Source organism: Aythya fuligula, chromosome 23 (genome assembly GCF_009819795.1).
Source record: "Aythya fuligula isolate bAytFul2 chromosome 23, bAytFul2.pri, whole genome shotgun sequence".
NCBI lineage: Eukaryota > Metazoa > Chordata > Aves > Anseriformes > Anatidae > Aythya > Aythya fuligula.
In genome coordinates this window covers 164,427-308,605 of record NC_045581.1, presented here as the reverse complement: position 1 = coordinate 308,605, position 144,179 = coordinate 164,427, and the positions used below count along the sequence as shown (strand labels likewise).

At 44.7% G+C, this 144,179-nt stretch overlaps 2 protein-coding genes across 3 annotated transcripts; both read left to right on the top strand.

Moving 5' to 3' along the window:
• Nucleotides 1-81,977: 81,977 nt before the first annotated feature.
• HTR1D (5-hydroxytryptamine receptor 1D) lies at nucleotides 81,978-83,114 on the top strand. The gene has a single exon (XM_032202367.1). It carries the CDS (start codon nucleotides 81,978-81,980, stop codon nucleotides 83,112-83,114), a length of 1,137 nt encoding a protein of 378 aa, XP_032058258.1.
• A 13,628-nt stretch (nucleotides 83,115-96,742) lies between these two features.
• LUZP1 (leucine zipper protein 1) lies at nucleotides 96,743-141,367 on the top strand. 2 transcript variants are annotated; one of them, XM_032202096.1, is made up of 4 exons: nucleotides 96,743-96,832; nucleotides 127,202-130,450; nucleotides 134,509-134,673; nucleotides 136,374-141,367. In XM_032202096.1, exons 2-4 carry the CDS (start codon nucleotides 127,307-127,309, stop codon nucleotides 136,410-136,412), a joined length of 3,348 nt encoding a protein of 1,115 aa, XP_032057987.1. In that variant the 5' UTR covers nucleotides 96,743-96,832; nucleotides 127,202-127,306; the 3' UTR covers nucleotides 136,413-141,367. The 2 variants fall into 2 exon arrangements, with proteins under 2 accessions (XP_032057987.1, XP_032057988.1); XM_032202097.1 differs by lacking the exon at nucleotides 96,743-96,832 and adding an exon at nucleotides 111,126-111,277.
• The last annotated feature ends 2,812 nt before the right edge of the window (nucleotides 141,368-144,179 follow it).

Genomic DNA, 144,179 nt, shown 5'->3' with positions numbered 1-144,179 from the left:
TCAGTTTGACCTCAGTACCAGGGAAGCTCATGGAGCAGATTCTCTTGAGAGTCATCAAGAAGCACTTGGAGGGCAAGCAGGCGATCAGGCCCAGTCAGCATGGGTTTATGAAAGGCAGGTCCTGCTTGACGAACCTGATCTCCTTCTATGACAAAGTGACACGCTGGGTGGATGAGGGAAAGGCTGTGGATGTGGTCTACCTTGACTTCAGCAAGGCTTTTGACACCATTTCCCACAGCATTCTCCTCAAGAAACTGGCTGTTCTTGGCTTGGACTGGCGCACGCTTCGTTGGGTTAGAAACTGGCTGGATAGCTGGGCCCAAAGAGTCGTGGTAAATGGAGTCAAGTCCAGTTGGAGGCCAGTCACTAGTGGCGTCCCCCAGGGCTCGGTGCTGGGGCCGGTCCTCTTTAATATCTTCATCGATGATCTGGACGAGGGCATTGAGTGCACCCTCAGTAAGTTTGCAGATGTCACCAAGTTAGGTGCGTGTGTCGATCTGCTTGAGGGTAGGAAGGCTCTGCAGGAAGATCTGGATAGGCTGCACCGATGGACTGAGGTCAACTGCACGAAGTTCAGCAAGGCCAAGTGCCGGGTCCTGCACCTGGGGTGCAATAACCCCAAGCAGAGCTACAGGCTGGGAGAAGAATGGTTGGAGAGCTGCCAGGCAGAGAAGGACCTGGGAGTGATGGTTGATAGTCAGCTGAATATGAGCCAGCAGTGTGCTCAGGTGGCCAAGAAGGCCAACAGCATCCTGGCTTACATAAGAAAGAGTGTGACCAGCAGGGCTAGGGAGGTGATCGTCCCCCTGTACTCAGTTCTGGTGAGGCCGCACCTCGAGTACTGTGTTCAGTTTTGGGCCCCTCGCTACAAGAAGGACATCGAGGTGCTTGAGCGGGTGCAGAGAAGGGCGACGAAGCTGGTGAGGGGCCTGGAGAACAAGTCCTACGAGCAGCGGCTGAGGGAGCTGGGCTTGTTCAGCCTGGAGAAAAGGAGGCTCAGGGGCGACCTTATTGCTCTCTATAGGTACCTCAAAGGAGGCTGTAGCGAGGTGGGGGTTGGCCTGTTCTCCCACGTGCCTGGTGACAGGACGAGGGGGAATGGGCTTAAGTTGCGCCAGGAGAGTTTTAGGTTGGATGTTAGGAAGAACTTCTTTACTGAAAGGGTTGTTAGACATTGGAACTGGCTGCCCAGGGAAGTGGTGGAGTCACCATCCCTGGAAGCCTTTAAAAGACGTTTAGATGTAGAGCTTAGGGATATGGTTTAGTGGGGACTATTAGTGTTAGGTCAGAGGTTGGACTCGATGATCTTGAGGTCTCTTCCAACCTAGAAATTCTGCGATTCTGTGATTCTGTGATTATAACTTGCAATATGCTATGATTCTGTGATTCTAAACCATGTCATTGATCCAGGAACATTTCAGAAGTGGTGCAGTCCACCCTGGGGAAGACAGAGCTGCCATTTAGAGATATCTAAATAAGCTGAAGGAATTGGTCAACAGGGATCTTAAAAAATTCAACACAGTAAAATGACACATGATGTACAAGGTGGAACTGGTTTATTCAGCCTGGAGAAGAAGTGTCAGCGAGTACCAAACTTCTGTCTTCAGCTACCTGAAAGGAGGATCATAATGGAGACTCAACTCCACAGATGCACAGCAAAAAGACCAGAAGCAGCTCACAAATGTTGCAATAACAGAAATTGTGATTGCACGTAGGAAAAGTATTGTTCATGAAGAGGACATAAGCCACTGGTGGAGGTGGCCAGGGCTGGTATAGTCTTCAGAGAGTTCCAAAATTTGACTGGACAAGACCAGTTAGGTCTGCTCTATCTTTGAAGTGTAATAAATGACTGAGTCCCAAATAGGATTACAATCAAAGTTTACCATTTATTAAACTACAGGTTTTAATTCTTTTCGACCCTCCATTGGTATGGGGTATTGTTTGATTCTAATTGGATGATGTGGATCCATTATTTGAACATTTATGAGGTCCATTTCTATCTTTCCAATTTCCCCCTCCTTATATCACACTGAAGAGTTAATGACTTCTTCATCCTTTTGTGTTAAAGTGTATAATTTAATCTGCAATTTGTCCCCTTGGCTTTTAATGCTCAAGTTTAATCTCAAAATCAAATCCCTTTCTAGTAAATTGTACTTCACTTCAGAGAGCAAAAGTAAATCATTAAAACAATTTTTCTTCTCTGTTTCTGCTTCTACATCTTTCAAGACAGGTACCTTAAAAGGCTCTCCTTTTTCCCCTATTACTGACATACAACTCTTCCCTTCTTCTATTCCTTTTGGAAGTTTTTGAATAGTGGATTTTTCAGCTCCTGTGTCCACTAAAAAATAACTTCCTCTTTATGGGGACCAATTAATAGTTTTATCAAGGGCTCCGTTGATGTTTATGTCCCCAGAAGATATAGCCCCTGACACCCCTATTCTTTGAATATTTTCTCACCTTCTTCCCCCTTACCACAGTTCCTCTGAATATGTCCCTTGTTGCAATAGTAACAGACGGGAATTGTGAATCTCTCTCGACAAGGCTGCCCCCTAGGGGTTTTCTCTATTCTTTTTTCCCTCCTCTCTCCAGACGAGATCGTTTTCTGACTTGTTCTTACTGCTGCTACAAAGATCTTGGCTTTTTTTTTTTTTTTTTTTTTTTTTTTTTTTTTTTTTTTTCTCATCTCTCCTAACATATATTTTCTGTGCTTCCCTAAGTAATTCTTCTAATCCTCTCTTTTGCCAGTCTTCCAGCTTTTCTAATTTTCTTCCTACGTCCCCCCAGGAGTTAGCTACAAATTGTGTTGTAAGGAGTGCAGTTCTGGCCACTGTATTCGGGTCAATTCCAGAATACATTTGTAAGCTTTTCCTTAATCTCTCCAATCATTCCGTTGGAGATTTATCTTTCCCTTGTTGTTCATTAAGTGCTTTATTAATGTTTTGCCCTCGGGGAACTGCTCCCCTTATTCCCTGTATGATTAATGTTCTCAAATCCCTCATATTCTGTCTTCCTTGGGGTTGTTGATGATCCCAGTGGGGATCCACGTTTGGCCATTTTTGGTCTCCCGGGGATCCTGCTTGATTCTGTCTTTCCCAAATCCTCATTCCAGCTTGCCTAATCATTCCCCTTTCCCCAGCAGTAAATAAGATTCTTAAAAAGGACTGTATTTCTTCCCAGGTGTAAGTATTGGGGCCTAGGAATTGGTCCAGTTTTTCAGCTACTCCGAGGGGGTCATCTAAAGGGTCCCCATTTCTTTCTTGAAATTCCTTACATCTGTGGTATTTAATGGGATTGCCACAAACCCGATGCCTCCCTGATTGCCTCCAAGGGGTACTCGGGTGTGTTGGCTCTGTCTGAGATGGAGTCACCTTTCCCTGCAGCAGCCCACACATATAGAGAAGCTCTCTCAGATATGGCAGTCGTACTTCTCGTACATGCAGCTGGAGTCTAATTCTGGTGCTGTTGGTGATGGAGGCAGGGGCAACAGTGGTACTGGTGTAGATACCACGGCCACTGGAGGGGGAGCCGCCGGGGGTGGATTGTTAGGATATGGAGGTGGTAGGTTATCCTATGGCTCCCATTTATCATCTTTTTCTTTTTCCTGTTCTTCTTCTTCTAATTTCTTGTCTGCTTTTAGTGTAAATATTGAGGCTGGAAAAGGACGTGAAGTCCCAATCCGTAATCCTGCATACTCACGTTCTTCCTGCCTAAAAGGTTTCTTTGAATTAACATGTATACTTAAGGCCTGGCAAATCCAGTCGTCAAAGGATCCAGAAACAGGCCAAAAGACATGTAGTCTTAAAGGCTCCTTTGGTCATTCTATCTGGACCATTTTTAATTTACTTTTTCTTTTTCTGCGGCCCCTATCCTTCCAATTTCTAATCATTATTCCTAATGGACTTTCTGGTAGTATGTCTGGTAATTTGCTCCCTTTCTTCTGGTCCCTGGTCTTCAATTTTGCTTGACCCACCTAGGGATTTTACTATGGCAATTCCCACAGCCCTTTTTTACCTTAGTAAGAGTGTCTTGCAGTGGGTTTAGGACCTATCACCCACCCATGAATCCTATAGGAATTGCTTTGGTCCTTCACTGGCCAAGTCCCTTGCAGGAGATTGGAACCGCAGTTATAAGACCTCCACACTTTCTTCGGAACTAAGTTCCATCTCAGCCACACTCTTACACACACAGGCAACCAAATCCCACCCAACCGAATAGTATATGCCTTAAACACTTACGACTCCGTGGTCTTCATTCGGATCTTCGTACGCAGAATTACAGGCAAGATACAGTGGTGCAGCTGGCAAGGGAGCTCATAAAAAAATCAAAATCTTTGCTTACTTTTATTCAGGTTCAAGATGGCATTAGTCCCAAACAGGAGCCACCAAATGGTGGGGTGCCTCTCCTAAATTTAATCAGAATTCAGGAACCAAAGCCATCCCGGATGAGTCCCCAATTGTAATAAATGACTGAGTCCCAAATAGGATTACAAAGTTTACAATTTATTAAATGAATAGAGGTAAGCAAACAATGCTGGGTGTGCCGGGAGTTTTTGCTCCACCAAGACACACACAGGTTACATCAGGCGGCTGTTTTTTATGCTCCTAGGCTAATACATATTCGTTACTACTTCTAGAAAAGGCAGAGTTATTATAATTAGTTCCCGGAATCGGAATCCTCCCACTGGCGCATGCGTTATCAGTCTCCAGTGGTCCCTCTGGGGGTCTCTTGTGCTGAAGGCTCGTAGTCTTCCTCCCAGGCTTTTTCCTTGTCCTTCTCTTTTGTCCATCTTGGCCGGATGTCAGAGACTTGCGCAGCGTCCCATGCAAGCTTTGTCTTTTAGTCATCCTTCAGCTTTCCCTTTCTCCTTAATCTCTTGGCTGTATATCAGAGACTTGCATAGTGTCCCATGCAATAGTCACAATAGCTAGCAGTTATTCTGAAACCCCCCCCAAATATCAGAGACTCAAGGTTTACCCTTCAAGCCCTCTATTGACAAGAATTACTGAAACATTCCTCACAGAAGATAGTTCTGTTCAGATCAGAAGACTGGGTGAAGTGACCTCTAGAGATCCACACCAGCTTAAGTCTTTCTGAGATTCTGTTATAAGATTCAAATGCCATAAGCATCAGAGGTCCTGTTGTATGTCTAGTACTTTATTAAATCCAACATTTTTGTATATACATGTATGCCATCAGGCATTCCATCCTGTTTTGCCATGATGGCAGGTGTTAACTGAAAGAGTAAAAATGAGGTATAGGAAGGAGCTTAGGGTAATTCTGTTCGGGCAGGATCAGATGTCCTGAATAAGAGCAATATGATTTTTCATGCACACTTCTTTTCTTAACACTTTGTGGGGCAGGGGTGAAGTTCTGTGAGATCCTTAACTGCATCGCTCAAAGACAAGGATCCAATGATCATTAACCCAGCCATATGAGCCTTCTTGACAGACTTTCATACGAATGGATCTTGTGGAGAGGTACTTAGTGCAAGCCTGAAAAAGACTATTCAAGACATATCCAGGTGGTGACTTAGTACCCAAACTGTGAAGACAATCTGTAGGGGCTTTCTGAGGAAAGGAGGATTTTTCCTCAGTTCTGACTGTGAATAGTGCAGTCCCTTTGACTTAAAAGAAAAGAGGATTAGGTGGGACGTTTAATAGTCTCTGGAGGCAACACATCCTCTATGCTGCAGAAGCAGTACGGGCTGAAAAAAGAAGCAGTGGAAGAAGAGAGTGCAATAAAGTGTTAACAGATGGGCACAATGTATGTGCTAATGGGAACAGAAGAATGAGCAATCCAGCTTGTGTGACTGTGCTGCTGTACTGGGTCTGGCTGGAATGTTAACTTTCCCGGCAGCAGCCCATTCAGTGCCGTACTCTGTACTTGTAGCTGGAACGGCAGTGTTATCACACCAGTGTTGTGTCTACTGCTGAGCAGCAGTAGCACAGCATTGGGCCTTTCTCTAACCCTCCTAGGGGGTGGGCAAAAAGTGAGGAGAGAAACATCACTAGGGCAGCTGACCTAAACCAATCAAAGGGATATTCCATACCATGTGGTGTCACACTCAGCAATAAAAGGTGGAAACAGGAAGAAGAGGGGAGGGGTGGGCTCTCGTTGAGAAGACGTCAGTCCTCCTCTCGAACACCGGCTGCGTGCGTTGAGGCCTTGCTTCAAGGACGTGGTCAATCATCACTCATTTGTGGGAAGTAGAGAGTAATTTCTTTCCTCTGCACTTCCATATAGCTTTCATTTATTTTGTTTGTTTGTTTTCCTCCCTTTTTCCCCTTTTCCCTTTTACTTCCCCTTAGTTAAATTGTTTAGTTCATGGTAGTCTTTATTTAATTATTATAATTATTTTCCTTTAATTAAATTATCTTTATCTCAACCCGTGAGTTGTTCTTTGCTTTACTTCTCCCCCTCCTCATCTAAAGGAGGGGGAGTGAGAGAGCGGTTGTGGGGTTTAGCTGCCCAGCACGGTAAAACCACCACAGCTGCATACCTTAGTTCCATTCTTTTCCTGCAATACAACATGTACCATTTTCCATTCCAATTCTATTCCTACACAGACCTGTGTGACTCAAGACCTATTTGGTACCTTTGTCAAGGTAGAGATTTGCATGTATTTCAGACAGTTCCCATTTAGGAGTAACACATTTCTCATATGCACCTGAATAGTCCCCTGAAAAGCAGGCCCTCGAAGTCCAGAATTCCCTGAGAACCCTCTTGGCTCTCAGGGCCACTAGCTGGCCCTCTGCATAGTGATCTCAGATTCCTCCTTTTCCACATCTTCCTATTCCCACTTTGTGTGGGTCCTACCTAGAACAGCCCCTTCCCAGTCTCTCCATCACCAGGCACTGAAAGGAAATGCTTCAGAGAACAATATCAAAGGAGATGGTTACCCACATTCACCCCTGAAGAGCTACACTAGGCAGGTACGTCCAGTCTGCTACCTCCCCTTCTACCTTCACTGACACAGTATGGGTGAGCTCCTTGCCTACCTTGCAGTTCCTCTACAGCCCTTCATCATTTCCAGCTTCAGTATTAATTTTCAGCTGTAGCAAGTATTTTAGTGATAGTATTTACCATAAAAATCAAATAGCAGTTATGTTGGGTTTAGACAAAGGCTAATTTCTCTGAGATGCAGATGTCAACAGATGGGCTGCACATGGCACCTGGTATAGGAAGGACCTAAGAGAGATGCCTCCATACTGTTTTTTTCTCTTAAAGTTACTCACCTGTGATGTGGTGTCCCTGCATGCCACCCCTCAAGCTATTGCCTTGGAGCAGCAGGCAGACTGCAGGGGTACTCTGGCCACATACACTGAGGCTTAAACTTCCCCCAAGCTGATATGGGGAGCCTCACCTCCTCCCCCTCCCTAGTCTCCCAATGCTCTATAACACCACTCAGTGGACTCTCAGACCCCCCACCTCTGACCCAGACCCCTGATCTCCATAAGTGTCTCCAAGAGCATCAACCTTTATCATCAGTGATCCTGTGGAGGTGTCTTTGTGTCTCCTTGGGCTGTGGGTTAGGCTGTACCTGGGTTTTACTCCTATGGGATGTTAATGAGATGGAAAAACCCAACGCAAAGGACACAAGGTCATTGAGGAGAAGAAGCATTCTAACATGGGACGTAGGGTCCAAGCCTCAGCCCTGCACCAAGGTGTGGGTGAGATCTTGAGTCTTCTGATGTATTTAGAGAACGTTCGCAGCTAGGTATTTTTCATGGGAGAGTGGTCTCCTAGTTATGTTAACCAAAGGCATGGAGCAGAAAGAACAAGCCACCGTGTGTGGCGTATCCAGAGCTACCTAGTCCTTATTTCTGATAACTCTGTGGTAGTGCTTAGCAAGATGTCTCCTGGCACTACTGCTGTAGTATGCTCCGGATTTGGATCCAAATGCCTCTCTTTTTTCTTGCCAAGGGAGAACAAGAGATTAGCCCTCTTCACAGCACATCATGAGACTCACCCACCTGTGGAAAGCATTTTGGACTCCTTGGACTCGCATCGCTCTTTTTAGTATTTAATGAATGAGCTTTACAGTCAGTAAGACTTGTTGTTCTTTTTGGTTGTTGTTGTTTTTTAATTTATTTGAAATATTTTTCATCAATGCAGCTCTAAAAGCTAACCAGGTTCACTGGAACTCTCAAAGCAAGAGGAGAAAAAGGTTCCTAGAAGTCTAAAGGAGATCAATGTTCCTTGAGATGTCTCTGCTGCCAGAAAAAAAAAAAAAAAAAAAAGGTGAATGTTTTGGGAATGGTGCTTGGTGTTTCAAATGACTTAAAAACACACACATGGATCACTGTGCTCATATTAGAGCTTGGCATATTATGCCTTATTTTGTTTATATTTTTTTTTGGTAAAGATGGAAGCATGTGGAGGTGGGTTGGTGAGGGGCAAAAAGTCATTAAAGAGGTTCATCTAAAAGGACAATAAATATGTTGAACAGTAAAAAGAACTCTGGACAATGCAAAAAACATTCCTCTTCAAGTGCAGGGTCCTTCACCTAGGGAGTAGTAACCCCATAACCAATACAAGTTGGGAGCTGACCTGCTGGAAAGCAGCTCTGTGGAAAAGGACCTGAGAATCCTGGTGGACAGCAAGTTAACCATGAGCCAGTGATGTGTCCTTGTGGCCAAGAGGTCCAACGGTATCCTGGGGTGTGTTAGGGAGAGTATTGCCAGCAGGCCAAGGGAGGTGATCCTATGCCTCTTCTCTGCCCTGGTGAGGCCTCATCTTGAGTGTTGTGTCCAGTTCTGGTGGGCTCTCCAGCACAAAGAAGGACAAGAAGTTACTAGAGTGAGTCTGGTGGAGCGCTACAAAGGTGATGAGGGGACTGGAGCACCTATCGTACGAGGACAGATAGAGAGCTGGGCCTGTTTGGCCTGAAAAAGAGAAGACTGAGAGGGGATCTTATCAATGTGTTTAAATAGCTGAAGGGAGGGTTTACAAGAAGATGGACCAGACTCTTTTCAGTGGTGTCCAGTGATAGGATGAGAAGCAGTGGGCACAAACTGAAACAGAGGAAGTGGCTGAATATGAGGGAAAACTTCTTTACTCTGAGGTGACAAAGTGCTGGAACAGGTTGTCCATAGAGGTCATGGGGTCTCGTTCTCTGGAGGTATTCAAAACCTGCCTTGCCTTAGTCCTGTGCAGTGTGCTCTAGGTGACCCTGTCTGAGCATGAAGGTTGGGCTAGATGATCTCCAGAGGTCCCTTCCAACCTCAACCATTCTGTGGTTCTGTGATTCTGTGAGTTTGTGATATATGTTTCATAAAATTACTGTTACCAAGTGTAATCAAAACAATCCCAGAAAGGGTGTGTCTGTTAAATCAACCTAAAAAGTGTATAAGAAAACTGACCTCAAAAGTGTCTAATTAAGACAGAACAATTTCAGAAGAGATGGTGCCCAGAAGTTGGCTCAGGACTGGTTCCAAATAAATGATGAACAAAATCTCCCTTTAAAGATGATCTGCTTCATGGATTTCAGAATCAGCCAGGCATCCCCAGCAAAATTTGAATTTGTTTAGCAAATACTGTAAGAAAGAAAAGTTCATGCAGTACGGGAAGTTCGCAGAGAGACAGGCTCCATTTTGGATAGAAAATGAATCTGTTTTATATCTCAGAGTCATAAGAGGATATAGGATACCACCTCTTACAGCAGCCAATTGAGGCTGTTAATTTCTGTTTCAGCTGAGACAAACAATAGATGATGATGTTCTATTCTCTCTGACAAAATTTTACTTTCCAGACTATTTTCTCCTTTGCAGACAATAAGCTGTTACAGTTCTTTCACTTTACCCTTATTGATGTTATCTTCAGGTTTTTAGGTACACATCTACACCTAGGAAGACCTATGCCTTTCAAGGATGCTCTTGACTCATAAGCCTGGTTCCCAGGCTGCAGTTCCCAGGCTGGCATGCATTAGCTTCTGTCAGTGCTTTAGCAGACATTTTTGAAGACATTTTCTGACAGTTTTTCCCACTCCGTCTATTATAAAGGTTAATACCTTTATAATTGCTCCCATGATCCTCTCAGAAAAGGCAAGGAGACTTCTCATCTTCTAGTAAAAGTGATTTCCATAGTGTACAGTATTCCTCTGAAACAGTAGTTTTCCCTCTATCTTCTGCTAACAAAATTTTTCCTGACATCCTGGAGCTTGCTGACAATCTGTTTTTATAATCAGGATGCTTTTATAATTTTGCAGGGCATGATTCTCTGAGAGTATTTCAGTGAGTACCTTTCTGGGAAGGAGATCTGGTGATAAGAAAACTTGTTGCTTTCTTGCAGAAGAAAAGTAGGCTGTCTTTGTGATACCAGTGTATTCGAGCTGGACATTTCTGTAACCCTTCTTCAGAAATCAGATGTTTGAAAGCACCAAAGTTCTATCCCTATGGATGATATCAGTATTCTGCAGGAGATACAGGTTGCTAGATAGCTTATAAGATATGAAACACTCTATACCGGGCATGCAAATCCTCAGGCACTCAGTAAAGCAGATAGGATTTTCCTTCCTGTCCCTCCTTAGCAGAATTGGATGACAGTGTCCCGTATAGGAGGGTATGTTCTAAAAAATGGCTGCTTTGGTCCCACCCTGGTGAGCCTGTCAGAATACACTCTCCTTCTACTTGGCAAAATCTGGTTTTAATAGCTTGTGTGAGACTGTCAGCAAAGCTGTGCCAGCTTCCACTGTACTCTATTCCACTGTCTTCTGCCTCATGCTTGAGCTGGGCAGTTAGCAAAGGCTTAAATCTCCTGTGCAAGGCTTTACCCACTTTCATTTCAGAGCGTTTATTCTCTCTAAATCTGACCTACGAGGCTCCCAGAGCACAGGACATGGTTTGTAAAGACACAAAGAACGGGAGGAAATCTGTGCCATGGTGCTGGAGACTACAGTCCTTATTTTCAAATTCAAAATATAACAAATCATGCCCCGGAGATCAGATGTGAGAATCATCTGTGGATCCTGTAAAGATCGCGACGTGAAGGTTGGATTAGAAGATCTTAGAAGTCTTTTCCAACCTAAATGATTCTATGATTCTATGAAAAATATGCTGCATTCCCATCATAGCAGGTGCTGGGCAAAGTCATGTATTACTAGCAGGAGTTGTGTAAATGGTTTTGTGCTAGTTTAGGACATATAAATGTAAGCAGTAATTTATCACTGTTAGCACTAAAAATCCATCATGAGTCTCATGAAATTTTTCTCAAGAAAAAATGTTGTAGCCTTGTTTCCAGCCCCATCTCTTCTCCTCTCTCCTTTTGTTCCTGACTGAACTCCAGGGATGGAGCTTGGACATAGTTCATTACTTGCTATGTCTGTGGCTGTTGGAGGACTCAGTTACAAGTTCCCAGCTCTGCCCACTGTGTTCAGACCCTGCGAGACTTCACCCTGTGAAGGTGAGTGGATGATATCTTCTGGGGTTACCCTGAGCTCCGGGGAAAATGGCCCTCAGAAAGCAACTGGTCCTTGCTGTTCCATGATGCTCTGTCCTCTCCAAAGCCTGCAACAAAGCTAGCTTAGCGAAACTGAAAGAATATCCAAATTTAGACACCACTTCAGTAGCCATTAGTGCTCTGGAGATTGTCTTTGTGTTCTTGCTTCCCTTGTACCACCATAAAAAAAAAAAAAAAAAGTCTTTGTAAGCAAAAAGACTCTATTCAACATCTTTGTTTTAATCTTTGCTATAAATAACGCTTCATTTGATTCTGGCTCACCAGGCAGCCAAGAAGTTGAAGAGAAATTTTTGATTGTTTTTGATCCGTGGGTGGCTAAAGTTGCCCATCCTTCTGCAGCTGGGAGAAGGGGTAAACACTGGGTGTTGGGTGCTCAGGTAGGGCAAATCATTTTTCTTTCTGCAGTTAAAATGATTTGCATCAGCCCAGAGAAGTGGGAAAAAAAAGAAAGAAAGAAAGAAAGAAAGAAAGAAAGAAAGAAAGAAAGAAAGAAAGAAAGAAAGAAAGAAAGAAAGAAAGGAAGGAAGGAAGGAAGGAAGGAAGGAAGGAAGGAAGGAAGGAAGGAAGGAAGGAAGGAAGGAAGGAAGGAAGGAAGGAAGGAAGGAAGGAAGGAAGGAAGGAAGGAAGGAAGGAAGGAAGGAAGGAAGGAAGGAAGGAAGGAAGGAAGGAAGGAAGAAGAAAGTAATGCTTAGAGATGCCTGAACTGTAGTAAAACAAATCAAGGATTCAGCAGGGCTACTGCCTATCAATTTTCTCAAATATTTTACAAACAACTTAAATGTTTGAAGATGTTGCCCACTTTTAGTCATTCAAATATACAGATTTTGTCCATCTATCCAGATGCTTCTGTCAAGTGTTGATAGAACTAGGAGTAATATGTAGCATGCCACAGAGGAGATAGGACTTAAATAAATTTCCAAAGCTATGACTGGTGTGTTGGGATGCATCTTTTGACAACACTTATTAAATCTGTTCTGTTGTTTCTCTAATCAAAAGAAGTGGTGTTGAAAGAGATCTCAGTGATCAACTATTCAGTATCAGAGCTCACAGATGAACAGTGTCACATTGTCCTATTTGTCAAACCATTGATCCAGCAGTGCTTTTTATTGTTGGTAAGGCTGTTCTGGACATTCGCTGATCTCATTACAGGGCACATTTGATTTCCAGGGTGAATCTATCCATGAGCTACAAATACGTTTGTTTTGAGTCATCTTTGTCTTTAGGTTAGCTAGCTCAGCCTTTCTTTGCTTACCCATCTAATGTACCCCAAAGAAGAGCTATGATTCAGCTGCTGCTCTCTCCCTTTTCGGGCCCTGGGGTACCACATTCTCAGGATTGTGATGGCTCTTTTGAAACACAGGAAGAGCTAAGCAGTGCTATCTTTGCTAATTGCTGCATTACACTTTTCTGCCCACAGGTACTGCCGCTGTCTCTGCACAGGACCTTTATGGTTTCATCGTGTCTTTGATCTTGCTCGTGGTCTGACCTTCATCTTTCTGTCTCAAAATGTTCTCTTTCATTTCCTGTTAGAAGAGACTAAGTCCGTTCCTGTATGTGGAAGAATCAGATATAAGTTTATTATATCTGATTATATCTGATTTATTATATCTGATTATATCAGATATAAGTTTATTGAATCCAGTTTGCTCACAGATTGCCAGAAAGACAAATTTTAAGGAGAAAAGTGCCCAGTATTTCAGCCAAAAGACTTGCCTCCATAAAAAAAGTAAGAGCCTGAGTTGAAGATGCTGTCAGATGAATTAAAAGCCCCCAGTATCTGCTACTACTGCACTCTCTGTGATGCTGCCTGTTCATTTTGTACAATATAAATACATGTTCTGCTGCCAGACTGGAAGAAGATAATGCATTATGACTAGCTGATAGATAGTTTGTCTTTAGAACAGCTTGAAGTGACTTGCCAAGATGCCCTGTTACAAACACCTTTCTAGCATTTCCCAGCATTCAGCCAATACTTTGCTGTTCTACTCATACAACACAGCATGACAAAGAAAATCGATCATGCATTTCTCAGAAAACCCACCTTTCAAGACTGAGTTCTAAAAGCTAACTCTAATCAATGCCTCTGTAATTCATGGATTTCAAGACTAGATTTTTTTTTGATAATTTATTTTGACTTGGCAGCAAAATCAGAAAATGTCCTGCTGTCCCAGCTCATCTCTCACCTGAACAGACATGTTGAAGGAAAAACCAAGCATCCAAGCATGGTTGAGGAGTCATAGCTACTGTCAAGTGGTTCACTAGCCTTCAGTGCAAGAGAGTCTTTGGAGAGGAAACTTCTAACCCTGCTGTCCAGATCACCTTTTGTTTGTTTGTTTCCCTGTAAACTGGAATCATATTTAGCCTTCTCTCCTTTTTTTTTTTTTTTTTTTTTTTTCCCCAGACATGGTCCATAACTTGTGAGACAGGGTGGGCAGTATGGTGGTTTTACCATGCTAGGCAGCTGAACACCACAACTGCTCGCTCACTCCCCCTCCTTAAAAGAGGAGGGGAAGAAGTAAAGGAAAGGACGACTCACAGATTGAGATAATGATAATTTAATTAAAGGGAAAAAATAATTATTAAGGAAAGATTATTATTAACTAAACAATTTAACTAAAGGGAAAAAAGGGAACAGGGAAAAGGGAAGGGGAAAGGGAAAAAACAAACAAAAAGACCCCCAAACAAGTAAAGGCTGTGTGGAAGTGCAGAGGAAAGAAATTACTCTCTACTTCCCACAAATGAGTGATGTTTGACCACGTCCTTGAAGCAGGGCCTCAATGCAGATAGCTGATGTTCGGGAGGACAGACGTTTTCACAAAGAGAGCCCATCCCTCCCCTCTTCTTCCTTTTTCCACCTTTTATTGCTGAGTGTGACATCATATGGTATGGAATATCCCTTTGGTTGGTTTAGGTCAGCTGAAACGCCCCTAGTCTTTGAATTGCAGGAAGGTAAATAATTGTTTCCTTTTTGTCTTCTCTGCAATTGTAGTCCTCTATTGCCTGATTATCTTTTGTCCTGACTTTCAAAGACCTTTTATCCATTTGAAATAAGAGTACCAGAACTCCACCCAGCAAAGATACGTACACACAAGAGACAATGACACGCATGTAATTGCATGTTTTGTTCTCTATTCTTCTACCAGCAATTCCAACATTTGAATTTGAGCTACAGCTGAGCACTAAGATACCTTATTACAGAAAACCACTATCCCCTTACCCCCTGCTACATGTTAATAGATTTCACTCCATTGTGGATCTTCAGAATTGTCTGCATCCATTGCCAATTAAATTCAACTGCTGTTTTCATCAGCTGTCTCTCTGTGTTGTGATGTGCTCCGGCAGTGTTTCTCAGCACACCTCCATGAGATTACTGTCAGTGATTCTGCATCACCAACAAGTTCCTTCACCTTGTTTGTGAGCCCATCCTTTCTCCTGACATAAATTTTGTAGTACCTATGACACAATGTTGCTGAGGAAGAAACCTAAGAAGTTGTAAAAAAAAAATAACTAATTTTTTTTTTTTGTATGTTCAGGAAAATTAATGGAAACAACCCTATCAAGCCAAGAACAAGGTAGTAAGAATGATTGTGGTGGTTTTACTGTGCTGGGCAGCTAAACCCCACAACCGCTCTCTCACTCCCCCTCCTTTAGATAAGGAGGGGGAGAAGTAAAGCAAAGAACAACTCACGGGTTGAGATAAGGATAATTTAATTAAAGGGAAATAATTATAATAATTAAATAAAGACTACCATGAACTAAACAATTTAACTAAGGGGAAAATAAAAGGGAAAGGGGAAAAGGGAGGAAAACAAACAAACAAACAAAATAAATGAAAGCTATATGGAAGTGCAGAGGAAAGAAATTACTCTCTACTTCCCACAAATGAGCGATGATTGACCACGTCCTTGAAGCAAGGCCTCAACGCACGCAGCCGGTGTTCGAGAGGAGGACTGACGTCTTCTCAACGAGAGCCCACCCCTCCCCTCTTCTTCCTGTTTCCACCTTTTATTGCTGAGTGTGACACCACATGGTATGGAATATCCCTTTGATTGGTTTAGGTCAGCTGCCCTAGTGATGTTTCTCTCCTCACTTTTTTGCCCACCCCCTAGGAGGGTTAGAGAAAGGCCCAACGCTGTGCCACTGCTGCTCAGCAGTAGACACAACACTGGTGTGATAACACTGCTGTTCCAGCTACAAGTACAGAGTACGGCACTGAATGGGCTGCTGCCGGGAAAGTTAACATTCCAGCCAGACCCAGTACAACTTCCACCCCTTATTCCATAACATTTGTGTCACACTCAGATCCCCATACTTTAGCATACAAGCATTCTCATCATTATCCCTTGTCCTTTAACAGGACAAGGATTTAACAGGACAGGATTAATAGGCAGATGTATCTTTTCATTCCATAGGTCTTTCTTGGAAAATGTTCATAAGAACTGTTGATGATTAGGTCTTCATCTGCCAAAGTGGCCACTCAAGGCAGGCGGAGTTGGATGTCTGGACACCAGCACCAGCTTAGTTCAAGTCCTTGTTGCACTGCCCGGCTCCTTGCAAAGTTGACCTGTCGTTGATCCTACAGCATCTTCCTACAACATATAACTTAGATTATAGATTAGTTTTCTCTCAATGTCAAATCTCCTTGAGGCACACACTTGATATCCCCATTCTTTTGCATGACCCACCAGGTATACCCTGGTCCTTGGGCGAAGACAATCCCACGAGTGGGTTTGCCTTTTCCCGAGGCAGGAGCAACCCACACTGCCTTCCCCATCCACCTTCCTATATGCACTACGGGAACCTTAGCTCCTTTCACAGTGTGTAGAGGTTTTGTTTCGGCAGGACCAGCACGGCTGTCAGACCCCCTATTGTTAACTAGCCAAGTGGCTTCTGGTAGATTTGTGTCCCATTGTTTCCACGTCCCAGCACCTAATGCTCGTAACATAGTCTTTAACAGTCCATTGTACCTCTCAACCTTCCCAGAGGCTTGTGGGTGGTAAGGGATGTGGTACACCCACTCAATACCATGCCTCTTTGCCCAGGAGGTAACAAGATTGTTTCGGAAATGACTCCCATTGTCAGACTCAATTCTCTCTGGTGTACCATGACGCCACAATACTTGTCTTTCCAGGCCCAAGATAGTGTTTCGGGCTGTGGCATGGTTTACAGGGTATGTTTCCAGCCACCCAGTAGTTGCTTCTACCATGGTGAGTATGTACCGTTTGCCTTGGCGAGTTTTTGGGAGTGGTCCGATATAGTCAATTTGCCAGGCCTCACCATATTGAAACCCTAACCATCTCCCCCTGTTCCAGGGAGATTTTACCTTCATGGCTTTCTTGATTGCAGCACAGGTCTCACACTCATGGGTAACCTGTGTGATGGCCTCAATGGTCAAGTCCACCCCTCGATCACGAGCCCATCTGTAAGTGGCATCTCTCCCCAGATGTCCTGATGTTTCATGGGCCCATCGAGCTACAAACAGCTCACCCTTACGTTCCCAGTCTAAGTCCACCTGAGCCACTTCAATTTTCGAAGCTCGATCCACTTCTTTGTTGTTCTGATGTTCTTCAGTAGTGCGACTCTTGGGCATGTGGGCATCTACATGACGTACTTTAACATCCAGGTTTTCTACCCGGGCAGCAATATCTTGCCACAGGGTAGCAGCCCAGATAGGCTTACCTCTGCGCTGCCAGTTGCTCTGTTTCCATTGCTGCAGCCACCCCCACAGAGCATTTGCCACCATCCATGAGTCAGTATAAAGATACAATACTGGCCAATTTTCTCTTTCGGCAATATCTAGGGCTAGTTGTATGGCTTTTACTTCTGCATACTGACTCGACTCACCTTCCCCTTCCATGGCTTCCGCAACTCGTCGTATGGGATTCCACACAGCAGCTTTCCATTTCCGATGGCTCCCTATCACACGGCAGGATCCGTCAGTAAACAACGCATACTGCTTTCTGTCTTCTGGCAACTCATTGTATGGTGGTGCCTCTTCAGCACGGGTTACCTCTTCTGTTGGCACTCCGAAATCTCTGCCTTCCGGCCAGTCCATAATCTCTTCCAGGATTCCTGGGTGATTGGATTTTCCCATTCGAGCCCGCTGTGTAATTAACGCTATCCACTTACTCCATGTAGCATCAGTTGCATGGTGTGTAGTGGGAATTTTCTCTTTGAACATCCAATGTAACACAGGTAGCCGCGGTGCCAAGAGGAGCTGTGCCTCTGTACCCACAACTTCTGAAGCAGTTCGAACACCCTCATATGCTGTGAGTATTTCCTTTTCAGTTGGGGTGTAATTGGCTTCTGATCCTCGATAGCCCCGGCTCCAGAAGCCCAGAGGTCGACCTCGAGTTTCTTCTGGGGTTTTCTGCCAAAGGCTCCAGGTGAGCCCATGCTCCCCAGCTGCAGTGTACAGTATATTTTGCACAGCTGGTCCAGTACGGACAGGCCCAAGGGCTACTGCACGAGCTATTTCTTGTTTGATTTGTTCAAATGCCTGTTGTTGCTCAGGGCCCCACTCAAAATAGTTTCTCTTTCGAGTCACTCGATATAGAGGACTCACAAGCTGACTATAGCCTGGCACATGCATTCTCCAGAATCCCACGAGGCCTAGGAAAGCTTGCGTTTCCTTTTTGCTAGTTGGCGGAGACATTGCTGTTATTTTATTGATCACATCCATTGGAATATGGCGACGTCCATCCTGCCATTTTACCCCCAAGAACTGGATTTCCTGTGTAGGCCCCTTGACCTTGCTCTTTTTAATGGCAAAACCAGCTTTCAGGAGAATTTGGATTATTTTCTTCCCTTTCTCAAAAACTTCTTCTGCTGTGTTGCCCCACACGAGGATGTCGTCAATGTACTGAAGATGCTCAGGAGCTCCCCCTTGCTCCAGTGCAGACTGGATCAGTCCATGGCAAATGGTAGGGCTGTGTTTCCACCCCTGGGGCAGCCGATTCCAGGTGTATTGGATGCCCCTCCAAGTGAAAGCAAACTGTGGCCTGCATGCTGCTGCTAAAGGGATGGAGAAAAATGCATTAGCAATATCAATTGTGGCATACCACTTGGCTGCCTTTGACTCTAGTTCGTACTGAAGTTCTAGCATGTCTGGCACTGCAGCACTCAGTGGTGGCGTGACTTCATTCAGGCCTCGATAGTCCACTGTTAGCCTCCACTCGCCATTAGACTTTCGTACTGGCCATATAGGACTATTAAAGGGTGAGCGAGTCTTGCTGATTACTCCCTGACTCTCCAGTCGGTGAACCAACTCATGGATGGGAATCAGGGAGTCTCGGTTGGTGCGATATTGCCGTCGGTGCACCGTTGTGGTAGCAATTGGTACCTGTTGTTCTTCAACCTTCAGCAATCCTACAACAGAAGGGTCTTCTGAAAGGCCAGGCAGGGTAGACAGCTGCCTAATCTTCTCTGTGCTCAAAGCAGCTATGCCAAAAGCCCACCGGTATCCTTTTGGATCCTTGAAGTACCCTCTCTTGAGATAGTCTATGCCAAGGATACATGGAGCCTCTGGGCCAGTCACAATGGGATGCTTTTGCCACTCATTCCCAGTTAGACTCACTTCAGCTTCCAGTACAGATAGTTGTTGGGATCCCCCTGTCACTCCAGAGATACAGGTGAGTTCTGTCCCTTGGTAGCCTGATGGCATTATGGTACATTGTGCGCCAGTGTCCACTAAAGCTTTGTATTCCTGTGGTTCTGATGTTCCAGGCCATCGGATCCACACAGTCCAATAAATCCGGTTATCCCTCTCCTCTACCTGGCCAGAGGCAGGGCCCCTCTAGTCCTGGCTGGAGCGTCTGCCACTTAATTCTTGCAAATGCACAAATTCTGGCAAATGAGAGGTAGAGGTCCCTTCATCGTGGTCAAGAATAACATCAGCTCTTCTACTGCCTCTGGGGTACTGCCCAATAGAAACTGGAGCAGCATTTCTCTTAGGAGCCCCTCTTCTTGCTGCTGTATTTCCTTTCAGTTCACGTACCCGAGCAGCTAGGGTTGAAGTAGGTACACCATCCCATTTCCTCATATCTTCCCCATGGTCACGCAGATAAAACCACAAGGTGCCACGTGGTGTACGTCTTGGGTACTCTCTCTCTTGAGCAGGCGAATGCTGATTCTTAGTGGCTGAAGTATCACTCTGTCTAGATGAGGGGGAATATACTTTCTCCACAAGCTTGTCAAGTCCTTTAGACAATTTCTCCACAGCTGAGACACAGGACTGTAGCGGAGCAGAGAGATTGTCTTCATATTTTTGAAGTTGGCAGGAGACATCATACATTGTTGGTCCCATCCCCTCATCCCAGTGAATTGCTGCCAGGGTACTGGCATGTGCTGCTGGTGCACTCCGCACAAATTTACGCCACATGGATGTTGTGCACTGGACTTCATCGGGATCTTGAGGTGTCTGGACATTGTCCAAATCACTATAAATCATCTCCCGCACAGCTAATTCCCGCAGATGTTGGAGACCTTTATCCACAGTGGTCCACTTGCCTATGTGATATACAATATCTTCCTTATGGGGATATCTTTCTTTGATAGCTGCCAGGAGTCGTCTCCAGAGGCTGAGGGCCTGTGCTCCTCTCCCGATTACTTTGTCGATTACCCTTTCTCTAGAGAGGGATCCCAGCTGCTTGGCTTCATTGCCTTCTAATTGTAGGCTACTGGCCCCAGCATCCCAGCATCGGAGCAGCCAAGTGAGGATGTGTTCACCTGGGCGTCGACCATAATCCTTTCGTATTTCTCGCATCTCACTCAGGGATAAGGATCGAGTGATTTCTGATTCCTTTATGATTTCCGTCTCGTCTTCCTGCTGTTTTTGTGATGGCTCTGCTTTAGAGGTACCTGCCAATTCCCCTTCTCCCTCCTTCTTAGGAGAGCCTTCTTCCCTTACTAAACGAGCTGACCTCCGTTTCCATTGTTTTGACTTGACTATGGGGGCGACTGATACCATAGTTGGTTGGTCCTCTGGGTCAGCCACAGCATGTGTTACTTGGTCATCAGATTCAGAGACTTCCTCCCTCTCTTCAAGTTGCTGGATGATGTTAAACAGTGTTTGATAGGAATAAACCAGGACCCAGCACAATGCTGCAAGCTGTTGTTCTCCGGCATTATCAGGATCAGGACATACAACTCTCAAACATTCTACCAAGTTTTTAGGATTTAGCACTTGCTCAGGGGTGAAGTTCAAAACTATTGGAGGAGACACTCGTGACAGGTATCTGCTAACATCATCCCACACACCGTGCCACTCACCACGAGACTGTTTCGGGACAGATTCCCAAATAAGTTTTTTAAACAATCGACTAATCTTAGAGAGAAAATGAAACCTGTTATTCAGAATTAGAAATAGCAATACATGGGTTACAGATGGATCTTCAAAATACTCCCAAACTGTTGTAATTAGCCCACTGTGAAAGAAGGGAAAGGTACCATTCCTGATATTATTAATAAACTGGTGTCCAGATGAGAAAAGGAAGGCAGTGTAGTTCTGAATATTCTCTGAAAGATAGTTTCCATGGGACCCAAATGATAACAGCGCAGAGCCTGAATTCCAGAGTAAAACCAAGGTCAGTGCTTGGCAGCACAACGAATTAAAAAAAGTGAACACAGATTGTAGCACTTGGTCGGATCGGATATATAGGAGAAAGGAGAATATGACACGAATTGCATGACATATGAACAAAGCCATTATTATTAACAGGGCAAGGAACATGGTTACTAGCAAGCAAGTGTGTTAGTTGTATGCGTTTAATCAATTCTATTGTTATCTCAACCCTTCGAGCCCCACGTTGGGCGCCAAAAAGGACTGTGGTGGTTTTACTGTGCTGGGCAGCTAAACCCCACAACCGCTCTCTCACTCCCCCTCCTTTAGATAAGGAGGGGGAGAAGTAAAGCAAAGAACAACTCACGGGTTGAGATAAGGATAATTTAATTAAAGGGAAATAATTATAATAATTAAATAAAGACTACCATGAACTAAACAATTTAACTAAGGGGAAAATAAAAGGGAAAGGGGAAAAGGGAGGAAAACAAACAAACAAAATAAACGAAAGCTATATGGAAGTGCAGAGGAAAGAAATTACTCTCTACTTCCCACAAATGAGCGATGATTGACCACGTCCTTGAAGCAAGGCCTCAACGCACGCAGCCGGTGTTCGAGAGGAGGACTGACGTCTTCTCAACGAGAGCCCACCCCTCCCCTCTTCTTCCTGTTTCCACCTTTTATTGCTGAGTGTGACACCACATGGTATGGAATATCCCTTTGATTGGTTTAGGTCAGCTGCCCTAGTGATGTTTCTCTCCTCACTTTTTTGCCCACCCCCTAGGAGGGTTAGAGAAAGGCCCAACGCTGTGCCACTGCTGCTCAGCAGTAGACACAACACTGGTGTGATAACACTGCTGTTCCAGCTACAAGTACAGAGTACGGCACTGTATGGGCTGCTGCCGGGAAAGTTAACATTCCAGCCAGACCCAGTACAATGATGTAAGAGACAAGTCAGGATTACAGGCCACAGAACTAGCCAACTGACTGGAAACTGAATGGGTCTTGGATATCTTGTGCTCCCACTAGAAATCTGAGTGAGGTGTTTGTGCCTTTGCATTAACATAGAGGGTAAATTAAGCAGTGCAGTTTGTGCCAAGTGTCTTTACTTCAGCAGGCTCCCTGTACTGACCATAAAATGGTCAGCCACCATGAAATCATGGTGGTATGCATCCTGATTGTCAAATGCTCACCCCACGCGCTGGGTGGATGAGGGAAAGGCTGTGGATGTGGTCTACCTTGACTTCAGCAAGGCTTTTGACACCGTCTCCCACAGCATTCTCCTCAAGAAACTGGCTGCTCTTGGCTTGGACTGGCGCACGCTTCGTTGGGTTAGAAACTGGCTGGATAGCCGGGCCCAAAGAGTCGTGGTGAATGGAGCCAAGTCCAGTTGGAGGCCAGTCACTAGTGGCGTCCCCCAGGGCTCGGTGCTGGGGCCGGTCCTCTTTAATATCTTCATCGATGATCTGGACGAGGGCATCGAGTGCACCCTCAGTAAGTTCGCAGATGACACCAAGTTAGGTGCGTGTGTCGATCTGCTTGAGGGTAGGAAAGCTCTGCAGGAGGATCTGGATAGGCTGCACCGATGGGCTGAGGTCAACTGCATGAAGTTTAACAAGGCCAAGTGCCGGGTCCTGCACCTGGGGCGCAATAACCCCAAGCAGAGCTACAGGCTGGGAGAGGAATGGTTGGAAAGCTGCCAGGCAGAGAAGGACCTGGGAGTGATGGTGGACAGTCGGCTGAATATGAGCCAGCAGTGTGCTCAGGTGGCCAGGAGGGCCAACGGCATCCTGGCTTGTATTAGGAACAGCGTGACCAGCAGGGCTAGGGAGGTGATCGTCCCCCTGTACTCGGCTCTGGTGAGGCCGCACCTTGAGTACTGTGTTCAGTTTGGGGCCCCTCGCTACAAGAAGGACATCGAGGTGCTTGAGCGGGTGCAGAGAAGGGCGACGAAGCTGGTGAGGGGCCTGGAGAACAAGTCCTACGAGGAGCGGCTGAGGGAGCTGGGCTTGTTCAGCCTGGAGAAGAGGAGGCTCAGGGGCGACCTTATCGCTCTCTATGGGTACCTCAAGGGAGGCTGTAGTGAGGTGGGGGTTGGTCTGTTCTCCCACGTGCCTGGTGACAGGACGAGGGGGAATGGGTTTAAGTTGAGCCAGGGGAGTTTTAGGCTAGATGTTAGGAAGAACTTCTTTACTGAGAGGGTTGTGAGGCACTGGAACAGGCTGCCCAGGGAAGTGGTGGAGTCACCATCCCTGGAAGTCTTTAAAAGACGTTTAGATGTAGAGCTTAGGGATATGGTTTAGTGGAGGGCTGTTAGCGTTAGGTTGGAGGTTGGACTCGATGACCTTGAGGTCTCTTCCAACCTAGAAAATTCTGTGATTCTGTGATTCTGTGAAGCCAGATCAAAGCTGGAAAAATGCTAATTTTGTCATCCAGAACTGTACTGCACCAACTCAGGATGCCTCATGCTGCATGTATGCACTGCTCTGTGTTATAATGGTCACATATACTCGAGCTCAACATGTTCCAACAGCTGAAATGCAACAGGACCAAGCAACTAGCTGTGGAAGATGGTGACACATGTCCTCGGGTCAAATTTAGCTGTTTGATAAAACAAGGAAAGCTACAGCAAGAAAATGTATTTGAGTTCTTCATCAAGGATGATGTTATTAGCACATGCACTAATTTCTGATGATTCATCAGGGACAATGATACTAGGAGTCATATTCAGTAATGGTAAGACCAGCATTTCCTCATTGTGTCCTCCTCTGAGAAGCTCCAGAGCAGTGTCCTGTTGTGACATGTACTGGTCAGGCAGTGTTCCTCATGGTGGCATGCTCTTTTTTCTCACACTGATGGCATATGTGGGACAGCAGAAGCCTCTCTTAGTCATCTGCCAGTATTTGGTTCGACAGGTTTTTCCTTTTCCTGACAATACCTACTATTATTCATGTAGCATTTCTGGAGGGAATAATTAGCAATGCAGTATTTTTGGGAATATTTGACTGAACGATGGGCTGAGGCCTGGGAGTGCTGGGATTTGGGAGTCATGATGTGATTCACCTCTTAAGAACGAGAAGTACAGACCTCCTCTCCCTGCAGCCTACCTCAGTGTGGGACTTTGGAACACTCTTAAACATGTAATAGAAGGAAATGTTCCAGTTAATGTTCTTGCTGTTCCAACAGCTGCATCAATCCAGACACTCCTGAAACCCTCACAAGATGATTTTCTCAGTATCCTGTGTATGGTCTGATGATGCAGCAGACAACTACAGAGTGGGTGCTGCTGAGCAGAGCTGTGCTGTTCCCTTTCCCTCCTCCCATACAGACTGTTGCTTCCCTTCTCCGCACTACTCCTCTTCCAATCCCCAGGGAGCCAGTTCAGGTAGTAGAACTGACAAAAGTGTAATCCTATATTGATGTTCAAATATTTTTTTCTGTTTTGGCTCCTGTGTGGCCTGTTTGGCTGTTTGGCTCCTGTGGCTCTTGTTTTGGCAAAGAGAGAGGCAGTGTCTTTGGTGGTGGCAAGAGGATTAGATGTCCTGCCTGGAGCACCACATTGTACCCTTAGTCCAAGGATCAGGACTGTCTTGAAGAGTGTTTCAAGGATGGGTAATAAGAGGTCCAGAAAGGCTGACTGTGTGCCATTGGTTCAGTTGCATGAGAAATGCTAAGACTGGTTCTGAGTGCTACTTTATAATAATAATAAAAACAAACAAACAAACAAACAAACAAACACACAGTATATTCTTAGTCGAGCACTCATGTTTTGCACACTTTGTCCTTTTGCATTTTCTACTTGCCAGGTTTCAGAGTTCCTGTTTTGCTTATGTACTCACTGAAAGCACTCATTAGGCTGGCTTTAATTAGCACTTGGCTCCTGCAAATTCTGGATAGCATTTGAAACCCTAGAAAAAAAAGTCTGACAGTTTATTTTACCAACTATATAGGATTGCTTAATAGATCATAGGATGACATGATAATTTTGGATGGAAGAGCCTGGAAGGGAACAGTCATAACAGTTAGCTTAGGGCTTTGGGATGTCCTGAGAGGAAAGTTCATCTATGTGGACACTCACTCAAATGACGGAGGAAACTTTTCATATATCCAAGCTAAATTCAAAAATTTTGATACTATAAGCTGCAGGATAAATTTAAAATTAAATATTTAACTGCAAATACTATTACCAAAACACTCCACATGAGGAATCCTTTCCTGGAAAGCCCGTGATGTCACTGAATGAAATCATTTGAGAACTTCTCTGAATATGGTTGAAAAATACTAAGAAACAATATAACAGGCCAACCAAGGATACCATTAGGTTAGTGTCCAATTTTCTGAGAGTCAAGTGTAAAATTTTGACTTACCGAGGATGCAAATAGGAAGATTTGCATGCACGGAGGAGTAGGAGGGTGTCTGTTCAACCAGGAACAAATAGGGTTATTTGCTGATGGAGACAGGGAGGGGAAAACCAGGACATCAGTATTGCAAATGACCTCCATTTTCACAGAGCTTTGTATATCAGATGAACAGTGTTTTGTGAAGGAAGGTAACACCAGTTCCTGCCTTTGGCAGCAGCTTGGATGTCATCCCTGGAATAACCAAATCAGAATCACACAAATTCATGTTAGTCTCCAGCCACATCCAAGAAAAGCCATCAGAGTTAGCTGATAACAGCTCTCTGAGTTGTCCTGTGCAGAAGCAATCAAAGATCCTGTGATCTCCAGAACTGCAGTTATTCCATTTATTTGGTCCTCTACTTCATACAATACTCTTTTCCTTCTGTCTTCTCCAGCTGTTTTACCTTACCATGCAAAGAATACTTATTTCCAGTCTCACAGAATTTTCCTAGCAGTTTTACTAACTGGCAGCTGTTCAGGACTGCTGAAACCACTTGGGTTTTGCTTGATAGTTTGCAACCCTTTAGACTCCCCTGAATGTAGACAGTGTAGCATATTAATTGTGTATTGCTGCATGCAAATGGACTTCAATGTGTAGATGCTCAAAGCAACTATAACATAAATGTCGACAGTGTAACGACAGCCACAGACAGTACTCCAAGAAGAGGTGAAGTATCTCTACCAATGTGCCCATCTCTACTGAGTGTACAGAGGCCCTAAACTGCTGCCTTAGACTGAATGATGTCTACCCACTCTCTCTGCCTTTCCACAACTCTTCCCCTAATACCAACTGGTAAGTTACAGCCCAGCTAACACGTGTTGCAACTATTTAAAATAACAAAACTATACAGAGATGCCCAGAGAAGCCCTTTCTTTACTGCTTTTCCTGCACCAGTGATGTTTTCATTATTTTCATTGCTGAGGAAATTATGGACACCAGCTCAGTTGTCCCCAGAACAACTCTAGAGATTAGCAAAAGTCCCCAGATTCCTGTTGAGGGAAACTGAAAAGCACGGCACAGTTGGATTACCTTGGCTTACAGCTTTTATTATTTATTTTATTTTATTTTATTTTATTTTATTTTATTTTATTTTATTTTATTTTATTTTATTTTATTTTTCAGCTATAAAACATAGGCTCAATGCTGAAGGTTTAAAAGAGGCAGCTGTAAACAGAAGTTTGGGGAACAGAGCAGACAGAATGCAGTGTTGCTTTTCACTTACAGGAAGGCAAAACTTGCTGGAATGTACAAATCGTTGCTTCAGAACCAAGTGCTTGGAAGTCACCTGTTATCATCAATTAGAGAAGGGATCAACTTTGACATAAACGGTAAGATCTGCTTTGACTCAAATAGCAAAACTCCTCTAAGGACCTAATGACAGCATCCTTTCTAACCTACCTAAGAGGTTTTTTTCCCTTTTGTGATGAGTCAAGTGTTAACTGACAAGACAATGAAAAAGACGGATATGGGCAGCTGTGAAATAAGTGCTGATTCAGTAAGTTGTAATAGAAATATTAAGCTTTATCTGTATGAATGGAAATAGTTGTGTATGAAAGCACCAGAAGAAACACTAGGGCAAACAGAATCACAGAATCACAGAATCATTAAGGTCGTACTAGGTGTTGTACTGATAACCAAGGGATCAAACTGGTAAAAACTGAGAAAAGTGTCTTTTGGATCAAAAGAGCAAGCAAATGAGTTCAGCAGATCACTCACACTCCAACAACAGGAATAGCAAGAAGGTATGACACCTTACATATACTATTCCTCCTCCTGTTATCCTGACTGGAAGGCAGACAGCTGCTATAAGATACCCAAAATGAAGCAGCACAAAGAAAGGGCAGCAACTTTGAGATATATGGACAGTGAAGTAACCACAATGCCTGATTACTTTTAAAGGCTGTGAAAAACCTGCCCAAAACCCAGCCCACCAAGGAGAAAGGAGAGACACATTGAGGATATGGTACTGCCAATTGTCCTCCAACTCAAATGAGTGATCCTAGCCAGACCACCCTGACAGATGTGTCTTGGTGCCTGTGAATGTGTGGATGTGAGATTTAAACTAGGTAGAGTCAACTAAGATGAGCTAAACTAAATAAATTCCCCCTTCCCAGATCTCAAGCTGAATTTTGTCACATGAATCTCCAATACAAGGAAACCATATCACCCAGTAAAATCAGAGTTAGAACAGCCAGCATCCTGGGTGGGAGCAAAGTGGTGGCGGAATTGCAGGTCATGGCTGGGAAATTGCTGCTCTCTGGGACTTCTTGGCTGCTGTTGCAAGATTACCAATCAACTGAGAGAGATGGAGGTGATCTGGAGTCTAGGGACTACACTTCCAGTCAGACAGTGGAGATACTTGCTCCACATTGATGGCCCTGTTACTTGACCTGCCCTTCAGAATGCAGGCAGCATGTGCCTTCTTCCCTGCACAACAAGTGTCCACTCATGAAACACATCTTGTGCTGGTCTCCTGTGACTGGGACATAAATGTCTACAGGTAAAGGTCCCTGGTCCTTCTGGCACCAGATTTTCTTAGTCTTTATGGGTGGCACAGAGCAAACCCTGTGCTCTCCGGTTCAGTATGTAGAGGTGCTCCAAGGCAACCTGCTCTGGGCAGGGCAGTGACATGTATAACAGAGTCCTTTCTTTTCCAGCATGGTAGTTGTGCTGCTTCCCTTACATCAGGGCTCAGACTGGACACCTGAAATGTGAAAAAAAAAAAATGTGAAAAAAAAAATAAGAAGCAAATTCTTATAGATTCTGGAGAAGAGAAAAATATTCCCTTGGAACAGAGACTCAGCATGACAATTTTCCTGACATTTTGAAACAGAAGCATTTCTGACATTTTCAGAATGATGACTTTTTTTTTTTCCTCCAAATGATACTTTTATCTAAAAATCATTCTAAGTGAAAAGTAAATTGTGTCAAAAAAGGGGGCAAATAAGCTCCTCCTTGTGCATCCTTCCCATCCCTGACATAGAGAAGGCAAACACTATGTTTCAGATCAAACAAAATATTTTGCATCAGTCCAAGAAGAAACATTTCTGGTTTTCATTGCTGATTAAACTAGAATACCTGCATTCTCTGATGATATTTCAGTGAAAGGTGCAGGAATCTATTTACACAAGTGTTCCTATGCCAGATCAAACCACATGTCTTTGGGTTGAACCTTGAAAGTGGGAGGATCTTTAGTGAGAGATGTACGACCTATCCCCATGAGATGCATGCAGTTGCGCCTAGAGATTCCAGGAGGTTTTAGTGCTTGAAAGCCCTTCTGTTTCTATAAACTGTTTCAGTAAAAAGTACTCCCTTTTCCTACAGCACTGCACATTGAGGTAGATTGATCTTGTACCCACAGGAAGACTATGCACCACACACAACTGCTCATATTTGCTTGCTGCAAAACTTGTTATTTCTACTTTTACATTAGTACCAGGGACAGTTTGACACTTGGGGCCAGAGCAGCATCAGTGTACCTGGTAAAACAAACCACTGATTGCTTCTTCATTTTGTCACCTCTTTCCCATCATTCCTAGCCTGGGTGACTTGCTGGTTGAGAAATCAAGAATCTAAGTTCCAGCTGTCACCAAGGCTTGAGTCAGACCCTCTTGAGATGACCTGCTGGCCTGCCACCATATTGCACCTACCCAGAGTTGGGTCACAGAGTTACTCTAGAGAAGGTTTAGTTCGGGTGAGAGAAACCAAAGCACTGCCGATGGATTAAAGAGCCATTTACTCTGTAGTAATCAGTCTAGATGTATCAAATGGTTCCTAACAGAAACATGTGTCAGTGAAAATCTTACTGTTTATCTCCTGAATGTCAGCAAGTGTGAAGTCTTGCAGAGCAGCTTTCTAGTGGAAGAGAACCCTATGATACCATTTGGTTCCATATTTGTGCATGGATAAGAAAGTTCATCTACTCTTTGTATAGAAAACCTAACTGTGCATGTGTCAACTGATTTTTATATATGGGTTCACATACCTACTGTGACAAATATAGCCTGTGCTACAGAATAATCTCTTCTTCTAGACATCCTATCATCATGCTAATGTCTGGTTCCCATAGTGGTTGCATTCCACAACAGAGAAGAGCCAACTCCCCAAAGCATGTCTACATCTCTTAGAATCATAGAACCATATGCTCATAGAACCATATGCTCAGAGGCCATTTGCTGAGGCGATCGGCTCCGGGGCAGACGTGTTCTGCAGCGGAGCAGGGGACTGAGGCGGGCAGGGCTTTTTGTCCGGCATCGAGGCCACTCGGGGGAGCCGCCGGGACCCGGCTGTCCTCGCGAGGGAGGCTGACGAGGCGAGGGCGGAGCCAGCAGCGCCCCCTCCCAGGCTGTTTAAAAGTTGCCCCTAGGGAGCGCGAGCGACCAGGAGCGCGGCAACCAGGACGGGCAAACAGGACGTGACAGTTTGCGCGGCAGTTCGCGCGGGCAGGGCGAGCGGGGGGCCCATCGTCGCTCTGTTGCAGCTGCCTCTCCCTTTGGTGCTTGTAACCTGCTTGTGTAGAACCTGACCATGGTATCAACCAGGCAGAAAACCGTGGCCTCCGCATCTCGTGAGGCATCTCCAGCCACGGTCGCCAGTGTGGCTACTCAGGGGAAACACGCAGCCGTCCAGGTCCTGGGCTGCAGAGTGTGCCCCAGCCTTCTGTCGGTCTCCGACAGCAGTGGTGGGTATACCTGTGGGAGGTGTGCCCAGGTTGAAGAACTGCTCAGCCAGGTAGCAGAGCTCCGGGAGGAGGTGAACAGGCTCGGGAGCATCAGGGAATCAGAGAGGGAAATTGACTGGTGGAGGTGCGCTCTACCCTCTCTGAGGCAGGCTCACGAGACTGCCACAGCACAAGCGTCTCCTGTTACGCAGAAGACGGAGGTTCCCTCCTCCTGCCAGGCAGCGGGAGGAGACCTAGATCAAGGGGGGGAATGGAGGCAGGTGCCTATTCGGGGTGGTAGGCGAGCCCTCTCTCTGCCCACCTCACCTTCTCATCTACCCTTAAATAATCGATATGAAGGACTAGAGCAAGACAATCTAAATGACAAAGTAGACAAAAACCCGTCCCAGTTGGAGGGGGCGCCTAAGACAATGTGACCTACACGTCGCATTGCCACATCATCCTTCAAAAAAGAAAGAAGGGCTATTGTTATGGGGGGCTCCCTCCTGAAAGGGACAGAGGGACCGATATGCCGACCGGACCCAACCCGCAGAGAAGTTTGTTGCCTCTCTGGGGCTCGGGTGAGAGACTTTGCCAAGAAAGTCAAGCGCCTGGTACGGCCCACTGACTACTACCCGCTACTGGTCTTTCAGGCTGGTAGCGATGAAGTAGCAATGAGAAGTCCAAAGGCGATCAAAAGAGACTTTAGGGATTTGGGGCGACTACTTAGAGGATCAGGGGCGCAGGTGGTGTTTGCCTCTGTCCTTCCGATAGGGGAGATCGAAGCTGAAAGGCGTGCTGTTCACATAAACTCGTGGCTTCGAGACTGGTGTGACCGGCAGAATTTCGGTTTCTTTGATCACGGGAAGGTCTATGCTACACCGGGCCTGATGGCACCGGATGGGATGCGCCTCTCTCGGAGAGGGGTAAGGATCTTTGGTCAGGAGTTGGCAGGGCTGATAGATAGGGCTTTAAACTAGAGTCGAAGGGGGAAGGGGCTAAAACCAGGCACACCGGTGAAGACCTAAGGGATGGTACGCTAGAATCAGAGGGGCTGTGTGCCAGTGAGGTCCTTCGGTCAGATCCACAAGGTGCTGAGTGTAAGGAGACGCACCTGAAGTGCTTTTACACAAACGCACGCAGTATGAGGAATAAAATAGATGAGCTAGAAGTCCTGTCCCAGTCCCGCAACTACGACATCATCGGCATAAGCGAAACCTGGTGGGATGAGTCCTGTGACTGGGGTGTTGCGATAGATGGTTACAGGCTCTTCAGGAGGGACAGGCAGGGTAGGCGAGGTGGTGGGGTGGCGATGTATGTGAAGCAGGGGCTGGACTGTGTGGAACTTCAGGTCGGCGATGGCAAAGTTGAGAGCCTCTGGGTAAGGATCAAGGGACGAACGAATAAAGGGGATGTCGTTGTGGGAGTCTATTACAGACCGCCTGGCCAGGACGATAGCGCCGATAAATTATTCTTTACAGAACTAAGAGAGGCCTCGAGATTAACTCCCCTTGTCCTTATGGGGGACTTCAACTTGCCGGACGTTAACTGGGAGTGCCACACGGCTGACACGAGCAAGTCCAGGAGGTTCATGAAGCACCTAGATGATAACTTCTTGGTGCAGGTGCTAACGGAGCCAACTAGGAAAGGTGCCCTCCTAGACCTGTTGCTAGAAAACAGAGAGGGTCTGGTGGGACATGTGGTGATTGGTGGCCGCCTCGGTCATAGCCACCATGAAGTGGTTGAGTTCAAAATTTATGGTGACAGAAGGAAAAATGCCACCAAAACCTCATCCCTAGATATGGGGAAAGCGGACTTCAGGCTGCTCAGGGAACTAGTCAGCAAGGTCCCCTGGGAAACTGCTCTTGAAGGCCTCGATGTCCACCAGTGCTGGTCACTCTTTAAGCGATGCCTCCTAGAAGCACAAGATCAGGCAATTCCTAAATATCGCAAGTCAGGCAGGCGGGGCAGGAGGCCAGCGTGGCTGACCAGGAATGTTCTAATGGAGATTAGGCGGAAACAGAGAGTGTTTCGCTACTGGAAGGAGGGCCAGGTGTCATGGAAAGAATACAGGGATGCTGTTCGTGTTTGTAGGGAGAAAGTTCGTGTAGCCAAAGCACAGCTAGAGTTGAAGCTGGCTGTGTCTGTGAGAGAAAATAAAAAGGGGTTTTTTAGATATGTAAATGGAAAAAGGAGAACTAAAGAATACATAGGGCCGCTCCTTGATAGGGAAGGTCTCCTCACAGACGATGACGTAGGCAAAGCAGAGACGCTTAACGCCTTCTTTGCCTCTGTCTTCAGTGCCGATGATGGGCTTCGGGACCCAGGGTGCCCTGAGCTGGAGAACCGGGACGGTGGGGATGACAAACTCCCAACTGACCCTGAACATGTGCGGGATTTGCTACTCGACCTGGATCCCTACAAGTCCATGGGTCCGGATGGGATTCATCCCCGGGTGCTGAAAGAGCTGGCGGACGTCATCGCGGAACCTCTTTCAATTATTTTTCAACGATCCTGGGAATTTGGAGAGGTCCCGGTAGACTGGAAGCTGGCAAATGTTGTGCCGATTTTCAAGAAGGGTCAGAAAGAAGACCCTAGCAATTACAGGCCTGTCAGCCTCACGTCAGTGCCTGGTAAAATCATGGAGAAGTTGGTTCTCAAACTTATTGAGGCGCACCTGGGGGACAAAGCAGTCATTGGTCCCAGCCAGCATGGGTTTGTGAAGGGTAGGTCCTGCCTAACTAATCTGATTTCCTTTTATGATAAGATCACCCGTATGGTGGACCAAGGGAAACCAGCTGATGTGATTTTTTTGGACTTCAGCAAGGCTTTTGACACGGTTTCCCACAGGATCCTACTGGACAAAATGTCCACCATACAGCTAAATAAAAACATCATACGATGGGTGAGTAATTGGCTAACGGGCAGGGCCCAAAGGGTTGTGGTAAATGGGGCTGTGTCAGGCTGGCGGGCGGTCACCAGTGGGGTCCCTCAAGGCTCCATTTTAGGGCCGGTACTTTTCAATATTTTTATAAACGATCTGGATGTAGGAATAGAGGGTATTTTGAGCAAGTTTGCTGATGACACCAAACTTGGAGGAGTTGTGGACTCAAATGAGGGCGTAAAGGCCTTACAGAGGGATCTGGACAGGTTGGAGAGCTGGGCGATCACCAACCGCATGAAGTTCAATAAGAGCAAGTGCCGGGTCCTGCACCTGGGACGGGGAAACCCTGGCTGCATGTACAGACTGGGCGATGAGACGCTGGAGAGCAGCCTAGAAGAGAGGGATCTGGGGGTCGTGATAGACAGCAAGTTGAATATGAGCCAGCAGTGTGCCCTGGCAGCCAGGAGGGCCAATCGTGTCCTGGGGTGCATCAAGCACGGCATCGCTAGTAGGTCAAGGGAGGTGATTGTCCCGCTCTACTCTGCGCTGGTGCGGCCTCACCTCGAGTACTGTGTGCAGTTCTGGGCACCACAGTATAAAAAGGACATGAAACTGTTGGAAAGTGTCCAGAGGAGGGCTACGAAGATGGTGAAAGGCCTGGAGGGGAAGACGTACGAGGAACGGCTGAGGTCACTGGGCCTGTTCAGCCTGGAGAAGAGGAGGCTGAGGGGAGACCTCATCACAGTCTACAACTTCCTCGTAAGGGGGTGTCGAGAGGCAGGAGACCTTTTCTCCATTAACACTAGTGACAGGACCCGTGGGAACGGGGTTAAGCTGAGGCAGGGGAAATTTAGGCTGGACGTCAGGAGGGGATTCTTCACAGAGAGGGTGGTTGCACACTGGAACAGGCTCCCCAGGGAAGTGGTCACTGCACCGAGCCTGTCTGAATTTAAGAAGAGATTGGACTGTGAACTTAGGCACATGGTCTGAACTTTTGGGTAGACCTGTGCGGTGTCAAGAGTTGGACTTGATGATCCTTAAGGGTCCCTTCCAACTCAGGATATTCTATGATTCTATGATTCTATGATTCATAGAATGGCTTGGGTTGGAAGGACCTGAAAGACCATACAGTTCCAACCCCATTGCCATAGGCAGGCATGCCATCCACTAGATAAGGTTGCCCAGGGTCCCCTCCAACCTGAACTTGAACACCTCTAGGGATTGGGCATCCACAGCCTCTCTGGGCAACCTGTGCCAGTGCCTCACCACCCTCTGAGTGAAGAATTTCCTTCTAACATCTAATCTAAATCTCACCTCTTTCAGTTTAAAACCATTTCCCCTCATCCTATCAGTATATGGCCATATGAAAAGTTGTTCTCCATTGACATCTAACTCTGTGTAACCTGCTATGAACAACCATCACCTAGATCTCAGGCAAAAGTATATAATTTTTGACAGTGTGATCAATCTAAGCATCTGATAGAAAATTCAACCCAGATTGAATCAAGCAGAAATTTTAAGAAGATTTTAAATATTTGAATAAACCTGGTGTATTTTTCAACACATAATTAAATGTTTAGCTTTGTATTCTGGGGTTAATAAGCTTTTTCATTTAATTGCTTGCATTGGGTCAAATTTTTCAGTTTCCCAGTTTGTGTTCTTGTGGCCTTGGGTTTTAGTCTGCATTTTAAGTGTAATTAATATAATATGGAAAATATACAATGTAATTAATTATGTTACATTTAAACCCCAAATTTCATAAACATGAGGGTTGTGGTCAGTCCATAGTGCTTTGTCTCTGCCACTTCTTCATGGCCACTCTCTTCCCCTCCTCTGGTTTGGGGTCCCTCCCATGGGTTGCTGGCCTTCGCGAACTGAAGGAGTTGGACCTGATGATTCTTGCGGATCCTTTCCAACTCAGGATATTCTGTGACTGTTGTTCAGCCTGGAGAAGAGAAAGTTGCAGGGAGACCCTATAGCAGTTTTCCAGTACCTAAAGAAGGCTACAGGAAAGCTGGGGAGGGACTCTGTCAGGAAGTGTAGTGATAGGACAAGGAGTAATGGATTTAATCTAAAAGAGCATAGATTTAGATTAGATATAAGGAACAAATTTTTCTCTATGAGGGTGGTGGGGCACTGTAACAGGTTGCCCAGAGAAGCCGTGGATGCCCCATCCCTGGAAGTGCTCAAGGCCAGGTTAGATGGGGCTTTGGGCAGCTTGGTCTGGTGGGAGGTGTCTCTGCCATGGCAGAGAGGTTGGAACTTGATGATCTTTAAGGTCCCTTCCAACCCAAAGCATTCTATGTTTCTATGATTCTATGCTTGTGTATGGGCTTCTTGTAGACTGCAGCTCTTCAAGAATTGCTCTAGTATGAGTCCATACCATGAGGTCCATCCTTCAGGAGCTCCAGCATGGGTCCTGCATGGGCAGCAGCTCCCACAAGAACATGCGCTCCACCATGGTCCTCTCCACAAGCCACAGGGGAACAGATCTGGCCAGCAGTGGGTCCCTTGTGGAGCTTGCTGGAGCTGTCTCTTCCCTACCATGGAGCAGCTTCTGGACTCTTCTTACATGGACTGCCCCTGCTGTATGGCTGGACCAGATGATCTCAAAAAGTCCCTTCCAACCTCAACTATTCTGAGATTCTGTGAAACACAGAGATGCCATCATTGGCTCAGAAAGTCCATATGCCACAAATTTTAGGAGGATTGGGTCTGTTCCCTGGAAACACTTGTGTTTACTTGTCTTGCTCTCATACTCTTCTTTAGGCATCTGCTTTTGGCTTCAATCTGTACCTTGACTCTCAAATCCTTGCACAAACTGGCTCTGATACACAGTCTCATCTACTGTCCATATAGGACAGGAAACCAAGGTGCGTCCTATATAATTCTCTGCATAATTCCAATAGAGTCAATGGTTGGATCTACTTTGTCCAGTTAAGTCCTCAGTCCCTTATAACAAATATTTTATCTACCCATGTCACTTAGCCTGTAGAAGATAATTAAAGGCTTAGGAGTTTTCTTGTGGTAGTTATCCTACATAGAGGGGAAAAGTTCAAATAGCTCTCATTGCATGCTAGATAATATATGTGAGAAGAGTGACCCTTGGAGTAGTCTAAGGCTTTCCCCTAGTGCTGTGTGACCTGCCACATGGTATCATGGTATGGTTCATCTTTATCACCTGCTCATGTACAATATTTTTCCAACATTACTGCTGCCTTTACAGTAACAAGGTGCTGTCCTACCCCACCCTCTGCTCAGAGACATCACTACTTGGATTAGTGGAGAGACCAGAAACCAAGGTCCAAGTAAGATAAAGAAACTGAAAGCCAGTGGGGAGATCACTGTGGGACAAAGCACATAGGATTTTTTTGACAGAGTCCTTTATGTGACTTGAAACCACTGTGATACTATCCTCAGAGGAAGAAGAGAAGAATGATATCACCTCTTCTAATGCCCACATGATTGCAGAGTCCTGTGGACAGAGTCAGGCACAAGCCTAAGAAGTATTTGGATAGTCAGAGCTACATGAACTCAGACAGATTGACCATCCACCTTTCTTCAAGGGCCAACCCTCTCTATATATCTCCTTGTTGTGAGGATTACCTCTTAGTTAATGGCTTCTGATGCTACCAATGAAGCTGACATGCTAAGTTATCTGTGTCCAGGCTGAAGCCATGCCATTCCTGACAAGAACATTGTGGTTCACACATTTCTCCCACGTAGCCATAGGGCTATAAGGCCAGTGGTCAGTCTTAAGGTTTCCTCTTTCTATGGCTTTGCCTCAATCTTCTGCCTGCACCTGAGGAAGACAATGACAATTCCCCTCATTTGCGATGAATATCTCTGATCCATGGTGAAAGAGCCTATGGAAGTAAGTCATGGTGTTGAAGGAGGATGGTACAGGGAGGGGATGCAACTCCCACAGGCCATGCTGAATGAAGAGTTCAGTAGGAAAAGAGGCTGGACTGTCCAGGTGTGAAATGAGCCATTGCACAAGTGGCCCCAGAGCTGAGCAGGGAATAGAGCCAATGAGCAGAAGACAGGGATGAACTGAGAGGCCCAAGGAAATACTTCATAGCAGGAGAGACACTGTGACACTCTGACACCAGCCTCTTCATCCTCTTAGGCAGCTTTGGCCATGCAGCCTGTCTCTCCCTAATGGCTGGTGGACTAGGAATTGCTCTGGACCTTATGCAAGCAATTTCTGCAGCTGGACCAACATGGATGTGAAATGGTCCCATGGCTCCCTGAAAAGGAGAAACTATCACAGGGAGAGAGGTTGGCACCACCACTCCAGGAAAAAATGGTGCAGAGCCTGTTTTGACTCCCAGCCCACTGCTCTGCTCCCATGAAACCTCAGCCAATCTGATGCTGTGGGAGTCATCCTGGACATTCATTCCTTGTGTCTGCATACATGTGGATCTACACACTCTAGAGTCTGCAAATTTGATTTCAGAGTGACTGGATATTCTTGAACTACAAAATGTCTGTTTTCTTTATTGCTAGCCGGAAGGGTCTTTCTCATTGTGTGTGAAGCTTTTGGTGCCTTTAAGGAGGGTAAGGCACCAGAGTCTGAGTTTGTATGGTCATATGGGATGTTCTCTGCCATAGCAGAACTTCAAGAAAGCTGGGTCCTTTATAAAAGATCTTGCATATAAACCTGCTCACAGGCAAATAGGATAAATTAAAAATGTGAAGGAGCTTGCAAATCATCTGGTTGTAAGAGCTCCCCCAGCCTCTTCCAGTGAGTGAGTCAGAGCACATGGACTCAGGACTGTATCAGGCATCTCCAGAGAACACAGCAAGAAGTGCCAGCTAATGTTTTCTGACCAAGAAAACTGGCACTAATAATTTGGATGCATGCCATCCAGTTTCTACTGAAACAAACAAACAAACAAAACATGCACACACACACAAAACAAACAAACAACAACAAACAAACAAACAAAAACAACAACAACAACATAAACACTCCAAAATGTGAGGAAAAAATGGGCTGTTTGGCTGGTTGGGATTTTCACAGACTTTGAAGGAGCAAGAGGCTTTGATATCAATAGCTACTTCAAGTTCCTTGCAAACTTTTAAGTCCAGTAAAAGAGCCAACAGGCTAGAACTTGCTTTCTCAGGTCTTAGACAGATAAGGGTGATTGTCTCCAGGTTCAGGAAAACAGTTTTCACACTGGGATTTGTCAGGCACTGGCAGGGGGGCCCAACGAGGATGTGGAGGCTCCATTCTTGAAGATATTCAGCATACAAACTCTCAGAAACCTGATTTAATTTCAAAATTAATACAACTTAAAAGCTGTTCCTGCTATAGGCAGGTTGGTTGGATCACATCCAGAAATCCCTTACAATCTACATTATTCTGTAATTCTGCAATTCCCAAACAAATAGCAAAGAAAATTGTAATAAATTGGCCATTCAGGTTTTAACTGAAGTCCCAAGAGTTTCCATTGCAAGGAATACAAGGCTGTGATGGATTTTACTTTATTAGTTTGTTTGTTTGCTTTCCCCTGTTCTTGCCAAAAGCATTGCATTCATGGTTCCTCTTGTGCCACAGCCCTCTCCACACAGGTCTTTCCTCAAACAGTATCTGCAATTATTGCTATACACAATTATCTCTTCATGAAGCTTAACATATTTGACAAAATTTTGGCATGCACTTCTCCCAGTGACAAAATTTGTGGCTAGATTTTTTTTTTTTTTTTCTGACATAGTGAAGAGAAGAGTGATTAAAATACAACATTTCTCTAAATTGGTCATTGTAGAATTAGAAATTTAAGGTCAATATATTTTTAATATAACCAATGCAGTCATCTTCATCTTTCCATTTTACAGTGGGAAGAAGACTCCAAAACTATAGGTGGAAAATAAATGAGTTCTGAGAAATATTCAATGAATTGGATGTTGCAAAAATTCTCCTGTATTAAATCACTACAAATCCCCCGTCAAGTAACTGACTCCTCTCAGGCAGGATAAGGCAAGGACAGTTCTCCATCTACAAGCTATGCATTCCTATTTCCAATTATGTTTCTCACAGAGGTGAAAATCCTACCTCTCCTCCCAGACATCTGCTGATGAACTCTAAGAATAGGGGGAAATTGTAAGTCAGGCTGGGGGGGTGAGAACAGAGCCCACTTCTTTAAAGGACCGGGTCCCTTGTATGTTACCAACTGGTCTCTGAGACATAAAAATGGCAGACGTCTCCTTTTATTTCATAATAATTTTATGCCTTCATGTCTTTTGCAACCAAAATCCCTCAGATTGGGATTTACGAATCTACTACGTGTCCTTATGCTTCATTTTTTCAATTTCTAAAGCAGATGATTAAAGCTTCTATTTTAACCTTTGGACTTGGACCCACAGATACCTCAGCCAAAGTGGCTTTAAAATGGCAATTTCCAGGACATCCCAACACCACTGACTATGTATATATGTCTATTTCTAACAAGTAATCATAAAAGGACCTCATATGGCTTACTCTGACAATTCCCTTGTAGAGGTTTGCAGTGAATTGCACCCACCCCTGGTACTAAGCAATACTTATTGCCATGGAATACTTGGGTGATACAGCATTGATCTTTAAGGATCTGGGTCAGCTTCGACACAGTATGAGCAGTTTCCTCCTGTCCTTTCTTCTTGCTCCTGGGACAGGTAGGGACCTGCTGCTTCTGCAGAGCCAGGGGAAGGCAAACAGCCTTGGGACCATCGCCAGCTAGTCTTCTGCAAGGTCGTCTCACTACTGCCCCCATCTCTAGTCAGTGAGGCGTATCACCTAACTTCAGACAACTGTGGCAGAAACACAACACAGGCAGTCACACTTATCCTTCATAACCAGGGAAAGAAACAGGCACAGTTAGGATGTGATTCATCTCTTGTATCTCAGCTATCTATGACTCATCCTCCAGATTCAGTGACTAGATTTTGACTGACAGCAAAGGAAGCATAGAGTTGGTCTAGATGAGGTAAAGATGTCTCCTTTGTAGTTATTTAGACTGGATTAAATGATTTGTGTCCAATAGGAGGAAATCCCTGCTGAGGGGAAAGGTAGGATATAGCATAGCTGGGCCTGTGGTACCAATAAGGTGGGCTTCATATAACTGCAAAAAGGGCCCTGCTAGGTGTGCAACAAGGACAACATTGGTGGGATGCAGCCAGGGCCCTCATAAGTGCATACATTGCTGTACAGTGGGGCTATATAGAACAAGATCCAGGCTGGTGTGCTATCTTAGGGACGGATACTGGGAATGTCCTAAAAAGCTTTGGAAAATATCAATGTCTGTTTTATTACTGGTACTTTGCAGGTTTTACTCCAGAAAAGTGAACTGATGCATAGCACTTGTCAGAACGGCTTGGTTTGAACTACAGGTGTCTCCAAGGGGAGCAGATGATTGACAGAGTTCCTTCACTCACAAATTCTGGCCATGAGTGCTTGGTTGTTCACCTCCTGTTGCTGCATTAAGAACTCCTCTTCTGTTGACCAAGATGGGACCTTTGGACACCTAGGATATTGATGGACTACAGTAATTAATTTATAAATAAAGCATCATTACTGATCAATACTGATAAAGATAGGGTCTTTATAATGAAGATCCACAAATACAAGTGGCTTTACAAGAAGCATGTCTCCAGGTGAGATGAACAGGTACATGGTAGGCTGGGTGATGAACTGACTCAATGGTAGGGCTCAAAAGGTCATAGTCAATCATGTTACATCTGGCTGGTAGCTGGTCACCAGCAGTGTTCCCCAAGGTTCAATTCTAGGACCAGTCCTGTTCAACATTTTTATCAATGATCTGGATGCAGAAGTGGAGTGCATCCTTAGTAAATTTGCTGGTGATACTAACCTGAGAGGTGCTGTTGACTCCCTAGAGGGACAAGACATCTTGCACAGGGATCTAGGTAGATTGGAGCACTGAACAATCATCAACAGAATGAAGTTCAACAAAGGCAAATGATGGGTGCTGCACCTGGGGAGGCGTGAGGACAGATACAGGTACAAATTAGGAGATGAGTGTCTGGAGAGCAGCTCAGCTGAAAGGGATCTGGGGGTGCCAGTTGACAGCAGGCTCCACAGGAGTGTGTCCTGGCAGCCAAGAGGGCAAACCTGATTTTGGGGTGGCATAGGGTTGGTTTTGGGGTGATACTGACTTTCACTGACTTTTAAACACAGCATAGCCAGCTGGTCAAAAGAGGTGATTCTCCTGCTATAGCTAGCATTGTTGTGGCCTCACCCTGGGTATTTTATGCTGTTTAGGGATCCGGAATGTAAAAAGGATATTAAGATACTCAAATGCATCCATAGGAGGGCAACAAAGCAGGTAAAAGGGATGGAAAGCATGTCCTTTGAGGCGAGGCTGAAGACAATGAATTTGTCAACCCTGAAAGAAAGAAGGTTGAAGAGTAACTGCATCGCTCCCAAGAAGTGAAAATGGAGAAGGAGGTGCTCATCTTTTCTCCCTTGTAGTTAGTGATAGCAGGTGTGGGAATGGCTGAAAGCTATATTGGGTGAGGTTCAGACTAGGTATTGGGAAAAACTTCTTTACTTCATGGAAACTTCATAAGACTCCCTGTACATGCTTCCTGGAGGTGGTTGATGTACCGTGCCTGTCCATGATTAAGAGGCACTTTGATAATTCTCTTAATGATACATTTTATCTTTTGATCAGCTCTGAAGTAGTCTGACAGTTGAATCAGATGATCTTTGTAGGTCTCTTCCAACTGTTCTGTTCTGTTCTATTCTATTTAAATAATAATGCTCTCATGATAAAATGCTCATGAGCTGCAGGGAGTGCGTCCAGTGCCCTGGTTTAGGTGGTCATTCTGTTCGGTACAGGCCTGTTAGATCTAACTCTGACTTGCATACGATGTTATGGCACCTGGATATATCATCTGAGCAGAATTAAATGCCTAATGGAATTAGAGCATATGGGAAGGAATCACAACCATACCTCGTTTTCATTTACTTTCCTGTGAAGCTCACAGGCTGATGGTTTTTGGACAAAATCCATTTTGGTTTCAGTGAGATGTGCTAGGGTTTGACATATAATATGAATTGATCTTCTCTTTTGTACCCTCTGTCAGAGCAAAGGATGGGCTTGTTGCAGGAAAACGTTTGCACTGCATATGAAATGTTGACACCCTACTGCCAGTAGAGTGAATCAGAAAGAATTTTGTGGGAGTGAAGCTCCAATGCAGATTAGGGATTGACAAGGTGTACAGAAGAGTGATATTTTTAATGCTACTATTGTAAACCTAATGAAATGTCAAATCTCTTTTTCCTATCTACTTATGGAGGAAACTCCATGAAATACATTCAACCTTTGTGGTTTATCACCAAAGCCAGAAAAAGCAAATGTATTGATCTGATGCAGTGTTTTGATAGATGTTTATCACATGGCTGCATGGTTCTTTTTGTCTGTTTCTCACACCACCTAAAGTAGGTGGTGTTAATCTCATGTCTTTACATGGGTAATTCCTATATAAATCTAATCTCTTTGATTACCACAGGGACAGATCAACCTCCTGTTACTGAGAGACTGAGGCACTATTTCTGAATGTTCAGGTAACCCCCTAAGATAAATAAAATAGCAATAGTGCAGATCAGACTGAAACAACTGGCTCTTGGATGCAGCAGCTAGCTGTGGTGAAACCTTCTTCTTTGCTGCCTCTCAAGATTACCATCTGGGACAGGATAAGAATCATCTGTACCGCCAACAAAAGTTTCTATGGCCGGATTTGCTCTGGCACTTGGCTGAAGTGCTTAAGTTAGCAAAGACACGAGTACTTTCAGCTGATGATTCAGATCTCTTATCCACCCTCCCAGGGAGACAGCTGTGCTGTCATGGATGTTCCTCTCTATAATTTCCATGCTGTGTTAGTGGCAGTTCAGCAAGGACAGAGCTCACTCCACTACTTTTGATGCAAGGAGGTTTTGTTCTTTGGGAAGCAGCTTTGAATCCTGCCAGGAAAAGAAAAAAAAAAAAAAGTGATCCTTGCAGGATACTGTTCAGACTGGAAATGGCTTCTGGCCTTGTCCACGCAGACTGAGGTGAAGAAGGTACGAGGAGGTTCAGGTGGGTGTTGTGCCAACTGTGCACCCAGGAGGGTGGTCTGCAGTTCAGAGGAGGGACTCTGCCATGGCCTCACAGTTTCCATTGTGATGGTGTTCTAGGGGGCCAAGTGCCATTCAAGCCTCCTCCCAAAGGAAGTCACATGGAATGAATAAGAGTGCTGACCAAGACAGACATTGCTGATAGCAGCACACACTCTCTGGGTGAGACTGGAATGCAATTGATGAGGTTGAGAACAACCTGTCCATACACATCCCACCAACAGGTGACCCCAGCAACCTCCAGAATCATAATCTTGGAAATGTGTGGTCACCTACCACCCAGAAATGTCAGCTGGAGGCTGGGTTGTTTTGAGTCTTCTGCAGAAACACTCTATTTCATCCTCTGTAGCTGATGCCTTGGGGAAGGGGCACTACACGAACTCTTCCCAGCTGAGGCTGAACTGCAATGCCTGCTCTCTGCTGAGAATGAGGAGCTATGGGAGGCTCCTTGGCTCATGTCAGTTCATGCTCCTTTGCAAGAGACTTTGCAGAGAGCTCACACACATTTGTGGGGGTGCTGATGGTGTCTGATTTTCTTTTTTTTTTTTTTTTTTTTTTTTTTTCTGAGAACTGTGGTTTGTGCTGCTTGAAATCCATCACGCACCCTTCCACCCCCTGACCTTCTGTGATCTGACCTGGAACAGTAGCCCCTTTCGTGTTCCAGAAGGATATTTGCTTTGCTCATTGATGACTCTAGAGGTTGAGAAGCCACATCAAGGAGCAAATATTTGGGATAAATGTCAGCAACTGCTCCATGCAAAAGTGTAGATAGCTTATTAGAAATTCAGTGAAATACAGAATAACATTACTTGTCTCACAAAAGTCTTGCAATGTTCTTTATCATTGCAGGAATGCTGCTCTCACTATGGCATTGTTTGATGCAGCAAAGACCTGTCAGTTACTTGCAGTGTCATTTACATGCTTTGTTAAGCCTTCTTCTAATTCTAATGACCATGTAACACAAAACAGATTGTTTTGTATTTTCTTGCTAATTGCTCCTCAGAGGAAGGTTTTCTTAGGCAAACACAGACGATTTTTTACAGCTAACAGTGTAATGGTGTAATTCATCCATCCCCACAGCACCTTTGTTCTTTAAGACATCTGAAGTGATGGCACCCTGCCTTCTCATGGAAAGTGAACCTGATACACATAGCAAGGTAGCACAGCCCTTGTCTAGCAATAAGATTGCCTTGACTCTTCTCTTGTTCACATATCCATAGATTTCAGAGATACTGAAGCTGAAAATCTCTCTGGAGTTTTCCTCCTTAATGACAACTCCATCCTTCTTGTGCAGCACCTTGTGCATTTTTTTTTTTCTCCTGAAAATATTTGTTCTGAAGCTGTGATTTCTTAAGATAGAGCAGAATTCTGACATGGGCATGGCTAGTTGCAGGCTGGGGTCTCTGCATGATTATGTCAGGATATGAAGTTATGAAAAGACTATTTCATGCCTGTGGGGACACTGGAAACGATAATCCACATGAAAAGGCCTGAAAGGAGAACAGGATTCTAGCAAAGCAGTTCCTACAGGTCCTTAACTCTCTGCCCTGATATTGTAAGATAAGGTAAGATATTGTAAGATAAGGTCCATTACCTGAGTGTCTAAAACAACAAGCTAGCTATTAGCAGTTTCATTTGCACATCTTGTTAGATTCTTTAGGTTTCACCAAGATATACAATGAAACAAAATAAATGTCAGAGCATGTGTAGCTCTCAGGAAGAGAAGCCTGAGTGACAGCTGTCTGTTTTCCATCACAGCCCATTTGAGAACTGAACAAAGTGTCATGCTTTTCACTATGGGCATTGAGAGGTGAACCAGAAGTTCCAGCAAAAGCTGGGTGGCAGCTCTGTGACTCTGGGAAGGTTCTGAGTACACAAAATATTCCATTCTAAATCTCCACAGTTCTGCAGGCATAACTGCTATAAAGAGTCATGTGTAGATTTTGTCTGGCTAGTCTCTAGGCTGTCTGTCTGAGCCCACTTCTCACCAGGAAGACATCTTGAAAAACACCCTAGAAATGGAGATACTCAGACTGCAAAGCAGATATTGGATATGCATTTTTACTTGTTTTGTAGTTTCTCTAGTTGTCTGAATAATGATTTTCTACCTATTATGGTTTCAAAGTACAAAATACAGTAATTATTATGTATGAAAGTCAGCAGTCCAGATATTTCCAGTGAAGCAAAAGTTAATAAGAGGGTTCAGCTGTAAGACGAAAACCCAACCAACAAAATGCTACTGAATGATTTATACAGCTTCTCTACACACAGGACAGCTACCAGGAGTAGATAGGATATTTTCAACAGAGCAACTACATCTGCAGTGAGAACAAGCAGGGAGCGACTAATGGGATGACATGTCCCCAGTGCCTCCGTTCTCTTTCTTTCCACTGATTCCTTTCTTCTCAGATTAATTGCTTCTGCTAAGGGACTGAAAACTGTCCTTGAGCTCCAGGATGGAGACAAGTTAGCTCTGAGTCTCCTGCGTTCACATTGGAACCTGTAGCCAAGCAAAACTTGCTGTACTATGCCTTGCCCTCTTGCTCTCTCTACTCTTCCCTCCTTTTTCCATTAACTTTTTTTTTGGAAACTGGAAGTAGTGTCTTTAGTTTGGAACAGCAGAAAATGCAAGAAAAAAATCTAGTCTCCTTCTAGACCTAATATCAGTCAAGACACTGTGTGACAGCATCATTTGTTCTTGCCCTTTGAAAAGGCATGGGTGAAGCCAGCATCACAACAGTGTTGCACATTTAGTAGAAGCTCTTCAGGGGGGCATAAGTAGAACAGAGGGCTGGCAGATAATCTGAGAGCATCAACACCAATCATATGGTGGTGTTTGTGTCACATATATTTGGAATCACAGCATTACCATGACATCAGGAAAGAGCTCATGTTCACAGCTATTACACAGATTTCCTAACTCAACAAAACCCATAGACCAGCTCAATTCTTCATACATGCCATTCTTTCCATGTCAAGGAATCTGCTTCCATGTGTCAGAATCTCCTTCCCTTTTCTGGCCACAGCTTCACCCCACCCAAGAAAAATTCCAGAGTTTCCTGCTTCCCATGGAAAGAAAGATAGAGGGACAATGTCTGACACAGTGACCATGGCTCCTCTCACTGTAAGCATGAGAGAAAGATGGAGAAAGGGTGATTGGACTTTTTATGCCATGTAATAAGACTGTAGTGAAGGAAGCTAAGGAATGGGGTGAAATTTGAGCTTGCCAGACAGCAGACCCCCACTCTACAGGCTAAGCAGCTTTCTGTACAATAGCGCTCAGCTTTTGTATCTCCTCACTGGATCAAGCTCTGTTGCTTTGCAGTGTTTTTCGGTGGACAGTATTGGTTTGTGGAGCTGGATTAGAAGGACTGAGAGAAGTTCTTCTGAGGTAGCAATCCTGGCTCAATCATCCTTTGCAATGAGACAGAGGAAGGTTGGAGGGCCAGAGCCCTGGCGTATCTCCTCCCTGGTACATTAGTCTTGGTTGGCACATTAAAGCAGTAGTGTGAATGCAGAGTTATAAAGGAAGGTGGTTGTTGGTTTTCCTGCTCTTCTGCAAGAGAGATGCTGGGGACAGCGATGCAATGGAAGATGCTCTAGATGCACTGTGAAAGTGCTGGGCAAAGCTGAGGGTTTTGCCTGGTTCAGAGCTTCCCTTAGCAGTGAACATTCACAGAAAAGTGCGGTTACCCAAACCCAAGGAAGACCTAGGTCAGATGAATCACTTCCTGGGAGAGAATCCAGGGAAATCCTGGGAGTGATTTCTCTGATCTACTTCTTTGATCTCCAAATTTGAGAGAGAGATGGATTTGACGGGTGGACCATCTGGTGGATAAGGAATTGGTTTGAAGGTTGCACTCAGAGTGGTGGTCAATGGTTCAATGTCCAAGTGAAGACCAGTGATGAGCAGTGTCACTTGACGGTCTGTGCTGGGGCTGGTACTGTTCAATATCTTTATCAACAACATAGACAGTGGGATCGAGTGCACCCTGAGCAAGTCTGCAGATAACACTAAGTTGAGTGGTGCAGTTGATACAAAGAAAGAAGGGATGCCATTCAAAGGGACCTGGAGAAGCCTGAAAAGCGGGTCCATGTGAACTGAATGAGGTTCAACAAGTCAAAGTGCAAGGTACTGCACCTGGGTCAGGGCAATCCCAGACATGAGTGCAGACTGGAAGAAGAGCTCATTGGGAGCTGCTCTGCAGAGAGAGATTTGGGGGTTCTGGTGGTTGAGAAGCTTGACATGAGCCAGCAGTGCACGCTTGCATCCCAGAAGGCCAACTGTGTCCTGGGCTGCATCAAGAGAGGCATGGCCAGCAGGTGGAGGGAGGTGATTGTCTCTCTCTGCTCTGCCCTCATGAGGCCCCACCTGGAGTCTTGCATCCAGGTCTGGAGACCCCAGCACAAGAAAGATGTGGGTCTTAGAGTGGGGTCCAAAAGGGGACCACAAAGATGATCAGAGGGTTGGAGCACCTCTCCTACGAAGGCTGAAAGAGCTGGGGCTGATCAGTCTAAAGAAAAGAAGGCTCTGGGGTAACCTCATTCCTGTTTTCCAGTACTTAAAGGGATCTTATAAAAAAATGGTGAGCAACTTTTTGCTCAATCAGATAATGACAGGACAAGGGTAAGTATTCTTAAACTAAAAGAGGATAGATTTATATTACATGTTAGGAAATATTTCACTGAATGGGTGGTGAGGCACAGGAACAGGTGATGTTGTGGATGTCCCATTCTTGGAGGTGTTCAAGACCAGGTTGGATGAGGCCCTGGGCAACCTGATTTAGTGGGTGGCATCCCTGCCTATGGGCAGGGGTTGGAACTAGATGACCTTTAAGGTCCCTTCCAACCTGAGCCATTCTATGGTTCTCACTAACTTTCCAGGATGACTCAGTTGGACATCTAGAGTGCAGAGGCTTAAAGCAAGTGATGTCATTCCTGCTTCATGAGAAAAGCGAAACAAAGGAAAGCAGAACAAGTAACAAGATAAACAAGAAAAAGAGGGTGAGACTTCACCCACAGTAAGGACAATGAACTGCAGGAAGTGCTGTGCTCTACACAAAGCAGTATGTAGCAACATGCCAACACTTCATTTTAAAAGGAAGATCGTTTGTATGCTCTGTTCCTAGCTAGAAATAGGAATCAAAAGAGGGAAATGGAGCACTGCTCCTATTTTCTTTACTTCTTGCAACTTGTAAGGAGACTGTCTATTGGAGAAATCCCTTCCCTACAGCCAGGATCTTGCCATTGTGAGAACAGAAGTGTCTACAGACTGCTGGGTAACAGCTGAGAAGCTTTCCTGCATCACAGAAGTTCTAAAGTGATTTCAAAATGAACTTTTTCCAGGAATATAGTGTAAAGCCAACTGACATTGAATATGCATGACTGCAGCCTCAAAACCCAAAAAGAGCAAGGGATGGGTGAGTATTTGAGTCCCACAGGCAGTTATGGTGCCACGTTACTTCATCCACTTTTCCAACAAATTTCACCCTTGGTAAGATTCCAACTGTGTGCGAAAGTGTTAGAGTTGGCACAACAAATACAGGAAGGAAGTAATAATTAGAAAATATCCTTTAGAGATTCACCTGGCAATGGTCTAACAGATACCAGCTCTACTTTATTTTGTGGAATTCACCTTGCTCTTTGGCAATATTCACAAATCAGGAGCACTGCTAGGCTAGCTTCAGCTCAGCAATTGCAGTTCTCTGGGAGCAGCACTTGGAGATCTCCTTCTGGATGAGGGTTCCCTTATGCTTAATTCTTAAGATAAGTAATATAAGACAGTCCTTGCCTTCGGTGATGTGACTTGAAATATGCAGGAAGACGAAGCTTGAAATGCAGGAAGATGAAGCCCAGGCACAAATGGAGCATAATTTTCTGGAGTTAATCTTACTGCAATCAACCTAATCCAGGCCAAGCTGCCTCAGCAGGAAACATATGTGCAAATATGGGGAGTTACGTGGCATTGTTAGGAAGTGCTGTGGCTGCATGGGTCTGTGCTAGTGCTTGTCCCTCCTTTTCCTAGTAGGGGCCCAGTCCCAGGACCATTCTGCCTGTCCAATTTCAATTTATCCCTTGACAATAGGAAGCACAGAGTACTCTGGATTTGGAGTTGGTCTGTTCTGGGGTCCAATTGTTTAGGCCAGCTTTGTCTTCAGCAACTTTTTCTCTGGTGTCTTTGGATTCTCCAAAAGGGGCAGCTCTTTAACCTGCCTGTGTGCTGCTCTTCAAAGGCTGTTCAGAGACAGCTGCCATCATCATTGGGTGTCACAGCCCTGTTTGGGGAGCTGTGGGCCAAGCATTTTTGTTCATAAAGCAAAATAAGAAGTATCTGCTTCTTCACTTGGCATTTAAGTGTTATTTTAATGATTAACTCTTTTATTTTATTTTATTTTATTTTATTTTATTTTATTTTATTTTATTTTATTTTATTTTATTTTATTTTATTTTATTTTATTTTATTTTATTTTATTTTATTTTATTTTATTTTATTTTATTTTTTAACCATGCTTAAAGATTTCTGAGGTATTTTAAACAAGAGTTATGAAAATGAACAATGTTTTTATCTGTTGAACTTCATGAGCAAAGCATTTATCTACTTTAGCTGTCTACTAGAATTTTAAAAGAAACAAATTACTAAATTCCTTAAGTGCTATAGTTCCATTTTGAACTGCCTCAGTATGGTCGGGGGCGCTTACTTAAACTTCTTGGGAAAAAAATGGATCAGACCCAGGGGAAACATCCAAAATACCTTACTTTAATGACAATGCCAGATACTGAAGCAATTTTTTTGAAGGCACAGAATTTAAATACAATATTAAAATGAAAGTAGTTCTATAGCTATAAAAAGGGAGCTAGTAATAATAATATAAAAAAAAAAAGAAGAGAAAAAAAAAAAAAACACACAACTGTTATTAACATTCATGAACAATAGAAAACAGCCCAGACTCAGATGTTATCTAACATATCATACAAATATAACACAAAAGCTCAATAAGTAGCCTTCTGTCCTCATTGTCAACATTCACCTCACAATAAAAACAACCTAGTTGCTTTGTCTGTCTCTTCGTTCAAGGAGCTAAACAAAGCCCTTCTTACTTCTGGGTGTAAGAGCTCTGGTTGTCAGCCCTCTGGTACAGATTCCCATTGAAATAAGAGGCTGGCTGCTACATGGAAATATTGTTCCTAGAGGTTACTGCTATGGCTCTGGAGGGACAATCACTGCTACTAAATGTTGGTCCCACTCTGCCTGGATGTATTCTATATATGGGCACCTTTCTAAGTATGTGCGTGGATAGACAGTACGTGTCCGGGCCTTGAAGCATGGACTGAAAGAGCAGAGAGGGAAGATGAACCTTAGTTTTGTTGTGTAGTCTTCTATGGGTCTCTTAGTGAGGCAGCATCACCCATTCCTCTGTACCTGTCTGCAAAAGTGTGGTGAGCTTTTGAGCTGTGGTTCTGGGAGGAAGGCAGGGTTATGAATGCTCTGCATATAGCCACAAAGCCAAGAGCAAGCCATGAATTGGCAGTTGGATTGTGCTGAGGAGCTGTAGGTAACTCTTGAAGGAGGATCCTGTGCTCTGATGGTGGGACTGTGACTGACTGCACTGGTCCTCACTGGGCAGTATGGAACAATCTGGGTAGTTCAAGAAGGGATTTGTTGATATAAATATAGATGTCAGCAATACAGCCACATTAAGCACTCCTGTGGGTACTACGGTCAATTAACAACAGCAAGTCCCTATAGTAAACAGAATCCAGGCTCTGTAGCTCATTTCATCCTCAGACAGGTGTCTCTGAGGCTGATGAATGATGCCACAGACCCTAACAATCTCCCTACAACACACTGGCCAAAGCCACTTGTCTCTAGAAAAGGAGCAGAGAGTGGTAAAAACAATAGTAGGTGTCTAAAATTTGTTTTGTTGTGTACTGATCAAACTGAAGGAGCCTATTTAGAATGGACCATTGGCCATGCACAAATAGTCTTTCTGGGTTTTTAACCTTCTAGAGCAAACTGTTTCTGTAGTGAGGTCTTCTGTTTAGACTTTCCGAGACTGTCTTTTTGCCATTGGTGTCTTAGCTGGCTTTGGTTACATGTTGAAAGGAATTATCAATCAGTAAATCCCTAGAGTCATGGAAGCAGGCAAGCTATTTCTTTTCCTTGGCACATTTTATATAGCTAGGTAAACAGTTTCAATATGTCCTTTACATGCAGTCCCTCATTACTGTGCTAATTTTATCAGGAGTTATGTCACACAGATACTCATATTTTCCAGTTACGCAGTCTCTTAAGGTCTGTTTAATCTGTGCCTTGGAACTGGGAAGTAAGCACCAAAAGAAAAGCCTGACAAGTTAAGGTTCCTCCATCTCACATGCTCCTCCAATGAGTGTGCCTTGTACCCCTGACAGCCTGACACAATCGCACACAATGGTCCAGGGCATATTTTTAACCTTGACTTGTAAATATACTGTTCTGGCACTCTTCATCAGACCCATCATGGCTGGAGCTGTAACTACGGAAGGATGTGAAGAATAGCAGGATGAACTTCTGCAAGTACATTGGCAGCTAAAGAAAAGCTAAAGAAACCACACACATTGCATAATCAGGCAGGTGACCTAGTGGACATGGAAATGGCTGAGGTACTTGGTTCCTTCTTTGCCTTAGTTTTCACTAAAGTTTACCCTCAGACCTCTCATGTCCTTAATGCTACTTGCAGAGTCTGTGGGAGCAAAGTGTCTCTCGCTGGAAGATTGAGCTAGGTAGCATTCAAGCCAATTGGATATATGCAAGTCCATAGGAACTTATGGGATGTCTCCAAGGGTGCTGAGAGGGTCGGCCAATGTTATTGTGAGGCCAGTCTCTATTATGTTTGAAAGGTCATGGTATTCGGGGACAATTCCTGAAGGCAAGTGTTACATCTGTCTTCTAAAGTGGAACCCAAGGAACTATATAGTTCAGTACCTGGGAGGGTGAAGAAATAATCATTGCCTGTACATTCTTTCTCCTTTCTCAAAAGGCCAAGGTCAGACTCTTCTCGATGAACAATGAACCAGAAAATAACAGACCTTCTTCCATTCTTAAGTTGACCTTTCTCCTTTTTTCTACTCCACTTTCTGTCACTGAGACAACTAGATGTAGAATTTTGACACATGCATTATATACTAGAGATGTCATCATTTGATTTTTTTTTTCACAAGAATTATTTTGCAGTTTCAGTTTTGTCTTCTTCCTCTATCTATGTACATTTAGTCATCTATAAACACATTACTGTCTGCTTGCCCATTGTGCTGTTAAAATACCCTCTGCTGGGATATGCCAGTGGGACTACTGGAATCACTAATAGTTTGCTATCAGTGGAACTACTTCCACAGGGAAACAACACTTCCATCCTCTTTTTCATTCCCTGCTATGATCTCAAATTGCAATTTGCAGATATACCTTCTTATGAATTTCCATTCTTGTCTGAAGATGGAAATTCAGATCTCATCTGGGCAAGGCTTTGAGTAACTTGCTCTAGCTTTTGGCTTAGCCCAGATTTGAGCAAGGGCTTGGACTGGAGACCATGGATCCTTTCCAGTAATTCTGTGATCTGACTTGTTTCCTTCTGCAGAGGTTATTTCAGAGTCTCTGATTATGAAAATAACAGCAGAGCTGAGGTTCCACCATGACAGAGGACATGTCTACTGTTTGTCCGTATGCTTTTTCACATTGCCTGAAGCAGTCTTGATGCTGCAGCTGTCTATGGTAGATTAATGGAAAATGCATTTCCCATAGACTGCTTTTTCCACAGCTCTGAATATTTTATTTTTGCTTAGCACAACATATTGTTAGGGCCATAAGTAGACTTGACAGGCATGATTGGTTTCGTAAGTAAAATAAAAGTGTATTGTGCTTCATTAGTTAGTATTTTCTCTTGGTCTTCTTTTCACATACTTACTTTCATAACAGCCTGAAAGGCAAGGGAAGGATAGCAGATAACAGAACCAGATCTATAAATTTTAATCAAGAATACAAATATTTAGTCAATAATATTCACATTAATGAGCACCTGGAGCAAATGGACGTTTCCTCTGCAGAGAATTAATGACAACATGAGAACTGAATTTAATCCCAGAAAACTTATTGTATGCAGGAATCACTGTCAAAAGAAGTAACTACTGACTCAGCCTGTTTATAGCCTTTTCCTTTCCATGCCATGACTGATGATTGCTTTATGTGCACTGAGCCAGCCTATAATGGACACAGCAATAACCAGAATATTTGTGGACATGTTGCACATGCTCTGTGTCTGTTCTTCACATATCTCAGCGTGAAACTCATTGGATGTCTCCATATAATTCCTGTTCTACTGAAAGTGGGGTATTTCTCTGTTCCTGGAAGGATTTCACCAGAGGAGAGGAAGTAGTTGCTATTGCAGCTGATGACAATTTTAAATAAAATATACCAAATGAGTGAATCATGAGTGCTTTCTGCCAATCCCTAATGGACTGCTGCCTTGAACTTTGGCTCTGATCTGTCAAAAGGCAAGCATCTCATAGAATTATAGAATTATAGAGTCATAGAATATCTTGAGTTGGAAGGACCCACTAAGATTTTCGAATACAACTCTTGACTCCACACAGAATCTCCCCAGAATCAAACCATAAGTCTGAGATCATTGTCTAAATGCTTCTTGAACTCTGGAAGGCTTGGTTCTGTGATCACTCCCCTGGGGAGCCTGTGCTAGCATCAAACCACCCTCTCAGTAAGGAACATTTTCCTGATATCCAGCATGAACGCAGCCCCATGCCATTCCCTCAGGTTCTGTTGCTCTCCCTAGAAAGAACAGATCAACACGCGCCCTCTGCTCACTCTTGTGAGGAAGCTGTAGGCTGCCATGAGGCCTCCCCTCAGCCTTCTTTTCTCTGGGTTGAACAAACCAAAGGACCTCAGCCTCTCCTGATCATCATGGAATCATAGAATCACAGAATCATAGAATGGCTTGGGTTGGAAGAGACCTTAAAGATCATCTAGTTCCAATCCCCCTTCCATAGGCAGGGATGCTACCCACTAGATCAGGTTGGTCAAGGCCCTCTCCAACCTGGTCTTGAACACCTCCAGGGATGGAACATCCACAGCTTCTCTGGGGAACCTGTTCCAGTGCCTCACTACCCTTACAGTGAAGAATTTCTTCCTAATGTCTAATCTAAATCTATACTCTTTTAGTTTAAGACTATTTCCCTTTGTCCTATCATTATCTACCCGAGTAGAGTCCTTCTTCATCCTCTTTATAAGGCCCCTTTAAGTATTGAAAAGCTGCAATGAGTTCTCCTCAGAGCCTTCTCTTCTCCAGACTGAACATGTCCAGCTATCTCAAACTTTCTTTGTATGAAAGGTGTTCCAACCCTCTGATCACCTTCGTAGACATCCTCTGCCTAACAGGTACACATTCTTCTTGTGCTGGGGACCCAAAACAGTACTCCAGGTGGGGCCTCATGAGGGCAGAGCAGAGAGAGACAATCACCTCCCTCCACCTGCTGGCCATGCCTCTCTTGATGCAGCCCAGGACACAGTTGGCCTTCTGGGATGCAAGCGTGCACTGCTGGCTCATGTCAAGCTTCTCAACCACCAGAACCCCCAAATCTCTCTCTGCAGAGCAGCTCCCAATGAGCTCTTCTCCCAGTCTGTACTCATGTCTGGGATTGCCCTGACCCAGGTGCAGTACCTTGCACTTTGACTTGTTGAACCTCATTCAGTTCACATAGGTTGTGAACAGTTCAGTTCTTCAGGTTGTCCAGGTCCCTTTGAATGGCATCCCTTCTTTCTTTGTCATCAACTGCACCACACAGCTTAGTGTTGCCTGTAAACTTCCTGAGGGTGCACTCCATTGCACAGTCTATGTCATCGATGAAGATATTGAAAAGCACTGGTCCCAAGACAAACCCCTGAGGGACACCGCTTCTCACTGGTCTTCACTTGGACACAGAACCATTGACCACCACTCTCTGGGTGTCGTGATCAAGCCAATTACTTATCCACCAGATGGTCCAGCCTTCAAATCCATATCTTTCCAATTTACAGATCAGGATGTCATGTGGGACCATGTCAAAAGACCTACAGAAGTCCAAGTAGATGACATCAGTTAGTCTTCTCTTGTTGACTGATGCAGTCATTCCATCATAAAAGGTCACCAGATTGGTCAGGCATGATTTACCCTTGGTGAAGCCATGCTGGCTGTCTAGGATCACATCTTTGTCCTGCATGTGCCTTAACATTGCCTCCAGGAGGATTCATTCCATGACCTTGCCAGGCACAGAGGTGAGTCTCATTGGTCTGCAGTTCCCCAGCTCTTCCTTTCTACCATTTTAAAAATGGACATGATGTTTCTATTTTTCCAGTCACCTCGGACTTCTGACTGATGTGTTTTTTCAAATATGATGGAGAGAGGCTTGGCAACTACATCAGCCAATTCCCTCAGGACTCTGAGGTGCATGTAATCAGCGCCCACAGACTTGTACTTGTTAAGTTGCATCAAGAGGTCCGGAACTTGCTCTTTGCTTCCAGTGGGAGGGACACTGTTCCTCCAGCCCCTGCCTAGAGGTTCAGGGACACAAGAGATGAGGGAAGCCTGATCACCAGTGAAGACCAAGGCAAATAAGTTGTTAAGTACCTCTGCCTTCTCTGGTCTTTCTTTTGTGGCCAATGTACCTGTAGAAACCCTTCTTGGTATTCTTTGCACCCCTTGCCAAGTTTAGTGCCTTGGCTTTCCTGATCCTGTCCCTGCACATCTGCACAGCATTTCTGTACTCTTCCCAGGGTACATGGTCCTGTTTCCACTATCTGTGCATTTTCTTCTTTTGCAGAAGTTTGACCAGCAGGTCCTTGTTCAACCATGCCAGTTCCTACCTTTCCTGCTTGATTTATTGCATATGGGAATAGAGAGCTCTATTAGAGTGCTCTAAGGAAAATATCTTAAATTGTTGCCAGCTCTGATCAGATCCTATGTCCCTAAGGACCACGTCTCATGGGATCTCATCCGCTAATCCTTTGAACAGCTGGAAGCTGGCTTTTCTAAAGTTCAGGGTCCTGACATGCTCTTAGCCAGGCCCATATCCATTGAGATCACAAACTCAACCAGGGTGTGGTCACTGCAACCCAGGCTTCCTCCAGTCTTAACCTCTTTAATGAGCTGTTCCACATTGGTGAGCACCAGGTACAGTAATGCTTCTCCTCTGGTTGGTTTGTCTAATAATTGGACAAGGATTTTTTCCTCAGTGGACTCGAGGAGTTTCCTGGATTGCTTACTGCCTGCCGTGTAGCTTTCCCAGCAAACATCCAGGTGGTTGAAATCCCTGAGGAGGATGAGACCCCTTGAGCGTTTTGTTTCTTGTAGTTGGGGCAAGAAGGTGTCATCCACAGGCGCCATCCACGTCTCTTGGTCAGGAGGCCTGTAGTAGACCCCAACCACAAGATGTTCTTTCTTGGTCTGGTCCTTAATTTCTACCCACAGGCTCTCAGCCTGCTCTTGGCTGTTTCTTAGAGGGAACTCTTCACAATCTATCAATTTCTTAACATAGAGGGCAGTGCCCCCGTGCTTCCTTCCCTGCCTATCCTGTAAAGCTTGTAGCCTTCCATTCCAATGTTCCAGCTGTGTGATTGGTCCTACCCTGTTTCTGTGATAGTCATTAGATCATAGTTTTGTAATTGCACCTTGGCTTCCAACTCCTCCTGCTTCTTCTGCGTGCATTAGTGTAGAGGCACTTCTGCTGGGCTATGGGCCATAGTCACCTTTTTAGAGGGCTCCTTCCTAATTCCTATAAGATGATTCACAAGTGTTTCCCTGATGTTTTCTAAAGTATTGGCATTCAGTGGTTCTTCTGAGTCACTTACAGGTATGTCTCCATCTGCCACTGAATCTAGTTTAAAGCCCTGCTAATGAGTCCAGCCAGCTTGCTGCCCAAAATGGTCAGCTCTTGCCCCACATGGTCAGGTGCACCCCATCCTATGTCAGCATGCCTGGTCTTTCAGAAGCATGCCCAAGATCATAGAACCCGAAAGCCTGAACTTGACACCAGCCAGTCATTCACCTTATCCATATGCCACCTCCTCCTTGGGTCCCAGTCTCCAACTGGGAGGACTGAGGAGAATACTACTTGTGCTCCTGATCCCTTCAGCATCTTTCTAAGGGCCATAAAGTCCCTTTTGATGTTTCAGATCTGATAAGTCTTCCCCTCTAGACCCTTCACCATCTTTATCACCTTTCTTATATTGTGGTGCCCAAAACTGCACACAAGTACACAGGTCTTGGAGGTGTTCAAAACCAGGTTGGACAAGGCCCTGGGCAACCTGATCCACTGGGTGGTATCCCTTGCCCATGGCAGGGGGGGTTGGAGCTACATGATTGATCTTTAAGGTGCCTTCCAACCAAAGCCATTCTATGACTCTATGATTCTTTTGAATCAATCAGAACATTCAAATAGGTTCATGTTACTCTATGGGGAAGGCAGCTGCAAAGAAGTTCCTGGCGCTGGTAATACAAGTTGCCTTAGCAATTATAAATTAGATTTTGATCCTGTGCTAATTTCTGAGCATTTATCTGCCTGGCAGAGAGAAAGGAAAGTAGGGAATTTCAGGAGAAGGAAACATAGAATAGGATTTGGGCTATAGTCCTTTACATGCTTTAGAATAAAACTTTGTAAAGCCAAAATATTCCTTTTATAGAGAAATGATGCCCGAAGAACTCTCTATATGCCAACATTTATGAGGTTTGTAATGTGACAAAAATGTGGATTCCAGGGGAAAATAATTCATATAGTAAAGGTAAATACCATAAGATTTTTGTTTGTTTGATTGGTTGTTTTTTTTAGAATGTCCAGATCTTCAGTTCATTTTTTCATTGTTAAAAGTTGGGTGATATCAAATGTTAAAGGTCAGAGAGAATTCCTGAGAAAAAGGAGGGACCTCACTTGATGTGGCTGCTTTCCTAAACCAAAGTAAATTTCTTTGACAAGAAGCCAGTATATTTTGCTGACTAGAAAAATACAGTTTAGGCACACATTGATTATTCAGAAGAGTATACCTCAAAAAAGGACCCAGAAGAAATAAATGTAAACTAGCAGTGAGAAAAATAAGGTTTGACAAGGATTACAGAGGGAAAAAACATTATCTCTGTTCACATAAGGAAATGAATATGACTGTGATACATCCAGAGGGAGCCACTCTACTGATGAGGAAGGAGGTAGTTTTACCTGGACACCATCCAGACCATAGCTACTTCAATCTCATTTCCCTTTTCCTGAAGAGGATGAGTTCAGTTGGTGGCTTCCATACTGTTTTACACTTCACTTCAATTGCTTTGTCTGATGACACTCCCATTAGTTGGATGATGTCAGTTCATCAGCAGAGACAGGTCCATGACTGTTCCTAACTTTCCGAGTTCTTCAACCAGAGCAATAAAATAATTCCAGCCTGTCCTGCTTTTGATTGGGATAGTTAATTTTCTTCATAGTAGCTGGTACGGTGCTGTGTTTTGTGTTTAGGAGGGAAATAATGCTGATAACACACCAATGTTTTACTTGTTGCTGAGCAGCACTTACACGGAGTTAAGGACTTTTCTGCTTCTTGTGCTGCCTGCCAGAAAGAAGGTTGGAGGTGCACAAGAAGTTGGGAGGGGACAGAACCAGAACAGCTGACCCAAACTGGCCAAAGGCATGACGCATTACAGCATCATGCAGAACAAGAAAACTGTGAGGTGTTCCAGGGTGGGATGATGCTGCTCAGGGACTGTCTGGGTATTGGTTGGCTGGTGGTTTGCAATTGCATTGTACATCACTTGTCTGTTTATTATTATTATTATTATTATTATTATTATTATTATTATTATTATTATTATTATTATTATTATTATTATTATTATTATTATTATTATTATTATTATATTTATATTTATATTTATATTTAATATGTCCTCAGCTGATGAGTTCTTGCATTTTTGCCTTTTTTGACTCTCTCCCCACCCCACTGAGGGGGGGAGTGAGTGAATGGTTGTGTGGTACTTAGCTGCCTGTTAGGTTACACCACAGCACAGCCTCTGTTATTTGTCTCAACTTCTGTGAGTGACACTCGTTCAGTATTACACAGAAATATTTAAGTAAATCAAAACCAGCCAAATTTGTGCATATGCACAATGTTTCAGAGCTATTTGTTACCTATTGCCACTCCTCCTTTCAGCTCAAACAAGTACAAACCCAACATGTCTGGTAAAGTTAAATATTGAATCAGCATCTCATAATTCCCTGGCGATTCACAGTAGTCATGGCAGGGCAGACAGCCCATACTCTGCTACCGTTGGGAAGGAAAGCATCCATTTTGTCTTTGCCTTCCAGCTAACACTGAGTAAGGAAACAGTTTCCCACCCTGTAAAAAACTCAAGATTTTAGCCTTTCTTCTGCATCAAAAGAATAAAAATCTGAGCCATTTGGAGTCAAACAACCAGGAGCTGCACCTTATAGCAATCAACAATCTAGCCATCTGCCTGTGTCCCAAGGACCTAGGGACCAGCTGCATCGTAATCTTGGCTCAGACAGATGAGGAAATTAGAAAGTTGTGAGAAAAAGGGTTGAGAAAGTCTTAGAGTCATGCATGACAGGAAACAAAATTAGAGAGGTAGGACTGCTGAGATGAAGAACAAGGTTTCAGTTTGATAAAACATCACCAGAGAAAGGTATAAGACATCAAGAGAACATCCAGACAGGTCAGTGTCAGCTGAACTTAGGGTCCATTCTAGTGAGCTGCAGAGGTCAACTGATGGCTGCATAGCTGGATAATACTATTTAGTGTTGCATTAGGGTGGCAAGCAGATCATTACTTAGCCTAACAGATTGCTATATCCCAGCTTTCCTTTGCATGCATTAGCCAATTAATAATTGCTTCATACTTCGAAGCTGTACATGTATATCACCTACCTGCTAGCAGTCTACTTGCAGATAGTTAAAGGCACACAAAGAAAATCATCCAAAAAAGAATTGTTACATCTCTAATCTCAGGAAGAGAGAGCAGAACTGATATTTTGAATAAATGATGTTCCAGACACGATTTTCTCCTGAAAACAGATATTTAGGTTCCTATGAAATATTGGCTTCGAAATGAACTGAAATATGTTCAGAAAAACATGCCTTTGGAAACTCTTCAGCTTTCTGCTTTGTACCGTCAAAAACTAGGTTCAAAGTGAAAAGGAATAAGCCATGTGAAAGTCAAATAAATGGAGGCAAAGAGAAAACTCAATAAAGATTTTTTGTGTGTCTGACAGACCATGGAAAAGCCCAGATCTTCTCCTAAGGTCCTCCATCAGGCAGCACCAAATTCCTGCAAATGTATCTGAGCTAAACTGATGTACAGATACAACTGCACTAAGACAGGAGTCTATAGACTGGGCATCACCACTACACTTTTGTGATTGCCAACCTTGCCAATACAGATATAATTTTTTTCCTAGTGTTAAACTAAGGAATGGACTTGTTTCAAAGGCTTCTTTATCTGTAAATCTGCTTGTGTTACTGGTGCACATTCATACAGTCTCTGGGCATGTGCACAAATTCCCTCTCTGTGCACCAGCTCCCCCCCCTCCATTCCCTGAAAGATAACATATCTCAAAGAATGGTTGTATTGTTTTTCTAAGCAGGACATTCAACACAGGATATTAAATACAGCACTGATTTTGACCTTACGAGTGAAGTAAGCTATAGCTGTTGTTAGACAAGGAAGTGTCTGGGTGATCAAAGTCAGAGGGAAAAGAAAATTGATTTTTTCTCTTCTTTTGAAAATATCTGAAAACCGTCTTGCACCTCAAAACTGTCTCATTTTCTAAGCCAGTCTAAGAAAAGTCACCAGCCAGAACCTTTTTCAGGAATTCATGCTTGTGAAAAACATCTAACATCTACAGTCACTGGCCTAAGAAAAGAATGATTTACAGCATTCCCTGTTCCCATTGAGTGACTGACAGGACAGCAGCAAGACAGCTCATGATGGTCATGGACCTGTGACCATCTTGCACCCTCTTGCAAAGTTCTGCAAGATTCCCTGGAAGTATCTCTTGCCTGAGGGTGGAATTTGTTCTTCAGGCAGAGATGTAAAAGACCAACCTCTTTCCTTGCATATCATATCACTCCAAACACATTTCCACCCACAACACCCACATTGTTTGGAAGGAAAATAAACTGAGAGGCATCTTCTCCAGACTTTCAAAGAAAAGTTATTGTAGCTACACTTGTCTTGTTCTGTCTCTAGGAAATTTTGGAGTCTCAAAAGATTCACTTCATGTACTCTCCCTTTCTGGAAGTGAAGTGATGCTGTAGGGAGTGATTTTTATTTATTAATTGATTGATTGATAGTGCAGTTTGCTGATTCTAGGTGAAAGCTCTAGGTGTAAACTTCAGGTGAAAGGTTGTAGTTTTATGACTTAAACAACACTTAAATAAGTCTTCAGTGCTAAAAATGTGTTCTCAGTCCTAAATTACAGGGGAGAATAGATGAGATGTTGCTGCTCCTGGGCATAGCCAGCTAACTGAGGTGCTGAAGTAGGGACAAAACCTTTTGGACACCATGAAATTCCTTCTGAGTCTAACCTCAGGGCAGCTACAGCAGACTTGTATTCCGAATCACAAAATTCCTGAGTATGAATGAGTTTCAGCCTGTCAAATTGAGACACTCTGGTGTAGATAAAGCCTGGCTATCAATAGTAGTAAGTGTTCAAAAACATGAAATTAGCTGTTTTTTGAAAATAATCCAATATGTAAATTAGCTGTCAAAGGGAAACGGAGACAGCTGGTTGGCAGTGTCTAATTTAAAATCTGTTTAAGACCAAATGATATGGCAAAGGGGCTATGACTTTATCATTGCTGTTCCAATACCTTGGCTCTACCTGAATTGCTTTTATATACATGCTTTGTCTAGCATGAACAAAGTTACTGCTTGTCGAAAAAGAAACAACAACCAAAACCTTTTATTTGACAGCAGAAACCAAATGCAGAAAAACAAACACCTTTAACTGCATCTCTCAAAAGAGCTGGAACTAACACTCTTGGCTTCTTGACTTTGGATGTAGGAGGTCTGCACTGCTACAGCAGGGCAATGAGTCCTCAGCCTGAAGCACACAGATACTTTTTCCACTGCAGCCGTCTACTTAAGCCCATCCAGCGAAGCATTGAAACCCGTGTCTCCTCTGGGCCACGGGCTATGCCTCTACTGCCTTGGGACATCACCATTATCTTGCCAATGCTGCTTCCTGAAATAACCTGCTAATATAACCTGAAATTACGAGGGTCAACGACCCTCTGCAGCCGTCTACTTAAGCCCATCCAGCGAAGCATTGAAACCCGTGTCTCCTCTGGGCCACGGGCTATGCCTCTACTGCCTTGGGACATCACCATTATCTTGCCAATGCTGCTTCCTGAAATAACCTGCTAATATAACCTGAAATTACGAGGGTCAACGATGCTGCAGCCTGCCAGAGCAACGCTTCGCGACATAGCACCCGGGCTACGGCTCAGGTGGTGCAGGCAATGCCTGCGGGTCCAGTGTGGGGACCACCGCGGAGGAGGGAGACAAGCCCACCCTACCCTCTCCCCGCCGCCCGGGGCAGAGCAGCCCCGGTGCCCCAGCCCTCAGCCCGGGCTGCCCCTCGCGGGCAGACGTGGGCGCTCCACGGGGCGCATGCGGACCGCCGTCGCCGGCAGCACCTGCCTCCCCGCTACCCCGGCGCAGCCGGACGGGCTGTGGCAGCGCGGGCGGCGGAGCTCCCCCAGCCCGGGCCCCGGGGCTGAGTGAGCCGCGCCGCCGCCGCTGCCGCCGCGCCCGCCCGAGGAGCGGAGCGGAGCCGAGCGGAGCCGAGCGGCGCGCGACGCGTGGCGGTGGCGCAGCCGAGTCAAGCTGGGGCCGCCGCTATTTAGGGCGGGCACGGCGGGCGCCGCCACAGCCAGAGCGGGCGCGGGACGGCGGGGACGGTAGGTGAGTGCCGGCCGCGGGGCGATGCCGGGGAGGCGCCGGCGTGCTGCAGGGCGCCGCCGGCGGGTGCCTCAGCGCCGACGGGACGGCCGCCGCCGCCGTGGTTTAGCCCGGCCGGGCGAGGGAGTCCTCCCGCGGTGCCCGGTCGAAGTTGGCCGCTGCGGCGGGAGCCCACCGGGGACCGGGGGGGACCCCTCGGGGGGGCGGGAAGCGCTCCGTGGGGCTCCTCCACCGGCGCCGCCTTCCCCCGCCCTGCCGTCCCGTCGGCTCCGGGGCCGAGCTGGCCGCCGTCCTGCACCCCAGCGTCGGAGGCCGCCGCCGGAGAGGCTCGCGGGGCGGGCGGAATTTGCAGGCCGGGGCCTGCGGCGGCCGCCCCCAGCCCAGTGGGAACTGGTGTGCCCGCGGGGGCCTGCGCGGTCCCCAGCCGCGGGTGAGTGGGGAGAGGTGGGAGCCGAGGAACACCGGCCGTGGACGTGAGTACGAGTTCATCTTTAAGGGAAGCATTGCGCTCACAAGCAATTTGGAGTTTTAAATGATTTATATTTTGATATTGCAGATGTCCTTCCCCATTTATACAGTGATATTTGGTAGATGAAGTGAACCGCTTCGAAAGTGTAATTTCTATGTGAAATGATCTGGGGAAAGCTTTGAGACACGGAAAACCGTGTTTCGGAGATCCGTCATGTTGGATTGGTCCTAGTGTTATCCCACGCCATCCTGATTTGTACCACGAGTGACCCAGCAGTCTGGCTTCTTCCTCACTCCTGCTTCAGGTATGATGGCGACCAAATGTCACTGCCATTGTGGTGCTAGCATAAAGCCGAGAGCCCGCATTGTAATGTTATACTCCTGGAGTCATCTTTTTCTTTCTGTGTGCATGTACCTGCTTGGGTGTGAGCTGGGGTTTCCAGTTCAAAATTGTCACTTTGAGCCCTTGTTCTGTCATTGTATGTCGCTTGTTGCTGCAAACAGTGGATGTGAAATACTTTTGGGGATAAGTATTGGTACCACAGCAAAGAGCAGGAGTTCAGCAGAATTATAAAACAGCCAGTGACAAGGTTTGAGGCAGGCAGTGATCATTGTTCCAGTATACCGTGGACACCAATATGTGAGACACGACAGGGGCTTAAAGGAGAATAAAGTTTCCCCAGAGAGACCTTCTCTTCCCCAGTTGTAAGATTGGTGTAAACTCCAGGGAAGAAACGTCATTCACAAAACTAAGTGGGCAGCTGCCTTCAGAGCAGTGGAAAGGTACCTTTGCCAGAAATTGTAATTGCTTTATTGTTATACTGATGTCTATGGTATGTTAAACAGGTCATTCCAGGAAGCAATGGTTGAGATCCATGAGGTTTCTCAGGACAGATGTTTTTTGTATTTACCCCAAAGTTAAGATAGTATCATAACAAAGAATTTAGCTTGTGCATCATACACTCCTCTTAAATATTAAAATGAACAAATATCACACATATTGTCAATCTGTTGTTTTTCATGGTGCCCGTAACATTTTTCCCTTTTACTCCCAGATCCTGGCTATCCCAGAATAGCATCATCACTAGACATCACTCTTATTTCTCCTGAAATCACAGATTGTTCTGTCTTCTTTGCAGCCAGTGGTCACTCCCTATATCACACTTCTGGTAGGCTAGAAGGAGATCGAAATTGAGCACATGTAATGCAGGCATGTGTGAGTAAATGGCAGAGAATCAGAAAATAGAAAAATCAAATCTGCTCTGTGCTGTGAGCAATGCTGGTTCACAGCATTTTTAGAGTTCTGCAAAGTATATTTTTAAATTCAAACATGTCAAAATGCAGAAAGATGTGATGGGCCTGGCTGCTTTCAGTGTCTTTTACAGAGAGTAAGCATGATGACAGTACACTGTCCTCACCTAAATGCAGAACAAAAGAACAGTGGCAAAGTGTTCCTACCTGGCAGAGTCACGGAAATGTTCCTTCCTCCTGTTCATGCTCTGAAACGGTGAAGAATGGGAGCCCTGGTTCTCCAGTGGCACCTAGTGAGAAGTTGTTATAAGCAGTCGTGTCATTCCTTACCAGTTGGTGCATCATAGTACCATAAAGCTGAGTCCTGAGCCAGTTTCAGATTTGAACTATGGTGTCCTGCAAAGCTTGCACTGTCTTGGATTTTGGTTCATTTTGAGTTGGCTAAGTTTACAGTGTATTGAAATAAATAAAAATATAAATAGTATTTGCAGTGTTTTTCACAGGGCAAAAGGCCCTTTCTAATCTATTTTGCTTCCCCAGTACTGGGCTGTTGGAAATCGTGTTTCAGAAAGATTGTTTAAGCTATTCTTAAAAAATGTCTATGACAGAGATGTCACAGTCTCTCCAAGCAAATCTTTTAAGACCTTCACTACCCTTACCATGTGCAAGGTTTTCTTAACAGCTCAGTTTTCCTTGGTGCAGCTAAATCCCTCTCCTTTCAGTGATATTAGTCATAGTCATGGGGAACAGACTTTTCCTTCCTGTTCTGCAGCAGGCTTTCATGAATATAAAGTCTGTTGAACATCTCCAGCTGAGTCCTTTCTAGCCCAGACATGCCTGTTCATTCATTTTTCACTCATAGATTCACTTTTCTGAAAATCCTCACTGCTTTCCTTTGACCTCTACCTATGTGGTCCATATCTGGGGAACACAGTGCCCAAGGCTGAACACAAGGCTTCCATTTGGCTTTGTTCAAGATGAACAGATTAAGATCTATCAGAGGTCCTATTTAAGAATAGGACAAATCTACCAAAGTCTTTGCCACTTTAAAGGGTTACAATATTGTTGACGCTGATGACATGTTAGTCCTACACTATGCAGAGCTGTTATCTAGCTGGTTACACTCCATCGTATGCTAGCACAGCTGCTTATTTCTACCTGAACTAAATACAAATCATAGAATCATAGAAACTCAAGGTTGGAAAGGATCTACAAGATCATCTAGTCCAACTGTCCTCCTATCACCAATACTACCCACTAAGCTATTAAATCATCTCTTGTAGCACCTCGTCCAAGTGGTTCTTGAACACTGTCAGGGATGGTGACTCCAGACTAAACAATCCCAGTTCCCTCAGCCGCTCCTCACAGGACTTGTGTTCAGGCCCTTCACCAGCTTTGTAGCCCTTCTCTAGACATGTTCCAGGGCCTCAATGTCCTTCTTGTAGTGAGGGGCCTAAAACTGAACACAGCACTCAAGGTGTGGCCTCACTAAAGCTGAGTACAGGGGGATGATCACCTCCCTGCTCCTGCTGGCTACACTATTTCTAATATAGGCCGGGATGCTGTTTGCCTCCTTGGCCACCTGGGCACACTGCTGACTCATGTTCAGCCGAGCATTCATCAACACTCCTAGGCCCCTTTCCTCTTCACAGTCTTCTAGCCACTCTGACCCTAGCCTGTAGCATTGCATGGGGTTGCATTGTCCATTGCAAGGACATGGAGGTGCTTGAGCGGGTGCAGAGAAGGGCGACGAAGCTGGTGAGGGGCCTGGAGAACAAGTCCTACGAGCAGCGGCTGAGGGAGCTGGGCTTGTTCAGCCTGGAGAAAAGGAGGCTCAGGGGTGACCTTATTGCTCTCCACAGGTACCTCAAAGGAGGCTGTAGCGAGGTGGGGGTTGGTCTGTTCTCCCACGTGCCTGGTGACAGGACAAGGGGGAATGGGCTTAAGTTGCACCAGGGGAGTTTTAGGCTAGATCTTAGGAAGAACTTCTTTACCGAAAGGGTTGTTAGACATTGGAACAGGCTGCCCAGGGAAGTGGTTGAGTCACCATCCCTGGAAGTCTTTAAAAGACGTTTAGATGTAGAGCTTAGGGATATGGTTTAGTGGGGACTGTTAGTGTTAGGTCAGATGTTGGACTTGATGATCTTGAGGTCTCTTCCAACCTAGAAATTCTGTGATTCTGTTGTTGTGACCAAAGTGCAGGACCCAGCACTTGACCTTGTTGAACCTCATCCCATTGGCCTTTGCCCATCAATCCAAACTTTCCAGTTCCCTCTGAAGGGCCACCCTACCCCTCAGCAGATCGACATTTCCCCCCAACTTGGTATCATCTGCAAACTTTTTGAGGGTAAACTCAATCCCCTCATCTAGGTCATCAATAAAGATATTAAACAAGATAGGCCCTAGTACCGCCCCCAGGGGGACACTGCTTGTAACGGGATGCCAGCTGGACTTAACTCCATTAACGACAACTCTCTGGGCATGGCCCTCCAGCCAGTTCTTTATCCAGAGAAGAGTATACCTGTCCAGGCCACGGGCAGCCTACTGTGGGAGACCATGTCAAAGGCCTTGCTGAAGTCTAGGTAGACTACGTCAATATCCTTTCCCTCATCTAACAGTCTGGTCACCCGATCATAGAAGGAGATGAGGTTGGTCAGGCAGGACTTGCATTTCATAAACCTGTGCTGTCTGGGCCTGATCCCCTGGATGCCATGCAGTACAAATACCTTGTACTTGTTCTTATACTCAAATTTGATCTTCTTAATTTTGTTCTCTTGTATGCTAAAACCTATCCAGTGTTATATCACTGGAAGAAGCCTACCATCCACTTCATTAACCAAGCCATTACTGAAAGCAGTACCAGCTGCTGGGCCTTCTAGTTCCCATCACAGGAGAATTACATTCTGCATGTGTGTAGGTAAACTCCTGTGTATACTCTGACACATCTAGCTGCCAGTTCTGGATGAGGTCATTCAGCCCAAGGTTGTTCCCAGTTTCTTCCTGAATTGCGTCCAGAACAGAGGGTAAGGAGGAGCAGGATAAATGAATGCTTTTTCCAGGAAGTGTAAGGCCATGTTTCTGCAAATGTGCATATTGACTTTATTTACTAGGTGGGGAAGCACTGCATGAATGGTCACTGTCCTGCCCTCTGAAACTACCTCATTCCCTGTATTGTCAGTAAGGGGGGAGATGGGGAATGAAGGGCATGTGGGTGCTCGGATTAAACATATGTATTTAGGCAGATCAATTCTACATCCTAGCTTGTATTTTTAAGTCATGACTGTTTATTTCAGTGCAAATATCAGCACATCAACCAATGCCTTCCAAATTCCTTACAGGCAAAGCTGTATGATACTGTATGTTACAAAGCTGTACATGGAAAAATTGTATTTCTTCTGGAGTTCTGGACTGGAAAAGAAAGCAGGCAAAGAAAAAATGGCTAAAGCTTAAAAGTGAAACTTAATGCATTTGGATGGCCCTGAGAAACTAATGGACCACTGCTCAGAGATGAAGTCTCACGGGAATGGCAGCATACCTTGAAACCAAGTTGAATAAAGCATCGACAGATGATCTGCAGAGCAGAGCACAGTGCAGTGCTGAACTGAGCGCAATTAGTTTGGCTGGAACCTGCAAGTATTTTTCCTTCTTTGTATCTCTTTCCAGCATCTATGATTATGGATTACAGCTGATTATAAAAGTGCCACACATCAGTGTGTTGTCAGCATTATTCTCATCCTAAATCCAAAACACAGCATCATACCAGATACTAGAAAGAAAGCTAACTGTATCCCAAGCAAAATCAGGACACAGACATGCCAGGTCAGGCCTTCTGCAGCAATAAGACTGTCCAGATCAGAAACAGCATCACTGTACTTGGCCTGAATCCCACTTTGCAGAACTTGGGTATGGCTGTGTTACAAAGGCACCTCTGGGCTTGTCTGCAAACCCAAATTCACTCTGTGTCTGTGCTGTGCACAGGTCACCTGGCACTGAGAGGCCTTCAGTGTGATGGAAGACTTGGCACAAGGCTACTTCTGGGCATGGGCTCATGCAACCTCATCTTTGCATGCCTATCTGCTGGGCTTCACAGGGACATTTAGTTGCCCATATGTGCCTAGACGTCAGTCACCTACATTTGAGCTAATTTTCTAAACTTTCTTTATAGTCAGAGGAGAGAAATCAGTCCTTTTGAGATGAGATTCATCAAATTGTAAGCAACAATATGATCTTCCTTCCTGGTAGTTAACTTAGGTCAGGTGATTGACTGACACGTTGGTCATTGACTGACATCTGATATGTACTGCTCAGTTGTATGAATCTCATCCGATGTGTTTAATCTCATACCACACTATATCTGATCAGCCCTTATAATTCCACTTATTGTATGGTATTGAATAATAATGGAAGAGGAAACATGAGGAAAGCAAGTCATCGGAGATGTCTGTCGTGGTTGTCATTGGACACTGTAAGGCTGATGGAATTAAGGAGTTTAGGTAATGCTAGAGCTAAGTGCCCTAGTTCCTTCCTCCAAAGAAATCATGGTAACGTACGCTGTGCTATAACATCTACCAGCATCACTGCTCACTAAATCCCAACCTTTCTTTTTGATAATCATAGAATCATGGAATGGTTTGGGTTGGAAGGGGCCTTTAAAGATCATCTAGTCCAGCTCCCCTGTGATGGGCAGGGACATCTTTCACTAAATCAGGCTGCCCAAAGCCCCATCAGAAGTCATATTTAGTTAAAAGATATATCAGCAGCTGTGGATTGGCAGTTAGCAATGGACTGGATAGCTCTTACACACTGGCCATGTATATAGACAGGAGAGAGAAAATAAACAGCATTTTCTTCAAAGCTGAGCAAAAAAATAGAAACTGGGGAGGGGGAAGAGAAAGTACTAAACATTGCCAGTACTTGCTTGCTAATTACTATAGTTTCTATTTTAAAATAGGACTTGTTTTATATACAATTTAGCACTTAGATTATTTTTCTCTGTATCAAAGAAACAAAATAAGCATACCTGATTTACTTTGAAATAGTTACAATAATCTTAGCATTAGAGATTTAATTGCGCTGCATGAACCATGCTAGAGTGAACATGTGAAATATCATGTATACTTCTCTGGAAACATGAACTCTTTTGTTCCAGCTCCCCTTACAGTCAAGGAAGAGAGATGTTCTCTACCTGAAGTGCAGGTTATTCAAGCTTTCTTAGCGGCTGACTGGCTCTGACTCTCAGATGTCTAAGTGGACTGTGATGAATCCCACCTAAACTTTGTTATTTGCACATGATACATCACTGAAGTAGGGGACAAGGAGAGGAATGCTGAAAACAGTGTTCATATTACTGAATTAATAATAATAAGTAGATAACATTATATCCATAGCAAACAGAATTGATATATCAGTGTAGACCTAATGTAATAAAGCTAAGAAAATAAAGTTTTATAATAATAAGCTTTGGAAATACACATTTTAATTTGACTAGCAATATAATGCTATCAATCAACAGTTAATCTATACGTATGGTATATGAGATTTGTAATTTCTTCGCATTGGTTAGATAATTGATGAAGTGCAATAGTGTGTTGAATTAAGAAATGCTGATGAAGTCATCTCATAGCAAATAAAGGTCAGGAAGGTGCAAAATAGCTATGACTGGAGTATTAAAGCTCTACTTCTGGAAATATGTTCAAGTATTAAAAAGTTGTTTGGTGTTGATACACCTGAGATCTTATGTGAAAGCTCAGAAATGTCTTGAATAATCAGAATAACAATTCTAACCAGTAACACAATTGTCTTGCTGCTCCCCATGAGAAATTCAGGTGCAAACTTGTGCTCCTGTTGATTCAGCTCAGTGTCTAAAGAATTTTTAATAATTTATTCTACTAATGCACATACTTGCTACAAAGGGAATCAGGATCCTGTGAAAAACATCAGGATGCATGTGGATAGACCTGGGTTCATGTATAGATGTGATGCCTACACAGGCAAGTGCCTACACTACCTGCCTGATGTGTAGGCAGGAGGGATCCACCCTTTGTGCTGCATTGTGAGGGGCACCCACAGGACACTGGCCAAAACAAGGCCCTCTGCTGTGTGCCCAGAGTGCACAGTGCAACTTCATGGCTATGGGAGAGGGAGGACAACAGGCTGAGACCATGAAGAGTGTCTGCTCCCTCCTGCCAGCAAAGGTGGTATTGTACTCTGCAAAACCATGCTAAGTCCTCCAGGCAGGAGCACAAGACATCTGAGGGGAACATCACTCTGCCACACACGGTGGGGTTGAGAACAGTGGAGCGAAGAATTGATCTTGCCTTAAGTGCTGAGTGACATTAGTGTGGCTTTGAGGGTTGCTGCTTCCTGCAAGTGCTTTAGGCGTTTCCCAAGAACTGTGACTTCCAGCTCTCAGTCATTGCTTTAGTGAAAAACAAACGAGCAATTGCAGTTGTGCTCATTCCTCTTTCCTAGGGACAGGGCAGCTTGTCCCAAGCTAACAAGGACAGTCTTTTAGATTCCCTGTGTTTTGCTCTTAGGTTAGTTTATGTACCCAGTGTTGAAATGATTTCCTCATCGTATGAGGATACTTCTATTTGAGATTACTCTGCTAACAGGTTGCTAACAGTAAGTTCAAATGGCTCATTAGCTTGTGGGTAACGGACAGCAAATAACCACAAATAATCACCATTGCTGTTCTTAAACTTTCTCTCCAATATATTTTCTTGTTCATTTATGATAATAATGTGGTAGTCGTTTCAGTACATGGTGCTACCTAATTCTACTTTATTGTGCAAGGTACATGTGTATATTTTTTTTCAAGTTTATTCCATCTCATCTATAGCTTTTGCAAAATGTTGTTCCTTCCCGTATCTGTTTCAGACAGCTTAATCCAAAGCCAGGAATCTAGTTAGGACTATGATTACTTTTGCAGCATATCCAGTTCTTCGTACTGGAACATTGTGCATGCATTATGTGCATGCAAACCTAGTCACATTCCATTTTACTGATTTTACCACCTTTTGACATCTACACAATCTGCATTTTCAGTGGTCCTAATTTTTCAGTACAATACACTGTCATGTTACTTTGTTTTTCTCCCGGAAGATGCGTCTTGATTTGACTATGTTCTGTGGACTGGCAAATTTTTATAGCTTCTTGAGCGAGTCTTGTCTTTGGTTTGTGTTCTGGTCTCAAAGTTGGACTCTGCAAGCACTCTAATGCTGTGTACTTGAGTCATTGTCCCTAGTATACAAGAACTTAGAAACATCTCCCTCTTTTGAGTTCTCCTATGAATGTCTTCTTCAAAAATATGAGTATTGTTAGGAGTGCCATCTGCTGTTTGCTAGGTCACGCAGAGTGTGTCTTTGTTACTGGTCAAGGTTTCAGCATGACAGAATACATAGTTTATTTAGGCAAGATAGCGGATTCTATGTTTAAATGAAAAATTAAAGCCAGTTACGAAACAATAGGAAAGCAAATGGATTTTTATTGGTTTCCTGAAATTTAGCACCATTTTCAGCCATCCCTGGCTGTTACCCAGCTACAAGGTAGAGCATATACTCTCTAATTCCTCTGACTTCAGTGTGAAGTTAAAAGAAACATTTTCAATATCTTAAAAGATATTTCATCATGTTCTCTCTTTTTTTCTGCTCTATTCAGTGAAAGAGCAAATTCTGAGCAATTTCATTTCAATATATTTATTTCTGTATATACTGCTTACCTCACACCAACACAGATATTCATGGGATCACCAAAGCATTCTCTTTGCACCTGAGCATTGTCAGAATGTGTTGTCAGCTGCATCATAAAATTGCTTTCTGCAAAAATCATCCTAATGGTAGCTGTACTCCAGAGGGGACAGGAATGTGTCCTGACTTAGTTTATGCTGTGGGCTAAGTATCTTCGGAAATTTTGGGCATCTCTCCTGTCTCCTGTGCACGGGCTGCCGTTAAGTATGCTCATTGTCCATACGATGGCAGTCTAACTATCTTTTGGTGCTATTAACCTCACGTTTGCAAGTGTGCCTGCCTTGTCACACTTCAGAGTTTAAAAGGGAGCAACATCTCTCCCTCCCTGCTTTTCCCTTTCTGTGTTTGTCGTGGTTCCGCTCGAGTGGGCAGCCGAGCTCCACCACAGCCGCTCTCTCACTCCCCCTTCTCAAAGAAGAATGGGGAGAAAGTATGTGAAAAGGGCTCAAAGGTTGAGATCAGGACGAAAAAATCATGCAGTAATTATTGTAACGGGCAAAACAGACTCAGCATAAGGAGATAGTAAGATTTATTGCTCATTACTAACAAGCTAGAGAAGTGAGAAACAAAGCAAAGAAACCAAAAGCACCTTCCCCCCCCCCCCCCCCAATCCACCCTCTTCCACCTCCTCCCCCCGAGTGGCGCAGGGGAACGGGGGAATGGGGGTTATGGTCAGTCTACAGCACTTCTTCTCTGCCGCTCCTTCTCGGTCACTCTCGTCCCCTGTGCTGTGGGGTCCCACCCGCGGGATGCAGTCCTTGATGAACTGATCTGGCGTGGGCTTCCCACAGGCAGCAGCTCTTCCAGAACTGCTCCAGATATGGGTCCGTACCACGGGGTCCATCCCTCAGGAGAAAACTGCTCCAACCTGGCTCCCCTATGGGCAGCAGCTCCTTCCAGGTCACCTGCTCCTGCGTGGGCTCCTCTCCACGGGCTACAGGTCCGGCCCGGAATCTGCTCCAGCAGGGATCTTCCACAGGCGGCAGCCTCTGTCGGTGCAGGGCCACCTGCTCCACCATGGTTTCCTCCACGGGCTGCAGCGTGGAACCCTGCTCCACTGTGGTACTCCATGGGCTGCAGGGGGACATCCTGCTTCACCATGGTCCTCACCGCAGGCCGCAGGGGACTTCTGCTCTGGCGCCTGGAGCACCTCTCCCCCTCCTTCTGCACTGACCTTGATGCCTGCAAGGCCGTTCCTCACTCCTCTCACTCTCCCAGCTGCTGTGAGGTGCAGCGTTTTTTTCCCTGTCTTAAATATGCTCTCACAGAGGTGCAAAACAACATCGTTTATTGGCTCAGCTCTGGAAAACAGTGGGGCCCTTACCAAACATGGGGCAGCTTCTAGATCCTTCTCACAGAAACCACCCCTATGACCCCCTGCTACCAAAACCTTGCCATGTAAACCCACTACAGTGTTACTGTAACTATAGAACTGAAACAGAAAGCAACTTTTCAAAAGAAGTACCTGGCTTTAGGTAAGCACCTTGAACTATGAAAACATTATTAACATTATTGATGATAACAGTGGTTATCACCAACAGCTAAAATGTATTCTCATTTCACATTGAATATGTGCCTTGCTTCACTTTCCATACCATGAACTGTGCTTTCCATTTTTCTGCTCAGTTAAACAGCAGTGCGCTGTCTAAAACTGTCTCTTAATTTCAGTATTGTTTTCCTGTGGTGATGTTCTCTTTTCTTCTTTTTGATGAACTAAAGAGAACTCATCCAATCTCTCCAGCATATCAAAGCATTATTACACACATCCTGGACTTAGCCAGGAACCACTGAATGTGCAGACAAAGGACCTGATCTAAAGGTCCTTCCCCTATGCAGCCTTCAGTACTTTACTTACAAATGAAGGACACAGTCATCCCAGACCATGTCTTGGGCGAAGGAGGGAGATAGTCACAGTCCTCGTCTGTAGTGGCCCTGCATTTGGGATATGCCACTCTCACCCCACTGGCTGCAGAGGAGGCTATTATGACTGAGCTGTTCGCTGAGGTTGTGCCATCACTATGAAAGAGTTTTACTTCAGGATCACTCTGTACGTTGTTTTATCCTCAGCCTCACTGTATGGGTCTAAGTTTGCCTTATCTGCCCTTGACCACCAAATGTGCATGCCATTTTGGGGACAGTAGTGTGGATAAACAGGTTTGGCCTCCTTTGCTCTGTGCCATTCTGGAATGCTCATGGAGCAAGACTTGCCTGCCATCATCCAACACAATCCTGGAGTTTGTTCCAAGCTATCCATTGTATGTCATGTGTTCTGCTATGAAAACCTCATCCTGGTAGGCTGTAATATCGCATTCAATTTATTTTGTGCAATTTGAACTGAAAAAATACCCACATCCCATAGCCAAGGGCACCTGGAGAAGCCCAAGAAGAGGAGTCAAGGATAGTGCTTATGTAGCCAACTCATCTGATAGGATTTCCGTCTTGAGAAGTGTGGGTGAAAACCTACAGTGGCTTGTCGGGTAGAGAGACCATACCAGAAAGAGCACCGTGGCCTGATGGCTTCAGCACTGTAAACATAACTTCAGGTACTGCAGCTAAGGGCCTGCAGTTACCCACACTGTAGATTGCACATAGTTAAGACAATCATACTACTGAGAGAATCATACCATTGAGAGAGGGTAGTTCAGTTTTCACTCAGTGCTTGTGTCATGTTCCAGAGATCATTTAAACTCTCTCTAGGCAACACATCCCACTGGAAGATTCTCCTCAGCTGAACATGCCTCTTCATCCTTTTGAGCTCACAGTATTTCAGGATGTGTATGCCTTGTAAATATGTTTGTGTTCTTCTTTCCTTACTATGTAGCTACAGGTCTCACCTTGTATTTACCTATAAGTTTAATTTAGAGGTTGCTTTAGATTCTTATTCAATGTGTGTAGATTAGGAAAAGTAATTTTTTTCTTTCTCCATTTTTCAACAGGAAAATCATTTGTCTCTATTCAAGATTTTTCTTAGTTAAATAAAAGGTATTAATAAATAAAAGTATTATAAACATATATATTATATATAGGTATATATAAAGTATATTAAGTATATATAAAAATAAAGTATTATAAAAGTAAATAAAAGTAACAAATTATTGGGAAGACATTCATTTTAGCTGGATAATAACTAATGTTAATTACATACTAGCCAGAACACTTATCTTCGGAGTACTGAGCCTCCTCAACCAGAAGTCTGGGACAGGTAGCATAATAACCCCTCCACAGTTCAGGTGGAAACAGAGACCTGTTGCTCTACCTGATCTGTCACAAGTCCATGGGGCCAGATGCGATCCACCTGACGATGCTGAGGGAGTTCACGGAGGCGATTGCCGAGCCACTTTCCATCATCTATCAGTAGTCATGGTCAACCAGAGAGGTCCCAGATGACTGGAGACTTGCTAATGTGATGCCCATCTATATAGGGGTCATAAAGAGGACACAAGGAACTACAGGCCTGTCAGACTGACCTTGGTGCCAGGAAAGGTGATAGAACGGGTCATCTTGAATGCAATCATACAGCATCTGCGGGATAGCCAGGGGATCAGGCCCAGTCAGTGTGGGTTCATGAAAGGCAGTCCTGCCTGACCAATCTCATCTCCTTCTGTGACCAGGTGACCCACCTGGTGGATGATAGCAATGTTTGTTGATGTACATGTAGTCTACCTAGACTTCAGCAAGGCCTTTGACACAGTCTCCCATAGTATTCTCCTGGACAAGCCGGCAGCCCATGGCTTAGACAGGTACACACTTTGCTGGGTTGAAAACTGGCTGGACGGCCAGGTCGAGAGAGTAGTGGTGAACAGACTGAAATTCAGCTGGCGACTGGTCACCGGTGGTGTTCCCCAGGGGTCAGTGTTGGGGCCCATCCTCTTTAATATCTTTATTGATGACTTGGATGGGGGAATTGAGTGCATCCTCAATAAGTTTGCAGATGATACCAAGTTGGGGGGAAATGTCGATCTGCTGAGGGGTAGGGTGGCCCTTCAGAGGGAACTGGAAAGTTTGGATTGATGGGCAGAGGCCAATGGGATGAGGTTCAACAAGGTCAAGTGCTGGGTCCTGCACTTTGGTCACAACAACCCCATGCAATGCTACAGGCTAGAGTCAGAGTGGCTAGAAGACTGTGAAGAGGAAAGGGTCCTAGAAGTGTTGATGAATGCTCAGCTGAACATGAGTCAGCAGGTTTGCCCATGGAGGTGGTGGAGTCACCATCCCTGGGGGTGTTTGAAGAAAGGTTGGATGCGGTGCTTAGGGACATGGTTTAGTGGATGATAGTGGTGGTAGGGGGACAGTTGGACCAGATGATCTTGGAGATCTTTTCCAACCTTAATAATTCTGTGATTCTATGATACTAAAGTACTAATTTTAACTGGAGCACCATTAGTATTTTTTTATATCAACAGTAGTGACTGCCAACTCTTGTAAATTAAGAAAGAAAGTCTCTTAAGCAGGAAAGTATATTCAAAGAAACTTATAAAAGTAGATCCAGAGCCCCTGATTCCTAAACACTTATGTATGCATGTAACTTTGTTTTCATAGCAATCCACTATATTTGACATTTATTTATAGCATATGAAGTTAAATCATTAAGAAAATGTGTCTTTACAATAGCAGAGATACAGGTTTTAAGAGAATTTTATGTCCATCTGCATATCTCAGGGCAGAGCAACTGCCTGTCAGTTTTATTCAAGTAGCTCAAGAGTAATGGAACTGTATTATGGTTATGTTTAAGTACTACACTGTGAGCTTTTATTCATTTATTTATACTTTTCCATATATATTTTGTGGTTCCATGCATTATATTGTGTAGAGGTACCTTACTGCTTGTAAGGGAAAAAAATTTTGACTAACTATTCTGCATAAGTCCCAGGTGATAATTTAGCATATAAGTAATATATATTAATGTCTGCACAGTGAATACCCAAGATAAAGTTCTAAGTAGGGAATAAAAATTCTGTCAGGCCCAAGCATTCTCAAAATGCTCAGGGAACTAAATCTCCCATTTTATTCTGAAACCAATGAATGATATTTAATAGCTGCCTTGCCGGATTATTGATATCTGATAGATGCTGCCCTGCCAGTCAGAACATGTAAGAGCTACTCAACATGCTGTACATATTTCTTGGTCAAAGATTCACAACTGGAAGACATAATTTATATGCACATGTGCAGGAGTTTATTAAAATTAAGAATATATGATACTTATATTTTCAGAAATACCTTGGGCATTGAGAACCCAGGTAGATACGGACTTCTGCGATTAGAATCCATTTTCCATTTGTCATTTCCATTTTCCATTTCTAAGGATTAGAATCCATTTTCAATGGTTTGAAAGTAGCCCTGATGAGGAAAGGCCTGAGGGTTTTGGTGGACAAGAAGCTTGACATGAACTGGCAATGTGCAGTTGCAGCCCAGAAAGCCAACCATTTCTGGGGCTGCATCAAAAGCAGTGTGGGCAGCAGGGTGAGGGAGGCGATTCTCCCTCTCAGCTCTGCTCCTGTGAGACTCCACCTGGAAAACTGCATTTAGCTCTGGGGTCCCCAGCACAAGAAGGACATGGAAGTATTAGAACAAATCCAGAGAAGGGCCACAAAGATGATCAAGGGGCTGGAGCACCTCTCATGGGAAGACAAGCTGAGGGAGTTGGGGTTATTCAACCTGGAGAAGAGAAGGCTCTGGGGAGACCTTCCAGTACCTAAAGGGGCCCTAAAAGAAAGCTGTGGAGGGACTCTTCAACAGCGAGTATACTGATAGGACAAGGAGTAATGTCTTTAAACTAGAAAAGGGTAAGTTTAGGTGAGATATTCAGAAGAAATTCTTCAGTATGAGAGTGGTGAGGCACTGGAACAGGTTGCCCAGAGAAGCTGTGGATGCCCCATCCCTGGAGGCCATTAAGACCAGGCTGGATGCAGCTTTGAGCAACCTGATCTAATGGGAGGTGTCCCTGCCCACGGCAGGGCGATTGGAACTTGATGATCTTTAATATCGTTTCCAACCCAAACCATTGTATGATTCTGTGAAATCCTGCAAGCTGTTCCTCTGTCACAGGGTATAGAAACCTAACCTGGACAGCTTCTGAAATTGACTTTCAGTCATGTTAGCCTTATTCATGGGACAGGAAATAGCCAATGCACTTTAAGTAAGTGATAACTATCAGACTTGGGAGAATTTTTCCGTTGAACATACCACTGAAAACATTGTATGTTTATAAAAATGAATTCAGTAATTCATTATCTTTCAGGCATTGCTTAGTTTCTGTTAGACCTTTTTTCCAGTGTCAGGGTGTCTGACTGGTATTTTGAAGATTTATAATTAATTTAACTTCAGACTAGTTCATTTGAGTAGAAACACCATGCTTTGCAATTTCCCCCCCACCCTCCCACCCTCACCAGTGATTTATAACTGTTGGAAGCAAGAGGACTTCTTATAGTATTGTTCATGTACTGGTGAGTGGATGGCATGCACTTAGTTTTATGTTTATAAAAATGGTTGTTTCTTGGCATATATGGGGAAAAGCTCAATATTACATTTTGCAGTAAATGAAATCAAGATTGTATTTGGCTTTAGTCTTTAGGTAATATGGTTGTTGTCTTTAATGTTGCTAATCAGTCCGTCTCATGTCTTTGGTTTAGGTTTTCTCCTGTGTGGGATGTCTGGTCGGCCCAGCATTCAGGTAAAGAGCTTTCTTAGACTCTAAAAGTGTAAGCTGTGATATGACATACTACTGAGTCAGAGAGTCAGAGGGATGGTAAAGGTGAAATGGAAAAAAAAAAAAAAAAAGAAAAAAAAAAGTGGAGAAGATAAAGAAAACTTACATTTATAAGTGGAACTTTTATTTCTGGCCAAAATGAACAGTAACAAATCTACATGACCAGATAATGCTCAGCCAAAGAGCTCAATGCAACTCAAGATCCAAAGTGCAATGGTATAAGCAGGGGCTTTCAACTTCTGCTTAAAATACATAGAAGTCCATTTGGACTTTCCAACTGCAAGACAGCTACACTTTCCAAAGAGATCTGACTAACTGTCTACCAACCTGATGTCTGTACCTGGCCAGTTTGCAGAAATTATCATAAAGAATAGTATTACTGTACACATAGTGTACAGTGTTTTGGGGAATAGTCAAAATGGCTTTTGTAAAGGTAAGTTTGCCTCACAAAACTGTTGAAATAAGTAGGAAAAGTTGATGTTTGTATGGATCGGTTGAAGTCCAAATCATATAATATCTTGGATTTTTAAGGGACTTTTGCCAGAGGCAAAAGGAGGTAAATAAAGGAGGCTTAGACTACCTGTGATCTGGAAAGTATGTGAGTACTGAGGTGATGACATCTGCTGATGAGACAAAGCTCTTCAAGCATAGTAAAGACAAGGACTGACTGTTCAGAGTTGCAAAAAATGTTAGGTTAAAAAGTGGGAGAAGGGACTCAGTACAGAGAGATTCAAAAAGTGAGCAAACAGGAAAGAAATCCTGATGTTACTGTTCATGCCCTTGGAATTATATTAATTGGGGCTGTTTAATGGAAATGTCAGATGAATGGTCTGTGATGATTAAAAAAGTAAATCTCAGGAACTGTTAGGAAAGGAATTGAGAAGAGAACAGGAATATCATTATGCTGAATCATTATTCTGTGGTGTACCACATCTTCAGCTCTGTGATTCTGGTCCCTCTGTCTCAGAGAGAATGTATCAGAGTTGAAAAAGTGTGAGAAAAAGGCAAGAGCTGGGCTGAGCACATGGGCTTTTGTTGGAGACACATGACTGGATTTCTTTGTTTGCTACGGCCATTCTTATGTTTAAAAGTTCTTATCCACTGAGCTTTTGCTCAGTGTCACAACGATGTACATTATGAAGAGGGTTGAGCCCTCTTGGAAAAAAAAAAAAAACAAACAGAGAGTAACAGTTTAGCATTAAATACGAGATTCTTCTGGGTCCCCTTAATGAAAAAATACACCTAAAAAGAAAAAGCATCTCTAAAAATAAATCTGACTGACAGAAGGTGGATATTTAAAAAAACCAAACAAAACAAACAAACAAGCAACAACAAACACACAAAACCAGAAAGTATTGTATATTATGATAGGACTCAGGAGCTTGAGGGAGGCTGTTTGGCATGTTAGTGTTTCATGTAGAATATACGATGCTCTTGCTCCATAGATTCCTAACCAAGTGAATCTCAGTTCTCTGTCAGATGCTGTGAAGCTGCACTAGTTATGGTTGTTAGAGGCATTTTACATCCATGGTTGGGAGGAAGCCAGCCTGATGGTTATGTTCTTGAAGAAGTTCAGCATCTCTGCTAATAGCCTTCGGATCATGCTTCAAAGCTGTTCATGATCCATATTCAGGATTTCTTTCAAGAAAGTGTGGGTTAGTATAATGTAAGTGACATTCTTGTACTTGTGAGTGGGTCTGACTGAAAGATCTCAAGGAAATCTGTCTTAGAATGTTCTCTTAAGGTCTGTAAAGATTTCAGGTTACATTAAGTGAATCTAAAGAAACGTATGGAAAGCCTGTGGTTTGTATACGTAGATACCTCAACTTCCACAAATCCTGTATCACCATTTTGGACTAAAACATTGACTTTCTTTCTCCAGATCCCCTTAATCAGCCATATTCTTCCTCTTTTGAGGGAATCACCACAAGTCATTACAATCATTCACCATGTGTGCATGATCAGGAACATCTCAGTACTTGGAACATTCTTTGAGCTTCAGCGCCAATGCATTGAATTCTGGTAACCAACACCTGACTTCAGCATTTGAAGACTGAATGTGTGTTGAAAAGAAAATCAGAATGGTCTGGAGGAATAAATGAAAACAGACCCTTGCACTGTTTAGAAACAGGTCCCAATTTACAAACCTAGCAGAAATTATGTTTACAGCAGGAATCCAGACAGCGTTGTATTATATCTTGAGTGCTCTACCAGTAGAGTCCTTTATAAATATCAAAAGCCTGACATTCAGATATTAAGAGTGGAAGAGAAAATATTCTTGAGGATAGCTTTGTCCCCAACGCTAGGGCATCAATTACATGCCAGACATTTTTGTTTCAGCCTCCACTTTTCAATATTGATTCATGCAGCTTTGTAGAAGAAAAGTTCAGAGAGAAGGTGCAAAGTTCATAATGAATGACTTTGCCTTCATATACATAGAAATTTCAAGATGAAAATGAAAAACGCTTGAATTTCAACTTACAGTACTTCTTGTATTAAACAGCAGAATCATGTTTGGATGATTATGTTAACATTTTGCTTTAACAATAGCATCACATAAGATGAGATGGAAAATCTGCCTTAAGAGAGTACCTTGTCTACTGTGCAATCTGATGTTTTCAACAAGTTAATATTTCTTCAGTGTTGGACGCAAGTATGAAAAGTTCTATTTCAGCAAAAAGGTGAGCATTTTTCTTCATTGTCCCAGAAAGATTACATTGGAAAGTGAAATCAGTACAGAGGATGACTCAGTATAACCTTTCATCAGAGTTCTCTCTCCAGAGCTCAGCAAATAAGTCATTAAATTTTACTGAAACACCACTGGCTTTGGATGAAAGGACACTGTTAGGGCTGAAGATATCCCTGTCAGTCCTTCTGTCTGTCATAACTTTGGCAACGATCCTTGCAAATGTTTTTGTTGTTATTACAATTTTTATGACTAGAAAGCTCCACACACCTGCAAATTACCTCATTGGCTCCTTGGCAGTGACTGATCTTTTAGTGTCTGTTCTAGTGATGCCCATCAGTATTGCTTACACTGTCACCCACACGTGGGCCTTTGGCCAAGTGTTGTGTGATATCTGGTTATCGTCAGATATCACATGCTGCACAGCCTCAATCCTACATCTCTGTGTTATTGCACTGGACAGATACTGGGCTATCACAGATGCTTTGGAATATGCCAAACGCCGGACTGCTGGCCGAGCAGTGCTCATGATTGCTGTGGTCTGGATGATATCTATTAGTATTTCTGTGCCACCATTTTTCTGGAGGCAAGTGAAAGCTCATGAAGAAATTGCAAAATGTACAGTGAACACAGATCAAATTTCCTACACAATTTATTCCACCTGTGGAGCTTTCTACATCCCAACTGTGCTTCTCCTAATCTTGTATGGTAGAATTTATGTAGCAGCTCGATCAAGGATTCTGAAGCCACCATCATTATATGGGAAACGATTTACTACTGCACACCTGATTACTGGCTCTGCTGGGTCTTCCCTCTGCTCCATTAATGCTGGCCTTCATGAAGGGCATTCCCATTCAAGTGGATCCCCAATACTTATCAATCATGTTAAAATAAAACTTACAGATAGTATCCTTGAAAGGAAAAGAATTTCTGCTGCAAGAGAAAGGAAAGCCACCAAAACGTTAGGCATTATTCTGGGAGCTTTCATTTTCTGCTGGCTGCCATTTTTTGTCATGTCTCTTGTCCTACCAATCTGTCAGGATGCATGTTGGTTTCATCCCATCCTACTGGACTTTTTTACATGGTTAGGTTACTTAAACTCATTAATCAATCCAGTCATTTATACAGCTTTTAATGAAGAATTTAAACAGGCTTTCCAAAAACTAATACATTTCAAAAAGTGCTCGTCTTGATTCTCTCCTATTGTGTTACTGACTCTTGTACAATCTTGCAGCCTCCCGTGAGATTTTCTGTGCTTTGATTCCTAGGGTATAGAGCAGTAACTGCCATCTCTGCTGCCCTGTGCTGTGCATGTAGCTGGGAACTTCTTGCCAATTTGCTTCTTTCTGTCTGGAATTCTGTGTATCATAAGAGAACTTTCGTCTCTCCAGTGATCATTTGTATATGTAAGATCAACATATGAAGTAAGGTTTGTAACAAATGAAAGACTGTGAATCAGAAAGCTGAGTTTTGTTGATGAGATGGCACATACTACCAAGTCTGGCATACCTTTCTAACCTGATGGGAGCAAAACATGTGCATATTTGCAGGACTTCAGTATTTCTGCTGTATATTATTAGCAATTTATGTAGACTGAGAAAGTTTCTGGAGAACAGGATCTGATGCCTATGTTTTCTATAGCATGTATCCTATCCATTTGAAATTGATAAAACCAGTAACTTTTTCAGAAAACATGTGACACAGCCTGGCTGTAAGCAGCAGGCACAAAGTCATAGCAAGTATGTAAGTTCTGTGGATACTTCACAAACATATTCATTGAAGCTACACTTCTGGTAAACTGCAGAAAGAAGACAGTTTATTTGAAAGCATTTTTACACATTTTATCATGAGTAGAATAGCCAGTGCAGAAATACTACAAAATAAATAGCATGAAGATTATTGAAAATTACCTTGATTTTATGTCTTTTTTTTTTTTCTTTTTTTCTTTTTTCTTTTTTTTTTCCCTACACCCGATCTGAAACAAGAAAATATGTTTAGTACCAGTGTAGAATGACTGGGATATCAGAATGGAACCAGAAGTCTTACTACTTAGTTCTAGTACATATTTATTCCATACACACAGAAAAACAAAGCAGCGCTAATTCAGCAAAGAAAGCTGAACATTACTGTGTCTAATCCATGGGCACGCAGACTCCTTTAGGGAGCAACTAAGTGCTTAGGAGTGAGACAATAAAAACCTACTTTTGTAAGTCTTCGTGAGAATTGAAAATCTTCAAATGATATGTAGAAAATGTGAAACCCTGGGAAAACATTAAAAGATGTGGGCAACTGAAGACTGAAGTGTTTAGATAGGTAAAGGACAACTGCTAAGAGGAAGGAAATAATCAGTTCTCCATATTCATAGAAAGTAAGACAAGAAGACAGGGACGTAGAAGGGAGAGAATTAAGTGAAATGTCAAGAAAAACTTACTTATAAATTAATGTTGTTGGACTAGATATGAAGTCACTATTTCAGTAAGTCTTTGAGAACTTGCCATATAAACTTCTGTCAGAAATCATGATGTCAGGATTCTCCTCTGGGGCAGTGGAAGTGGAGTAGGTCCCCTGTAACTTCTCTGTCTCTAGGATCATTTCCTGTTTTTGGAAGGTGGGAAGCTGGCACATGGAGGATTGCTCCAGGTCTTGGTTGAAGTCTCAGAAAGGACATCACACTAAGTGCTGCAGCCCATGTTTCATTAACCTTTTTAGCGTCACTGATCATGTTATAGCAGAAATACCATGCTCATAATGCATATCAGTAGCATGCATTGCTTTGAAATAATTATCCCATCATCCTTCTGATAGCTGTTCCAATTCTCAGTCTGATCAAATTCAACTCCATCATCCACTGTCTTAGCCATCCCAACACACTCCACCACAGGCCACATCTATCAAAGCAATTCAGCCTCTCCTTTGCATTTCTTTCACAGCCTTTTTCTTGGTGGTGCCTCAGATGAGAACTGCACCATACAGTAACGTAGTGGAACAACCCACATACTGCAGGATCAGGCAGTACAGTTATGTAGATGGCAGAATTACAGTCCTCTCTAGTTACACACAAAGCGTTTAATTGCCACCCTGCTTGGAAGAGCCTTTCCATTTGGCATTAACACAGCAAGACAAGATTCATTTTAACATGACCCAGCAATGTTGCCAGCAGTGGCTAACCCCCAGAACAAAGAGCACCTTGGAAAGTTTCCTGCAGTCATATAAGTACTACTATGAGAATGTCTGTGATATGACATCCCCTCGTTCCCTCAGGAGTCCTTTCCAGTCTCCCACAATGATAGTCACAGCCTGAAGTGTGTATAATCCCAGAAGTCACAGTATCAGACTGTGTAGACTTTTTTTTTGCTCTACAGGAAAAGGTTTCCTGTCATGAAGACACTGCTTATTTGTGTAACTATTAAACTTCCCCTCCTCTTCCACAGATGCCCTTCCTGTGTTGTCCATCCTGCCTGCATCGTGTGCTTTCTGGATGGTTGTGTTCAATCTGGCACAGTCTTGTGGACACAGAGAGAGCAGAAAATACCAGGAGATGTACAGAAAGTGAAGTACACAGCTTTAACTGCATAAACTTACCTGTTTTACAGCTTGAAAACAAAACAAAACAAAAATAAAATCAAACAACAACCACAACAAAAGATACTACTAGGGCAAGAGGATAAAAGGTAAATCAAGAGTCAGGGTCAGAGCTGGAAGCCAGAGTGAAGGTCTTGGTTCCTTAGGGACTTCAAGGAGAGAGTCAAATATGTTTTTTCAGCAGCCCATCTCACAATCCAGCCAGCATAATCCTGACATGTCCTGCTTTATACCAGCATCTGCTGAGAGCTACAGGCTTGGCTTGCCACAGAATAGAATAGAATAGAATAGAATAGAATAGAATAGAATAGAATAGAATAGAATAGAATAGAACAGAATCAGTTCAGTTGGAAGGGACCTACAAAGATCATCTGGTCCAACTGCCTGACCTCTTTAAGGCTAGCCAAAAGTTAAAGCATATTATTGAGGGCATTATTGAAATGTCTCCTGAACATTGCAAGGCATGGGGCACCAACCACCTCACTAGGAAGCCTGTTCCAGTGTTTGACCACACTCACAGTAATGAAATTTTTCCTCATGCCCAGTCTGAACATCTCCCGGTGCAGCTCTGTGCCATTCCCATGCATCCTGTGATCAGATCCCAGGGAGAAGAGACCGGCATCTCCCTCTGTGCTCCTCCTTCCCAGGGAGTTGCAGAGAGCAAGGAGGTCACCTCTTGGCCTCCTTTTCTCTAGACTAGATAACCCATGTGTCCTCAGCCTCTCCTCATGAGACATGCCTTCCAGCCCTTGTACCTCCTTTGTTGCCCTCCTCTAGTTGCTTTCAAGGACCTTAACATCCTATTTCTATTCTGGATCCCAGAACTGTGTAAAATATTCAAGGTGAGGCCACACCAATGCTAGCTGTAACAGGAGAATCACCTCTTTTGACCAGCTGGCTATGCTGTGTTTAATGCACCCCAAAATCAGGTTTGCCCTCTTGACTGCCAGGGCACACTGCTGGCTCCCGTTAAGCCTGCTGTCAACCGGCACCCCCAGATCCCTTTCAGCTGAGCTGCTCTCCAGACACTCATCTCCTTATTTGTACCTGTATCTGTCCTCACGCCTCCCCAGGTGCAGCACCCATCATTTGCCTTTGTTGAACTTCATTCTGTTGATGATTGTTCAGTGCTCCAATCTACCTAGATCCCTGTGCAAGATGTCTTGTCCCTCTAGGGAGTCAACAGCACCTCTCAGGTTAGTATCACCAGCAAATTTACTAAGGATGCACTCCACTTCTGCATCCAGATCATTGATAAAAATGTTGAACAGGACTGGTCCTAGAATTGAACCTTGGGGAACACTGCTGGTGACCAGCTACCAGCCAGATGTAACATGATTGACTATGACTTTTTGAGCCCTACCATTGAGTCAGTTCATCACCCAGCATAGCATTACCCAGCTGTTTGTCTCACAGTTGGACAATTTGTCCAGAAGGATGCTGTGAGGGAAAGTATCAAAGACCTTACTAAAATCCTGGAAGATTACGTTCATCCTTTTCCCTTCATCCACCAAGTGGGTGACCTTATCATAAAAGGAGATCAAATTACTAAAAAATTACTATGCTTGGTTATTACCAAGCTTTGTTCTTCAAATGTCTTACAATCTTCTCCATAACTTTTTGAGGGACTGAGGTTTGACCAACAGGTCTGTAGTTTCCTGTGTCCATGAGAGGTCTTCTCTCATGCCCTTTTTGTTGGTGGTTGTAACACTGGCCAACTTACAGTCAGAAGGGACTTCCTCAGGCTCACCAGACCTTTGGTAAATTGCAGAAAAGGATCCAGCTATAACATCTGCTAACTCCTTCAATACTCTGGCATGAATGGCTGTCAGGCCCCGTGGAGTTATGAATGCTGAGCTGATAAAACAGTTCCCTTAGAATTTTGGTGACGACAGATGGAAAGTCACTGATCCCTCAGACATGGTCGTCCAACTCTGAGGACCGGACAGCCCAAGATCTGCCGTAACTATTAAATGCTGAGGCAAAAAGGCATTAAATACTTCCATTTTCTCCTCATCCTTAGCTGTTAGGTGACCATCTGCTTCAAATATCAGTCCATATTTTCCTTTGACCTCTTGCTGTTGACAAACTTGAAAAAGCCTTTTTTATTGTCTGATGACTTCATGTTCCCTAAGGCAGGGCTGCTTTCAGACTGGTCTCTTAAGAACAACTAATCCTGTTCCTACCTGATGTTCCAAGGCAGCATGCTAGCAGTGAGCCCTAAGGTCACAGTGTTCCTGAAAAAACTTGGCAGCAAAGCTGCCACTTGGTTGTCCAAGTAATGCTGAATTTTGGTCTGCATTTCACTGAGGGAGCATCTTCTACAGGGTCCTTCAGGTGTCCTGATACCTGGTTCTAAACTTGAAATCAAAGACTTGGAGTAGCTGATGCCAACATTTAATTAGAAATACTGATAGAGGCAACGATAGCAATTGTATCAGTCCTTGCTCAGATCTGAGGACACACAACACACTACCAGAGTAATTCACTTGGAAGGGACCTCTGGAGGTTGGTAATCTAAGGTCCTGCTCAAAGCAGGGCCAGTTGTGACATCAGACGAGGTTACTGAGGGTTTTTTTCAGCCTTCCAAGAAAGAGGATGTTGGGCATCTTTAGGTAACTTGTTTCAGTGCTTGACTGTCCTCACAGTGAAAAAGATTTTCCTTATATTGGAAGATTGTCCTTATATGGACTGGCAAGTTTCCAGCAGAGGGCCACCGAGATGATCAAGACACTGGAGCACCTCTCTTACAAGGAAAGGCGCAGAGAGCTGGGACTGTTCATCCTGGAGAAGAGGAAGGTTAGAGGAGATTTCATCAATGTGTAGAAGTACTTGAAGGGAGGGTGAAGAGGACAGAAAAGAGCCAGGAGCTACTGATATATTAGGAACCAATAGTGAAAAACCTGTTAAAGTCCTCAAAGTATGTTTCTCTAAAATGGTGACAGGGTTGATAGTCCAACTGAAGTGTCTCTATACTAATGCACATAGCTTTGGTAACAGACAGAAGAAGTTGGAAGCCTCTGTGCACTTAAAAAGCTATGACCTAATCACTATCACTGAAACATGGTGGGACACGAACCATATTGAATGTACACAAGACTATGGGACCCAACAAGATGCATCCCAGGGTCCTAAGGGAATTGGCTGATGTGGTTGCTAAACCATTCTCCACATCATGTTTGAAAAGTCCTAGCTGTCAGGAGAGGTCCCCAGTGACTAGAGTAAAGGGAGTACTGCATCCCTTTTTAAAAAGGGTCACAAGGAGGATCCTGGAAACTACCCACCATTAAGTCTCACCTTGGTGCCTAGTAAGATCATGGAACAGATCCTTCTGGATGTCATGCCAAAACATATGGAGGATAGGAAGGTGATTAGAGATAGACTATATGGCTTCACTAAGGGCAAATCGTGCCTGACTAATCCAGTGGCCTTCTATGATGGACTGACTACATCAGTGGACAAAGGAAGAGCTACTGATGTCATCTGCTTGGATTTCTGTAAGGCCTTTGATACAATTCTTCAGACTAAATCGGAGGGATATGGTTTTGATGGATGGATTGTTAGATGGACAAAGAAATGTGGCTGGATGTCTGTGCCCAGAGCAATAGTCATTGTCCAAGAGGAAATAAGTAATAAATAAGTGGTATCCCTCAAGGGTCCATGCTGGAACGAATACTATTCATTGATACTACATCAGTGATAGAGATAGTGAGATTGAGTGCATGCTCAGCAAATTTGCAGATGACACTAAGCTGAGTGATGCAGTTGATATTCTAGAGGGAAGAGATGCCAAGGGATGTCAGTGGGACCCTGACAGACTTGAGGAGTGGGCCTACGCAAAGCTCATGAAGTACAACAAGGCCAAGAGCAAAGTTCTACACCTGGGTCGGGGCAATCTTCAGTATCAATACAGACTAGATGATGAATTGATTGAGAGCAGTCCTGCAGAGAAGGACTTGGAGATACTGGTGGATGAAAAAATGGGTATGAACTGGCAATGTGTGATTGCAGCCCACAAAACTAACCATATCCTCGGCTACATAAAAAGAAGCATGGCCAGCAGGTTAACTGAGGTCATTCTCCTCCTCTGCTCTCTAGTGATACCTCACCTGTAGTATTGTTTCCAGATCTGGGGTCCCAATCCAAGCACATGGACCTGCTGGAGTGTGTCCAGAGGAGGGCCACAAAAATGATCAGGAGGCTGGCACACCTCTCATGAAGAAAGATTGAGAAAGTTTGGGTTGTTCAGCCTGCAGAAGATAGCTTAAATTAATTAAAGATCAATGAGAAATTGAAGCAGGGTACTTGGAAACCCATGTCTTAGGGAATCCTGCAAGAAGTCCTTGAAGAATGCAATTTCCTCTTCATCTTATCTCCTTGGTTTGGGAGGTATTATCTCTGCTTCCATACCAATGTTCTGAGCCTGCCCTTCATGAAGGACCCTTGTCTGTCCAAAGGTGTCTCCAGTGTTCAGAAGAGTACCTGGAACCTTCCTATCCAGCATCCTTCCCATAGCTGCTGGATCACAACCTGCTTGACTTTCCCCAGCCCCACAATAGTTTCCAGCCAGAAAATTTTATCCTCTTTGTACATACATGTATACAAGTCATGCTCAGAAGAGGGAAAGGAGAGCCAGACCTGGATAGGTCAGTACTTAGAACACACCTAGAAAGTAGAAGACCCAGGATCAAGTCTGTTCTCTAGTAAGTAGTAGATGGTTTTTATACACAACTGAATTGTTTCTAGAGATAAAACTGAACTTTGTCCTTTGGTATCAGGGGAGTGACATTGATGAAAAACAGACTTCCCAGAGAGTATTTTGGGAATACCTCACATCTACCCAATGTGAGGACTTCCATGAATCATAAAACCACAGATAATGGTCCTTTGAGAGGCTAGATGGTCTATTCACATTGCCTTATCTGGATCAACTATACTTTTGTTCTTCCCCTGTCTTGCCTACTTCCAACGATGAACAGAATGGCAAAATATTATAGAATATTTCCACTACATGATCCACTACTGTTCTTTGGGCAATTATAAGACACTGTGTAATTCAAGAGCAAATAAACTGTCCCCTTTCTTTGATTATAGGCTAGTTCAAAAAGGCATATGGTCCAATATTACACCATTGTCAATGCTGGTAAATATTTGGTATAATGCTTCAGGAATTCATATTTGGGAAAAAAATTATGTGGCACTAGCATAGGAAAACACTAACTAAGGATCATAAATGAAAGATAAATAACATCACATAGCTGAAAGGAGGAGGCTGTTATGTCAGAGATCAATGTCCATATTTACTGTGTCATTAATCGTCTGTGGATCACAGTCAAGAGAACACAAATGCATTTCAAAGAAGGCACATGAGAGTTGCGTGATTTCTAAGAGTCTCTCCAGTTAAACTCTGGTAATATTGAGCACAAAGGTAAAGTAAAACACTTTTTTTTTTTTTTTAATTTGTAGTTGTTCCAACAGATAGTTATTTCAATGACAAATTAGAATTTATTCAAAACAGAAGAATTAGATAAATAAAAGTCAAAGCATTATGTGTTCACTGCAGAACCCTGCAATTAGATTTCAGTGCAGAATATTTCAACAACTAAGGAAGAAGACATCTGTCTTTTTTTCAATTACCAGAACTTTCCCTAGGACCTTTCAAAAAATGATAAAAAGCAGTCTCGCAATGACATTAGCCAGCTTCCCTGGCACTCTAAAAGGCATCCTTCTGGTCTCATGTGTATGCCTAATTCAGCTGATATTTTTAAGATGTCTGCTCCAGGAAGGGGTGAATACCCCCTAAACTCAGTTGACTTTAATGACATTTCCACTGCCTAGGAAGAAAGACTGAAATGAGACTGAGTCTGTACTAGAGTTGTCTAACATATTCAGACAAACCTAGCTCTGAGTGCATGTAAATCCTGTTTATTACTGCCAACAGCAACCACTACCCATTATGCTGTTCTCCAGATATGTCAGATTCTGTCTTATGATGCTGGTGAAGACAGAGATGAAGAGCCTTGGTCTAAAGATGACATGGCATTGTCACTGTAATGCCACAGCATATGCTTTGTTACCAGGAGGAAGATGGTATGAACTGAATATGACATTGTCCTATTTCTGATGTTGCTGCTTGCTTCTCAGAGATCAGTACCTTTGTTGATGTACCTTGATATGGTTGTGGGCTGTCAGGGGACATCATGGTAGAATGTTGTAACTATAACAAAGGAGTCATAATAAGATGTTTCTTTTTTTTCTTTTTCTTTCCCCCCCCCCCCCCCCCCTCCCCCCCCCCACTTATCTGTGTTTATTCATATTCCTAAAGTCTGTCTGGCACCTAGTGTAGCCAAGGCTCCAGCTCTGTCAGAAGCTTTTAGAAGCCAATTCAATAAATATTGGGATCCTATCATGACCCTGATGTTAATACTTAAAGGTTGAAGCCCTGGAATCAAGTAATAATGTAAGAATTTCAACTGCCATTAAAAAAACTTCTTATCTTCCTTGCAGAGAACAGCAAAAAATTTTGTTTCGATGGATGCCACTGGCTCATAAACATGTGGGCTGATTCAACTCACTAAACTGGTGAAAAGTATTCACTTCTTGTTAATTTTCTGCCACTGTAATGAACAGAACAAATGCTAGAAGTGGTGCAACAGAAGCAGCACAGACTCAAAAGTAGTTTCAGGAGGACAGGACAGAACTGCATGTATCATCATTAGCAAGCTGTTAGATCAACTTACATACCTCATTTAAATTCACCATAGAAACAGCAAGTACAGAATAGAAAGAGCATCTGAAAAGTCACTTCAGGCCCTTCACAGACTAGGAGATGACTAGATATTTTTCATAGCTACAGAGAAATCTGTTACCCGTGAGCTTGTCTAGTCCCTTTTCCTACTCATACCTCTGGTGTTTGTGGCATCCTGTGGTCATGCATTTCTCATGCTATCAAGCAGTGTTTAAACTGCAAGAGCTACTTTTGTTTGTTTAAACCTGCTACACCCTTCTGTTGCCAGACATGCTGACAGTTTCTGTTGCTTCCCCATACTATTTGTGATTTTATGGGTGTTTATTATCTCCCCTCCACCCACCTCATTTCTGGTCACATTATTTACACTCTGCACCCTTTGGAATACACAACCTTTTCTGCCAAGTACTATAAGAAGAGGAAGCTGCCACACCACAGTGACTGTCTTTGAGATAAGAAAGAGACCCGGGGGAAAGAGATCGCTGCTTTTCTCTGCTATTCTTATCAACTCTGCTATTCATATCAAGCACACAAGCACAGTGAGCTTCTCCAGCCCACCCTAAACGCAGCACCAACAGCATAACCTCTGCTGTATTTCCTCCTCCCTTGCCCTGTGCCTCTGCATCCTCTTTCATCTTCCTGTTCCAGCCCATATGTAGCTTGCCCCACTGCTCGTTCCCTTTATTCTTCAGGTTGAGTTGGGCTCCCTGACTTTGTTCGTCTCCTCTGCCAATTTTTGGCAAAAGGCTGCCTCTGTTGCCAAACTTTGTCTCAGCACTACCCCACTCCAGCCCAGAGCCCAGATCTGCCTTCAGTGCTTCTTACATCCCCACTTGTCCCTTTCTGTCATTTCTGATGTTTCCATTGAATGCACTAAGTCCCCACAAATAAGAAAGGAAAAAAATTACTCCTTCCCCTCAGGACAGCTACAGCTTCCTTATTTCTCCTCATTTCCCTTAGGTCATGCATCACATTTCATTTTCTGTGAGAAAACTTTCTCTAACTCTACAACACAGCTTTTTTCGCCTGTGTATCTCCTCAGACAGCTGCAGCCCTGTTGCCGCATCCATGGTATTGTCAGCTGCAGCCATGCCACTTTCCACCACAGTGGGTAGGGTGACTCCCATGCTGATCCAGAGGTCTGACACACTGACATTCCCTGGTTTTCCAGTCACTGTTTCTTCCTCACACTGGAATCCCCACCTGGAAGCTGGTTCAGATACAGTATTGATATCTGAACCTTCCGGCTTCTTTGTTCTTCTTTATTTCTCCTTAGAGCTCAGCATGTTCCTCAGTATTTCCCTCACACCTCCCTTGACTGCCTCCCATCAGTCAAGCTGGGTAGTGAGGTCATTACACTCTGCCTTGTGCTTTCCTTCCAGCAGCAGTTCATTGTCCAAATACTGCTGACATATTGTGGCACAGGAGACTGAGAAGCGTTCTTCATAGTCCATAATGAGCATGACTGTGTAGATTGCATTAATCATAGAATCATTTAAGTTGGAAAAGATCTCTAGGATCATCAGGTCCAACCATTAACCTAGACTGTCATGTCTACCATGTCTGTAAGCACCACATCTACACGTCTTTCGAATACCTCTTGGGATGATGACTCAACTACTTCCCCAGGCAGTCCATTCCAATGCCTCACAACCCCTTCAGTGAAGAAATTTGTCCTAATATCCAACCTAAACTGCTCCAGTGCAACTTGAAGCCATTTTGTCTTGTCCTTTTGCTTGTTGCTTGGGAGAAGAGACTGGATGCATGATGAGGACTCACTAAGGCCTGGGGCACGGGCACAATAGCCATCTCTTGGCTTGAAAGGGTGGGTGCTGATTTCCCAAAACTCAAACCAGAATGCCAGTACTACCACTAGAAACCTGTCTTCCTCAGATACCCATCAATGGCTGCTAAGTAGCCTACCTGGGTGCCAGGAGTGATCCCAAACAGACCACTGCAGCCAACTGCTAACAACAAGCAGGTGCGATCCATACAGATGACACTGAAGGATACACCAAGGAGAGAGCCTACGGTGGGGAGACACATCTTATTTTCCGGCCCTTCCCTTCTCATCCTCTCCTGAATGTTGTCCCCCTCTATCCATCCCAACACCCAAACCTCCATAATGTTGAGGGCTGAACTGGGAACAAGCGTAGTAAATGCACACTGTCAGACCAATCACTCCCTTCTGCCCTAAAAAGATACCTCCACAGCATATCAGAGGTATGGGGTTTTGAGATCACTGACCTTGTCCTCCTGGAGACTGTGGTACAGGAGTCTCAACATCCCTGGTCAGTGCTACAACAGTGTTTTTATCCCTGGGCTCCAGGGGGGACTTCAAGAGCTGTGACTTAGCTGCCATTTCCAAAGCCTAACCTCTGCCACCCTGGGGAAACTCTTGATAGTGCTGCCAGGGGCCGTAAGGTGAGCTCTGGTCCTTTGGGATATGCTAGAATGATGAAGCATTTTGGTGAGTCTTCAGTAAGTATGAGCATTGCCAGCCAATTGTTGGGGGTGTCACCCCAGCTCTGCTGCGGGTCCCACTCACTACATGCAGCCTTCTCCACCTGGCATCCAAAATGATGGTGCTGAACTTGGTGGCAGAGATGGGCCCTTTGACTAGCCCTCGTCCCAGACTGGATCCCCCAGGCTTCTCCCACCAGTAAAGCACAGGAGCCAACAGGTGGCACGTTGTCAGGGAGCAGAAAGCACACATTTTTCACTTGTTTTTTGGTTTTTCCTTGTCCTGGGGGAGCAGTTCAGTTCACTAAATGGTTTTCCTGGTCATAAGGGCACACCATGAAATGTAAAAAAACCAATATAATTAAATGTCTTACGTGAATCTTTGTACTAACAAGATATATCATATCACTGTTGTGTTCTTGGTATTGCATTCCTGCAACTCCATGTGAACACACGCAATATTCTACCAGAGCTTTACAAGATGAATCACCTAGCACTTGAAGCATCTACCTTTGGCATTGCCTAAAATTTATTTGGAACAAATTGGAATATATATACATAATGTATTGTAATATATATACAGTATTGGACTATAGCTAGCATACCTACTAGCAAAAGGGGACAATGCATTATAAGATTTTCAAGTCTGCCTGTGGGCTGGAAGCACTCACCAGCTGCTGACCCGATCCTCCTTTGACCCAGCTGGGCAGTTTAGCCCAATGCTATACAAAGGCATGGATAGCTAGCGCTCTCAGTGTCCATCACCACACCACCCTCTAGGAAAAGCTCTGCATTACACTAGTCCTGGGGTTTTGCTTAATAGCAGAAAAATACTTTGAGCAGCTTTTCCCATTTGGTGCTGGAAGGTCTCTTGTCTCCAGCTCCATCTTAACATCTTTTGGTTGCACATACCTGTGGTGGTTTTACTCATCTGGGCAGCTGAGCTCCACCACAACTGCTCTCTCACTCCCCCTCCTCAAAGGGAAAGGGGAAGAAAATAAGATGAAAAGGCCTCAAGGGTTGAGATAAGGACAGGGAAATCACTCAACAATTATCCTCACGTGTCAAGCAGTCTCAGCATAGGGAGATTAAGGTATTTTATTGCCCATTACTAACAAGCTAGAGCAGTGAGAAACTAAAACATCTTCACACCATCAACCATGTTCTATGTCCTCCCCCTGTGCAGCGCAAGAGAACAGGGAATGGGAGCTGTGGTCAGTCTACAGCACTTCGTCTCCACCGCTCCTTCTCGGTCACTCTCTGCCCCTGCTCCCCGTGGGGTCCCTCCCACGGGATGCCGTCCTTCCCGAACTGATCCTGTGGGGGCTGCCCACAGGCAGCAACTCTTCAAGAACTGCTTCCACATGGCTCCGTACCACGGGGTCCATCCCCCAGAAGCAAACTGCTCCAGCACGGGTCCCCCCCAGGCAGCAGCTCCCCCCAGGCCCCCTCCTCCTGTGTGGGCTCCTCTCCAAGGGCTGCGGCTCTGGCCCGGGGCCTGCTCCTGCGGGGGCTCTCCGTGGGCCGCAGCCTCCTCCAGGCCACATCCACCTGCTCCAGCGGGGGCACTCAGATAAAGGCAGCTCCGGCCGCGGCCCCGGGACCGGCCGGGCGGGCAGCAGGGCCCGGCAGGCGCAGGGCCGCCCGGCTGCGCGAGGCCAGGCCCGACCCGGCAGCCCCACGCCCGGCTTTCCCCCAAAATGGCCGAAGCTCCCTCAGCGGCTTCTCCCAACCACGGGGAAAGCGAAGGAAACCGGAGGACCTGGGCCCAGGCGCCGGCGGAGGGCGCCGCGAGGCGGTGCCGCGGCCGGGCCGGGCGGCACGGAGCAGGAGCGGGGCCGAGGCCCAGGACCCCCGCCCCGCCCCGCCCGGCAGCGCCGCGCTCCCGCCCCTCGCCCTGCCGGCCCCGCTCCCCCCGCGGTGACGCCAGGCGCCGCCCGGTGCCGCGGCCCGCCTCTCATTGTCAGCGGCCGGACCCGCAGCCCGAGCCCGAGCCCCGCGGGCTGCGGCTGCCCGAGTCGTGGCGCGGCTGCCCCGGCCCGGGTCGGCCCGGCGGCTGCCCGAGCGGACCGAGCGCGCCGCGGGAGGAGGCCGAGCGCGGGCGCTCCCGCCGCCCAGGTAGGCAGAGGTGGGCGCCGCGGAGGGCCGCGGGCGGGCGGGTGCCGCGGCCCCGTCCGGAGCCCCGCGACGCCGCCGCCTCCGCCCGACCGGCGGGGTGGGGAGGAATTCGAGGCATCCGCTTTGTCTGCGCTGCCAGCAGACCGCCTTGCAGCAGCCCGCGCCGGGCGGGTGCCGCGGGACCGGGGTGCCCGCGGCGTGGCGGCGGCGAGACCCCGACCGCGGCGAGGCCGCGCTGCCGGGAGCGGCCAGGCCGGGCCTGCCCCGCCGCGCCGGGGCCTGGCGGGCTCCGGCACTGGCCCCGCGCCCGCGGCCCGCGGCAGTCACTCCGGGGAGCTCGGCGAGAGCGGTGCGGCGCCCCGCGGGGCTGCCCCGCCACCGGTGGGAGCCGCCCTCGGGCGGCTCGGGCTGTGCTCGGTCGCCTCCGAGGAATCTCCCGAGCTCCCGGACCGGCCGTTTACCCGGCGGCGGGTACGGAGCGGGGCCCGGGGCTGGCCGCGGGGTCGCGGCGCGGCCGGCCGGAAGGCACACGGCCTTTATGCCAGGCTGGAGCGCTGCGGGTACTCTGCAAAGGCGCGCAGAAATTCACCGACGGTTTGGAGATAACTAAATGCCTAATGCACGTCAAACACTCGGTGTAGGGTTCTCTCCTACGATTATCATGTAGTTGACCTTCTTGAGGTTTCTACACACTTAAGGCATGGGGTTCCTGTGAATAGCCATCAGCTTTTTTTTTTTTTTTTTTTTTTTTTTTTCTTTCTTTCTGCAACTATCTACTTGCTTTCCTGTCAGCTATTTATTTATCTGATTTTTTTCCCAGCCCATCCACTCTTATTTATGATGAATAATGTTCTCCCTGTTATGTGTGAGCTTCTCTGATGCTCTCTGCCTTTGTTAATCAGGTTAAGCCTTCTTTGCTGCCTTGTCTTGAGGGAATTCATTTATTTAACATCACAAAATTTCCTTTTTCTCCTCTTAAATTTACTCAAATACTGCAATTGGCTTTGCCAGGTGTCACAAGTTGTTGGTATGTAGAGCAAGTGAAGTAGCGGACCTTTGGTGGTTGTCTTTGATGACCACGCTTTCATTGCAAATTTGCATTTTATTTTCTAATGCTACACTTGAAGCCTTTAAACCAATCAAACCCAAGTTAAAGTGACCATACCAACTAGTCAGCACCTTCTGATTAGGTGCAGTTGGATTAGATTTTAATAGGTGCATAAATGCTATTAAAATTCTCCACAAAGTCACTGAAAATAGTGCTTGCAATTGCAGCATGCATTGAGGTTGTTTCTTATCAAGTCTCTGGCTGAACTGAGAGCTTCCTGGGCGGAATCTCTCCTAAGCGACAATGCATAGTGACGATAGTAAAAGGGGAAATATTTTACAACCCTGGAGTTTTCTTCGGCATTCAAGCTTTAGATAAAATGCAGTTACTTAGCATATGCCTACAGTCTTGTGGCAGAGACGTATTTCCTTGCCTACTGGATAATGAAGAGGGACAGTATTCCTCTGCATTTCTACTGCATGTGTGAGTACAAAACCAACAATTATGTGCTTTGGTTAGTTAATAAAAGCTTGTGGCCAGTCAATGTGTTTCAGTAGGCGCAGTGTGCTACATGGCCATTTCACATCGGTGGTACTTGCAGAAGCATAATTCCTCTATTGTGTTGGATCCACAGCAGTAAGGATGGCTGCACTGGCTCCAGTACTCAAACTCTTCCCAGTACTGATTAAGCTTGCTCATACAGCAGAAAAGGATCTGCTCTCTCTTCCTGTGTTTGCTGCCTGCCAAGCTGTTGAGCTGGACGGGCTCCCAGAAGGCTCCAAAAGGCCCTGGGGAGCACTGGCCATGCGTAGGGCTGCGAAGCAGAACCCTGCTCAGCTGTGGTGAGCACAGCCCCTGTCTGGGGTTGTGCCCTGGCAGCTGGGGCTGGTTGGGTCACCTAAGCCCCCTCTAACAGGCCAGGCCCTGGAAGTGGAGGAAAGCTTGCAAAACTGTTTGCTGTGTTTTTTTGGACATGTGGCTAAAAATTCCTGAGGGCAGGAGTAAATCAGGATAAGGAGATATAGAAGCATAGAATAACTTAAGAGTAGGCAGGTCCTTGGTAACTAACTTCCCTGCCTTTGTTCTGGTCCCAGTGGCCCTTCAGCCTCAGCTTTCCCTTAATCCTTTAAATGGTAAAATTTTCTTATTCCAGTTAAGGGCAAGCTGTCAGATTTCTACTTTATAGGAAGACAAAATATGTTATGGCAACATAGTCTCTTCGCCAGCTCCTCTGGCTTTCTCTGTGCTCTGAAAATTTGGCCCAACTGCAAATAAGCTACTGAGTTTATGTATTTAACATAAGTTAGTAAACGTAGACAAAAATAGATCTTCTTGCATAAAGAGTACTCTCACATCTGGCTGTGACCAGAGATGGTAATTAAAAACAAAACAAAAATAACAGTGTGCCTTACTAACAATTTAGGCCAAGTTATTTTGTTCTTTCGGATGAGCTTGTGATTAAATCTTTGAGCATGATCTAACCCTAGTATTGTACACAGGTACTCTGAGATTGTGCTCATCCTCTGTGAAGCCATTCCTTCCCACCAAGGGCAGCGGTCAGCAAGGAAACAAATGAGACATGCCTTATTATTTTCAGAAGTTTTTCAAAAAGTCTGGTTGGTGTAACTGAGCCAAATCACAAAATGGAACAATTTTGATGCAAATATTAAGCTCAAATGAAGCAAATAATCTTGTTTAGGACACCATTTGCTTTGGAAGATTGACATGATGATCAGGAGCGGCAGCATGTTTTGCACTAACTACTGCAATGCAAGTCATGGGAACTCTTAAAACATATTGGAAGGAGAGCACTTGTCTAAAACCATTGTAAGGTCTTTTTTCTTAGGTTACATTTGGATTTGTGTATGTGATACAGAAAGCATGCATTTTGAAATACTTGGTGACAGCTGATGAGCAAGTGTTGCTTGCAATTACTTCTTCCATCTCTGGTGCTCTGCTTCACCTTTTGATGCTATTATTCCCTTTGTTTTTCACAGTCTATGTTTTTTGAGGTTTTTGAGTACTTTAACTTGATCTCTTCTACTGTCAGTGGTCACCAAAGGTGTGGGATTCACTGCACTTATCCCAGACTCAGCTGCTTGCCTGGGTGAACAGCCAAAGGCAGACTTCTCCATCTGGTGACTGAGGTCAACTATTGCAGACACTGGATGGTCAGTCATATGTCTAGATTTGGGGACTTGGAGTTAGTGACAGATTCATTTTGATGGAAAAACCCATGAGCGACTGATACCTGTGTGTACTGTTCCAGTGGAATTGGTGGGATTTGTGTTGTCTCAGCAGCCTGAAAATTGGAGTGCATGAAGCATGGCATTGAATTTTAGCCAACAAAATGTGCCAGCTTAGGTCTTACCCTTTTTGTGTCTCTGTAGGTTTTGACAGCGATGTTTCCCTGTAGGGGCCCTCATCTCAACAGATAAGGGGTTGTAAGGCACAGTTCAGTTCTATGTTCTTTAACCCTCAAGCAGGGTGGAGTAAGATAGGCAAGGCTGTTTGTTGCACCTAAGTGCACTGGCAGTAGACACAGGAGCACAAACACCATACACTAGCAGTTTCTATTTCCTTCTTGGTAAAACATTGCTGAGACTATTTTGGTGCTTGCTCATAGGGGTTGTACAGCAAATCTAGTGTTTATGTTACTGAACTTTTGAGATTCTCGTAGAAACATGATACAGAAAGTTGAATGCACTGTTATAATGAAGGGTTGAAAAGATGGAGGATTTTTAGAAAGTTTAAATTAGTTTAAATATGATACTCAGCCTGCTATGCAGCTTTTTGCCGTGAGTATTGTGTCTGTAGCAGTGAGAGCTGGATGAGTTGTGCCAGCAGTGGAACCCATTAGGATCCATACCAGTAGCCCAGGGAATGAAATGGAGCATTTGCTTAGGAACAAGGTTGCCAAAATACACTGCTATAAAATATAGGGAGACATCAGCTGCTAAGTTTGTTTCTGTGTGACAAACAAATGGGAGCTGATGCTCGCTGCTGTAACTTGGAGGAGACAATGGGACTTTTACATTTTCTCCAGTCACAGTTTGGGGAAATGCTAGGTCAGTGCAGGTGGACATGGTGGTTGAAGGAGGTGGGTTTGCCTTTCCCCTTCCTCTGGCAGCTTTCTCCTCTGGGTGCTCTTTCCAGTTCTCCCCCAGCTGGTGCAGTGTACAGTGGATCTGGTGAAAGTTAATTAGCTGCCCCCAAGCCCCTTTAACCCTACGTACTTCTGTCCTAGCCAAGGACACTTGTATGGCTGGAGTGGGGCAGCATGGGGGTAGAAGGCACAAGTAGTGCCAGGCACAGGGCAGGCCTGTCTAAAAATGACTGAATCATCAGTGTGAGGATCTGTTCTGATCCACACTGTGAGATCAGTTTTGCAATGTTAATGTTCCCTGTTTGTATTAAGTATTGCCACGTGCATGCCCCTGTTTGCATCTGCACCATCACTTTGCTTTTGTGGTGACTTTGGACACTCTGTGTCTGGGAAGCTGCAGCTCACACAAAGCGCTGTCCACACTTGAGCATCAGTAGTGCAGACTTCACATTTAGAGCACTATAGTGGAAAAGTTACTGTAGTTAAGTCCAAACAATTTTGGCCCTGTGTGCCAGAGCATGTATCTTGTGCAAGGGGAAGGCTTCCCTCTGCTGCTCCCCGTCCCACTGTGACTCGACACCGGCTGTTCTGTGCTGCCTCCTCCCAGTGCTGCCCAGCCTCAGGGAGCTGGGAGTCCGCAGCATGGCTGTGCTCAGTGACAGCCCTCATTCCTCCCTTCAAGGCAGAAGCAGGCTGGCTGCCTGGTGCTGCAGGCAAGTCCTGCTTCTCACATGCAGTGCTCTGGGATGAAAAGGACCTGTGCTCCCTCACCACCCTCTCGCAATCTGCCCTGGCTTGGGGAGGAATGTGTGGTGGTTTTGCCTCCTTCATGTCATGAAGGGAAAGTGTAGGCTTTGATGATTTTTATCTGTTCTGTGTGTACTGGCCACTGAGTGTAAACATAGTTCTGAATTTACCTAGCTAATTGGTTTTTAAATCACAGATGAAGTCATAGTTTGACCTCCTATATAACCCGGGTATTAGACCTCACTTAGTTTCAAATTGACTCGTTCACCTAGCCATTTTTGAGGTTTGCAATTTTAAATTGCAAACTTGATGGTTCTCTGAGAGGTGGTTGGTGAATATAAATATGACTTTTTGCAGTGAAAGCCCTTGTTTCTTTGTTGGATTTGTGATCGCTTGCTCAGAAGGAAAGGGACAGATTTCTTTCAGACACCCTGCAAACACCATTGTGGATGAGACCAGACAGATCCTTGAGTGTGTGCTGCCTGTCTCTGAAAGAGCAGAGCAGCAGGAGGAGGAAATGAGAACTGAGGCTTTCTTAGCCCTGGTTAAGAATGAACTTTGGTGGTTAATATTACAAAGCCCCTGAAGCTTGAGGCTTATGTGTCAGGCTGCACAGTAGGAGAGAAAAGCTTCTGCTTCTGTAGGAGGTGATGTGAGAGGGTTACCCAACCTGTGTCACAGCATAGCAGTCATCCTGCCAGGCAGCTGAGGGAGGCTCCCATGGCTGCAGCATGGCACCTCTCCTGCTCTGGGAACCCACGGACAATGTGCAGGTCAGCCCAGCACTTGCATATAATGGTACAGGAGTAGGCAGCAGCAAGTGCGCTGAATTGGAAATACAAGTGCCATAGTAGGAAAGGTGGAATAGAGGCTAGCAAGAAAACATTGACACTGTGTGTCAATATCACCTGTGTCAATAGTTTTCAAGTTTGTGTTTCAGTCTCTGGGCATTTTATCTGTACTCTAGATGGTAGCTTCATCCTAAGCTGAAAACATGCCTTTCTACATGACTAGCTAAAATGAACATAAGCTCAAGCAGGTCTTTACCCATTTGTCTTTACCCCAGCTATTTCACTTAACACATTTTGCTCTGTTATAGTATGCAATCCAGATGCTTGCAAAAGGGTAAAACTGTTCACGTTTCTGCAGCAGTGTAGCACTCCTTGGCATTGTCAGCTCTTTCACATTGTGCCTGCATGCAGCGCAACATTATACAGCTGGGAATGACAGATTTTGCTGCAGTGCTGCAACCTCGTTACATGTTGAAGCAGCATCTGTCAGATTTTGTTTTCATATTTGCTCTCAAAATTGTTTTTATATAAATTGCTTTTATATGTGTTATCCGGGCTTTAAACTACTGCACTGGATTGTGGCTTCCCTGCTGGGTGACTTTGAAAATCACAGGCTACGTTTCTAAAGCTGAAAGGAGGCTGCAGAAGCTCTAAGCTTATGCTGATCATCTGATTCCGCTGCAGTACTTTCAGCTGCTTGTGCCTTTGAGGTGTCTGTGCCTCACCTGGGAGTGCGGTGGGTTACCTTAAAGGGAAAATCTGATGAAACTGTTTCAAGAACTTGTTGTTACATGTGATATCTTGGTGGAATTTACCAGAATAGAAAGGAGATTCCTGACCTAGGATCTGGAACAGAGCTGAAAAAAAACATTAATTCCTCAGGTAGTGTGAATCATTTGGAAATACGTTTGTTTTTACTGGAGAACAACGATTCCTGTATGATGATAAGTAACTATTAGTACTGCATTGTGGTAAGAATTTTAACTGAGAGCAGTTGGGAAATCCTAATGGAGCTTCTCACTCTATTGTTTGTATCACATCCTGTATATCTATTGTTTGGGATTGTTTTTAGTGTTGTTGAATGTGCTGTTGAAGTCTTAACGTAAAGGTATCCTATATAACATGTGGATGTTGAAGTTTCTCTGAGATTTGGCTATAGAATGTGATACAGTATCTGTAGAAGCTCTTAAATTCTTTTGATGTTGCATTTAAGTAGTTGTGTTTTTGTTTTTTTTTTTGCATTGAGCAGAGTAATGACTGGCACAGTTTGGAACAGGGCATTTCTTTTTATCTGAAACAAATTGTCAGAGATGCTGTGCAGGAGAGAGTGAGTGCAAAATGATCATCAGTGATTTGGAAAAGCTATGAAACTGAGTTTTTGAAGGTGAATGCAGAAGCAATGCTATAACCTGCTGGGGAGGCAGGGGGGACCATTCTCCTGCAGTGACTGAAAGCTGAGCTCTTCGGATGCTGCAGAGTGCAGACAGCAAAGGTGAGCTCCAGACAGCTGGGTTAGGGATAGATGTAAGGTTGGCTTTAGGCACAGGCATGGTAAAATAGCTACTGCTGTGTGCAGAAAAAAACAGTCATACCCTGTTGTCTGCTTTGGCTGTTCTGTAGTCCTGGAAAGCCTTGCTGTCATTGGGAATGGGTTGTCTCCGGGGTGGGACAACAGGTCCTCCCAGCATCAGCAGCAAGGCACCTTGGCTGCAGCACAATGCTCCTTGAGCCTGGGTCATCTTCCCCACATCCCCCAGAGCAGTGGTGGCAGCCAGCCCTGTCCTGCAGCACCCTTTCCCTAGCTGTCTTAGGGAAACAGGAACTTGCTCCCAAGCCACTACCCACAGATCCATACCATTCACCTTTCAGTTTTGCCTCCATTGTCTATGGTTCAAGCTTGTTTCACTAGAAAGGCTTGAGATCTCTGTCCTGCATGCCTTTGGTGGCTGCTGTGACTGCTGGAGTGTGTGTGGCTCAGCATGGTCCTTCCCTCTGAACCTGTCTGTGCTGTGTGTAAGCTGGCAGGGGCACACAGGCTGTCTGCAAAAGAGCCCCTGGACAGGAGTCAGTAAAGCCTGGGCAGTGCAGTTGTGAGGGCTGAGCGTGTGCTGGGCTGCATGAGCAACAGCACAGCTGACAGGCAGAGAAGGACGGTTGTTCTCTGCTCAGTGCTGGCGAGATGGTGTCTGAAGAGTCATGTCCTGGGTCTGAAGTGTCCAGTCAGGGAGTGTTGCTGATATAGCTGGGGAGCTCGAGGACTTGGTGTGGGAGGTGAGGAAGTGATGTTCCTGGAAGAGGCGAGATGGAGTGTCTGATCCCCTTCCTCCTGGTGTGGGTTGTGGAGAAGAAATGGTTGAGCTCATGTCAGTGGTGTGCAGTGAAAGGATGAGAGACAAGGAATGGAGATTGGTCAAACACAGGACAGGGTCCCAGGGGTTGTGGTGTCCCAGTCCTTGAAGATTTTCGCAACTTGATGGAGACCTGGACAACTTGCTGCACCTTTTGATGCAGCCCCCTTTGGAGCAGGAGCTGGACTAATCTCTGTGGTACTTGGAATTAAGTTCATCACCTTAGTGGCAACCTACATGAGACACAATATGTAGATTTCCCATTTCTTCCCTCCTTGGTAGAAAGGAACAGCACTGGGCAGGAAGCTGTGTGGTCCTGTCTCAGCACAGCCAAGCCTGTTCTTCCTTCCTCTGAAACATCCTTCCTTCCTTCAGTCCAGAGAGTACAAGGGGGAAAAAGACACAAAAATAACAACACAACTGAGTGAGGTTAGCCAGCCATGCCCTGGAAAAGTGCTAGAGGGAGACCCTCTGCTGCCATTTGTGGCTTACATTTGATTTTTCACTCTCCACTTCTTAAATGCCTTGTCAAAAAGGCATGTATCTTCTCTTGGCTCTGATCTTCATTTAGTAGTGGGTTCAGATAAATTAATGCTTGACATTAAGCCTCATTAGCATCCTGTGTAATGCTTGCAGGAGCACGTGTGCTTCAGGAACAACAGAATTTGTCCATCTTCTGTACAGAGTGCCTGTTGTCCATTGTCCATCAGATGCCAGTGGACTTTAAAAATGTAAATGCAGGGTGCCTGAGCACTGCTTCTTTCTTACCAGTAAGCTATATCTAGATTGTAGGTTTTCTATCAGCATGAAACTGAGAATTTGAAACAAAGTTTTTCCGTAGTAGTATTGAATTGTTTAGGCATCTTGAACCCTCTCAGCTTTGGCCTCATGGACATGAGGCTCATAGGAGCTTGGTGAACTTCAAAGTTAATAGTGTATTCGGTCCTGTGGAAGAAGTACCACTCAGCACCTTCTGCTGGAAATCCTGGCCTGCACTTCTGACCCACAAACAGCTTTTAAGCTGCTTGCTGAGGGAGGCAGCTGGACATTAAGGAGCATCTTTCCACTGTGCAGTTACAGCTTTTCTTTTGTAGAGTCAGTGGCAATCCTAGTCAAAGGAAGCACTTTCTGCAAGCTATGGAGGATAACAACTCAGATCCCTTTCTGGATAGAGGGATCAGGTGGCCCTTTGGCCCTCTTCTACATTAAGGAGAATCCCAACAGCAGCTGCTGAATCCCTTGTCCAGTCATCAGAACTCAGACCTCAAAGTCAGGTAGAGCATCAAGCCTTTTACCTCATTGTTCTCAGACCAGCAAAGAGGCTGTAGCACAGTGAACATGTTTGGTCTTTGCCTTCTAGTACAGTAAGACCCTCACTTCTTTTGACAGTTTTCCCAGCCTCTGGTGCAACGTGCCTTGTATGAAACACCCATCAGTCTTTTGCAACACTCAGCCTACAGGTGAAAACGTTCTGTCCGTGAATTCATCCAGGATTTATTTTGAGCTGGCCATTTTCAATGGCCTGATTGCCTTGTATCATCCTGGCAGCTTCTTTTGGAGCCTTCCTGTTGTCTGTGGAGGGTGACAAGAGGGTGTATGGCTGGCTCGTGGCCTGGCTGCCTGCACTGTTCTGTGGCAGCTGGACTGCATTCCTGAATTTCCCTTTCCATGGCTGCCTGTGGGATGTGATGATGCAGCAGGTGTCTCTTCCAACAAGGGGCAGGGACTCCTAACATTATAGGAAACGTGTTGGGTACTAATGCCCACAGCAGAAGAGTTGCTTTGGAAAAATACCAGCACACCTGCAGAAATGCTGCTCTGCTTGGTTTGTACATGTGCTGTATTTTCTTCTGAGTTCTTTGCAGTGTGAGGCAGACAGCATTGCACTGTCTTATTAGTCTTTGAATGTCAGTTTTGAGGTTAATGTGTTTGTCTCCATGGCTATGAGTATGCTCTCACAGAGGCATAAAAAAGCTCCTTAAAAAGATCCAGACTGTCAACTGTTTGTAAAAGTTATTATTATTGTTTTTGTTACCTGAGGGTATCTTCAGAAATAAATTGAATACAAAAGACTCCTGTTAGGGTCTTCCAGTCTACCCAGCTGTCTTTGTTGCATAAATCACATTTAACAGAGTGACATAAACTACTGAATACCTCCTTTGACTTTGCATTTGCCAGTAAACAAAACTGATATATTCTAAAGCTGCAGGCTGGGAGTTTTTGGGAGAGAAAGGTCTGTTATAAGCAAGTCCCAGCTCATAGTCAATGTTTGTGATACAACTAGAGGACAGGGTTCCCAGGAGTTTGACTTGGGAGACCAAGAAGGATTTGGAGATTATGAGTGTGTTAACCAATCAGACTTTGTTCACAAGTTGTGAAATGCTTTGTCTGAGGTCCACCTAGTTCAGATGACTTCAGGGAGGAATCACTGCTTTGCTGCATGTCTGAGTCAGTGCCTGCAGGTGGGCGAGGTATCTGCTGCTTCTGCTCAGTGGAGCAGCTGGGCTTCGTGGTGGCTGGTCATGCCTCATCTTGCCTGCTGCTGTTGTGCTGTGTCTGGATGGCATGGAGAAGGTCTTGCTGGGAGCACTGCCACCCAGAAAGTGCTTCTGAAAGAAGCCCTAATCAGGTGATGGAGTCTTGGTATATTGACATCCAAGATTTTCCTTCAAAGTGGATTTTATGAATTGCAAAAAGAGCAGATGGGAGGCGGCGCTGCAGAGAGCTCTTCTCACTTTGCTGAAGGATTCCCTTTGAACAGCTGAAGGATGCTGCTGGAACAGGTGATTCTGCAGAGTCATAGCCTAAACTGGCCAGCCTTCATGCCAGAGGGGTTTCAAATGGTGGACCACTTCCTTCTCCTCTCTTCATAGTAGCAATGTTCACCCCTGGTGTTCCTCACTGAGCTGAGGAGTGCTGCTTGTCTCTATCTGCTCTAACAAATGCTTGTTCAAAATCTTTAGTGTTTCTGGTGCTGCTGGGCTCATACACGTGTGAGCTGATGTAGTTTTGCCACAGTTGGCATGTGTGTGTGCACTGTGCTGTAGGTAAAGACAACCTTACCACAGGAAGTTTACAGTTCAAATCAAGCATAAACCTTAGTTTGCTCTGAGAGTAACAGCCACTGCACCTGTAACCTAGTTCATCCTCACTGGTTTCTTCAAGGCACCCTTTCACCACTGTACTGTTACTAATTGAGCCTTAGTCCAGCCCCATGCATTTTGGCTGCAATTGCATGTCGGGGCAGGATGCTGAGTAGGACTGCAGAAGTGCTGCTGTCCAGACATCCTAATGCAGTGTTCTGAAATGGTGCCAGCAACGGTATGTTCTGGATCTGCACTAGGCAGGGCAAGTATTGAATTTATACCAGCGAGGCTGCATCAGATGCCACCCAGGCTAGGGCAAGCTTCTTGCAAGCTAGCCAGGAAGATGGTGGTGTGCCCCAAAGAGGGATCCGCACAGTAACAGCAGCTTCACAGGGACCTGAGGTAAAACTTTTACTGTATTTTGGGATTCTGATGATCGTGTTTAATATAGGGAATGTTCTTCTTTGGTGGATAAAAGTGTTAATGATTTATAAAGGTGGGCCTACAAAGGAGCAGTTAAAATTGACCGTAATCTTTTTCCCATAAATAATTCACTGTGTTGTCATTCTGCTTTCTTTAAAAATTATTCTGGCCTGTAGTTGCATCTAGCTCTGGGGATATTGCAGGAGGACACATGGGTGGTTCTCAAAGATATACCTGTGGTCTTTCTCAACACTCCCACAAGTATGTGTGTGTACTGAATTTAAACAGACTGTTTAATTCCAGATATCTGTTAAGGATTATTGAAGGTTATTGAATTAAACAGCTATTAGTAAAGATCAAGGAAAAATGAAAATCTAGACCTATCTTTGAATCTGAATGATCACTTTGTAGAATCACAGAATCATTAAGGTCGGAAAAGACCTCCACGGTCATCTGGTCCAACCATCCCCCTACTACCAATGTCACCCACTAAACCACATCCCTAAGCACTGCATCCAACCTTTCTTTAAACACCCCCAGGGACGGTGACTCCACCACCTTTCTGGGCAACCTTTTCCAATGCCTGACTACTCTTCCTGAGAAGAAATTTCTCCTCGTTTTCAACCTAAACCTTCCCTGGCACAATTTGAGGCTATTTGCCTCTGTCCCATCACTGGTTACCTGCGAGAAGAGGCTGAAACCCATCTCACCACAACCTCCTTTCAGGAAGTTGTAGAGGGCAATGAGGTCTCCCCTCAGTCTCCTATTCTCCAGATTAAACAACCCCAGTACCCTTAGCTGCTCCTCACAGGACTTGTGTTCCAGGCCCTTCAGCAGTTTAGCCTTTCTCTGGACAAGGCTCCAGGGCCTTGATGTCCTTCTTGTAGTGTGGAGACCAAAACTGAACGCAGCACTCAAGGTGTGACCTCACTAAAGGTGAGCACAGGGGGACAATCACCTCCACAGTCCTGCTGGCTGCACTATTCCTGACACAAGCCAGGATGCTGTTGGCCTTCTTGGCCACTTGGGCACACTGCTGGCTCATGTTCAGATGAGCATCAACCAACAGTCCCAGATCCTTTTTCTCTGCACAGCTTTCCAGCCACCCTGCCCGAGGCCTGTAGTGCTGCATGGGGTTGTTGTGACCAAAGTGCAGGACCTGGCACTTAGCCATATAGAACCTCATCCCTTGGCCTCTGCCCATTGACCTGACCTGTCCAGGTCCCTCTCCAGGGCCTTCCTACTCTCTGGCAGATCGATGTTTCCCCCCAACTTGGTGTCATCTGCAAACTTATTGAGGGTGCACTCAATTCCCTCATTCGAGTCCTCAGTAAAGATATGAAAGAGAATAAGCTTCAACACTGACTTGTGGGGAACACCACTTGTAATGGGATGCCAGTTGGACTTAACTCCATTCACTACCACTGTCTGGGCCTGCCTGCCCAGTCAGTCTTCAACCCAGCAAAGCGTGTACCTGTCCAAGCAATGGGCTGCCAGCTTCTTCAGGAGAATACTGTGGGAGACTGTGTCAAAGGCCTTGCTGAAGTCTAGGTAGACTACATCAACAGCCTTTCATCCATGAGGTGGGTCACCTGGTCATAGGTGAAGATGAGTTTGGTAAGGCAGGACTTGCCTTTCATGAACCTGTGCTGACTTGGGCCTGATCCCCAGGTAGCCCTGCACATGCTGTGTGATTGCACTCAAGACAATATGTTCCATATTCCTTTTGTAACTCAGTTCATGTTTCATTTCCTTGTGCTATAATATCAATTTGAGGGTCTGTGTGGTGCCTTCCGGGGATGCTCAGAACTAGTTCCTGCATGCACAGACTTAAAGGAAGCACGGGGCAAATTGTATAGAGAAGATAGGACTCATTTCCCAAAGTGTAGCTTGGTTAGACACTTGTCTCAGCTTTTCACGAAGGGTTTTCCCTATTAGTACTTAAGAGGACACTCATGATCACCGTCATCAGTGCTGCTTTATGCTTGTGTCATCTTTGGCATGGGTTGGCCCACACCTTTCCAGACCCAAAGGGGCAGTCATTGCTGGGAATGACTCAGGAGTTAGCACCAACAGGGACTGTCCTGTTCAGAGGCTGATAATGTTTGATCAGACAGGGGTTCTCATTTCATACTAGTCGGACTTGGGGCCAGAGAACAGATTGAAGCAAGGCTAATGTGCTGATAGACTTAAGCACTCTCTGTGGTCAACAGCATAACAGTGGCATCTCTAAGGGGCCATTCATCTAGGCAGCCTTAGGCAGTAGCCTGGGATCAGAGGATCAGATGAACAATTATCTGACAGTGCTGATTACTCTTTTTTTATTTTCCTTCCCTCCACTCTCCCCCTCCTTTTTTATTTTTATTTTTATTTATTTTTTTATTTTTTTTAAAATCTAGGGAGAGTATCTGGACTCCTATATTGAATGCATAGCTACAAAAGGGTAGACTTTGGGAATGCAGGTACTGTCCAAGGAGATGAACTGATCAAGCAGAGAGCTTAGCCAGACTCTTTCCTCAACCTCTAAAAAGGTAAGGCTGGGTAGGACCTTGAGGTCGGATTTCCTAGCATAAGAGAGCTGGGAGGGATGCCAAAAGACTGCCCCGCTCCACTTTGATTTTCAGTGGCATCATAGCTACCTGTAACAGTGCGCTGCTGTGGCTGAGCTGGGTACTCACTGCTGAAGTTTTGCTCCTTGCCACATGTTGCTGGGCTTCTGGAGTGATCTCCGTTTTTCTGCAGGGTTTGTAGGATGTGTGGAAGGAAACACCTGGATTGCTGAGCAAGCCTTTTGGCCAGAAAAGCTCAGAGCAACTAAAGGAGTGGTTCTGCAAAGGTGCTGGCTTGGATGTGCTTCCCCTACTCATTCAGGAGAGTGGAGTATACCCTGTATCAGGTGAGGTGTGGAAAAATGTGGAATACCCTGTAATTTGCATGCCAACAGAGATACTTCATTGCACGCGTGGCTAGGGTATAATGCTGAAGAATGTGAAGGTTAAAGTTGCCCATGTCTAGTGAATAAAATGATGTGGAGTACTTGATATTGATCTTATTAGGCATATGGTAGCAGGGATGCCTTTCCCAGCTCTGTAGATGCTGCTGGATGATAAATTGCTTGGGTTTATGTTTTTGGGTACTGTAGCCCATCTGTGGTATGGTGCTCGTCAGATGTGCAATGTTATTTCTGCCATTAGGGCAGGACTGACCCTGTCTGACCCAGATAGGTGTTTGGGGCAGGACAGGAAAAGAGCCCAAGAAGATGGCAGGAGATCTACTGGATCAGAGCAAGGGTTTACCTGTCCTGTGTCCTGTCTCCACAGCAGTGGCTAGAAATGGATTCCTAAGAAGGAGGTGGAAGATAGATCTTATAAGAGATTTCACCATATGCTAACTGTCTAGGGAAAACAGAGCTTTAAGAAACGGGGAGAGGGAGACTGAAGTGATGGGATAGAGGAAAAGGAACATGGAGTCATCAGCAGTCATTCTAGGTGATGCCCATTGATTTGTGTTCTACAAACAGCAGCAAAGAGCACCTCTCTGTGCTACTCTCCAGATTTTATAGCTCTGCATTTATACCTCCTTCCCCATCAGCTGCCCCTGTTTCAGACTGAAGGGGCTGAACCTGGGCAGCATCCTTACACACAGCATTTCTGAGATGGGTGAGACAGAAGCCTACAGAACTAGAGTCTGAGTAGTGTTTTTCCCTCCTGGTTTACATTATTTTTCTAATACTCTGTTTTTTTGTACTGCTATTAACATTGAACGGATGTCTTCATAAATACCAGAGTATCCCTGAGGAGCCTCTTTCATTGAAAGGGGCAATGCTGAAGAATTATAGATTAAAAACAATGACAACTGGGTACAAAGTAGACAACAGAAACAAACAAAAAAGCTGGCAGACAGTTAGGAAACTTCAGAGAGAGTGTGAGGCCCTCCTAGGGTGTTTATCCTGTGGCTTTCAGTTAGCCTGTGGGTGGTTCAGTTCCAGGCTGCACCTCTGGCATCAAGGCCAGAACTTGTTATGGGGGTGAGCAGAAGTGATGGTGGCATCTGTAGTCCCTAAATTCCTGGCAGTGCTGAGCCTGGTTGAGGCAGGAGGGAAGGATGGAGGGGTGAAGGAAGTGGACGACTTCAGTGTGCAAAAAAAAATCATAAAGGAAGCACTGAGCTAGGGCTGTTTTTCCCATGCTGTCTGCAGGGTGCTGCCAAGTTTGTGACTTGCTGGAGGGATGCCCACATAGTGTTTGTGAAATCAAATATAACACTAAAATCTGAGGACAAGTAGCAGCATGGGACACTGAGTCAAAGAAGAGTATCGTCCTCAGCTTTGATTTGAGTGCAGTTTGGGACATTTTTCTTGAAACTTTGAAGGCAGAAAGGTCTCTGTAACGAGATCCCCAGCGCTCCCGCCCACAAAAAAGTGTTGCTAGATTCCAATATAGGGTAAATGAAGATCTTCTCAAAAGAGATAACTTGTCTGCTGCATGTGCAAGTCATTTTTTGATACCTGGCAGATAGGAACAGCATGTTGAGAGGCTTTAAAGGTATTGCCACATTTCTGATCAGTAGCTCCAGAGCAAAGGTAATTTCTTGCTCCACTGTTTCCAGTGAGGGGACGTCACCAGCTGTAGAGCTCTGATTCTTGTGGGGGATAACGACCGTCGTATGTTGTTGGAAGGAAGATGCTATACCTAATGACTGAATGTTCAAGCTTGGTCTCAGTGAGCCTTCACTTGTGAATGTGTTCAGTGCAAGGCAAGCAGGAAGTGGAGCCAAAGGAGAGTGGCAGGTTTGCAGAGAAAGGCAAATTCTATGCCGGGCATGGTAAAGCAATGGCAGCTGTTCAAACCCCAGCACTGCTCCAAGCACCTGCTAACTCTGAGCAACTGGGGGTGGCCTTATGCTCTGCTACTTTCAGATTGGCCCTCCTAGCTCAGGTCCCAGTGTAGAGGATATTCTCTTACAGTGCTGGGAGCAGAGCAGCACAGAAGAATTCAGTGGGTGATTGGAGTGTCTGTGTAGGGTCCATGTGACTTGGTGACGTACCAGATCCTCTCCTGTATCTGCAGAGCCTGCTGCAGTCTCCCACACTTGCTGTAGATATTGTTTGGTATTTTTGTTTTAGTCTCCATGAATGCTGTGGTCGCTGTGGTTGTTTTCGGCTGTAGTCTCATTTCATGTCTCTAGTCTAGCATTGTATTAGTCAATATTCAAACCATTTCCAGATTGTTTAGCTTGTTCTGACTTTTAGAATTTCCTCTCCTAGCAGATGCAGATGTTTCTGAGACAGTTTATCCCCCAAAGTGCAGACATCCCTAAAAGACACTTGGCATTTTGCCTTTTTGTTCAGTGGGGCCAGGGTGCCCTTCTCCCCACTGTGTAAGCAAACACATCATCTGCCTCTCTTCAGCTGCACTGGGACGTTGTTAGATGTCTGCAGCTGGTGTGCAGGATTAATGACATTCCAGTCTTAGTGGACTTTGGCTCTTACTTAGTCTGAATATCTTTTTTTAATACTTTTTTATTTTTTTTTTTCTGGAGTATTTTTCTCCTGTTCCCACAACTACATATCATTGCATGGGATCAAGAACGGGGTGCCAGAAGGAGCTCATAAAAAGCAAAAGCAAATTAGAAACATTTTCTTTCCTTCTGTCTTTAATTGACTGAAGGCTCTGATCACAATATCCTTACCTGCTACAACTGGTGACCCCTGTGTCCTTTTTCTGCATAAACGACGGAAAAATTTTGCTTTAGAAATGGAAAATGACATGCTAGACTTCTCCCAGCCTGCTCCACCCTAGGGCAGGAAAGAAAAATCCCACTGATGCTCTCATCATGTTGAACTGTGATGCAGACATGAATTGTCAGTAGCATTACCACCTTTGAGCATGACATGTTCACACTCCCTTGCATACGTACACAACACCAGAAACCTTTTAATTAAAACTAATTGGGCGATCACCAACCGCATGAAGTTCAATAAGAGCAAGTGCCGGGTCCTGCACCTGGGACGGGGAAACCCTGGCTGCATGTACAGACTGGGCGATGAGACGCTGGAGAGCAGCCTAGAAGAGAGGGATCTGGGGGTCGTGATAGACAGCAAGTTGAATATGAGCCAGCAGTGTGCCCTGGCAGCCAGGAGGGCCAATCGTGTCCTGGGGTGCATCAAGAACGGCATCGCTAGTAAGTCAAGGGAGGTGATTGTCCCGCTCTACTCTGCGCTGGTGCGGCCTCACCTCGAGTACTGTGTGCAGTTCTGGGCACCACAGTATAAAAAGGACATGAAACTGTTGGAGAGTGTCCAGAGGAGGGCTACGAAGATGGTGAAAGGCCTTGAGGGGAAGACGTACGAGGAACGGCTGAGGTCACTGGGCCTGTTCAGCCTGGAGAAGAGGAGGCTGAGGGGAGACCTCATCGCAGTCTACAACTTCCTCGTAAGGAGTTGTCAAGAGGCAGGAGACCTTTTCTCCATTAACACTAGTGACAGGACCCGCGGGAACGGGGTTAAGCTGAGGCAGGGGAAATTTAGGCTGGACGTCAGGAGGGGGTTCTTCACAGAGAGGGTGGTTGCACACTGGAACAGGCTCCCCAGGGAAGTGGTCACTGCACCGAGCCTGTCTGAATTTAAGAAGAGATTGGACTGTGAACTTAGGCACATGGTCTGAACTTTTGGGTAGACCTGTGCGGTGTCGAGAGTTGGACTTGATGATCCTTAAGGGTCCCTTCCAACTCAGGATATTCTATGATTCTATGATTCTATGAAAACTACAGATGCTTATGCACACAGGGCAGATTCCAACTAACACACCTAACCTACATTTCGGGTGGAAATGTGCCAGTGTGGTCTAATCGATTTTCCCCCCTAACCTGTTTGGCCAGACTGCTAAAAGGAATCCCCAGCTTTTGCTGATGTATGTCTCTAGGGCAGTCCTTGTGCCTGAAGTGACTATCGGGCTCCTAGCATTATTGACTACATATGCTGGTGACCTATGTTGCCTAAGGCTCCCATTCCCCAGGTGTGCGCAAACACTCCCAGCATTGTGATCAGTGCAAAAATACACTTCCCACGGGTATTCTGAGTAATGGTTTAGCAGAAAATAGAACAGGGAGGATCTAAGCTTACCTAAGTATTTGGAGAGGTGGAGGAGGGAGGAGTATCAGGTATATGTCCCATCCACAGGAGCATGGACAATAACCCTACTCTGTCTCTCCCCTGAAACTAGACCACTCATCAGCTGTGGAATGCAGAACTCAGCCTGTGTGCATCTGACAGTGTGGAGGACCCTGAGGAATCCAATTGCAATGGGGCAAATTGCGATTCTTGACTCTAATTATAACTGTTTTAAGCTATGAACTTTCTGTTGGTTGTGATGAGAGCTGCTCTCCAGAGACTACTGCAAACCCCTACAGCTTCAAGAGAAGAAATAAATGGAAAAAATGGCTGTAGGCCAAAGCATTAATAATTCTCATTCATCTTTAGGATTGGCTTAGGCTGAAACTTGGTGTATGATTGGTAACATAAAAGACGAGCAGTGCCACCAAGGGGGGCCTGGGTTCCACCAATCATAGTGAGGGAGTGTTGTTGCAGTATCAAAGCATAAGTAAAAAGATAGATTAAGTGCCAAATGTGTTTGTGCAAGATAACAAAGTCCTCTACTACTTAGCAGACGTACAGCTGGCAACATGTCTATCCTGGTTTAGTGGAGAGGATAGTGAGAGTAGGTGCCAACAGTCATTCCCACATGAGCATGTTGGGGATGTCCATGTTTGTGGGACTCCATTACCAACAAGCAATCAAACCAAGGAAGAGGAAATGTAGAGTAAGATGCTTCTGTGTGTTTGGAGAGGAACACTGTCATGCTCCTAAGGACTTCTGACAGAAATTATCTGTACAGGTCTGAAGTAGTAGTTGTTTAATTACAGTGCCTGAAAGGAAAGATGGTTATCTCCCGATTCATAAAGAGTTTCAGCTAGCACAAGTGTTTCTAGCTAAAAGCTTTTTGTCTCCATTCCCACAGGTGTGAAATGACTGTGTGTTTTGTGCAGGCAAGTTAATATAGTCCTAGTGGAAGGTTATATCCAATGATGCCGCTAAAGAAATGTAGATAAAGCTGTAGATAATGATGAGCAAAACCGAGTGTGCAGAAAAATATAAATTTAAGAGCATAGCAATTGGGAGTTGTAAAAATACTCTAGTAAATGTCTTGAATACTAAATTCTCACAAATGTCTAACAAGATGGCTTGGCCAAAACTATGGCTTGCAAGAGCACTGGAACACAATCTGTGCTAAATAGGGGAGAATAAAATTGATAATGTAAATTCAGAAGAGCGTTAGGAAATGCAGATACTTGATGGGGAAAACCAGAAAGCCCAAATGGCAAATCCATGGGGAAAGGTAGAGCTAGAATGAGTCATTTAAATAGTGAATTCTGGTAAAACCCACAGGCAGGGGTTCAGCTACTTACACCGTGGGACTCACTTTGAGAAACCTGGTCTGCTGGCTGATGGGGTTCACCTGTCAGAGATGGGAAAGAGCATGTTCTGTGATAGGCTTGCAAGGCTGGTGAAAAGGGCTTTAAGCTAGGATTGCCAGGGGAGGGGAACCTCAATCCATCCTGCTCTTCACAGTCTGATGCCAGTGTCAGTGATAGATGTCCAGAGCCTGGAAAGAGGTCATGGGTCAGCAGGAGAGCACCTGAAGAGCAGTACAAAAGAATTCTGGCCACTACAGCCAGTAAGTCAGCTTAATCTGCAGCCCAACTTAAATTCATCCCCGACAACAAGGAGGAGCTGGTGGGGAATGTGAAGCTCAAGGGCAGCCTTGGCTGCACTGACCATGACATTGGTGCAGTTTAGAATCCTGAGAACAGCAAGGAGGGAGCACAGCAAGCTCGCTACCCTGAACTTCAGGAGAGCAGGCTTTGCCCTCTTCAGGGATCTGCTTGGTAATGAACCAAGCAAGTGACAAAATGCTGGATGGAAGAGGAGCCCAAGAAGGCTGGTTGATATTCAGGGACAGGAACACAGGAGTGAGGTATCCCAACAAAGAGAAAGTTGGGTAAAAACACCAGGAAGTTGGGTAACAATTTGCAAAGATGAATAAGATGCGCCCAGCCAAACTCAAGCAGAAAAAGAAGGTCTGCAGAGGGTGGAAGCAAGGACACATAATCCTGGAGGGATACTAAGGCATTATTCAAGCAGACAGGGATCAGGCTGAGAAAGCCAAGCCCTATTAGAATTAAATTTGGACAGGGACACAAAGGGCAACAAGAAAGGCTTTCATAGGTACATTGGTGATAAGACTAGGGAAATGGTGTGTCCTCTCTGGGAGGGAAATGGGAGATCTGGTCACCTGGGATGCAGAGAAGCCTGATGTAATCAATGACTTCTTTGCCTCAGTCTTCACTGGCAAGATCTCCAGCTATATAGCCCAAGTCCCAGAAGGCAAAGTCAGGAACTGTGAGAATTATGAACCACCTGCTGCAGGAGATCAGGTTCAACACCAGCTAAGAAGCCTAAAGCTGCACAAGTCCATGGGACCTGATGAGATACATCGACAGATCCAGAGAGATCTGGCAGATGTAATTGCTAAGCCATAACCTCCATTTTCAAAAAGGATTAAAAAGGAAGAGACATGGGGAACTACAGCCCAGTCAGTCTTGCTGCTGTGCCTGGCAAGATCATGGGGCAGATCATCCTGGAAACTATGCTCAGGCACATGGAAAAGAAGGAGGTGATTGGCGACAGCCAAAATGATTTCACTAAGGGCAGATCATGCCTGACAAATCTGGTGGCCTTCTGCAATGGGGTTACAACATTGGTGGATTGGGAAAGATCAACTGACATCATCTACCTGGACATATACAAAGCATTTGACGCTGACCCCCATGATATCCTTTGTATCTAAATTGGAGAGCCATGGATTTGATGGTTGGGCCTCTTGGTGGGTAAGGAACTTGCTGGATGGTCGCTCTCAAAGAGTTTCAGTCAATGGCTCAATGTCCAAGTGGAGATCAGTGATGAGTGGTTTTCTTCAGGGGTCAGTACTGGTACCAGCACTATTTAACATCTTTGTTGGTGACATGGACAGTGAAATTAAGTGTACCCTCAGTAAATTTGCTGATGTATGTAATAAATCACATCAGTTGTGGAGCACTTGGGGAGTTCCAGGGCCTTGTCTGGTAGAACTCTGAGTACTTTCAAAGAACAGAGATTCCACAGCTTCTCTTGGACTCTGTGCCAGTGTTTGACCATGCTAGTGGTGAAAAATAAATTGTGCTAATATCCACTTGGAATTTTCCTTCTTGCAGCTTGTGTCCTTTGCTGCTTGTCCTTTCACTGTTCAACCAGCCATACTCTGTCTTCTCTACATCCTCCTATCTGGCAGCTTCAAACTGTAAAATGTCTTTTTCTTCTCTTCTTCGGGCTGAATAAACCCAGTCCCTTCAGTGTCTCCTTGCATGTCCTCTGCTCCAGCCCATGGCCATTGTGGTGGTCTCTGCTGGACTCACCCCAGTATATCCGTGTCTTCCTTTTACTGGGAAGCCCCAGTAAAAGCAATACTGCACTCCAGATGTGGCTTTGCAAGTACCAAAGAGAGAGGAGGTTTACCTGTCTCAACCTGCTGACTTCAATTTTGCTGGTGTAGCCCAGTTTATGGGTAACCTTCTGTGACACAAGGACTCCTAACTTTGTTCAACTTTAGTCCTCCAGGACCTCCAGGTCCTTTTCTGTGAAACTGCTTTCTAACTAGGCAGCCCCAGCCTCTGCTGGTGCTTAGGGCATTCTGACTCACGAGCAAGATTCGGACTTCTCTTTGCTGAGGCTCCTGTCCACTCCTTTCTCCAGTCCATCAAGGTCCTTCTGAATAATAGCCCTGCCCTCCAGCATATCAGCCATGTTCCCCCCACCTTCCAGTCTGGTATCATCCATGAACTTTCTGAGATCACACTCTGTCTCATCATCTAGGTTATTAATAAAGACATTAAACATTATCAGCCCCTGAGGGACACCACTAATAATTTGTTCATTATAATGTATTTAAATAATGCTAAACTTCCAGATGGCTCAAAGATTTTCTTAGCCGTATCTTTCAAGACATTCAAGCTAGTTCATTTAAACAGGAGAAGGTGGAATTTGTGCACTAAGGGTAAAAATTTTCTCATTCAGAGAGATGCTTACTCCAGGACAAGTTCTCATGCACAAACTTGCAATGGAACAAGGTGAGTTACATCTGAATTACTTTTAATTTGGTTTAGGTTGGAAGGAACCTCTGTAGGCCATCTGGTCCAACCTCATTTCTCCAGCAGAGCCACCTAGAGCCACTTGCCCAGGCCATGTCCAGATGGCTTTTGAATACCTCCAAGGAGGGAGACCCCACAACATCTCTGAGCAACCTGTGCCAGTGTTCAGTCACCCTCACCATAAGAAAGTATTTCCTGATGTTCAGATGAACATCAGAACTTTTTGTGTTCCAGTCTGTGCCCATTGCTTCTTGTCCTAGCATTGGGCACCACTGACAAGAGCCTGGCTCTATGGATGAGGTCTACCTGCTTTGGATGGCTCTATATGCTTTCATACTGCCCACATTTGGGGTATCATTATGTCAATCTGTCAGAGACCAGATTTATGAAAATAATTAAGCAGTGAATGAGATTTTCATGGTATGATTCTGTCAGTTAAATTCAGTTGCAGTTGATTTGATCTACACTGTCTTGTAAATCCAGCTGGTTGCTTATTTGCATATTGGCTTGGGTTGGAAGGGACCTCAAAGATAACCAAGTTCCAACTCCCCTGACCTGAGCAGGGATGCCACCCACTAGATTGGGTTGCTTGAGGCCTCAACTAACCTGGCCTTGAACACCTCCAGGAATAGGGCATCCCCAACCTCTCTGGCTAAACTGTTCCAGTGTCTCACCAGCCTCATAATAAAGAATTTCTTTTAGATATCTAATTAAATCTGCTCTCTTCCTGTTTAAAAACATTCCCCCTTGTCCTGTCATCATCTGATTTAGAAAAAAGTCACTCTCCATCTTTTTTATAAGCCTCCTTTAAGTACTAAAAAGCCACAATGAGGTCACCCTAGAGCCTTCTTTTCTTCAGGCTGAACAGCCCCAGCTCTCTCAGCCTTTCTTCATAGGAGAGGTGCTCCAGCTCCTTGATCGCTTTTGTGGCCCTCTAGACCTGCTCTAACAGATCAGCATGCTGGGGGGCCCCAGACCTAGAAGCAAGACTCAAAGGGGGGCCTCACAGGGGCAGAGCAAAGGGGGACAAACACCTCCCTCAACCTGCTGGCCATGCCTCTTTTGATTCAGCCCAGGATGTGGTTGGACTTCTGGGCCACAAGTGCGCACAACTGGCTGATGCCGAGCTTTTCATCCACCAGAACCCCCAAGTCCTTCTCTGCAGGGCAGCTCTCAATGACTTCTTCTCCCAGTCTGTGCTCATGTCTGAGATCGCCCTGACCCAGGAGCAGCACATTGCACTTTGACTTGTTGAACCTCATTAGGTTCACGTGGGCCCAATTCTCCAGCTTGTCCAGGTCCTTTTGGATGGCATCCCTTCCTTCTGTTGTATCAACTGCACCACTCAGCTTAGCGTCATCTGCAAACTTGCTGAGGGTGCACTTGACTCCACTGTCTATGTTGTTGATAAAGATAATAAACAGTACCAGTCCCAGGAGAGGCCCCTGAGCAATGCTAGTCATCACCGGTCTCCACCCTGATGCAGAGCCACTGACCACCACTCTCTGGGTGTGACCAATTCCTTGTCCACTGAATGGTTGACCCATCAAATCCATCTCTCTCCAACTTGGAGATCAGGATGTCATGTGGGACCGTGTCAAAGGCCTTACAGAAGTCCAGGTAGATGACATCGATCAGTCTTCCCTTGTCAACAGATGCAGTCACTCCATCACACAAGGCCACCAGATTGCTCAGGCATGATTTACCCTTGGTGAAGCCATGCTGGCTGTCTCAGATCACCTTTTCGTGTTGCATGTGCCTTGACGTTGCTTCCAGGAGGATCTTTTCCATGATCTTGCCAGGCACAGAGGTGGTGCTCACCGGTCTGTAATTCCTTGGCTCCGCTTTTCTACCCTTTTTAAAAATGGGAGCAACGTTTCCCTTTTTCCAGTCACCAGGGAGTTCGCCTGACTGCCAGGGCTTTTCAAATATGATGGAGAGTCTTGGCAACTGCATCAGCCAATTCCTTCAGGACCCTGGAATGCATGGCGTCAGGGCTCATAGACTTGTGCTTGTTCAGTTTCATCAGTTGGTCTCATACCTGCTCTTCGCTTACGGTGGGTGGGACTTTGCTCCCTCGGCCCCCATCTATGGGTTCAGGGAAACAAGAGAGGTGGGAAACCTGACTGACAGTGAAGGTTGAGGCAAAGAAGTTGTTGAGTATGCCTTCTCCATGTCTGTTCCTACTAGTTCTCCCTTCTCGTCCATCAGAGTGGGAAAACTCTCCTTGGCCTTTCTTTTCTGAGCAATGTACCTATTAGAATCCCTTCCCATTCCCATTCTTCTCATCCCTTGCCAAGCTCAGTTCCATCCGTGCCTTGGCTTTCCTGATCCCATCCCTGCACATCTGGACAGCATCCCTGTACTTTTGCCAGGCCACATGTCCCTGCTTCCACTGCCTGTGTATTTCCCTCTTGTGCCTCAGTTTGACCAACAGCTTGACCAACAGCTCAAACACATAGTACATATATGTGTGTCTTATCTTCCCTTTTGGGTGTTATGAGTCAGTACATCTTTTGACACGTTGCTTTTCAAATAGCTTTGGGAAAGCAGGTCTTGCTGCACACATACTTTGAAGAGTACTTCTGTACAGTTCAGTGTTGGGTTTTGTAGGTGAAACTCTATGGCCTGTGTTTCTTAGGAAGGCAATAGCAGCCCTTTGTTCTTTGGGATTCCTCCACAATAAAGTATATTAAGAGAAGAAAGTAGCGTAGCATAAAGATAATAAAACACCCTATTGATAAGAGGCTTGTGAGGCTGGGATTGCTCCAAGGATGGCATGCTGCTTGGAACTCTTCTAAAGAATACAAAAGCACTAGACAAAGCACCAGATCCCTCATAAAGGTGTACAAGATGTAGGGAGGTGTGATGGGTTTTCTTCATCTGAAATTTGCAGATTTATGACTGTGAAGTATGTTCATTAAATCTCATCCAAGAGATCTGTCCCAAGTTTGGTTGTTTAGAAATGTGCAACTCTGCACTGAGAGCATTCATGAATTAGGATTCTTCTTATATCCAGAAATCAATCTTTACTTGGGATTCATTTCCCATCACTGAGCTGCTTATTCCCCTTCCATGGAGAGAGTTGAAGGGTACATTACCTGGTCTTCTAGAATCTGTTTTGAGAATGAAATGAATGTCCTCTGAATATGCCATGCCATTGTCTGGAGAATATGACCAACTCAGATACATAAACCTTGTAGCAGTGACTTAAAGCAGAGAAGAAATCCCACCTTTTCTCTTAGAAGGCCAAAATAAGTTGATTTTCTTAGTGTTTATCCATCACTGTATTTGTTCATTAAAAGGCTTGTGATATATTAGCAAAAGAAAACAGAAAGGGCTTTAACTTTGACTCAGTTCTCACAATGTGTGAGTTGGTTTTTGTCTGTTTTTTTTTTTTTTTTTTTTTTTAAATTATGAAATCATTAGTTATGAGTCATTTCTACAGGAAAGGTTGGGTTGGATAGAAAAGGAGCTCAAGGTCTGAGCGACTCTAGGCTGGGGGAACATCTGTACCTGTGTGTGGCAGCAATTTGGCTGTTTGGATGGAGTATAAAGGATGTCCTTGCGGGGCTCAGTGAGGCTAGGAATGTTCCCACACAGCTTCTGCAGAGTTCAAGCTGCTTATGGGAGATCCCAAAGGGCAGTTGTGTGTGATCTGCCAAGCCACACAGAGCCTATCACTGATTTAGCTAGACTTCAAGGGTCCTGAAGATCCTGGAGATGTTTGTTACCATATCATAGGACGTCTTTATCTTAGAAGTTACCCCATATCCCTTGCTTCAAGATCTTTCAACTGTTCCCTATTTGATGCCTGTCAGAGCGGTAATAAATATAATAAATAAAATAACTACTCTTGAGTGACATCATATAAGATACAGGACATAGGATACCCCTAAAAAGTTTTGAGAAAAAATGTTTCAACACCCAAGGAGCAGATATTTGGTGCCATAATCAGCTGAGATTGTTTTGGGAGTCTCCCAAGCACTGAGAATCCCACTGTCTTTTTGGTGTTACAGACTAGGTCTCTCTCTTCAAAAGACGACTTATCAGGGCAGTCTGGCTGTTGAGGAAACCAGGTGGAGTACATTGCAAAATGTTTCTGGTGAGGATGTACTGTGGGAAAAATGAGTTTTATGTGACATGAGGTGCTCCTGGGGGCCCATCATCTCTAATTTGTTGGGTTTAAATGTTCCCTATGCAACAGACAGTTAACCAGAGGGCAGAGGAACCAGCTGCCACAGTTTGTTTTAGATTTTGGAAACATTAATTCTAAATAGAAATCAAAGGTGTGCTCGCATCAGAGCAGGTTGTTTGCTCTGCCTCTGAGTACTCTGGCAATGAGGTAAGTCCTGGTTATTGTCTCCTACAGAGGAAGACTTAGATAGTTGAGAGGCTTCGAAGCCTATGAGAGAGAGATCTCCAGTGACCCAAAGCTGCTGTTGAGTGAACAGTAAGTTTGGCACAGAAGACAGGATGCAAAGACAAGCGGTCTCTGCAGGTGGAGTCTTGGGAGGGCACTTAATTCCAGACATATGAGAAGGTTTATGGGGAAGGCAACATCTTAGAAGGTCCCTTTGACCTTGAATCCTTGAATCTTTCTGGGATTCTTCTGCCACGGGATCTACCATTCCCTCACCATTTTCAAAATTAATTACTGAGTTCAATTTTCAGTTTCATTCAAAGATTTGGAATTTTCTGTAGAAATCAGGTTCTCCTCTGGGATTCTGAGCAGCCTCTGGCATCAGTGACTCTTGGGATAGTGTCTCAACATCCCTCTCCTGCTCTTTGTGACCCATGGGCTCTGACAGTGTAGTGTGAGGGTCTAATTCTTGACTTTTAATTCCTGCCAAGCTCTTCACCAAGCGTTACCAGGTACAGACAGAAGGGCAGATAATTACCTACTCATGGTCCCAAATCTGCAGGAACCAACTTTGTTAGGGTGATTTGTTGGAACAACGAGTTAGTTTAAGGGTGGTTTACCTGCAATAGTGCATCCCTTCCCAGGGATCTGTGCCCATAACCCCTTTTCTTCCTGTTGTAGATTCCATCAGACCATGCCAGGTCACTGCCCAGGGAGATAATTTCTTCTCAGAAGTCCCCTGTCTTTGAGGGCAAGGGCCTCTCTTTGCAAACAGTAGCTCACTGAACTTGAGCCACTACTGCCCTTTGTGATGCAGCTTCCTAAGAACCCTAAGGGTGTGAGAGGAGAGATTCAACTCTACCTAGATGACAGCTGATGCTGCAGGAATAGAATAAGAGGGAGGAGAGGGAGATCCAGCTCCCTGACCCCTCTGTGCACCTGCCTTCATTTTCCACCTTTTCTTAAGATGGGGATTGTGAGGCCAGTCTCACTGACATAGCTTGCAAAGCCACTGTGATCTTTCCATGGTGAGGAGCACTGGGAAATCAGAACTGTTCCCTAGCCTGGTGCAGTGCTCACAGGCAGCACACAGCCCTCACCTGCCGATTTCTGCAGAAGCAACCTGCAAGAGCGGTGGTCTGAAAGTCAATGCTGTGTACAAGCACTGCAGAGAGTCCCACATTTGAGCCCATGTGAAGCTCCTGTAGGATTGCATCCTGACAGCCAGTCTGAAACGCAGCTGCTGTTACTGAAGGCTGGGCCTGATTGTGCTTCCTGACCAGTGCCTGATGCTGAGTTAACCATTAACTCCCTTCTCCACGGCATGCTGGGAACAGTGTTGTTTTTCATGGTGCTGCAAAGTTGCTTTGCCCTTTCTTGTGACATTCTGGTGACGTTTCTTGATGGGATCCTGCCTGGGACCGAACAGCCCTTCCTATTTGCAGCCAAAGCTGTCGGCCACTCAGCAGGGCTGTGGCCTATGTGGCCTTTATGATCTGTAGGCAGCGCAAGGGAGGGTGGTTCAGGCGTGGGATGTGACCACCACAGTGAGGGAGTGGACACATGTACAGCCAAGTCCAGACACCCCAGGGCTCAAGGCTCCTGTTCATTTGCTCTTTACAGTGCTTCTTTCAGCTTCCTGGTGTGCGTGAGACTGAGCAAGTATGTTGGTGAGAGTTATCCCGCAGAAGAGGGACCACAGGGTTCCTGGTATGCACAGCGGGTGCCTGATGCATGCTGTGGGTGTCTGATGTGCACTCTGGGTGCCTGGTGTGCATGGCAATTGCCTGGTGTGTGCCACTGGTGCCTGTTTGCACTGCAGTCCCCTTTGCCCATCAGGAAATGAATCACCTTTGATCAAAGGCTTTGTGCTGGGGCACAGCAGTCTCCTTTGCCAGCACTGTCTCCTCCCCACATCCTGCTGTTCACCTCTTGGCACTGTGAAATAGGAAACTCCTGAGTGTTTCCTCTGCAGAGAGCTCTGACAGAAATGCTGGAGGCCACATCCTGCTTCAAGACAGACAGCCTGAGCAAGGGCACAGGTCAAAGAGCTGCAGTCACCTCCCCTTCCAAATGCTTGCATTAGCCTTTGCACACTCACTGCATGAGTGGGATGTACCTGAAGCCCAGGACAGGGCAATGCTGATGTTGAGAACCAGAGGAGATCTTATCCTCCCACCTCCATCCTGGCTACCCCATGCTGAGCACAGAAAGGCCATATGAAAAAAGCCCTGCCATCTCCAATCTGGGAAGAGAGCTACATTTAGTGTGTTGGAGCTTGCCCATATATTGTAATTGCTGCTCATCATCAGTGGCAACAAGGAATAGAAGCATGAGTATTTGCAACTGCTTCTCTATTGGGTGGGTGAATGGATGACAGTTGATGGCACTGACAGCTTTTGAAACAGGAGAGGAGAAACTTGAAACTCCATTGGTACAGTGTCCTTGGGACATAATTACAACCTGGGTAAAGTCTGATGCCAAGTAACGTCAGCTGCAGGAGAAATGCTGGAAGTGATGGGCAGTGCTGGCTGGCAGCAGGTCTCAGCCTTCACCGGTATGCTGGAGCTCCCTGTTTCTTGCTGGAGCAGCCAGGCAAGCTGCAGGCAGCAGTCCCTTAGCAGAGACATGAGGGAGCTTCTCACTTCCCTCATCTCTGTGAATCAAGGCCATGCACAACTAGTGGGGGGGACCTGCATGCACTGAGAACCGCCTGCTCGGCCTTCCAACCCGACTTGCTGGCAGCCACTGGATGTCTGGGGGTCTGTATTTTCTGGTTTCCAGGTCTTATTTATAGTTCACAAGTCTCTATCTGTAAGGAGTCTTCAGAAGACATGAATGGCTGAGATGAGAGTTGTTAGTTGCATGGGTACATGCCTGTGTAGGGACCTGGCTCCTGCATGTGCCTGACCCAGGAGCCTGTGTAAAGGCAGGCTTGTATCAACTGCTGACCCTGGCTGTGGGGGCTGCAGGGTAAGCAAGCATTGCCTGTGCAGACAGCAGAGGACACTTCCTTCATCAGCTATTGGTAACAGGCTATTTTTGGAAATTCTGTGCTTCTTTACAGTTTATTTTTTCCTAATTTAGCACGGAGAAACATGTTTAATTAAAAAAAAATCATATAAATATTTGTATATGTATCTATATGCATATCACATATATAATACGTATATTCTGAGCTTCCCTACTCATTTTAAGTGTTTTTTCTTTTAGGGTGAGTTGCCTCTCTCCAAAGAAAGTATAACATAACAGGAATACACAAAGTGTTAAGCACACAGACTGAGCAAAACTTCTACCTAAAAGGAATAAAAAGTAAACATGGCAGAATTTACAGGTTATAAGGAGACCTCAAATCGGCATCTACGATTCAAATTGCAGAGTCTTAGTCGTCGCCTTGATGAACTGGAGGAAGCAACCAAAAATCTCCAGAAAGCAGAGGATGAGCTGCTTGACCTCCAGGACAAAGTTATCCAGGCAGAAGGGAGCAACTCCAGCATGCTAGCTGACATTGAAGCCCTACGTAAAAGAGTGCTAAAGATTGAAGGCAAGGATGAAGAAATTAAGAAAGCTGAAGAGCTTTGCCGGTTAATGAAAGAAAAACTTCAAGAGGAAGAGAGCCTCACCCGAGAACTGAAGTCAGAAATTGAACACCTGCAGAGGAGAATGGCAGAGCTGGAGAAACTGGAGGAGGCCTTTGGTAGGAGCAAGAATGACTGCACACAGCTGTGTCTTAGCCTCAATGAAGAAAAGAATTTGACCAAAAAGATATCTACAGAATTAGAAGTACTTCGAGTGAAAGTTAAAGAACTTGAAGCATCTGAAGACAGGCTGGATAAAACTGAGCAAAGCTTAACGGGTGAGTTAGAGAAATTGAAATCTTTAGCACTAACCTTTATCAGTGAAAGAAAACATTTTAATGAAAGAGAAAAGCAAAATGAGAAAATAATCCAGGAGCTAACACAGAAACTAGAACAAAACAATAAACTAAATAGGGCAGATCAAACTAGAAATGCATCCAACTTGCTAGAAAGGTCATCAAATAATCTCCTTGACAGAAATGATTTGAGAATTGAAGATGATTTGACTTCTGCATTGCCTTCTAAAGAGACCAGAAGGAAGGGAAGTGTGGATTACCTAAAACATGTAGAAAATGAAACCAGGAATAAATCAGAAAACCAAAAGAATAAAAATCAGGAAGACAACAAAGTGAAAGATCTCACACAAGAAATTGAGAAACTTAAAACTCAGATCAAACATTTTGAATCTTTAGAAGAAGAACTGAAAAAAGTGAGGGCCAAAAACAATGACCTGCAAGACAGTTACTTGAGTGAACAGAATAAAAACAAACTCTTAACTGGTCAGTTAGAAGAAATAAAAATGCAAATAAAGAAACAGAAAGATCTGGAAAATGGAGAGGTTGAAAATGAAGATACGAGCTTTTCTAGCAGGGGAAAACATGACAGACCTAAATACAGAGGTGTTGCAACAGATTTAACAGCTATCAAGCACAAGCCAAGGGAGGTTTCACCTCAGCAGCGCCGGGAAAGAGTAAAGAACAGAGATTTCTCCTTCAGTAATGACAGCTACAGCCATGGTGGTAAGCAGGTACCCAGTCCGAGTTTAATGAACAGAAAAGCAGGAAAAGCATCCAGTGTGGATGCTGCTGCAACAGATATGAAAAGACTGGAAGAGAAATCTTCAGTTTCCACTTTTTCATCTGGTCAGAAGGAAGCCTCCATCATGCAGAATGAGGTGAAGAGATCAAAGGAGCAGCCATCTGTCCTCAGTCGATACCCTCCTGCTGCACATGAGCAGAAATCTTGGAAAACACCTTCTAAACCTGTTGGTGACACAGGCCTGAGATCCAAGGCTGAAAAGACATCTCAGGCGCTCCGGGGCAACTGTCAAACCAGCACTGACATACGGGATGACAAGTTGAGCAAAGGTGAATTAGTGGCTTCTTTAGCTGAGAAGCTGAAAACAAGCCAGGCAGAAGTTAGTGACTTCCTGGGGGACACAGTGCTCCCCAGGGGTAATTATTCCTCTTCCAATGGCATGGCATCAGCATACAGGTACCACCTCTCCTCCCACGCATTGGCATCAGATTGCATTGGCACTAAAACAGAAGCAATGAACACCTTTGCAGCATCACACAAGCAACCCTTAGAGGGAAGGGCTAAAAGAGCAACAATCTCCCAGGAAAGAGAATTCACAGACATGTCACTTGAAAATGCAAAACCTTCACCAACAAAGCGTTCACATCACTCAAGGAGTCAAGAAGACATTCTACGGATTCTTACAGGTCCGGATAAAGAAGATACAGAGCAGTCTTCAACTTCAGCAACAGATCATGTAAATGCTGGCTTAAAAACAGACTCCAAAACTGTCCAGAGTAGTCATGACAAACTTAATTCAGATGAAGAAACAGGAAGAAGCAAAAAAACAAACACTCAGTCAGATTTTGAGACAAGGAAGAAAGCTAATTCCAAGCAGTTCTCCAATTCCAGGGGAGTTTTTAGAGCATCTATCTTTGAAAATGACAAAAACACTGTACATGATGAAGACTCCACCAAGTGTATAAAACCATCAGATGCCAGCACTGGAGGATTTAAATCCAGAAGGCCATTCAGCCCAAGAGAAGCTCTGAGATCAAAAGCCATCATTAAACCTGCAATTGTTGAAAAGGACATGAAGGCAGTCATGGGAGGGACTATATCTGAGGCAGAGTCAGAAAAACAGAAGTCCAGTTTTAAAACGGTAACTAATAAGATGACAAGCAGCATCACGATCTTCCCCTCTGAGCCAACAGCTCCAAGGCCCACTGCAGACATAGCAGCAAAGGAAAAGCATGTTAGCACCAGCAACATCAGAGTTGCTCTGAATGAACCCTCACCAATAACTAACAGTCTCTCCCCACCTGTCGAGGTATCAGTTAATAGAAGTGCTCTGAAATTATCTGAGGCCGACAGAATTGGAGAGGTGGCTCTGAGAGGTAGAGCAGAAACAGTGGTCTCCAGAAGCAGCATTGTAATAAAGACTACTGAACTCTCAGAGAAGAACAGTGATTTGCCTTCAGATACAATCAGCTCAAAGAGCCATGGCTCTTCAGATACAGTTTCATCTGAAACAAAACATGTGACTCTGAGAAGTTCATGGAGAACAAGACAAGGCTTACATTCTGTGGAGGACTCTCAAATAAAAATAGAGAAAAATGCAGCTTCCAGTACTACAAACAAGTGCACATCCTCAGTGGACCTCTCCGAAATGGAAGGGAACAGTATACGACCAAACTCCTTGGAGCAGACCTCAGCAAGAACCAGTGCCACAACTAATTCCTGGAATGCCCCTGAACTGGGGTCCCGAAGGACCAAAAGTAACTTAAGCGCACCAGAACTGCTAACGCGCAGGAGCTACACCAGTGATCCTACGGTGGCTTCTACATGGCACCAAAGTACATTACCTGTAAGTGTGTTACATTAAGCGTTCTTGCCTTTCAACTTGTTTTAAAGTTATCTGTTAGTTGTAGGACACCTGATTTGGAATTCTTACAGCTTATTTCCTGCCCTCTTCCAACTCCTGTCAAGCTCAGTGGAGTATCTTGTAAAAAGTATGTGTAAAGAAAGCTAGATTTCTTGAAATTAGATCCACTTGCACTGATCTTTTAATGCTATGTGAATAATTACAAACTGAATAATTACAAACTGAAATCTATTTGGTCTTTCCAAGATTGGAGAAGATACAGTCACAGCGTATGTAGGATAAGATAAGTTTTTCAGAGTGGCTTTGCATGGCACAGTCAGCTTGGAGAACCACCAAAAAATGAGGCAAATTAGACTTTCATAGGGTTGTGCCTCAGGGCAGCTTTAGCTCTGTTTGGTAAGGGCTGCATGATTTCCTGCATGCAAAACCAGAGCCCGCTTCTGGACTCTGGTCTGGAAATGCTTCCTGGACATCTCTTAAACAGACCAGTGATGGCTGGTTACATGGGAGGGTTGCTACCTCCTTGGTCTGTATCAGTATACCATCTGAAAAGTGAGAGCCGCAGGGATGGCTTTCCTTCTTTCCTGTTCTTTTGGGTGCTACTAATGAAGAGTCTGCTTGAGTGGAGGCAGAGAGTAGCTGGTGAGATGCACTTGCCAATAGATTTGCGGACACCAGCATATTTTAAATCCACCCCCTGGCACCAAGTGGCCCTCCAGTCTTTTAAACCATGTGCTGATTCTCACTGCACCTGCTGCCTCTGCTCTTTACTTAAAGCTGATCTAAGCAGCCACCTCCATTTCCAGCCACCTAGGGGAGCCTGGGTGAGTAATCTGATAGGACTGTTGACAGAGGGGACAAATTCACAACCAGATGACTGTGGCATTGACAAAGATGAGATGGTGCTGATGTACAAAATCATTCCACTTCTCTGGCAGTGAAAGGCACAGAGCACTTAGCACCATTGCATTTGCTCTGTAGAGTCTATTGCCTAGAATTAAAATGTGCAAGTTGGCTTTCCAGCTGTGTTTGGACACTAAGAATGCATCAGGCATGATTGCTGGCATTCATAAACCTCAGTGAAAAACCTAAATTTCCTGTATTGAAGGGGACAGTGAGGAATGGGATCACCCAGGGAATGTGCTTGAATGGATATCATAGGGAGAAAGGTCTGTGCAACCCTACATCTGTTACAACTGTAGCTATGAGAGTCCAAGTGACAATACTCTCCCTGGCCATGGTCACTGGTGTGTTACAGGCAGTCTGTACTTCTCTTCCATAAATCCAGGCAGAACTGACAGTCTCTTTTTGCATAATGTTGCTTAGGAAATGGGAGAGCCAGCCCTGGGCCTACCACTGGCCCAGGAGCTTGAATTCATGGTACCCACAAACATGAGTCTTGCATCTGAAGAGGCCTTTCCTTGCAGCTTGGATATCATGCAGCTAGTTATGGAGCCCCACAGAGAAGGTGAGAAGACATCTGCCTTGTTGTCCAAACAGCTTAGCTGAGAACAGACGATCCTTTCCTCTCAGAAGATCTGACTGTCGTATTTAACATTCTTCTGAGAATGGTAGTTCGGTGTAGTGCTACCCAAACAGTTTTTGCAAAACAGTTTATGCAAAAAAAAAGCACAACTTGGGTAGGCAATGATGTGGGTGTCCATGGACTACCATGCTAGCTAAGGAACATTTCCCAGAAAAGTGAAACTTCAGGCGTTTGCATATTTTTCTCCCATATTTCCCCTAGAAGTACATCCAGGACTGAGTGTAGGTCTGCAGTACAGTCTGCAGGTGGTCTCAAGGTCAGTTAGCTCAAATTTGCTTGTATGAAGCATGCCTATGACAGCAGCTGAAGTGTACCTTACAGAGAATGTCCTGACGTCCTGACCTCTATGTGTCTGAGTATCTTTGATGAACTAGCTGGCTTCCATCCTTGGCCATCTGTGGAGTGACAGGTAGGCAGGAAAGCAGACGTGTGGTTAGTTCACGCAGGGCTTTTGAATGTTGTGCTATGTCCCTCTCTGCATCTTACCTAAAAATAAAATCACCCAGATACCATGTAGTCAGTATTCTCAATTCATGGTCATAAAGTAAGTACATTAATAGCTTGTAAATGAGCAGCGTCAAGTTACCCTGAAAGATGTTGGGCAGTTCAAAATATTGTTTATGTCCTTGGAAAAAAAAAAAAAAAGTATTTGCCTTTGAAGGATATCTGGAGATTTATATCACAAGTAGTCTGATGGGGTCTGTGTTTCTGATAAAGATGTTGCTATTTCATTGGTGGAAGACTCAGCACTGTTCAGTGGTAACTAACACTGGGAGCAGCTTTCCATATTCAGCTTTCCTGTAAAGACGTCACTGTCACCTCACCACCCACCCTCCCACCCCTACTCCAGCTCCACTAGTCAGTCTCAGATCGCCTTAAAAATCCTATTTTGAAAACACAGGGTTGGTGCTGGTTTTGTCAAAATACATTGTTCTGTCTTTCTGTGTGAGACACTCATTGTATCTGATCGTTTGCTGCAGCAGAGCAGGAGGCTTAGCCCCTGCCTCTCATCCTGTCTTTTGGGTCAGATCCAAACTGAGCACATGGAAATAATTCTTGTAAGGAGATGCCAGGCACAAGGTGTAAATTAAACCTTCGGTTTGTTTTATTGCTGATGTAAGCAAACAAGCTACACAAGCTCAGCTTTGAGCAACACTGCACTACAGAAGCTCTTCGGAGCTCTGCTTTGGATAGGTGCTGTAGGATCAGCTGTAGGCACTGACGGATGAATGTTGCATCTTGAGGACTTGCTCCCTCTAGTGCTTACAGGCATTTTCTTTAGGCTTTCATGAAAGACAAGAAGATGCAGCACTTCAGTCATTCTGATGGTCTGTGTTTCAGATAATTAAATAAGTATTTCTCTGGCATGATATTTGCTGAAAATGTGCAGTGTCTGACTTAGTGCAAAGGTTAATAACAGGCAATTGTTATTAAGCCGGCAACTGTGCAAGATACGTGCTTTTTTTTTTTTTTTTTTTGTCCTCATGGCTGTGATATTAATGTGACTGCCTTGGAGCTGGGTGGTGTGCCAAAGATGTTAGATTAAAAACCTAAAGGTAGGCTTTTCTTCGTATGTACCTCATGAGGGGTGGAGGTCTCATGGAAGCCTCCCTGACAGTATCCAGGGATGCTTGCTCTCTTCTCTCCTCTGCTCAAGGATTAAGAGATTAAGAGAAGGTGCACCCATCACCATTGTATCCTTGCTGACTCCACATCAGCTTCCAGCTCAAGCAACCAATCATGCCATATTACTATTGCATATTACATATTACATATTTCTTTCCTTCTTCTTTCTTTATACCTCAGTAATTTTGTCCAAGGACTTGAGTGTGTTCTGTGTGAATTCTAGGGTGCGAGGCATTGCTGTTATTATCTGTTCAGAGCAGCTTCCAAGATCCTTGTCAGTGTACAGCTGATTTTTCTCATAATGCAATTGCCTCTTGTGCTGAGCCACACCAACCCAGCTGTGGTACAGTCTGAGGAGGCACTCTGACACATGGTGGGTGGCCAGCCTGACCATCCCATAGAGGTCCTGGCAGACATTCAAGAAATCATTAGTGAGTTTGAAAGTACTGTTCGGATGCCTATACTGGGAAAACAGTGTAGGAAAATCCCACATCACATCCTCATTGCCAAGAAAATAAAAGATTCAGGTTACTGGTCATCTCCCACCCATGATAACACTTAGAGTTAATATTTTTAAGAGATTGAGTCTTGAGTCTCATGGATCGATCACAAGCACTAAAGGCTCACAGCTGGACAGAGGACTCAGTACCCAGAACTTTATGATATAAATTATTGGATGGATTAAAAAAATTCTCTGTGAGCATATATGTAAAGACTTCCTAGACTTGGTCGGGTGGCCTGGGCACCCTCCTTGCCAAAAGTACTCAAACCAGAACCTCACACTGCAAACCTGGGACCAGGAACCTGGAGCTATTCCAGACCTTGCTATAGCCCCCAATTCCAAATCCTCTTATTTTTCTTCCCACAGGATGAAAACAAAGATCTTGTGCCCAGTTCCAGAAGAAAACAGTTCGGCTCTTCTGAGTACCTTTCACAGGTTGACACACCAGGGAAAAGGCCACCCACCAAGCTGGAACTGCAGGATGCTGATTCCAACCCCTACCCACCACTGAGTCTCCAATCAGAAGAACAGGTATGCAAGTTCAAGGACCATGTATAAAAGAGAATTAGAAGGCCAGAAGCCAACATCTGAACTGACCTGTCAGTAACATAACTCAGTGAACTGCTTGCCCAAATGAGGATAAACCTCTCAGGAGAAATCCAGTCTTAGATTAGTGCTTCCCAGAGGTGGAGTGTCTGCATCACTTTAGTAAATTACTAGTATTTCCTATACTGGTAAGAAAACAAAAAAACCCCTTATTTTTCTATATTAAATTAATTTTAACTATCTCTATGGCTAAAGGCATCCTCCATGGAATAAAAGCCACTACACCTAGTCATCCCCGGCCACCTGTTTTGTATTGGACACAACCGGAGATGATATGGGGAGACAAAATCAGCCATGGACTTGCCTCCTTCAGCTTGCTGCTGTACCACTAGGGTGCTTGTTTGCTGCTACATACCTGCTGCTCTGCCTGCCGAGCACACGTTTCTGGCCACGCAAAGAAGTGGAAAATGGCCTACCTTATGGCTATCATGACTTCTTCCTAGAAAAATGAAGAGCATGCATATCCCAGCCTCTTCACAAGGGGCTACCTTTGGAGGAGGCAGTGGTCCAGATGGACTTTCAGTCCTAGGTGCACAGCCACAAAAGACTGTATGAAAGACTGAAATTACTCCTGGCATTTTTTTCTTCAGCTGTGCAGCTGTACAGAGCTCAGTGGATTGGTAGTGCGGATCCTAATTTCTTTTAACAAAATATGGAGGGGTTTTATAGGGGTTTAGGCATCTCAGCCAGTGGCTCCAGCACTGTAATAACGTTCATCACATTGCAACTTGAAATATTTGTTGGCTGTGGTTTGGAGCTTATCCAGCATGCAAACCTCACAGGATTTGACTGCCAGTGCTACAAAAGCATACCACAGGCTGCAAGAGTTAAAACTGTTTTTTTCCATTTTGTGTGTCAGCCCCAGCATAAATATTTTTATCAAACCGGTCTTCATTGCATCTTACTGGAGGTGCACAGAAGTTGCTGAGTCCTGATACACAAGCAGCAGGAGTGTGAGGCAACTGAGAGCCCTACACAGTCAGAGAGCACAGGGGGACACAGTCCTACTATGTACACTACAGTTACGCTCTTGTGATCACCAAGATGTTAACCACAGTGACATTCATTTGGTTAGACGCAGACATCTACCTGAGGCAGTAATGCCTCCCTTTCTCTGCACAGACTGAAACAGCATTAAATGAAAACTTGAGTAAAGTCGTCACCATAACATACATCATTTGTCAGTTGGTGCTTCCGTGTTGACTAACAGAAGCCTGAACACCTTGCACTTGGAGGCATGCTCTACAGACACCTGATGTTAAATCAGCTTAGTATGATCCATGCTGTCAGGTGTTATGCATCACACTTGCCAGATCCATGTGTCCAGCGTGGAAATGGGTGCTGAGTATGCTATAGCATTTAAAAAAAAAAAAAAAAAAAAAAGATGGTAAAAGCCTGTGAGGAGCTGGTCTGGGTTATTCTGCTTTGAGCATTCCACTGTAAGGCCTGGCAGTCACTGTCTTCTGAACTGATCCTGTCACTGCCCTACCATTAGACTATGAGTCTGTTGAGCATGGGATGACTGCCTGAAGGCAATCACAATACTTTTCCCCAGAGCAAAAATGCTGCCAGAGGCATCCACAGGTCCTGTCCAATCTGTGATGCTGCGGGGTTCTCTCTTACAGGGTGCCTCCCGTGTCTACTGGACAACGTCTAGGAGATGAGTTGTACTTCCATCCCATGAACACGCAGGATAATGGAGCAAGAGACAGGCTTGTACCAAGCTCACAGGTGTCACACTTGTTTTTAACCTCTCCAGAGGCTTCAGCCAGTTTGAAACCAGTTTTCTAATGTGATTTGTGAGGTACAGGAACTTTACCAGTGATTTATTTTTTTTCTTCATTGCTGAAGAGGCAGCTGCAGACTTTGCTCAGGGGACTCCCACTTCTCATCTCTGTACCTGCAATCTTAACCTTCTTCATAAAACAGTAGATCTGTCTCCATACGGGAACACTGACTTGCCGTAGCCACTCTTTCAACCAGAATGATGGTACGACCTGGACAAGAGAGAACTTCTCATTATTCACCTGCATTTAGATGAGCTGCAGGAAGTATCCCTCCACTGCATGCAGTCCACCAGCCTGTGAAAGCTGTCCTACACAGCTCCACAACTGAAAGCTTTCAGTTTCCAGTGAGCGCTCACATTGTCCTAAATACACCTTTGTTGGCTTGGGTTGTGGTCATCCCAGTACCTGTGTTCCTAGCATGCTCTGTCTGTAAGCAAGAAAATTAAAAAAACATTCACTGGTTTTACACAAAACAGAAAAGGAGAGCAGAAAACGTTTAAAAACTGTTTATTCCCCCATTGCTCACTCTCTCTGCAATAAGCTTCGTATGACCCACTTAATCACCAGCTGAGCTCTTGCACTAAGTGAGCCACTGAGCCAAACCAACAGCAGTCAAACAACAGCAAAACTTTCTCCAGGCTTGGACTAGGGTGCTCTTTTGCCCAAAACTTTGCTTCCATCATGCAGGCAACATTGCTGCTGCTCACTCTAAACCATTGAGCTCCAAGAAACAAAGAAACAAGTGCTTTTCTTCTGGCTTGAGAAGTAGAATGCCCTTGTTCCCTCCAAAGATGGGGAAAAACAGCAGGATTAGACTGAAAACTGAGCTCCAGTACGGCTACTTAGGCAGCTTTTGTCTGTGCCCCTCTTCAGGACATGCCCCCTCCCCCCCATCAGCTGTGTCTGGGGACTGCAGTATGGTCAGAGACTACAGAGGTACAGCTCCTTGTCAGGGCCCACAGGCCAATGACTGCATCAGAGTTGGAGGATTCATCAAGAGGTGCTCAGGTGTTGGAACAGCATCTGCCCTAAGCAAGGAGATTGTACCTGGTTCACACACCGTAGCTCTACCACTACTTCCTTTACATTCCTCCAGGGTTGGCCCATGGCTTTCCAGTCTTGTACACAACCACCATTGACTTCCCTCACTGGTTTCTTCTGCTTGGCGGAAACAGGTGCCCCTTTCCACAGAGGCATGAGGAGGATGATATAGAAGGGAAAACCTCTATTGTTTTGGAGGTGCTGGGTGAACAACTGTCATCCAGCAGCTCCCATACCTGAGTTGCCTCCACAGTCATTCCTACATCTTACCTTCCAGGTGAGCAGCTACGACAGCAGCACATGTACAGCTATCCATATGTGCACATGGGATGCTGCATCACCTCCTTATCTTGGAATTATATGCCTCAATTCTAAGAGGCAAAAGGAAAAAAAAAATGGAGCTGGTTGGAAAATATCTATGAACACATATAAGGAAAATGTTTCAATGACATGTGTTTATTTGTTGTTGTTTGTTTTTTTTTTTTTTTGTTTTTGTTTTAATAAAGTTTTGTTTGGAGGAGGGGGAAAAAGACTATTTTTGAAAAAAGTCTCCTCATAAATTTTAGATGTTTTTCCCAAATCTATATTTTTTGCAATCCATTTTATTCTTTTATATTTCATGACATGTATACATGTTAAGTTGCATAACAAGACAAAAAGATAGTGCTTTTAACTTAGTACTGTGGCAGCTTTAATAGTCTTAAAATTAAATTATATTAAAATAAATTATATCAGCTGCTATCTCTTACCACTTCATGACATGGCAGTGCTAGTTAAAAAAAAAAAAAAAAAAAAAAAAATCTTTATAAATATTAAGTATTAAAAAAGCAAAAAAAAACCATCACAAACTCAAAATCCAAACTAAAAGTAAAGAAGCTGAAATTCTGCAATTAAACTCGGATTTCTGAGATGCCTCTTTCCTCCCTCCCCTGCAGTATTTGTCAGGAAATGCTGAAAATGGGTGCATGTTTTGTAATCTGACACCGCTATGGACTTTGTAACTTGTTTGTGAAAGTTCATTTTGCCTTGCTCAGACATTGACTGTATGACAGGAACCTCTCCCCCTGGCATTACTGGGATTTGTTACTCAAGTGCTTTCAGTTTCCTTGCCTTCTCATGCAATCTTGCAGGCTTTCCACAGCTGATGGCCAGCATTGCAACCTGCCCAGCTGTGCCACATCCCACCTATGCTTTCACAGGGCTGGCTTGCAATGCTTTGTCAGCCTCATGAAGCCACATTTTGGCTTTCTGCACCTTCTTTTCATATTAAAAGAAATAATTCCCTTCAATAAAATATGCTGCCTCATATAAGATGCCTAACAGGTCCTCTGTTGGTTACATGGGAGACAGTGCTTCAAAAACCCCTCCAAGCCAGTGCAGCTGGTCTGTAGAAAGCAACCCAAACATCTCCTGCAGCAATTTTTTGAACCTTGCAATTTGCATTTAGGAGGATATACCTACCTCTTCAAACATCCTCAGTAATTATTTACCCCAATTTACATTCCCAAACCTGTTTAGTAGCTGGTCAGCCATATAAGACACAATTAGAGTTGCTGTGAAAGACTGCTGCCGACTACCTGCTTGGCATTGCAGTACTGTCCTATAAAGCAGAGTTCATAGTTAAGATGTCACCTGTGACACTTAAGATGTCTGTCCTGTGACACTGATGCCAGAGACTCACAGTTTAGTTTAAAAACAACCAACTAAAAGAGCTGGACAGCACATACACACTGACGAGGATGAGGATTGCTTTGAGCAGTTAATGTATGGCTTTTCTTACAGTGACAACCCCATCCTGCTGTAGGACATTAGTCTTTATCTAATAGGCTGCTCAGGTTCCCTCACCCATCCACAAGCCCTCTCCTTCCCACACAGTCCTGGCATGGCTGCAGTTTACCATTGTACTTCTGGTGCTCCGTCTGGGGGAACTAGTTTCATTCCTGGCCAGCAGAGCTCTGCATTGCTATGTGACATTCCAGGTTGACACAGGCTTCCCTTAACCCAACTCACAAAAATCTAGTTAGTATGTTGTCTTTTCAGCTCTACAGCTCACACCAATAATGCAACTCCATGTTTGGAATGAGAAAGGAACAAGCACCAACAGCAAGAGTTGTTGGTTTCTCCCCTTCTGTCAGCCAGGGCTTGGCTTTCCCTAATCCAAGAGCACCTGGAGGACCTGTCCTTGCTGCTCAGCCAGATCACACTGTGCAGGAGTCCCCCAGCTACAGACACAGGTCTTCTGGCACTGCTCCTCAGGTGCTTCTCACAAATTACATCTCTCCTTTCTCCAGCTACCATGGCTAAAGTCAGCCTCACTAATTTGTTCAATATTTTACAGCACATACCTTGAACTCTTGCTCAGTGTAACTGCTTGTAAATAAAGATGTCACTGAGTATAGACCAGGTTGTTTTTACCACAACTGGGATTAAATCTGAAAGAAAACCCTCTGTAAATTTGAAAGGGGCCATGCCCTGTTAATCATGAGTGCAATAGGAGCTGATGTATTATTAAAATTATAGCAATGACTTCAGGAAACAGTGTATTTTACTCAAATTGCACACTTTTTTTGAACAGCTGTAAAATAGAATATGTGTAAATATTGCCATCACTGAAGAAATATTTGTAATTTTAGCATATAAATAAAACAGGCTTTTTAGCGGATGTGACACCAAGAGGCTGTGTATCAAGCATTCAGACAATTCCAAAATTGTAAACATGTTTGCTGTACAACAGAAGTGTGTCAGTGCTTGCTTCTTCCAAGTAAACGGAGACATTGTCCCTTTTTAGAGAACCAGTGGCTTTTCCTCAAAAGGCCAGTGGCAGCTTGAGGGGTTAGCAGCTTGCTGCTTCATGGAATGGTCCCCTCCATGTCTGGAAATGACACTGCAGCCTCCAGATCGTCACCTCTCCATCCACTCAGGTCGCATGGAGCAGGGACAGTTTCACAGTGCAACCATCAGTGCCTCATGTTCAACTGCAGCTTACTGGACACTGATGAAGGGAGAACTGCTGTCCACCTGCAGATAATACCTCCAGGAAAGGAAAACAGAAGGAAGCACAGGCCAGGGTGGTGCACTTGGTGTTTCAAAAGACACTTGACATGAGCGATTTCTTGCTACAGATTGAAGCAATAGTCACATTGGTGTTATCTCTAACATAGTAGACCTCATCTCTGCCACCCTTGCACATCACTGGAGCAGCCAAAGCACTGTGCCAAGGTCAGCCTTCAGTGGACTGCTATATACATGATGAAATGTGAAGCCATTGTTCGCAGATGCATCTTATGGTCAGTAACCTAGGGACCCAAAGGATAATTGTTGTAGGCTGCCCAACATGCAGTGCTGGCACCTGCCTTGTGGAAGCAGCAATCCAGGCTGCATGGAATGTATTTTTAAGAGAAAAACTATTTTTTTTTTGTATTTGTAGACATATACTTGGGCTGGGGCAGCTTAGTTAGAAGACAATAAAGCAGGAAATCTTTTCATAGTCACACTCATCCAAGTTAATTTTTCAGGTTATAGTATTGCTTGTTTCCCTAAAGCAAACTTTGTGTCCAGTAGAGCTATCAAGCACTGTTCCACCTGAGTCTTTGTCAGTGTGCTCAGCAGAGGGAAGCCAACTCTTTCCTCCCCGGGCTGCCCATTCAGTGGATACAGATGGTGCTCACCTTTTACTAGTTACAGTGCTCTTAGTCTGCATGCCAAATGTAAACACACTTTATCTGCATGTCTCTCCTGACTCAAACGCTGTCAGCTCTACAGTATATAACCAATAAAAATCTCTTTTTATATGTTTGTGGTGTGGTATTTAAAGCTCCATCTGAATCCCTACTGACAGTGGTCATTAATCAGAGGTATTAATGTCCCTTGTTGAAGTGCAGAGGCAGCTCCATCTTGCAGCAGTGTATGTTAATGCTGATTCTGACTACTCCATTCTTACTTTTTTGCCCTGTACACATATCCAGACAGATCTCAAACACCCATTCCTAGGCTGCACTTAAAGGCATGGGCAGTACCTACACATGGAAAATGAAGTTGAATACCATTCCCTACCTATACTGGATGACCTAGACTTGCATTGCTGGGAGCAGGTTTGAGGAAGAGCATTCTTACAGAAGGAAACAAGCCACTTGCTTCATTAGATTTCCTTTACTCAACCAGTATAGACTGTAATGAAATCAAAATCTGTTTGCCTTCCTCTGGAAGAGCTGAGAGGATAGAAGTCAGAACAGGTCTCCATTACAGTTCCTAGTTTAGTGCAATGTGTGGGTACAGTCCACAAAAAAAAAATAAAATTAGACATTGCAACAGTACCTGTCATATAAAAAACTGGCCCCCATAATAACCACATCAGTAGGGAAGAAGTGTGTTGATTTTTAGGAGAACTTGCGTACCACAGTTTGTAAGGAAAAGAGCTTTGTCTGATCTATCTGGTTTATTCTGTTTGAATAAATCTGCAAAACTGGATGCAGCTCCAGAAACTGAATAATTAAACATGTTACTAGTGTTTAGTGACATTTCAAGAGCTGTTCATAGCTGTCATTCAGCTGCTACTCTAGGCAAAGCTAATTAACTACAGGTGAAGGCTACAAACATTCCCTCTGTTAGGCATTACAAAAAAAGAAGTGACTTTTGGCTTGGCTGAGTACTCTTCTCTCCCAGTTAACACACACAGCTACTGAGCATTATTAAAGAGGTTGTTCTAAAGCATTACAGTAGCTACAACAGACATGCTGCTGTGTCTGGCTTGCCAGTGAGCAGAGATCACTGATAGTACAGAGTTACTATTGGTAGCTTCCATGGCTGCTTAAAGTCTCTCCCCTAAAACACGCGCTCATAACCACAGGATGGTTCTTCTTCCTTGTTCATGATTCAAGGCTAGGCTCACCACTCCTGTATGGGGACATTATAGTAAATGTACTTGACTAATGGACTTACACCATACCATTGCTGCTTAGCCCTGAAACTAACTGCTTTCTCTTTTCTTTTTGATCAGTCATGTCTATGAGCTGTGCTGGTTTTCTGTAGTCTTACTGCTGTCTACAAACAACCATGCACTTCCATTATCCCAGCTTCAAACCTTTGCTTTATCTGACCTATTGAGAAGGTAGTTAATGTAAAACATCTCTTCAACAGAAACATTTTAAGCCAGATCCTTTGTGCTGCCCATGCTTAGATCAGGCATTTTCTCCTCCTGGGGTCCATCATCAGCCACTCACACTGATGTTAGCGCTGTCTGAAGTTTTAATTCTGGCATCACATTCAAAGCAGCATTTACCCAAGCTACAGACATAGCTGACAGCTCCCCTTAACTGCATTTCTATCCTTGCAAACCAATCCAAAACACCATTGTCATTCCAGTCAGCAAATGCTCTTAAGGCTCTGCTATATCCTCAGCTAGGCCAGGAATACCTGCCCCTAGAGCCAGTCCCACTGAATGAACTCTGTACCCTCAATGTACAGCATCACTTTTCACTAGCACAGGGTATGCTGTTACCCAGCTACTCACATTCCCACTGAGGGGCTTCTTCCAATCAGCTCTTCAGTGTGCTTATCCTTGTTAATATCTTTATCAACATGCTTTTTAATTCAAGGCATCTGAAACCTGTTCTTCCTTGCTTTTTGGCATTTGCACAGATACACAAATACAGTTGTCCTGACTTATAGCTGCCATAAGGTTATGGAAACAAGTTTAAGGATACCTAAACCCTTCAATCCCGCTCTGTTAGACTCCAAGCACATGGATAGCACCAAGTCAGGCACAGCAGCCACAGCTATTTCAATTCAAAAACACCAAAGTGGTGTTATTTCGTATCACTTGGTGGCCTAGATATCACCAGGAAAATCTCCATTCTCAGTCTGCTGAGGATTCAAGCCAACACCTGCCATTCCCCAAACCAGGGTAAATCGAGGGGGAGTAGGTTAAAGGGGGTACCCTTTGGCCTTCCCATTGAAGTAGTCATGGCACAAAGAAGAATGCAAGTGGGTCAGAAAATAATAAAATGAGCAAGCAGGAGCCTAATGCTGTGGTTTTGCCATTACAGAGCAGAGTTAGGTGACTCACCCAACTCAATCCTATGCCTCCCTGCACTCCAAGGTTACACGTGTACTATCCAGTTAAAAGCCTGGTCTAGGGCGCATCATGTGCCTCCTATCCATAGACCATGACCCCCTCCCTGTACCACAAACATGAAGGCAAACATTTCCCTCCAGTTCCCTCACAGGGCAGCCACAGCCAAACTGCTTTCCTGGGGCACATCAAATACTTCATCCTTAGTGATACACCCTTTCTCAGGCACTCTGGGCTTTTTCTCTTCTTCTCTCTTTAAACACCACGTTATTATGAACGTAGGTCATTTTCCTTATGATCTGGAAGCCCCAGTATTTGTTGTCAGTGAACATGTTTGACGTTTAACTCTTAGTGACACAGACTATAGCCCAGCACTGCTCTCACTTTTCAGGTGCAGTGTGTTATGGCTCTGCATTGCTTGGGACTCATCACCCTGGCTATGGTACCAAGGAGGGGAAAAAATACTCTATCTTCCTAATAATGACAATTAGGCATGGATTAGCCATAAAGTTGAAGCCATTAACTTCAAGATC

What these genes read in the sequence shown, in the direction of transcription:
- HTR1D (XM_032202367.1), top strand. Translation starts at nt 81,978, where the DNA reads ATGACTCAGTATAACCTTTCATCAGAGTTCTCTCTCCAGAGCTCAGCA.
- LUZP1 (XM_032202096.1), top strand. Translation starts at nt 127,307, where the DNA reads ATGGCAGAATTTACAGGTTATAAGGAGACCTCAAATCGGCATCTACGA. An exon ending in GGCACCAAAGTACATTACCT is followed by an intron (nt 130,451 to 134,508) that starts GTAAGTGTGTTA and finishes TTCTTCCCACAG; the next exon opens with GATGAAAACAAAGATCTTGT. An exon ending in GTCTCCAATCAGAAGAACAG is followed by an intron (nt 134,674 to 136,373) that starts GTATGCAAGTTC and finishes TCTCTCTTACAG; the next exon opens with GGTGCCTCCCGTGTCTACTG.